Source organism: Cibotium barometz, chromosome 51, assembly GCF_041138505.1.
Source record: "Cibotium barometz isolate CiBa-2024 chromosome 51, ASM4113850v1, whole genome shotgun sequence".
Classification (NCBI taxonomy): domain Eukaryota; kingdom Viridiplantae; phylum Streptophyta; class Polypodiopsida; order Cyatheales; family Cibotiaceae; genus Cibotium; species Cibotium barometz.
In genome coordinates, this window is record NC_141096.1 from 34,147,125 (window position 1) to 34,291,303 (window position 144,179).

The following is a 144,179-nucleotide window of genomic DNA, read 5'->3' on the forward strand; positions in this document are numbered from 1 at the left end:
ACCTTTTCAAAGTGTGTCTTCCTAAAATCTTTCAGGTGATCCATGATACCCACCCCAGAGTCGTGTGTCGCTCTCTCATGCATGCTTGCTATGGCGGGTGAGTTCTCCTCCAACTTCGCATAGAGCTATAGCATGTAGTTTGTCAATGAGAACCAATACACGTGTAATCGCGTTGAAGACATTCATGTGTGGGAAGAATTGACAAGCTTCATTGATAGCTTTTGATGGTGAGTGACATACAATGGTCATTATTCCTATGAAAGGAATAAGAAAGGCTAGTTAGTAAATGAAAAGGTTAGAGATGAGCGGGAATTCCTAACTGGGTGTGGATTTTTATTTAGTGATTGCATTTTTTTTAATTTTTGTGAGCTTTATTTTTGTGGGTATATTTTTTGCTCACTTTGTCTTTGACAATCATAAGCAAAGTTACATGTTATTTGTGTTAGTTGTTGGGAAACTAAGAGATGTTAATAATGGAGGAGAAGAGAAGGAAGGATACGAAGGAATGGAGACAAAATCATCAGAACAAGATTGTGATACTCAATTCCTCATCTGATTAATTGAAGCGACATGCATCACTTAAATAATTTGGCCTTCGATAATGTCCCTTTTTGTGGTAGGATTCTTGTCAAACGTTGTTGAATAGGACATGTTCGTGCATGCTTCATCCCTTGTGCTTTTTATGCTTTTATGTATATTTAAGTATTCTATGAAGAAGATAAACATGAAGTACTCTATAAGAAGATAAACATGAAGTACTCTATGAAGAAGATAAACATGTACATTAAATGAGTCAAATCAACTCTTATTGAGCCATTGCTTGGTGAAGTAACCACTTATTGGTGAGGCATGAAAGAATTACAGTAACTTGTGAGGCTAATATAGACATCTTCACTAAGAAATAGAGATCAATGTGTTGTGAAGACTCTAGTTTTCATTTGGAGAAGTTTGCAATTTGAAGGAAAATTCCAAGCGATGGGTTGTACCATTGTCCAAGCTTTTGCCCACCATGGCCCCCCAACCAGAGATGTACCTGGAAAGTTGTCGATGATGAGGCTTTTATGCCAATGTTCTCCAGTGCATGAGTATGAATATGTACTCATGGAGCAACTGGCTGCTACATTAACTTAGACAAAAGAATAGTAAGTTATAAGCTTAACAAAAATGTATTGTGCTATTGAAGATCGTTGGGAGTTTCTTGTGATATTCTACCATTTTTAGGTAGGTCATTTGTGTGACTCCCTTGTGTTTTGTTTTTTCTTTATTTTTTTTAAAATGTTACCACCTTGCGAGAAATAGGGTCTTGTGGCTACTCTCCTTTTTGAGAGACTAGGTTCTTATGTGTCTGCCATGTAGCTTCTGTACTCAAGCTTCTCATCCAGATGGGTAAAAAGAGCATTATGAGTTTGTCCTTGATGCACTCATAAGTTGCAAACGTGGAGATTGATTCTTGAACTTGTGGCTCAAGTGTTATTGAGGCTGTAGATACGCTGTAGATACAGCTTTTGGTTGGTTGCCATTAGTTTTGACTGCGCACGTAAGCTCTTGTGTATGTGTTGTATGCACGAGAGGGGTTGAGTGGCTTGCATGGTGTTGCTTGGGCCTCCATTCTTGTCAAACTTTAAGTGAAGTTCTTGAAATTGAAGTCCGTAGAGTGAGGCTTTCTTCACTTTGTTCGATCTTAGCAACCATATGATGGGATTTTCATCATAATATCTTTGTTCTTGAAGCACTTGCACAGGCACCCATCTTTGATGAACATAATGAATCGGTGGGGCTGATGCTTTTGGTGCTGAGGCTTTGTTCTTTGTGCAAGCTTAGATGAATTCTTGATACACTTGGGAATCCAAGCTTTCGTATTACCTTGGTAGTACCCTTGAGAATCTTTTTGGTACCCACACTTGTTGAGTGGCTGGAGTTCTTTGAGGAACTCACATAGGCTTTTGTGGACAACATTGCAGAGTACTTTTATTCTTTTTTGGCCTTTGAGTTTTGCGTTGAGGAAGAGTATTTGATTGTCGAGGCACCCAAATTGGATTGGCACCTTCGTAGTAGGCTTGACCTACAAGTAGCTTCTTTTCCACCCACATTTTGATACCATTAAGATACCTTAATCTTGGCTGTCGTAGTTAAGTTTTCTTTTTGGCTGAAGTGCAAGGCTTGGGACCCTCCTTCACATTGGTTGGCATTGAGGTTGTGGGTTTGAGACTCATGGGCGTTGTTGACGATGAGGCTTGAGTCTCTTGTGGAGTGGTGGTTGCTCTGCTAATGATGAGGCTTTTGAGCATGAAGCCTTCTCCTATAGTGAGGTTGGTCAATGAGGAGTTGTCAAGGTTGAGGCTTTTCCTTTGAGGTCCTTTTCAAAGATAGATGGTTTCACTTGGGGGACTTCTTCAAGAATGGTTGTCAATGGAGAGGTTTCGACATTGGAAATAGAAGCTCTTTCTCTTGTTGTGTGGTGAAGATGGAGTTGGAGGAGTAGATAACGCTATTTCTCTCAGAAATCCAGCATGCAAAGAAAGAAGGAAACCAAAAACGTTTTGATTAAGAAGTTAATCAAGATTAGCAATAAATCTTCCTCCAATTTTGGTCCCATCCCTCAAATTTGAAGCGATAGCCCCAATTTTTGGTCCAAAGTGACCCATAGCCCCTCAAATCTCATGAAAATGTGCATCAAAAGGATCAAATCAATTCAAACAAAACCACCATAGTCCATTTCTTGATCAAGAAAATCAAGAAAATACAGAAATTTTTAAAATTTTTAGAAATCCTGAATCAAAGACAAGGCTCTGATACCATTGCAAGCAACTAGGAAGTGTGGTGTGTTAGCCTCTCACCTAGAGGAAGCTCATCATAGGGAGCAATACCTAGAGCACTCACGGGAGTTTGCACCGTATCCATGATGGGAACACATGTTCCAAGGAGAATAGATGTCCAAATGTCATAAAGTGAGTAAAAGATCCTCGTACATGATAGTAATCTCCTATTTATACCCCTAGGGCCCCATGTACCCCACATGTGTAAATGGACCCTAACCCCATGTGCATGTGCACCACAAGGACACTTTGTTACACTACTGCCATTATCTTACATCAAGGAGTCAAGGTAGACACACCAAAAGGTCATAAATTCAAGATATGAAGCAATGGTGTCCAAATCTGTAACTTGGACGGGCGCTCGTAATTGCCCGATGGAATATGTATGGCTATTTTTATTTCAAGAGCGTGTGGTAGCAAGTTAGGATAAAGTCCCAAGTGATGTACTTCATGGATATATTATGAGAGTCATCATTGTAATAGCATTAGGTCTCTTATGAGCCTAAAGTTCCTAGTTGGTTCCATAGTTTAAGTGAGTCTGAACACTTATGGCTATGTATATAAGTGAAAATCTCTTATAATACAAATAACTCTTTCCCATTAGGCAATAGAGTCTTTCTCTTGCTAATCTTCTCTGATCTCTCTCTAATCCATGTTAGTGAGAGTGTGTGAGTGAAGTGAGGTGAGGTGAGACAAGGGACGAGTACACGTAGTACAATGTAGTAAGCAAGTTAGGATGAAGTCCCAAGTGATGTACTTCATGGATATATTATGAGAGTAGTCATTGTAACAGAATTAGTCCTCTTATGAGCCTAAAGTGCCCAGCGAGCCCCACAGTTTAAGTGAGTGTGAATACTTATGGCCATGTATATAAGTGAAAATCTCTCATAATACAAAGAACTCTCTCCCATTGTGCAATAGAGTCTTGCTCTTGCTAATCTTCTTGCTAATCTCTCTCTAATCCATGCTAGTGAGTGTGTGAGTGAAGTGAGGTGAGGTGAGACGAGGGACGAGTATGCATAATGCAATGCGGCGGTGTGACAACGCTCGCGGGGAGGCGCGGTGGAATTTGTTCTCAAGGAGTTATGGAGTTTGGAGACCTCAAGGGTTATGAGCTCGGCCATCGGAAAGATCCCCAGACAATTGTGGTTTGCTAGGTAATCTTCTTGTTGGCAAAGGGAGTTTGGGTCACGAGCCATAACAATGGCAATTTCTGCTTCAAGATCATGTGGTACAAAGTTAGGATGAAGTCCCAAGTGATGTACTTCATGGATATATTATGAGAGTAGTCATTATAATAGCATTAGGCCTCTTATAAGCCTAAAGTAATTGGCCGACCACAAATTAAGTAAGTGTGAATACCTATGGCCATGTATATAAGGAAAAATCTCTCGTAATATAGAGGACTCTCCCATTGTGCAATTGAGTGTGGCTCTTACTAATCCTCTTGCTAATCTTTCTCTAATGCATGCTAGTGAGTGTGTGTGAGTGAAGTAAGGCGAGAGGAGAGACGAGTGCAGGTAGTGCTGCAACGCAATGGTGTGACAATGCACGCGGGAGGCTACATCAGAATTTCTACTTAAGGAGTGGTGGAGTTTGGAGACCTCAAGGGTTATGAGCTCGGCCATCGGAAAGATCCTCATGACAGTTGCGGTTCACCATGTAATCTTCTTGTTAGATGTGTTTTGAACGAAGGTTTGGGTGAGCCGTAACATTTTTGGCGCTGTTGTCGGGGAGCCATCCCTTGGCTTTTTCCGTCGTATTTCTCTAATCTACGCATTACCCATTGCCCATTGCCCATTGTCTTTAGTATTGGTTTACCATGAAAAAGATGTGGTTTTGATTTGATTTTGTGAGAAATAACTCTCTTTTTATCTTTTGAAAGAATGATTTTTTGGCTTAAATGTGTTGTTTTGTTAGTTTTAATCTAGTTTTTAGTGTTTGTTAAGTGTACACATAGAGTGTGTTAGGTTCAGTTTGCATCAAACAATGCAATGGATTGTAATTTTGTGATTTTTAGTTCTCTTTAGAGCTAAACATAGATCTAAAATCATTAATTTTTGCTTGATTTGTGTATTTTTTGTTTGATTTGTATGCATTAAAGTGTTAGCAAGGGGTACCTTAATCATTTGAAAATTTTTACAAAAACTCTTGAAATTGACTAATCTTTCTTAATTGACTGGTTTTTATCATTAAGGTGTGATTAATCCAATACAAGAGGCAAAAAAACTAGAAAATGTGTGTTTTCGGGGTCAAATTTGATCATGTAGGGTGTCAAAATTAATATTTTTGAGTGTTTTGAGAGCATCTAGATGCATGAAAACATCTAATACTTTAGATCAAGCACAAAGCTTAGCAATCCAAGGATATATCTAATGATGTACTTAATGGTGTGGATTAATTGTTGATGATTAAGAATTAATTAGGGACTTTTGATTAATCCAAAAGGGAGAAAGATTAGTGAAAGAGTTAATCTTTGATTAATCCAAAAGGGGGAAAGACCAGAGAAAGAGTTAATCTTTGATTAATCCAAAAAGGAGAAAGATTAGTGAAAGAGTTAATATTTGATTAATTTTTAATCATATTTTCACACAAGTCATTAGTGGCTAATGAGCATTTAATGTAACGATGCCAATGAGTTGTCAATTTTTCCATTTTGGGAGTCATTTATGAAGGGTGTAAGGGGGGATCATAAAAGTGTTGACTTTTTTAACTCCCACTTACCTTTTTGGAAAAATGCCCATATCTCCCCAATTTAAAATTCAAAAAACATTCCCTCCACACAAGAAAACTTGAATTTCTCTCTAGACTCCTTTAAAAAATTTTAAAAAATAAAAAAATAAAAAAAACTTCAGGACATGAAAAAGTTTCTACATTTCATGGTGCGAAAAGGTCCATTAAAAAAAAACTTCACGGCTTGAGATACATTTCACGGCGTGAAAAGGTTTCTACATTTCATGACGTGAAAAAGTTCCTACATTTCATGACGTGAAAAGGTCCATGGAGTTTAAAAAAAACTTCACAGTGTGAGATGCATTTCATAGCGTGAAAACGTCCTTGCATTTCACGACGTGAAAAGGTCCGTGGTAAAAGAGCTTCACGACATGAGATCCTATGCATTTCACGGCATGAAATAGGTCTGTGAAGCCAAAATAAAAACTTCATGGCATGAGATGCATTTCATGGCGTGAAAACGTCCTTGCAATTCACGACGTGAAAAGGTCCGTGGAATAAAAAAGAAGAAGAAAAAAAAAGATCTTCATGGCATGAGATTCATTTCACAGTGTGAAATAGTGAGCAACAAAAAAGAGAGTATAAGAAACCGTCTTGTTTGGAGGCCCATATCTCCTAAACCGTGAGTCCGATGAATGCGGTCTAGTGCTCATCAGAAAGCCTATCGAGCTCTTCAAATTTGGTCTTGAACGTCCGAGATGAAAATCCATCGTTTTGGTCTCCAGCTAGCAGCCTCAAATATTGACATGGAAATCAAGGACAAAAACAGGCTTTAAAGTACTAAAAATCACCCAAAATAGCTCAGAAAAGCTTGTGTACCATATTCGGACTACTTTTTGAGTGTTTGAGCGATAAAATCATCATGCAAAATTCAGAGAGATAAAATTGTAGTACTCCAAAAATACTACAACTCCTTCATACAACGTTTTTCCAAATTTCTTTTGGAACACATTTAAAAACGGGTTATGAAAATGGAAAAATCTTTCCAGAAAAAAAAACCCATCTTGAGACAATGATGAAAAATAGATTTTGAGACCTCCTCTTCCATCTGGGATGCTACTGGCATGCACTTTTTTAGAAAAATATCTCAGAGGTCGTTCACGTGCGCTTACCGCCTAAGCAAATTAGGGCAAAATGGACCCTTGTTTGACATAGAGAAGGGTGTGCCATGCCTCATGAAGCTGTAATGGGCTGTAAGAAAACCTAAAAAGTTAAAAAAAACACATGTGCGCTTGTAATGTCAAGATATGGCACTGATAGAGGGATTACATGTGTCCACACCCAAATTGAACCCAATGGCTAGAATGTTCGAGCCATTACGATCCATGCCCTAAATGCACCTCCCAATACCATTTGCCATGTTGACAACAAGCCACATCAATCCCTCCGGGATTTGGTTCCTTACCTAGCACTACCACAAGTTCTAAACCTTTAGAAGTGACAACCCTTTGTAAACCCCATAGATACCCAAACCTTGGACATATTGACTAATCTAGGAAGGGGGGTTGCCCAAGGAGTAAATAAGGTCCTAACCACAAGAGTACCCACACACGGGCTCAGTGACTTATCCAAAAACATGGCTGTAGAGATTTCCAAAATTATGGGCAAGTACAATGGAACGACTGATCCTGTTTAATTCATGCAAATGTTTGAACAGAGATGTGAAGCCTTTGGAAATCCAAACTGTCCCACCAAGGTACATGTGTTGAACCTTTGCTTTAGTGGAAAAGGCTAGTCGATGGTTCATCACATTGATGCTTGCAGCACAATAAAAACAAAATTCAGGACCTTGAAAATAGCCTTTATCCCACGACTTTTCAAGACAAGGTTATCGGTGGAGTGCAGCAAGAGAACTCTATTTGATTGAGCAAAAACAAAACGAAACCATTAGAGATATTATCCTTTGGATAAAAATCTTGGAGTCATGATGTGAGCCATGGTAAAACAAAACGATTCTCAATTGAAGAGATGTTTCCAGCTTAAAAAATAACTTGATCATTATATCCAACCCAGAAATATTCGATCAATGTTGTAAAGAAGAAATACGTTTAGATAATAACATAATGGAGGATGATCATGATATGAGATGTTCGTCATCTAAACCAAGTGAAGCAAAGGCTAAAGAAAAATTGATCTCGGAATTGTTATTCCCTGAATTCTACACAGCCTTGCTTAGAAGCTTTGAACCAAAATCTCCAAGAGAGAATGAGCTCCCTTAAGACAAAACATCCTTGATGCCTCTCAAAGTGGAGGACCTAATTCCTTGTGTTCATTGCCACCACTACCAGCCCAATCCCCAATGTGCGTATCTTAAGCCTATCTTTCAATTATACAAACATTACAAAGCCTTGGGTCACCACACATCTCAATGTCCTAATTCACTTACAATTACATCAATACTACAACCGTCCTTGACTCAAACAGAAATAATCCAAAGGGTGGAAACTGCTCAAGAAGTAGTTAAGCAAATACTTTAGTGTTTCTATTATTGTGGACTGCACAAAGTGGCAGACTGCACAGTTTGGAATACTTCCATGCCGACAGTCACACTGACACTTTGCAACCCATATGTGAATGATGTGGCATCGATCACATATTCCAAGATTGCCCAAGGCGAACTCTTAATATCTTGAGTGTGCATCAAAACAGGAAATTATCCATGGTACCCTTGAATGTGCTTACATGCTTGCAAGCCAAGGCACAAGAAACAGTTAAAAATAATGCAAAAGAACACACTTCGAAATGGGTAGAAGAGCATGTTTCCAAACAGAAACCAAAAGAGGATATAAAACCTTCTAAACCCAAGAAAAACAAGGGCCAACAAACTGTCGAAACCAAGGTTGAAATAAAGGATAGGGGAAAGGAGCTTGTGGAGGACCTAACCCCAAAAGAGCCAAAAGCTACACATGATGTGAATGCATCCATCTTAAATAAAACCAAAAAACCCACATGTGCGAAACATGATACAAAATCCTGAAAGAAAGTTTGTTCTCGTCACATGAGAAAACATAATAAAAACCTGACAATCCAAGGAAAATCAAAAGATGAAACAAGTTCTAGTATCACTTAGTGAGGATGAAATATGTTTTGACTTGTCACTCAGTGCACCTCACAGTCCAAGCAAGAAACTAGAACCCGCCCAACCACCCCAGGTTGAAAATCATGATCACATGACATATGCGGAACAAAAAAAGAAAACTCAAGAGAGCATGCTTAGTATTGTTGAGTGTCAAACAAGATCATTAGTTGTGATTAAACCTCATAATGTCAAACCTAAAAAATTAACCAAAATACCAAAATCGAAGGAGTATCGCTTTCCCTTTCAAGACGAAGACATACTCTCTATATAAATAAACTCATCAAGCCAAGAAGAGTCATCAGAGGCAGATTGCACAAATGATGCAATTGAAAAAGCACGTGATAAATTTGATGAATCCCTTACAAAATTTAAGCAGTCCCTCAAATCCTTATTTGGAGGAGAGCTCTTCTCTCGTGGTGGTGACGCTAGCATATAGCATCACCCCTTGCACTTTTAAAGGCTAACCATGAGTTGTACCAAGATATCAAGAGCTACATAGAACAGGGTTGTAAGGATTCACAAGTCTCTAAACAAACCTTAGTTAAAGTGGTAAGTGGACCCAAGGTACCATTGTACACATTGGGCGCTCTTGAAAAAGCTGAGAGCCAAGAATAGGATGAAAGTGAATGGGAATATAAAATCAAAATGGGAACTGAAGCTGAAAAAAAAAACTAAAACATCCATGGTTTCGCTTGAGGATTCTATCATGGTATGGTTAGATTTCCCTTTGGGGAAATAAGTTTAAGCGCAAACATGCATTGATTAGCCCTTGAGCAAGGCATAACCTTGTGACAATAGACACTTGGGTATCATTGGGCCAACCTGCAATCATCCCTAAATGAAATTATTTAGCGATAGGTTCCAATGGAGAAAACATTGAAGTTCCACGGTGCTTCAGCTATGCTACTCAAACAATTGGTCAAATTGTGGAATTAGAATTCCATGTAACCCTGAATTCCCTTGAATATGATGTCATCCTTGGTGGAACTTGGACACGTGACTCGTGGTATTCAATTGATGAATCCATACAAACACTCACCTTGAACACTCCTGCAAGCATTGTGACATTGCTCCTACAAGAGGAAGAGACCTTGGAGGAGCTGGAACTCCCAACATATCTTACTTAGAATATCCCAAGGATTATGGTTGGATTTTAGCTTTAAAATAAAATCAACACAATCCAAGCATAGCTTTATCCACGAGACCAGAGCACAATCTCATGACCCTAGAGTTACGGGATTTGTTAGGTCAACCAATACTAAAAGCTCATCCAGAGAAAATTCCATTCACAAAAGACATGAACATACCATGTTTGGGGTACTTTGAACAAACAATGTAAATAGAATCTAACCCTCTTATGTGTAAGTTTTTTGTGGTTGAGTATGTGTTGAAACCAGATGTGATCTTTGGGCATAATGGTCTACTGCTACCCAAGCATGATTGCGCTTTGTTAGTGACAAGATCATCTTCTTGGTCAATGACATAAAGCAAACAATACCATACTACAAGGAAGAGGATTCAATCCTAAGGGATTTCTATGGTGTTGAATGCAAAAAGCTACAAGCCTCTTCCTCGTCGGAAGCCCCTCTACATGAAAACATAACTTCTACATCAACAGCTTGTGATGTTTATGTAGAGGAAAACCACCAATGCAGCCCTATACAGTAATTACCCAATGTTCAGCTACAAATTAGAAGCCAAAACAGTCCAGTCTAAATTACTTCACAGGTTATGTTCATGGTGCAAAGTAGCATCAGAATGCTTTCAACATTAGTTATTTTAAGACCAACCATCATATGGAAACCCTGCTCATTCAGTCCACCTAGTGGGATAGACCAAAGTGCCTTAATGTCCATGCCCATATTACTCAGACATGTCATTAGTTCTCTAGTTAGGCATAATTAGTCATCCTTTCAAGCTAGCTACCATATGCCACCAGAAGCTAGTAACAAAAATTGGCCTTAGCATGCAAAATCCCAAAAACAAAGAAGTATGTCTGGAGCCCAATGCCATAAAATACCTATTCAGAAAGTATCAACAACAAGTAGACCCAACCAACAATATACCCAATCCGGAGTGTCAGTCAATTACAAAAAGCCGGATGAAATCCCAAAGATGTATTCAAAAAATAAAGAATACTTCACATTGCCTGGTCAGAAATCAACTAGGTTTCCCCCATAATCAGTCTCACATATATGTGTGTCAAACAGAATTCAGTTTAATGCTCCTATTAGATAAAGAGCATTCAGAGAGTTATCTTTACAATAGCTCGCGAAAGTCTAATCCATGGAACTACTGCATTCAAAATTTAGCAATATCAAATTTACTGGCAAAAATCGAATTAGGATTTATTCAAAACAACAAATAAGTTTTGAGATTCGGACAGTACAGGAATTCTAAAACACCATTATCTAATAAAGACAAATAGTTTGTTTATCATAAAAGGCCGAAATCTCTTAAAAGGTTAGCACAGTATTATATAACCCAAGAAAAAAACTACAAAATTTGATTCCTGAGCCATAGCATCCGAATAGCCCAACAACCACAAATACACAGAGTATTATGTCATCAACTATTCACAAAAATATGTGAACGCAAAAATTAAATATTATCAATCACACAAAACATGCATGTGCAATTTTCAAAGCCATATAATCGCAGAAATTAAAGTGATAGACAGAGATTACGTATGTAGGTTTTTAGAGTAGATAGACAGTAAATGAAGAAACCTGTGTATCTCAAACTTCAAATGGATCATACAACATGCAGAGTATGCCATAACAGGTTGGCCATCCAAACAGAATCTAACAAAAGGGATTCACAAAGATCCTTATCACAAAGAGTGCAGGGACTACCAAGGACATTAAAGAAAGCAAGGCATAGCCCCGCGCTACAAATTACCTAAAGAAGAAGAACTTCCAGAAGAAGCCAAAACCAACGACATGGCAAAAGAAACCGTAAAACACTGCAGGATAAGTGAGTATGTGAACTCACAAGATTGATGGCCGTTATATACTCACCGTGGAACCTAGGAAGCCAGCTAATGCCTCCATGTGTTTAATGAGGATCCTTCAGTGCATATTGTGCAGAGCTCCAGCCTTAGGTTTTGCTAGGTAGTCCTCAGAGAAGTAAAGCCCATAACATGGCATTTACAACCAAAATCGGTTGAGATAAACCATGCACGAAAAGTGTGTGTTTGTGGGGGTGTGTGTGTAAACGAGCCCATGAATGAGGTGAATTAAATATAGCCCATGCCATATCATATAGTATGTTTTTTAAAGCATCAATAGGATATATGTAATAATCATATCACTAGTAATATCCATGCAACAGTCCTTGAGACATACAAGCTTTTGCAATGCTTTTCTTTCTGTGTAAATCCAAATACAAGATATAGTAGTAAAAATCCAAACCTCCAGGCCTTTATATCACAAACACCAAAATTGGTTTAGATAAAAACTACCCCAAATGTGTGTGTGTGTGTGTGTGTGTGCGCGCACGCGCGCGCGCCCACCACCACCCAAGCACCATACACATTGAGGCAATAGGCCCCATGAGTATGGGCCTACTACCTCAGTAATTTGATAAGAAGGGATGGGTCGAATTTAATCCCTGTCCACATGTTGCGATCCATACATTCCACAACGATCCTCAGAGCATTGGCTTTCTTGAAACCATTGTTACATAACTTATTAGTCAATTTACAGACATCTTCAAAGGCAACAAAAGGGTTAGCTGAAGAGTATAGTATTAGGTGAAATGGCCCTAGAATGGTGTTCATCAGTGCCTGAGTAAAGGGATGATTACTCTTTCTCTTGATAAATTCTAAAGGTGTAATCGGTAGTTTTTCCCTTTCCCAGGTATAGCATGTAACATAATTACCAATAAAAGGACTTATGAGTGAGATTTCAATATTTAGATAGGTGGTTTTGGTGACAAAGAAGGTTTCCCCAAAGTTTAACCTATTCATCTAGGTAGGCTCGATCGAAATAAGGTCAAATTTCTTTGAGAAGTGAGGCAAACTTAAGAGAATTCAAATTAAGGATATCGTCCATGTATCTAAAAGAGTGTATGATGCTTTCAAGCATATTTTTATGAGCAATGTTTGCATGAGAAGCAAAAAAGAAATATTCAACGTAAGCAAAATAAATATTACACATAACCGGGGAGCAAGAAAATCCCATGGGAATTCCTTTCATTTGTCTAAAAACTCGGGAGCCTAATTGCACAAAATTGCGATTAAAAAGCCAAAAAAGAAAATGTTGAATTTTCCAAGCATCAATTCTCCTTGGGAATACTGCTAATTTTAACCCATCATGCATTGCCCTAACATAGAGAAACCTTAGAAAATCCATCTATCCTTCTTTTGTCAAATACCATATTGCAAACTTTGTATAGTATGTTCATAAGGCCAGCTTCTCCAATCAGTGGTATGTTTTCATAGCACTGTGTGATGTCTACAATGAATATGTGAAAGATAGAGTCTCGAAGGTTTAAAATTACCTTAGTTGCATTTCTTGTGATCCAAAAAGGGTTAGACAGGATAGCTAACAACTCTAAGTTCTTGTTGCTTGATTCCACAGATCTTATGAAAGTCATAAAGAACCAGGTTTAGGACATTAGTAATGATAGAAGTAATTTCTATGAAGATGCCATTGGCTGCATTAGAGATCCATCTAAATTTGTTCTTATGGATTTTAAAAGTAGGGATAAGCACTGATAATCTAGTATTACTTAAATCAAAATGCATGCCCCTAATATCTTCTTGTGAACTTTTAGCGATCTCAAAAGGATTATCTGAAAGTCCATAAAATTTTTCTCCACGAAGCATTTTCCTCCCAATCTCGTACACAAGATGTTTGCAAAGGATAGATACATTATTGGGTGCTTTATCAAGCCCAATCACCGTGAATTTTTCTAGAAGTTGTGATGAATAAAACATGAAGTGAGGGTTAGTCCATGAGTTCTCGTTTGACAGCGATTTCTTGGGAATCCCTTTGATTTTGTCCATAAAAATGTAAGGGGATGCCGTAGTAATCATATTAAGCTACGAAGACTCCAGTTGGAGTTTGGCAGCCAGACATTCTAGTAAGGCACTGACTGCCATATGTGGATTAAGAGGTTCAATAGGGATGTGATTTAGTCCCTTTGCAAGAAGATTTCTAGTAGTCATATTTGAAATAATATTAAGCTCTACCATACAAACACGTGAACCAAACTCTTTAAAAGTCAAAAAATCGGAGCAAAAACATGAAGGGGTCCTTTCTTCTCATAAGAAAGCATGCCTGCAAAATGATTTCTTTAAACATGTAGTACACTTCCATCCAATTTTAACATTTTGTAAAACATCATTATTTCCTAAGACCAAATCAAAGGCATACTATCTGCTTGGCCATTTGGCTATGGGTAATAAGGTGATAATTTGTGATGCACTATAATGAATCCTGTAAGTAATTGTTCAATCACCTCATTAATGAAATGTGAACCCCGATCGCTAACTAATTCCAGTGGACAACCAAATCTGGAAATTATTTGTTCATATAAGAACTTGGTTGTAGTTCAAGCATCAACTCTTTTTTAGAAGCTCTCACCTATGCCCACTTAGTGAAATAATCCGTGGCCACCACGATCACATAACGGGATTGTGACGGATGCGCTACTAGACTAATAGTTCCAACAAAATCAATACCCCATTTTTCAAAGGGTTGTCTCACGATCACAGGGGTGAGTAGCATCTTGTTCTTTATTTGTGAAATAGCAAACCACTGACAGTCCTTGCATCTTTTCACAAATTCTATGGCATCCCTGAATAACGTAGGCCACCATAGTCCTACTTGAAGCACTTTTTTGCGAGCTGTAACTTCTCTAGCAAAATGTCCTCTGGCTATTCCTGAGTGTGCTTCTTCTAATATTGTGGACAAACTCATCTTCTCACACACATCTCCTAAGGATATCATCCTTGCCTAGATTATATAGTTCTCCCACAATCAATTGATATGGTGCAGCTAGCTTAATAAGCCGACGCATCTTATCTTTGCTCAAAGGTAGATCTTGTGGGATACCATGAGCCAGATACTCAGATATTTCCTCGCTCCACTCAAGCACCATATCAATTTTGAAAAAACATGCATATGGAAGGTCATCTTCAATGCCCATTTGGGTTCTCCATTTGGAATTCTAGACACATAATCTACCAGAACATGTGTTCCTTTTCTCATCGTGACCATAAAGTCGAATTCCATGAGTAAAAGCAACCAGCGTGTGATTCTCCCCGTGGTGCATGGTTTATTCACTAGATATAATAAATCCTAGTGATCCACAAAGAATACAAACTTGTTGGCCAATAAGTAATGTCGGTATTTCTTTACAGCATAAACCATGGCCAACCCTTCACGCTGAGTGGTGGTGTAGTTTATCTCTGCATCATTCAGTTGATGACTAGTAAAGCAAACTGGGAAATCCAATTTGAATTCCCCAGGTTGTGCCAATACACATCCTATAGCCAAATTTGTGCACATGGAATACAAGATCCCACTTAGGTGGTCTCACAATTGGTGCATTGGCTAGTGCTTTCTTTAGTTTATCATATGCATTTTGACATTCCTCAATCCATTCAAAGATGACGAGTCTATACAATGGCTTGGCAATTTCAGCATAGAATATGATGAATTGTCTATAGTACCCAACGTGTCCCATAAACCAATGTACACCCTTGTAGTTTGTTGGTGGGGGTAATTATTCTAAGATCAACTTCACCTTGCTCTCGCCAGTGGAAATACCATTCTTGGACACAATATGCCCTAGGATTATGTTGTGCTTGACCCAAAATTGACACTTTAAAGGGTTTAAGGATATACGATATAATCGACATCTCTCAAACACCTTCCTTAAGCAAGCCACGTTTTCAGTCCAGCATGAGTGTGCACATAGATCATCTCAATGAGTACCTTTGACCAAGTTTGAAGGCCGTACACATCAAATTGTTGGAAGGTTGCTAGGGCATTGGTGAGGCCAAAAGGCATAACCTTATAAGCATGGGTTCCCCACATCCTGTTAAAGGCCATCTGAAAACCCATCTAAGAAGTTATAGGCTTCCTCACCTGCTACCCATTCTAACACATGTTCCGTGTATGGCAGGTCTTTCCTGGTGGCTGCATTGACCTTTTTGAGATCAACACAAACTCTTAGCTTTCCATTCTTCTTTGGCACAATCATGATTGGTGAAAGCCAATCTGTGTGCTCAATCTCATAGATGAAATCCATAGCAAACGATGAGTTTATCAATTTCCTCCTTTACAATCACCGCATATTTTGGATTCATCTGATATGGTTTCTACCTAGACGATCTCGATCCTTCCAGGATCGGGATAGTGTATTGAACCACCTCGGGTGGTACACCCTTCATTTCCATATATTTCTAAGCAAAACAATCCTTGTACTCTTTAAGGAGAGCAATGATTTCTTCTTCTTCAGCATCAGTTAAGTCTTTAGCAATATAGACAAGTTTGGTATCCTCCCCTGGCTCTGCAATGTCTACCTCCTTAACTTCCGCTGGACCATCGTAGGACGTGGATTGGCCATTTTCCTTCACCCTTTTGGCTGTCAATTGGACCACTCTTCGTTCCTCGATGGTGTAGGCTTTGAAATGGTCCGACACTACGAGCAGGCCTGGCTTGTCGTCCTCATCATCTTCTGTCCTAGCCATCATTTTCTTTGCCTCTCGCTTGGCTTCAACCAGAGCCTTATTTTGTTTTCTTCATCGTGCCTTAGAGAGTTTCGATGTATCCGACTCTTGAGGCGTGACTTTCTCCTCTTGTTTTCCTGCCAAGGTTATCTTACTCAATTCCTCACCCCAGTTCTTAGAAAACTCCAAGTGCACCTTAGTGACTTCATCACTGACTATCCGTGGGTTTACTACGTAACAGGGAATTTCATCAAGCGATATACTTCTTTTGTTTTTGCCACTTCCTGAGGCGTTGGGTGTTGTTGTTGCAACCTTGCGGTCCATACCCTTTTGTGCTTTCCTACGTTTCCTCTTCTCTTGATTGGCACATCTACCATGCGCACTGAGGTAGTGGGAATGGTTCCCAATTCAACGTATTTGATTCCTCTGGGAGAGGCAACACATCTATGGTGACTAGTACATGCAACTAGTTTTCACTAAAGTCTAGAGGTGTAAGTGGCATACATTTTGGCCTCTTCCTCCTCCCATGAATTCTCCCTAACTGGTTGACAGACTTGCAAGGATGTGGTTCGCTCTATGGTGACCGAATCATCTCCAAACAATTTCCCTTCCATGGGATGTTCCTTCCATGTATGGAGATCAATTTTTAGGATTTGTGAATCCCTTCAAATATACACTTGGTCTAATTCCCAATCGTGCACCACCTTAGCTTCCCTCATGAAGGATCTACCTAAGATAATATTGTAAGAATCTGGCTAGCATAGAAATTTCATTATAACAAATTTATAATGGTAACAGAACGAGTAGACCTTAAGCCTAACGTTTTTCAATAGCCCCATAGGTCTTGAAGATATCCCATCCGCCATCTTGACGATTAGATCTGCTCTTTCTAATTCTAGTTCTCCCCAGTTCTCCCAACATCTGTTGGTGATTATGCTCACACCTGCACCTCCATCTAGGATAGCAAGTGCTTGGTACCCGTTATGGTGAATTGGGATTGTGGCATTCGTGTCATCGCTCTCATAATACCAGCCCAATTAGTTGACAGGTATTTTGATGAATCTGGGGGCTCCCCCTTCCTCAGGCACTAAGTTCTTTTTTGATATAGGTGACTGACTCTCTTCTATATTGGAAATTGGGTTCATTCTTCCTTCTACCTAATCCTTGACATCTGCCCACAATGTCGACGTGTTGCATTACAATGGTCCTAGCGGCATCTTGACACTTGTGGATATTATGGCTGCGAGACTGCCTATGTCTCTAGGTTCTCTGGCAAGTGAGGACTCCTTCCATGTGTTTGTTGCACATTCAACCCTAGGGAATGAGTGGATCAACAAATCTTGATCTGCCTCCTCAAACATTCTTTCCATGAGGTCACTATGAGTCCCTTCTTTGGACTCTTCTGGAATTGGAGCAGGCACACCAATTTCCTTTCTCTAAACAGCTCATTTCGTGGATACACTATATCCGTAGCCTTGTTAGCCCTCAATTTGGCTTCATGGCTGCGTTGACATTCCTCAATAAGGGTCTTAGCTTCCCCCAGCTTCCTTATCTCTTCTTCAACATTAGGGTATTCTCCAACACCTTTGGGGGTTGCTGGTTCTTCTTTTGGCTACTCATCTAGTTTTGGCACTTAGTCATCCCCTTCCTTTGATTGGGTGGATCCAGTTTCAATGGTAACTTCCTCGGATCCATCCTGAATTATGACCATGGTATCACCCTTGCCCACTTTTCTCACTCTTCTCCTTCTTCCCATCTTAGAGGTAGTAACACCTCCTGGGTTTTTCCCTTTGTCTACTTGTTTCGCTTGGGCGTGTCAGGACATTCAGTGGCGTGATGTTTCTAGGTTGTTTACTTATAAGCCTAATGGTGGAATGGTTAGAAGTAGAATCAAAGCCATTAACATGATATGGGCAGTCCTTGATCAAATGATCAACACCACACTTAACACATGAAAGTGCAGGCATGACGTTGGTCTATGCTGACTGGCTGGTTTGGCCAGCATTAACCACATTCTTTAGAGGACACTCCGCTACTCGATGAGGTCCATTACAATGAAAACATTGTATGAGTCCCCTTCTCATAGTTGAGTTTATGTCTTTTCCTTTCCATTGTACCGTGGTTTGAAACATCGGTACTGGCATGTTGTTTTGTAAGACACAGTACTCTAGTCTCCGTGGGCTCCTCATAGTAGTTGTTATTGAATTCTACCTCACACATAATTTCTCCCTCTTCCAAGGGTTCCTCGATCAACCCCTGGTTGATCTTGGCATGTGGAGGCTCTGGGGGTAGGACAGGTGGTGCCAATGGTGACATGTCTTGCATTTTGAACATCCCCCTTGGTAAGTAGGAGGTATTCTACTGCCCTGTAGCCACATTGGTTTGCATCGGAGGGGCTGGTAAGGCTAGAGGCACCCTGGGTGTGCTTGTGGTTGTGTTAGAGGTTGGATCCTCAGATATCTGCACATGGCAGTATCATGGTTCCCTAGTCTCTGACAGTGAGCACAATAAAGTAATTGCCTTAGTCTTAGGTGAGGGCATTCAATGCTTGTGTGATTTTGTCTATAAATAGAACACATTCTTAAGCCGAATGAAATTGACTTTATCCTCAAGCTTTAGGGTTTGATACCATTGGTGGGCTTTCCCTTCTAGGGTCAGAGAAAAAGCATGTATCATGGTTACATCACTCATTGGCCCCCACATGTTTTACAGGTTGACTCAAAGACCTCTATGTGTTGGATAGGGTCCCTATCTCCTGAAAACTTTTGCACCAGCTTTGAAATGATGTGTGGCTTCATCTGATTCAAGAGCAGTGCCTAGTTCCCTAACCATGCCTCTTTCCATTTTTGCAGCCATATTCAATAGATCTGCCCCCCTTGTGATGACTGCATATAGATCTGTGTTAGGATCCACAATTGGCCTTCGAGGAGCTACCCCCTACCTAGACCTTGTCCTCTTGCCATACTAGCTCTTCTATTCAATTTAAGTCTATGAATGGGTCCTAGTAATTCCTCATTACCTAGCTCATTGTTAGCGGCCTCAGCCCGCCTTTTTTGGATTAAAAGTTCCATGCTCTACAAGAAGGTGGGATCGTTGATCATTTCTTGTATATCCTCCCTGCAGATGCCCTAGGTAGATTGTCCACCTCTTCTTGTGTTTCAAGGCTTTCATCAGCCTTTGGTTCCTCATTAATGGGTTCTAGGGTTGGTACTCCCACTTTTTTCATCCCCATCCACAAGTTATCAGTGGTAGTTTTAGATGTTTCTATATCCTTGCCAGGCGGTCGAAACATATTCAAATTATCCATTTCCCTCTGTTTCGCCATTGTCCTTCACGTGTCGAGATCTTGCCTTTTTAAGCTCAGTAGCCACAATTATCGCTCTTCTTTAGCCACCTTCAAGTCCACTTCCACTTCCTCAGATGTGGGAAAAGAAGATTTGACCTGTTTTAGCAGCATTCTCCTTATCCCTCCTAACCCTAGAGGTCATCCCACTAATCCTATCTGTGTTAGCATTCATGGGGCCAGAAGGTTGTATTGGTAAATCCGATCTTAGACCGTGTCCAGTGCTTGTTGATGGGCTCGTGCCCACAGATTACGCTTCATCTTCTATGCCGTGATGGAGAAAAAAAAATCCCCTAGCCATATCAAATACTCCGATAGACTTTGTAGGAGAAGCTGGTTTTTCTTCCTCTCCAAAGCCAAAGAATCTTAGCCCTTCTTCCATGGATTCCTCACTACTTGTTTCTATGGTGGTCAAATTTCTCCAAGCTACAACACTCAATTGAGTGCTCGGTGAGGGACTTGAACCAACACTTCTTTGGTAGGAAGAACCTAGGTCATTCGATGCACTGTCGTCAGGGGTAAGGTCATCTCCAATGAGTTTCCCTAACCTCAAGTGCATGAGAATGTGTTTCAACAGGCTAAATCACCACTCTAACCACTATGATTGATTTTCTGTCAAGTTGACTCTTTTTGTCATGAAATAGTAGACTTCCGTGAACTAGCAGAGTGTAGTTCACGTCGTGAATCGTGTTTCACGTAACGAACCAATTAAGTTTCACGCTTCGGAATTTCAACTGGGAATTGCAATAATTATAGTCGGGGCAAACTAGTAGAGTGTAGTTCACGCCATGAACTAGATGGTGCTTCACATCGTGAAGTAGAATATATTTCACGTCGTCTCGTGAGTGAACTATTTCACTGCACTTTCATGAGATAAGATTTTTGGCTTTTCTTTGTGTCAGACGTGTCAAGATAAGGTGCCCTAACTTTAGTAACGCAATCCCAAAATTTTCGGTGCTAATTGCGGAGAGTGTTTCATGTCGTGAAGTAGAAGATCGTGGTTCACGTCATGAATTGTTTCCTGCTCATTCACCTGTTACTACCACCGCGTCAACACAATGATGGTTTTAGTGTGATTTCCCTATTCAAAAGTTCCAGAAAGATTGTGCCAAGTATTTGGAGTGCATTGCAAGTCCCACACAACCAATGGCTCTTTGTTTTTGTAGTTTTCGTTATTTAAAAAAAAACAATACAAGGCGTGTCACTTTTAGAAATTGGTGACGAAAAACAGCAAAATTGAAAGTAAAACCAAGTGTATCTTTCCTCTAGGTACTACCAAGTACTCATCCACACTTCCAACACATGATTTTCCACAACTACTCTAATTCCTTCTCTACCACACAAACCTTATCTACAAGTTTTATCACAATGCACCTTTGAAATGCAAAGGCAATAGTGAATCTTGCATAATGGGAGTTGGAGCTCTAAGAGGATGGAAGAAACAATGGTGTTTCCTCGATAACGGTGCCAAAAATGTTATGGGCTACCGCACCTCCCAAGAGAGAACTCTACCCATTCACAACCGGAAGTAGCAATAGACAACAATTATCGTTGGGTACTTACCAATACTTCGAGCTCACGTCCCTTGAGGCTCTCCAAGCACGCTTTGGAAAGCTCCACTCCTCCAATCTCCACCTTCACGCTATCACCACGGAGTCACTCACACCACAATGCAAGGCAATCTTCCTCTCACTCTCCAATGCACACACATAGAAGAGGAACATGCACTAGAGTACACACACAAGACAAAGAAAGAGTTCTCATAGCAGAAAGGAGGATTGTGTTCTTTCATTATCTCGTCTTGCTCTTGTTCTTTGTCTCCATCCCCACCTTTTTCTTCATCAAGACAGGCAATGAAGAATTGTCTCAGATAAGAGTCTTGCTGAACACCAACTTTCTTCCCTTAAGATTTGTTCTCCTCTTCTTTAATAAGTTTCTCAATTGTCTTGTTAGGAGAGTCTAAAAAACTTAACAATCTTAACATCCTGCTTAATCATTGCATTTGTGATACATGACTCACTAATGAGCAATGCCAAGCTTGTGTAAAGCAACTTCCTACTGTTTAGTTGTAACATTCATGTCTTGTTAGGAGAGGCTAAAAAACTTAATAATCTTAACATCCTATTTAATCATTGCGTTTGTGGTACATGACTCACTAACGAGAAATGCCAAGCTTGTGTAAAGAAACTTCCTACTGTTTAGTTGTCTATAAAATTAACACTAAAGTAGCTTGCTAATTTTTCAATATAAAGAGTGCAGACTCACGAGAGGGTATGCAGAGGCACTTGGATACTTTACATGCTTATGCACAGGACAGTGGGCTCTCAGTTAACCTTTTGTAAGACCAAGGTTATGGTGTTTAACACTACAGCTCAGTGGGTCTGGAGATCAGCGCCTATTTTCACATATGGGCAGGAGACAGTGGAGTATGTTGACTCATACACATATCTTGGAGTGGTGTTCACTGGGCCCACATTTTCCATGAGGGGGGCAGCAAAGGCCAGATTGACTAGAGGATATGCAGCACTAGGAGGTCTAGAGAGGATGTGCTCACATTTTCCATGAGGGGGGCAGCAAAGGCCAGATTGACTAGAGGATATGCAGCACTAGGAGGTCTAGAGAGGATGTGCTCACAGGTACAGTTTCAGGAGCCACGCACTAAGTTGTGGCTTTTTGACACGCTGGTCACATCGGCTATGCTATATGGAGTACAGATCTGGGGCCTAGCCTAGATCGTCACAGTCGATCAGGACGCACATACGATGGATGGAGATCGATGGAGAGACCACTTGTGTCCATGATCTCCAAGATGATTCAGGCTAAGGCCTCGGTAAACCATGAGATTATCCGAGCCGAGATGGGAGCACCACCGATCGTAGTCGAGGCTCTTGCCAGATCAGTGTCCTTCATTCATAGCACCTGGGAGCTTCCTCGACACCGGTATGCACGACTTGCTTTAGAGTCCTCTCATCAACTAGCCATGGAGGGAGACACTTCATGTTGGTATGCGCAGATAGCATCCTGGTGGTTTGAGCTCCACGGGTTCAGCTTAGACAGACTTCCACCCTTCCAGTACTCTCTAGAGGCACCCTCTCTCACCTTGACACATTCTGAGATTAGTAGAGTCATCAGACAGGACCTCATTCAATTGGACACTAGGAGGACATGGCTAGAGCCCTCACAGGAGTTAGGGACGAAGATGGCTTTCTATAGAGACCATCTTCTCCGCACCACTGAGGATGGCTTTATACTTAGACCGAGCTACATGGATACCCGTTTGTCTCATGGATTGAGGTGCGCCATTGGGCAGATCCGACCTCTTCACATCAGTTAGAGATAAAGACAGGCAGATTTAGAGGCATACCTCCAGGGGTCAGATTTGTTGGATAGAGCCAAAGACGGAGGAGCACTACATCTGTCGCGCTGCAGAGCATAATATGAGTTTCGAGGGCACTACCATTGCCTTTTCAGAGAGGGATTTGGACCACTGGCTAGAGTCATGGACTATTATGATCAGCGATGCTTGGGTTTTTATCTCCTGGAGATCCGCAGGCTCAAAGAGTCCATTATGAGGAGCAGACGCCTGACTGGCAGGGAGTCCACACAGAGAGATTACTGACTTCTTTAGAGGGACTACCCAGGAGGACACACAGCCGATAGCCCAACAGTGGGCACCCCGTGGGACTCTAGTTGAGAGAGCTATCCAGTTGGGCAGATCCAGACGCCCGGGGGTTCGCGGATCCTTACATCAGAGATAGTGCCTACACCGGAAGATTCAGAGCATCATTGTGAGGCATCGGGCTCGTCCGACCAGGCATCTCACTATGGCAGATATCCAGGCCATCCGGCAGAGACCCATGCTAGAGCTCCTAGGATGATTACCACTCCAGCCATATACTGTTGTACTCACTGTCACTTTTGTACTCCCCCATATTCATGTATTCATGTATCCATGTAGCCATGTACCCCATTTTGACTAGTAGCATTAGCTTCCCACTCTCCCTAGTTGCTGCTTCCGGATGCTCCCTACTGATGTATTGTAGGGCTAGATACTTACCTTCAGTCCTTTCTTTTCTTTTCCAGATAGTGTATCAGATGTCACATGGTTGTAACTTTGGTCTCATAGGTCACTTTCGCCTTTTGAAGACGTTAATATAACATTTCATTTCATTTCTCTCTCTCTCTCTCTCTCTCTCTCTCTCTCTCTCTCTCTCAAACAAGGAAAAAGATAGGGAGAAATAGAATGTTTCTACACTAGCCTAGTAAGAAAGAAGACAAGAAACTCTGGATGCAAACCTATTAATAATCATGTTACCAATCCTTTAAGGAGGCTTAAATACCAAGTTTACTATCTAGGATCTAAAAAGGATGAAAGGATAACATTAACTCTATGATTAAGTAGGATAATAATGATATAATAAAAGGACTCAATGATATGCATAGAGAAAAGCTCTAATTGCATTGCAAATTTACTCTAGAATGAGCAAGGAGGTGCATCAATTTACATCTCACAAATGGGCATCCACATCTACTTCTCTCTTCTTGATTCATTGCAACTTCCTTGAATTCTCCGCAGTTGATTCTCTCTCTAGTATATCTCAACCAACTCCTAAATCTTGTAAATCACCATATGCATAATCACCTTTGAATTTATAATCCCACATTGGAGGCCCACAATCCACCCCTTAATCATGTGTGTCAAGGGTTTTGGCCTTTATTACTCTTATTATCTTCATTCTCTTCTAATTCTACTACTCTTGATCGGGATTGCACCTTGTGCCAAGGGTTTTGGCCTTTAAGATTACTCTTATTATCTTCGTTCTCTTCTATTTCTACTACTCTTGATCAAGACTGCACGTTGTGTCAAGGATTTGACCTTCGAGATTACTCTTATTATCTTTATTCTCTTCTCTTGATCACGACTGCACTTTGAGTCAAGGGTTTTGGCCTTTCGAGATTACTCTTACTATCTTCATTCTCTTCGAATTCTACTACTCTTGATCCGATTGTCACTTTGTGTCAACACCTAGCACGCGAGAAGGCCTCATGGACAAACTTTGAACCCTATGAAGAAATCCAAAATCCAAGGTAGCTAAGGCCGCTTTACTTAACTAAGTCAATATTCCAAGAGAAAAATGAGATGTTGGACACTTCACATACTAAGAAGAATATTATAAATTGAACCTATGAAAATAGCTAGCCCAATGGATAAACATCTAGTAAAATAAAATTTTCATAGAATCCTTGCCAAGAAGTAATTTATAAAATAACTAGAAAAAGTTATATTGGCAATTAGGATGAAATCTTTGAATATCAAGGCTAGGCTTGATGTGCATCTGTGTGTATATAGACATGCTCAATATAAACCCCTTTTTACCACTCATCTTTGATGACTTGAAGTCCAGTACTCAATTTTGATGAATATATTGCCAATGTTCCTCTTTCTCTTCTTTCAATGAAGATTTGACATTTTTGGGGCATCCAATTGCCATTTCCATCTTAACCTAGTCCCCCCCCAAGTCTCCCCCCTCCCAACTTTTTTACACAGATCAAAATTAAACAAGTTAAATGCAAGGAATGTTCCTGATTAGGCAACAAAAGGCACCGAGATGACAAATGCAAAATACACATGAAGTACGTTGCAAGCTAAACCAAAGCTCCTAAGATATTTCATTTGCCAAGAAATACAGAAACCCTTCCATCCTCGCACTCACCTAGGACATGCATGCTATAAAAAACCTAGCATTTTGGTGATGAACCACCACAAAACTCGGAAACAAGTCAAAAGATTTCTTGCTTACAAGGAAGCAAATCTGTTCTTTGAGCAAAGCTCTATATAAATTGGATCAATGAGCAGACTGCTAATCCCATGCTGTTCTAATCCCACAAATCTATCACAGACTGAGTACTGTTCCCAAGCCAGGCTCCTCCCAAACTCTCGAGGGTAAATCATTCAATACCTAACATTGTGAATGGTCCAAATCTTGTGGTTGCCGCCACCTGGACGTCAAGAAAATGCCCTAGAAGGCAAGCACACTCCAGAGTAAAGAAGCCCATCAACCCTTGCCTATGCCTCTCTTATCAAGGTGTGATCTTTGGACCCTTGTAAGGGACTGGATGCACAACAAAATCATCCGGAGGTTGGCACTCTTCCAACCAAGCGAAGTCTTGCTGGGCGCAACCCTCGTTCTCCTCCTCAAAGAATGGCCCTGATGATAAAGACAAGAAATAGACTTCAGCTAATCCATCATCTTACAGCACTGTGCCTTACACCTATGCCCAGACTTACGTCAAAAATCCCTACAGAAGCCAGGCACCAGAGGACACAATCACCTGCATGACTGGCGTAAGGGAAAGCTCTATAGTATGTACAATGCCTGCCATCTTCTGAAGAGTATGGTGGGGCAAGAACATCGAGTACAGCACACGATGTCACAGCTGTAAACACATGTATGTTCCCTCCACTCCTAGGATACAGCACTGCTGATTCACATGGAGCTGACATGACCCGGTCCACCGCCAACTTTGCCAACCTAACTGCGAAGTAAGATTTCATATGTTAAGCACCACCATCTTAATTCCTCAATGATTCTAATCTCTTTTCATAGATATCAGGCAAATTGTCAAAACCCAGTGTATTGCACTTACGGTGAGAAGAATCGGAGTGATCAACCCAGTCATAGGCCTTCACGTGCATCGACCCATAAAGAAGTTTGCTAAACACAGTCATGCCAGGGTGATTGTGGAGCGGTAGCACAGCAGAGGTGGGCAAGCAGAAAATCCCCATCTACAAGAAAGAAAAAAAAACAATTTAACACATGGTACCACATCATCCACCCACATGCCTTCCTCCTCCCCTTTATCCCTTCATGCAAAACCAGACTACCTACGGACCATAAGCACTCACCGAAAAGTCTTCACATTCATATATGTGAAGGTACGATATAGGTGGAGAGCCTTTGCCCTTTTGACCATTGATTCTTCCATGAAATCCATCATTTCGATCATGTTGTGCAGGCATGCCTTCATCCAGTCCAACATCAGATGGCCTGATATTATCTGTGAATTGTAGTTTACATACCATCATGAGAATGTAAATACACTCACTCTCTCTCTCTCTCTCTCTCTCTCTCTCTCTCTCTCTCTCTAAGCAGGTCGACAAGCTAAAGCCAGAAATAATCTCCCTAAAAGTAAATAACACGCATTTGACAGAGAAACTAGAGGCTGAAATTGCCTCTCCCAAGGGAGACAGTGCCACTCTCAAAGCATATGAGCAGGAGATGTCTGAGATACAGTTCAGCGAAGGCAGGCCACCGCAACACAAACCCAATAGGAAGTGGCAGCGACCCCCAAATGATGGGTGGAAGTGGTGAAGAAACAAAAGCGAATACAAAATCGGCATGTAATCATTCAGGCCGCCATTGATGAGGAGAAAGAGAGTCAAGAGCTCTTCATGTACAAATTATAGGTTTAATAGAGGGTACTTCACCCAAGGATGATGCCCAGCTATGCAAGAATTTCTTTTTATGGATGCATGGAGACCTGGCAATGTCAGGACTAAAGAGCCTCTTCTTTGTACTCTCACGACTGTACTTGTGTGTGTGTGTGTGTGCGCGCGCACGCGCGCATACTGTGTCACGTGTGTGTGTGTGGGTTTTTGTGCTTGGCTGCACTTTCTCTCCAACAATTGGTATCAGAGATTTGGCTATTGTGCATCCAAGGGATTCCTTCATCTGCAGGCAAGATAAGTAGAACAGCTCGTTTTTCCTTCTTGCAGCCAATATCATTGTGGCCACTCTCATCCTCTTTGTGGGCCATCTTGGCTTTTTCGGACGCCTCCTTTGCTCAGCCTAAGGGCCTATAAACCATAGTCACAGGGGACGGAGGGCCGGGACGCAGAAACACTGTTCCAAGACGCGATGGCGTTCCAGCACGGGCTGGGCAGGGGGGGACACGTTCCGAAGAAGTTTGTCACCAGGGGACGGCGGAACGGAATGTTCTTGCCGGGGACGGGTCGGGAACAGAACGCTGGAACGGACGTTTTTTTCACTGTTTTTTTTCGCTGGTTTTTTTGCTGTTTTTTTCGCCGTTATTCTGCCCGTTTTCTCCCATTGCTGGCTGCACCCGTTTTCTGCCGTTGGCTGTACCCGTTGGCGTGGACTGTGGCCTGCCGTGGACTGTGCAGTGTGGCCAGCCGCCTATAAGGCTTAAGCTCCTTCACTCTCTCTCTCTCTCTCTCTCAAAGCTGCTTGCCACTTAAGCCTTAAGCTCTCTCTCTCTCTCTCTCTCTCTCTCTCTCATGGCATCTTCTTCACAAGCAGCCTTCGGCTCTGCACATCGTGGTGGTGCTAGAAGAACCGACAGTTGGTCATGGTGCGTAGAGGTTAATGCCAACCGCCCTGGAAGTGGAGGAGGTTCAAGCCCGTGGTCTTGCAAGCTTTGCCCCTATAGGGGGCGTGGGTCAGACAAAGTGACAGCCCACCTTATGCATGAGTCCGGGCATGAGGTTTGATTTTGCACGGGAATCACATCGGAGAAGAGAAGGGAGCTTCTTGAGCGCATTGTCGGGCATAAGGCTTTGAGGGCTACAAGGCCGGCACGTGTGGCTATGGATCCTGCAGCATTTGTGACACCGCCCGAGGGGTCTGTTTCAGGGTCAGGGGGTGCATCTACCACATCTACAGCACGGCCAGATGGTGCAGGTTCCTTTACGATGCCCACACCCGCGCGGCGACAAAGTACAGTTGAGGGAAGTTGGGATCCTAAGAAGAAGGAAGGGTTGATACAGTTGTGGCTCGCTTTTTCTTCCATGACCATATTGCTTTCCATACTACTAGGTAAGCCTTGACTCTTCCCTCTTGTCCATGTCACAACTCACATGATTTTTGTAAGTTTCATTCTTGAAAGATGACGCTTGTTTCTTTTTGTGATCAGATCTGAGTACTTCAAGGCTATGGTGAAGAGGATTGGGGAGATGGTCCAAACACCACCCCCACAATTGCAGATGCGCTTAGTTGAATTAGAGAGGTGAATACTTTGTCGTTCACCGAGATTTCTACTGACTTATTTCAGTCATTGATCCATTTTAGCACAAGATCCAGGACGGGAGCTCATTGATTGACCAAGACTCGATGACTGAGCAGTGTACCATTTAGGCTGCAGGAGGCCAGTGGATGATTCGAAATGGTTTACTATTCCGTAATGACAAAATTTGTGTACCACAGATCCCGGACATTAGGTCCAAGATTCTTAAGGAGTGTCACGACGCCCCTTCTGCTGGACACCCTGGGATACACAGAACGCTATCGTTAGTGAAACACATTTTTTATTGGCCAAAGATGAAAGGGTATGTAGAAGATTATGTTCTCAGATCATCCTCAATCTGATGGCCAGACTGAAAGAGTGAATCACATTTTGGAGGATATGCTTCGAGCATATGTATCCAAAAGACAGAGTTCATGGGAGGATTATCTTCCTATGTTAGAATTTGCATATAACAGTACTAAGCATACGAGTACAGGGTTTAGTCCTTTCATGCTTATGTATGGTTTTCAACCTAGATCACCTGTTACAGTAGGATTCTTAGGACTTCAGCATGATGCAGCACGTAATTTTTTGCAAGATATGCAAGAAATGTTACAAGTTGCGAAGTAATCTATTAGAAGTGCTCAAGACCGAGACAGGTTTTATTCTAATAGACATCATTCACCCAGAGAGTTCTCTGAAGGAACGATGGTGTATTTTGCGAGTTCCGAAAGATTCCGAGACTTTACGGACAGGTCGATCTTCGAAATTATCCCCTAGATACTGTGGACCATTTCGTATTACACAACGGATTGGTTCAGTTGCATATGAATTGGATTTGTCTTCTCATGTGAAAGTTCATCCTGTATTTCATGTCAGTAGACTTAATACTGGGTAGAACAGATCAGTTAGTTACTCCTCAAGAAATTATAGATGTCGAGGACATGACATTTGTTCCGCACGAACCTGAAAAGATTCTTGCATTTCGTGAAAGAAAATTGCGTAATACGCTTATCACGGAATACAAGATCAAGTGGAAGGATCGTGTTGAGGAGGACGCTACATGGGAGACATTGACTACTCTTCAGAGAGATTACCCTGGCTTTTTAGTGAGCTCAGGAGTGAGCTCTTAGAGGAAGGGGAGTATGTCATGTGCACAGTGTGTATCTACCGTGTGCTACACGCACGCAAGACTAGTTTCGAGGCTTGGGGAAGCTTGGAACTAGGCAGGCTGATTGACGAGCTGAGTTAGGGATAAACTAACGGGCAGGCACCTAAGTATGGACGGGCGGGCGCCCAAGTGTGGACGCCCGATGACCGGCCAAGAACCTATAAAAGGGTGGCGAAGGTTAGTTATTGGGATATAGAGAGTCTCGCGAGTTTGTGAGAGCTCTATGGTCTTGGAGCCTGGATCTAGTGCAAACGTGCACCTGCTTTACGCAGCCGAGGCCGGCAGCAATCTCGAGGCCCGCGAGGGCAGCTTCGTGGCGGTATGGGACGTCGCGAGAAGGAGATTGGTCGATACGTAAACCTAGTTAGCTCAGCTCGTGGCTCAGTGGGGACAACCAAGACTGTGGACTTGCCCACGGCTGTCATGGTTGGGAGGTGAGTCAAGCCTGCACCCCCTTGTTTGTTTATTTGTTCGTTTGTTTGCAGGTTTCGAGTCTCGTATCAAGAACGATCACGAGGAGATCCGTGGGGATTTGACAGAAATCTCAGGAGCAGAGGACAGTTGTTGCTTCTTCTACCGAGGCTAAGTATAAATCCTATCTTCTCTCTGCAACCGAGGCATTATGGATACATCAAATTTTGGAGCATTTATGTTGTGCGGATGATTCCCCTGTTGTCATCTTCTCGGATTCTCAGAGTGCCATTGCTTTAGCTCAGAATCCTATGATACATGGCCGCTCTAAACACATTGAGGTTCACTATCATTTTGTTCGGGATTGGATTAAGCTTGGTCTTCTTCGACTTGAGTATTGTTCCACTCAAGACGATCTTGCAGACCTCTTCACCAAACCGCTCCCTCGAGCTTCTTTGGAGGTCTTTCTTCATCGTGCTGGAGTTGGTCCGCCCATCAAGCGCTGAAGAGGAGGTGTTGGCATTATCATCTGCAGATTGGGCATATATGTGCATATTTCATGCTGTATCTGGCCAGATTTATGAGGCCATGCATTCATCTTATTTTAGATTTTTCCTGCTATTTTTGTCTATTTTTTAGACATTATTTTAGTATTTTTTGCATAGTCGGCCAGCCCACTGTTTTTATGCTGGCCGACCAGCTCTTGTCCAACCTATATATAGGTGGCTTGTGTTTGCATCATTAGCACTTCATTATTCAGCCATTGCTGTTGGTTGTATGCACCTACGGGCAGCCCTCGTGCTCTACGTCAGCAGATAACAAGTTTTCTACTTCAGTTCTTTTGCACATGTGCTTCTTTGCAAGATCTATTTGTTGTTTTTCTGATTTACAGCCATTCTTTCAAAAAATAGGAAAAAATACATGAAAAATAGGAGAAAAATAAGATACACCTAACTGGGTGGGCACACCCACAACAGAGGTCCTAGTGTGTAATGTACAGACCGGAGATGACTGCTAAGAGTTATAGCCCTTATCTATTTTCGAAGGACCTTTCCAAGATATACTGATGGACTTTGTCACAAATTTGCCATCCAATCCAGATAAGCGCAATACGCAGTGCTTAACTATTGTTGATAGATTTAGCAAATTTGTTATGCTTATTTCATGCAGGGCCAATGTGATCGCTGAAGATGTTGCCCATTTGTTCATTTGGCATTGGTATCCAATTGGTGGGATCCCTAGGACTATAGTGTCAGACCGAGATGCCAAGTTTACCAGTCATTTCTGAAGGACATTGTTTGTTAATTTTGGTACTAAATTGAATATTTCCAATGCATTTCACCCACTCACTGATGGCCAAGCAAAAATCTACAACCAATTGGCCTTTGATTTGTTGAAGTTTATGTCCACGATTAGCAAGATAAGTGGGAATCATATTTGCCTTTAGTTCAAGCAGTTTTGAATGATTCATTTTCTTCAGCTATTGGCAAAACTACATATGAAGCAGTGTCTAGAGAACCTTTCTAGTCGCTATTGATCGAAACCTCATCTTCAGTACTTGAAGCGACAGAATGACAATGTCTTACTAGATTTTGGAATCAGTTAAAGACAAGTTGGCTAAAGTGCAGGAGGCCTACATGATGGGGAGAAAACCAGAATTAGGGTTAGAGTTCAGTCATGGGAGACATACACAGAGAAACAAGGGAAAAGAGAGAGAGAGAGAGTTGTGGGGATAAGTCAACTCATCAAAAGCATGAGTGTGTGACTCCCCTATCACACATGTATATTGCACTAGTACACATAGTGCACTTAGTACATTAAAAGTACTAAGTGTACTATGTACTATAACTTATGGGCTTGTACACACTATAAGGGTGGGCATAACGCCTTTACCCCAACAACCTCCCACTTAAAGGCAAAGTGCCCTTAAGTAAAGGAAAAGAAAAAATCAGCATGTACATGATAATATACAAGGCCAAATCAAGGATGAAACTGGCCTCATCCAATGCCCATCAAGTATCTGCAATGAGCAAACCGCTCCGGAGGCAAACTCTTCGTCAACAGATCAGCCGGGTTGTCATCCGTGTGAATCTTAACAAGCTGAATTTGCTTGTTCTCTATCACCTCTCTGATGAAGTGATACTTCACATCCACATGCTTCGTCTTTGCATGAAAAACAGGGTTCTTTGCCAACTGAATGGCACTCTGACTGTCACAATGCAACAATGGAATATCCCCTGTATAACCCAAATCAACCACTAACCAAGATAGCCATAATGCCTCCTTGCAAGCCTCTGTGGCTGCAATATACTCGGCCTCTGTAGTAGATAAGGCAGTGCACTTCTGCATCCTGGATATCCATGACACAGCACCTCCTGTGAATGTAAATACATAACCGGTAGTAGACTTCCGGTTATCTGGATGACCGGCATAATCCGAATCCGTGTAACCATGCACTAATGCATCCTGTTTGCCAAGCAAATGCACAAATCCTGTGTGCCCTTCAGGTATCTCATGACACCTTTCACTGCTTCCCAATGCTTCTTGCCAGGGTTGGCCATGTATCTAGAAACCACTCCCACTGCAAATGCAATGTCCGGCCTAGTAGCAACCATGGCATACATGAGACTGCCACATGCTGAAGCATACGGAATCTTGGCCATATCAGCCCTGTCTCTATCTGACTGTGGGCTGTCCATAGCACTGAGTTTCACATATGGAGGCAAAGGAGTACTAGCTTTCTTCCCCCCGTCCATATTGAACCTCTGCAAGACTTTGCCAATGTATTCCTTCTGAGACAAATACAACACATGCTGATTTCTGTCCCGAAGTATCCGCATACCCAAAATGTGATTTGCATCACCCAAATCCTTCATATCAAAGGTTTCATGCAGCCTCTTTTTCAATGCATCCATCTCTTTACGAGATTTCCCGGCAATCAACATATCATCAACATACAAAATGAGAATCAATAGACTGCCATCCAAAGCTTTCTTGGTGTACAAGCAGTGATCTATGTCACTTCTCCTGAATTTCTGTGATTTCATGAATGTATCAAATTTATGATACCATTCTCTTGGTGCCTGTTTGAGTCCATAAAGACTCTTTTTCAGCTTGCATACAAGCTTCTCCTTTCCACTCACTGCATAACCCTCTGGCTGCTGCATATGTATCTCCTCATGGAGATCACCGTGAAGAAAAGCAGTCTTCACATCCATCTGAATCAAGTCCAGATCATCATGCGCAACCAAAGCCAACACAGCTCTAAGTGTGGTCATTTTGACCACTGGAGAGAAGATCTCATCAAAGTCCACACCATATTCCTGCTTGAAGCCCTTAGCCACTAACCTGGCTTTGTATCTTGGCTTTGCATCTGGTGCAACTTTGAGCCTGTAAACCCACTTGCATGGCAAAACCTTCTTGCCTGCAGGTAAATGCACCAACTTCCATGTTCCATTTTTATGCAGAGAATCCATCTCTGACTTCATGGCACGCTCCCAAAGAGCCTTGTCTGCCCTCTGTAAAGCCTCTTTATAACATGAGGGCTCCCCACAGTCAGTGAGCATCAAGTAATCAACCCCTGGAACAAACCTGTCAGGGGCTCTGGAGGGTCTAGTGGACCTCCGTACCCAATGACCATCATTTGCAGGTTGCTGTCCAGCCTGCATATCACCCATTGGTGGCTCCTGTTCCATGCCATAAGGCTGAAAAATCATGCCCGGTATCTCCTCCAACTGTGGTATATCCATAGGGATATCTTCTGCCATCTCTGGCTGTCCATTTGGACCATTTTCAGCACCATTTAAGGGCTGGTTTTCCTGCTGTAATGGCTGATTTACAGCCCTTTGTTGTTGTCCATGATGTCCATCATCATCAAAGATGACTCTGCCAGGCTCCTGTTGCCTTGCAGGCTCCTTATACATGCATGTTTCATCAAAAATGACATCATTGCTGCGTATGATCTTTCTATTCATGGGATCCCAAAGTCTATACCCCATTTCACCTCTGTCACCATATCCTAGGAATATGCATTTGTGAGACTTAGGATCAAGTTTGGTGCGCATTTCCCTGCGTATGTGCACGTACGCAACGCAACCAAACACTCTCAAGTGCTTGTATGACGGAGGCTTCCCTGTCCATACTTCTTCTGGCACTTTCCCACCAAGCCTCGTGTTAGGTGACCTGTTTATAAGGTGAACGGCTGTCATAACAGCTTCAGCCCAAAAACCATGAGGTAATGCAGCATGTGACAACATAGAACGGACCTTCTCCTGAATGGTCCTGTTCATCCTCTCTGCTGTCCCGTTTTGTGGAGGATCATAAGGAGTAGAAAGCTCCCTCTTGATGCCTTTAGCATCACAAAAGTCCTGAAACTGTTTGGACATATACTCTCCACCATTGTCGGAACGCAAAGCCTTCAGTGTTTTACCAGTTTGATTCTCAACAAGAGCAACAAACTTCTGAAACACTGAGAATGTATCACTCTTCAAACGAAGAGGATAAACCCACACCTTACGTGTGGCATCATCAATAAAAGACACAAAATATTTCACATACATCTGTATGCACAAGCTCTAACTGAGCATCTTTCTGTCCAAGAGCTTTCTTGTGGGGGCACTGGAGTTGCCTGCCATAAATACAATGCTCACAAAACTGAAAACTTGAAAACTTTAGAGAAGGCAAGTAACCCAAACGAGACAATTGCTCCATTCCCTTGACACTCATGTGTCCCAACCGGCTATGCCACATAGAGATTTCCGGCAGCTCGGTTGCATTTACATTAGCATGGTGACAAACACCTGCATGCATGAAATAAAGAGTGTCCACCTTAGAGCCTCTGGCAACAACCAGTGAGCCCTTACTAATTTTCCACTTTCCACTACCAAATGTGGTAACATAATCAGCATCATCAAGCTGTCCAGTAGAAAGCAGATTCTTCTTGATCTCAGGCACATGCCTGACATCATGGAGCATAAGCTGTGAGCCATCTGAAAACACAAGCCTCACATCACCTCTACCAAGAATCTTGCATGCATGGTTATCACCCAAATAAACCACTCCTTCATTGCCAACAGTGTACCTGACAAACAAGTCTCTGCAACCTGTGACATGAAAGGAGGCACCTGAATCAATGATCCATGAGTGCATACCATGACCACCTGTAAGAAGTGAATGGGCATCAAGTGAAGACGTAAAGAGGACCTCATCCTCACTGCCACCTGCATGTGACACATTGATTTCTTCAATCTTGACTCCACTTTTGCCCTTTGGCTTTACATCTTTGGCTTCATCCTTCTCTTTGTCTTTGCCTTTTCCCTTTTCTTTTTGATCATTTTTCCATTTGTAGCATTGCTTTTTAATGTGTCCCTTCTTGCCACAATAATGGCATTCCAAATCCTTTTTGGAGCGAGACTTGCTCCTTCCCCTTTCTTGGCTTTTTCCCCTTTGCTTGGATCTCCCACGTGCATTCATTGCATTGGACTTTCCAACAGAGTTGTTTTTCCTGTTCATCTCTTCTTGAAGAAGAGCACCCTCAACATCTGCATATGACAGCATAGCATGCGAATTGCTAGTGGCTGTCCTGAATGTGTCCCAACTCTCTGGCAAAGTGCATAACAGAAAAGTGGCTTTGAACTCATCATCCATTGCCAACTTTTGATTAATGACCTGGCTGACAATACCATTAAACTCATTTAGATGGGCTGTCATAGAAGCCCCTTCCTTCATCTGAAGGCCTATGAGTTTCTTCAACCAATACACTTTGCTTGAGGCACTTTGTTGGGCATACAAGTCCTGCAATCTCTGCCACATTCCCCAAGCTGTCTTCTCTTCACGAATGCTGAAAAGTAATGAGTCTGACACAGACAACATGATAGTAGATCTTGCCAGCTCATCCATATCTTCCCACTCTTCAGCAGTAAGAGAAGCGGGCATCACACCCCTTTCTTTGATAGGCTTGTGCTGCTTTTTCTGGAGCAACACATTGTAGCACTGGGTTTGCCAAATATCATAATTATGCGAACCTTCAAGCTTCTTGATGTGAAGCAATGAAGAGCTCTCACCTGTGGTTGCCATAGCAAAATGCAACCTGTCAATGCCTGACTCCCTGCAAAATGTGCAAACACTGCACCAAAAGCACACAAAGTGCTCACAGTTGTTCTCCCAAGCTTTATTTCCCACTGCGGAAGCAAGAATGCAACTTTTCTCCCACGTTATGTGATGAAAACACCAAAATCTGGTTGCTGCAGATTTTGGACAGCACCTTAAATGTGCTCTTTTGCCCTTCCAAAGTACTGTACAGCAGTACCAAGTGCTCACCAATGATGTACCAAACCTGTACCGGCAATTTCAGCAGCTGAAATTGAATCTTTTGGTCACTCAAAACAGTGTACAGCCATGCCAAAACATGCACAAAGCTGTGCCAAATCTGTACCAGCAGGTACAATAGCAATAAATGCTCTCCTGGCTGTCCAAATGAGTGAAAATCAGACTTTTACAGTCCTGTACACTGCATAAAACAGTCCCGAACAGAAATTGGGCAAAAGCCCCTTGACTGCAAGCTGATTTCTGAGGATTCAAGGCATAAATGTCTTGCCTGCTGCTTTGCCAAGCTCAACAAGCATGAAAACTTGAAAAGCCCCTTGATTTAAGATCAATTTCTGATCATACATGGTACATTGACGCACATGAAGGCATCCAGAGTGTTCACGATGCTTCCCCTTGGCCACATATACATCCAATACATGAAAGCCCCTTGATTTACAGGCACATTGAGTGCTTGTAAGGCATCAGCACATTATCCACAGCATCAAATGCGATTGCCTGCATGCAAATCAACCAAATCGGCACAAAAGCCCCTTGATTTGCACTGCAATTTGCTGCAATTTTGCCCAAATGTGCGATTTTTCACATCATACAGCATGTATGAGTGCTTAATTGCACAATTACATCAAAAGCCCCAAATTTCGACATCCAATTTCCTGCAAATTGATCCTGATTTGACCAATTTCCTGCAAATTTATCCTGATTGTGACCAATGTCACCCAATTTTGCCAATTTTGCTCAAAAATTGAGCAATTGGGCACCTGTACCTGCTCAATTGTTGATTGTACTTGCCTAATTGCAAATCCCAAAAAAAATTTGAGAAAAATACCTTGTAATTTCTGATTTTTTCTTCAATTTGCAGGCTGAATGATGATTGCAGATGCTGTTGCAGGAGAGGGGGGGCAATTCTAATGCTGTTGTGCAGAAATGGGCAAGTGCAGGCGTACAAGGCTTCTCCTAGCTGCTGGTTTGCTTGCTGTAGAGGAGAAGGGGCTAGTCGATGAAGCCACGAATAGTCAAGGGGCTGCTTGCTTGCTGTAGAGGAGAAGGGGCTAGTCGATGAAGCCGGGAGAAAACAGAATTAGGGTTAGAGTTCATTCATGGGAGACATACACAGAGAAGCAAGGGAGAGAGAGAGAGAGAGTTGTGGGGATAAGTCAACTCATAAAGTATGAGTGTGTGACTCCCCTATCACACATGTATATTGCACTAGTACACATAGTGCACTTAGTACATTAAAAGTACTAAGTGTACTATGTACTATAACTTATGGGCTTGTACACACTATAAGGGTGGGCATAACGCCTTTACCCCAACACTACACTCGACAGGTTAATAAAGATCGAAGTTCTCGGAAGGAGATTGGGTTTATCTTCAGATTATGAAGCAAAGACCGAAACAGGTGGGCAAGCGATGCCCAAAGGTGTCGTTCACTATTCATGGACCCTTTCCGATAACGGATCTCAAAATCAAAATCTTGCATTAACTCCGCCCAACGAGCTTTCCTTCCTCTCAAATCATCCGCATCACACACATACTTGATTGACTGATGATCAGTCAATACCACAAACTTGGAGCCATATAAATAATGTCTCCAAACCTTGAGAGCATGAATCACAGCATAAAGCTCCTTCTCAAGGGTTGGCCAACGAGATTGAGTGTCGTCTAGCTTTTTACTTTCAAAAGCAACCGGTCTACCATCTTGAAATAAAGCAGCCTCGATAGCATAGTCACTGGCATCAGTTTCAAGAACATAAGGCCGACTAGGATCAAGCAATGCTAAGATAGATGCTTTCTTGACTTTATCTTTCAAAAGTCTGAAGGCCATATCCAAATCGTTATTCCAAGTGATAGGCTGATTTGACTTACGTCCACGACCTTTCAATAAGTCGGTTATCGGTAGTGTGAGCTGAGAGTACTCCCGTACAGATTTCCGAAGAAAAACAACAAAACAAAGAAAAGAACGAAGTTGTTTCACTGTTCTCGCGGTATAGGCCAGTCCAGAACCTTCTGAACTCGGTCATAGTCAATGCTCCCATCCTCAAATAATCTTCGAGTTGTTTAGCCAACTCATCTTCCTCAGCTTGGCTCATCCTGTAAGGTGGAAAACTGACAGGATGAGCACCAGGGATCAAGTCAATACGATTATGTACTGCCCGTTCAGGTGGTAAACCCAATGGCAGTTCCTTAGGAAATATGTCTTGAAACGAATCAAGTATCTTCTGTAATCAAACACACTTAATTCATTTACATCCAAAGAAGGGATGAGAAAGGAAGAAAGTGGAATCAATACACAATGGAAAGCGGTATACAAAGAAGAATCCATTATATTTCCAAAATCAATAGTATTTACAAGAGGTCCCTGAGAGGGATGAATACAATCACCTAAAATACTATACTTAGTGTCCTTATGCTGAAAAGAAAAAATATGACTAGACCAATCTATCTGGACTTCAAAAGTCTTAAACCACTCAATCCCTAATAACAAGTCTACATTTTCTAGATACATTACATAGCATTCCAGAGTGTCTTTGTAGTCCTGAATCTGGATTGGAAGCATCTCCACCTTTCGATTCCAAACTTGCCTTCCCGCAGGTATGCGTACCTCATAGGTATGATCGCTGGGTGTCGTATCAAGACTCAATTTCTGCACAAGTTTGTAGTTAACAAAATTGTGTGAGCTGCCAGGGTCTAGAAGAATGTGAATTCTATGGCCATTCACTTCTCCATAAACTCGGAGAAGATCATGCAAGCCAAATACTTTAGAGTTGAACAGACAATCAGAACAAGTACTAGGGCGAGAAAGTACAGTAATTGACGTACCTGTCAAAGACAACTGATTAGCTGCCTTTGTCTTAGGTCCTGCGTTTATCTTGGTACCCTTTTGCTTTGGGCACTCGTTACTGTCATGTGCACAGTGTGTATCTACCGTGTGCTATACGCATGCAAGACTAGTTTCGAGGCTTGGGGAAGCTTGGAACTAGGCAGGCTGATTGACGAGCTGAGTTAGGGAAATACTAACGGGCGGGCACCCAAGTATGGACGGGCGGGCGGCCAAGTGTGGACGCCCGATGACCGGCCAAGAGCCTATAAAAGGGTTGCCAAGGTTAGTTATTGTATGATAGAGAGTCTCGCGAGTTTGTGAGAGCTCTATGGTCTTGGAGCCTGGATCTAGTGCAGACGTGCACCTGCTTTGCGCAGTCGAGGCCGGCAGCAGCAGTCTCAAGGCCCGCGAGGGCAGCTTCGTGGCAGTATGGGATGTCGCGAGGAGGAGATTGGTCGGTACGTCATCCTAGTTAGCTCAGCTCGTGGCTCGGTGGGGACAGCCAAGACTGTGGGCTCGCCCACGGCTGTCATGGTTGGGAGGTGAGTCAGGCCTGCACCCCCTTGCTTGTTTGTTTGTTCGTTTGTTTGCAGGATTCGAGTTTCGAACCAAGATCGATCACGAGGGGATCCGTGGGGATTTGACAGTGGTATCAGAGCATACCTCGTGAACGAGCAAGTCGGTAGATAGAGAAGAAGAGGTCGAAGAACGGTATGTGTTAAAAAGCTTGCTGTTTTTCTGTGCATACTGCAGTTTTCAGATTTAGTATGTGTTTTTCCTTCATCTGAGACACCCATGTTGATGGGGGAGCTGGTAGTCTAAGTAGGGTTGATAGCTTTGCAAAGAAGAGGCATGTTTGTTGTGCATACGCATAAACTGCAGGGAGAGACAGAAAAAAAAAGAAAAAGCATGGTTGCTTTTCGTTGAACGAGAGAGAGAGCGAGAGGAAGCGAGCCAGGCGCATGCTGCAGGGCTGATGGAGTGGAGTTGCTGGTCGTAAAGTGCTGAACATGTAGGCAAAGGCGGCAGCTACAGGCCAGGCTAGGCGCCAAGGGCTATGTAGCCAGGCGGCCATGTAGCCAGGCCAGGCAGCACCGAGGCCTGCCAAGCCAGTCGGCAAAGTCCGCATAGCCAGCCAGGCAACGCCCAGGCCAGGCCAAGCGGGCGCCCAGGCCCAGCGAGGCAGGCGCCTATACCTACGCTGCCTTGTGGCCACGCCTACGCGGGCTGGCGCAGGCTTAGGATGGCGCGAAGGACCCGACAGACTCACTGGTCGCGACAGCAACCGTCCGGCGAGGTGGCAACGGCTCTATTCCCGACGGGACTTGAAAAAAAAAAAGAGCAAAACAGCAAACGTATGCGCCCAGCTCGATTTGGTGCTTTGCTTTTTGGTTTTTATTAAACTTTTTTTTACAAAAGTCAAGGGTCCCTAAGATTTCCAAGATGTTTTATTTTTTTTAAGAACCTAGAATATATATATCCATATATATATATATTTTTTCATATATATATATATATATATTTATTCAAGAAAAAAAAACACAAAAGCTAAAGCAAAAGCTAAGCCTAGCTTTTGGAGATTTTTGGCTTTTGGGAAACCTTTATAAACCCCCTCAAGTGGACTTCTTGCCACACATCTCTCAAGTTCTCAAGTTTTCAAGCTCTCAAGCTCTCAAGTTCACTCGCACTTTTGTTGTGCAAAGACCGAATTTTCTCTCCACATACCCTCTTCACGATGTCGACCCAAGAATCAGAGTTGGAGCCCCTCGTGGAACGCGAAGGCTTGCCAGCTCTACGGAAGGAACTGATGCCGATCTTTTTGACGATTTTGTGTCAAAATCAGATTTCCAAGAGTTCAAAGTAGCTCTCGAAGCTTCTTCGACGGAACGTCAGGCACAAATCACAGCCCAGATGCAAGCTTTGCAGAACTCCATCGCTCTATTGACCACTACCCTCTCTACTTTTTCAAGTATGGATACCTTGACTTCAGCTTTAGGCCCCAACATTACTCCGGAACCGTTCGGGGGCGAGCAAAAGCAACGAACCAAGGAGATCGTGGACACGTGGCTACACAAGTGGCAAGTTCACTTTCAGTTTCATCCATATGATGATGGAAAGAAGATCCAGTTAGCAGCAGGTTTCCTGTCTGACAAAGCTTTGCTTTGGTGGAAGGAACTCAACCCTAAGCCAACGACTTGGGCACAATTTGAAGATATCTTCAAGAAAGAATTCCTCAAGAAAGAGGATGACTACGATGTTGTTGCCCGGTTTTCAGCTTTGACCATGACCTCGCAGCACCTCACTTATGAGGTCTACCTCCAGAAGTTTCGTGACTTGCGGATGAAAGCTACAAAGATGGATCCCACTACTCTATTGGGGTTTTTCGTAGCTGGTTTACCAGACTCGTACCGATTACAGGACGAGGCCATTCATTCAGCTCGTATCTATGATGATACGATGGTCTCTTCCAAGTCGAAACCCGTTCCCGAGCAGGGGAACAAGCATAAAAGGAAGTTCTCCGCACCTATGGCTAACACGACAAAAGGAAAGTCTTCGGACCAACCTTCGAAGAATTCTAGTTTGACACCAGCGAAGAAGAAACGACTCCTTAGGGCTTTAAAGCTCAAGAAGGAAGGACGTTGTTTTATCTGCGAAGAAAAAGGACACATGCGTAATGAGTGCCCGAAGCAAAAGGGTACCAAGTCAAACGCAGGACCCAAGCCAAAGGCAGCTAACCAAATGTCTTTGACAGGTACGTCAATTACTGTACTTTCTCGCCCTAGTACTTGTTCTGATTGTCTGTTCAACTCTAAAGTATTTGGCTTGCATGATCTTCTCCGAGTTTATGGAGAAGTGAAGGGCCAAAAGATTCACATTCTTTTAGACCCTGGCAGTTCGCATAATTTTGTTAACTACAAACTTGTGCAGAAATTGAGTCTTGATACGACACTCAACGACCATACCTATGAGGTACGCCTACCTGCGAGAAGGCAAGTTTGGGATCGCAAGGTGGAGATGCTTCCAATCCAGATTCAGGACTACAAAGACACTCTGGAATGCTATGTCATGCATCTGGAGAATGTAGACTTGTTATTAGGGATTGAGTGGTTTAAGACTCTTGAAGTCCAGATAGATTGGTCTAGTCATATTTTTTCTTTTCAGCATAGGGACACCAAGTATAGTATTTTAGGTGATTGTATCCATCCCTCTCACGGACCTCTTGTAAATACAATTGAAATTGGAAATATAATGGATTCTTCTTTGTATACCGCTTTCCATTGTGTATTGATTCCACTTTCTTCTTTTCTCATCCCTTCCATGGATGTGAATGAATTAAGTGTGTTTGAAAGCAAAGAATTACAGAAGATACTTGATTCATTTCAAGATGTATTTCCTAAGGAACTGCCATCGGGTTTACCACCTGAACGGGCAGTAGATCATCGTATTGACTTGATCCCTGGTGCTCGTCCTGTCAGTATTCCACCTTATAGGATGAGCCAAGCTGAGGAAGATGAGTTGGCTAAACAACTTGAAGATTATTTGAGGATGGGCCAGATCCGTCCAAGTAAATCACCTTGGGGTGCACCTGGGTTGCTTAGGAGAAAGAAGGACAATACTTGGAGAATGTGTATAGATTACAAGAGATTGAACAAGCTCACCATTAAGAACCGTTATCCTCTCCCTAGATCAGATGACCTGATTGACCGGTTAGCAGGAGCGAAATATTTCACGAAGATAGATTTACGTACTGGCTATCACCAGATACGTATTCATAAAAGGCATGTCGAAAGAACCGCCTTTCGGACTAGGTATGGCCATTACGAGTTTCTCGTATTACCTTTTGGATTAACCAATGCTCCAGCCACTTTCCAGCAAATGATGAACGATCTTTTTCGTGAACATTTGGGGAAATTTGTGGTGGTGTTCCTGGATGATATTTTGATATATAGTCGTACTCTTGAGGATCATGTCAGACACCTCACGATTGTCTTATCTATTTTAAGACAGAATCGACTATATGCTAAGTTGAGTAAATGTGAGTTCTTTATGACCGACATCATTTACTTGGGACACAAGATCACTAGAGATGGATTGAGCATTGACTATGACCGAGTTCAGAAGGTTTTGGACTGGCCTATACCACGAACATGAAACAACTTCGTTCTTTTCTCGGTTTTGTTGTTTTTCTTCGGAAATCTGTACGGGAGTACTCTCAGCTCACACTACCGATGACCGACTTATTGAAAGGTCGTGGACGTAAGTCCAATCAGCCTATCACTTGGAATAACGATTTGGATATGGCCTTCAGACTTTCGAAAGATAAAGTCAAGGAAGCACCTATCTTAGCATTGCCTGATCCTAGTCGGTCTTATGTTCTTGAAATTGATGCCAGTGACTATGCTATTGGGGCTGCTTTTTTTCAAGATGGTAGACCGGTTGCTTTTGAAAGTAAAAAGCTAGACGATACTCAATCTCGTTGGCCAACCCTTGAGAAGGAGCTTTATGCTGTGATTCATGCTCTCAAGGTTTGGAGACATTATTTATATGGCTCCAAGTTTGTGGTATTGACTGATCATCAGTTAATCAAGTATGCGTGTGATGCGGATGATTTGAGAGGAAGGAAAGCTCGTTGGGCAGAATTAATGCAAGATTTTGATTTTGAGATCCGTTATCGGAAAGGGTCCATGAATAGTATTGCAGATGCGCTTAGTCGGATTAGAGAGGTGAATACTTTGTCGTTCACCGAGATTTCTACTGACTTATTTCAGTCATTGAGAGGGCTTTGCGGGACTGATAGTTATTTTGGTCCATTTTGGCAGAAGATCCAGGACGGGAGCTCATTGATTGACCAAGACTCGGTGACTGAGCAGTCTACTATTCAGGCTGCACGAGGCCAGTGGATGATTCGGAATGGTTTACTATTCCGTAATGGCAAAATTTGTGTACCACAGATCCCGGACATTAGGTCCAAGATTCTGAGAGAGTGTCACGACGCCCCTTCTGCTGGACACCCTGGGGTACATAGGACACTATGTACCCCAGGGTATGTAGAAGATTATGTTCTCAAGTGTCAAATTTGTCAAGCAAATAAAGCTGAACGCTTTAGACAGGCTGGGTTGTTGCTTCCTTTGCAAATCCCAGGTAATAAATGGGAAAGTATTTCCATGGATTTTATTACCGGATTGCCAAGAACACGTCAAGGCCACGATTCTATTTGGGTTGTGGTAGATCGCTTGACAAAAATGGCTAGATTTTTACTGACCCAGAAGACTATTACAGCTACGCAATTAGCTCGGCAGTTTATCGAGCAATTGTTTAGACTGTACGGGTTACCGCAAGACATAGTCAGTGATAGGGACTCTAAGTTTACGAGTGATTTTTGGAAACTTGTTTTTGAGAAGTTGGAAACAACTTTGAATTTGAGTTTCTCTGATCATCCTCAATCTGATGGCCAGACTGAAAGAGTGAATCAGATTTTGGAGGATATGCTTCGAGCATGTGTATTTGCGAGTTCCGAAAGATTCCGAGACTTTACGGACAGGTAGATCTCCGAAATTATCTCCGAGATACTGTGGACCATTTCGTGTTACACGACGGATTGGTTCAGTTGCATATGAATTGGATTTGCCTTCTCATGTGAAAGTTCATTCTGTATTTCATGTCAGTAGACTTAAGGAAGTACTGGGTGAAGCAGATCAGTTAGTTACTCCTCAAGAAATCATAGATGTCCAGGACATGACATTTGTTCCGCACGAACCTGAAAAGATTCTTGGATTTCGTGAAAGAAGATTGCGTAATATGCTTATCACGGAATACAAGATCAAGTGGAAGGATCGTGTTGAGGAGGACGCTACATGGGAGACATTGACTACTCTTCAGAGAGATTACCCTAGCTTTTTAGTAAGCTCAGGAGTGAGCTCTTAGAGGAAGGGGAGTATGTCATGTGCACAGTGTGTATCTACCGTGTGCTATACGCATGCAAGACTAGTTTTGAGGCTTGGGGAAGCTTGGAACTAGGCAGGCTGATTGACGAGCTGAGTTAGGAAAATATGGACGGACGGGCACCCAAGTATGGACGGACGGGCACCCAAGTGTGGACGCCCGATGACCGGCCAAGAGCCTATAAAAGAGTGGCCAAGGTTAGTTATTGTATGATAGAGAGTCTCGCGAGTTTGTGAGAGCTCTATGGTCTTGGAGCCTGGATCTAGTGCAGACGTGCACCTGCTTTGCGCAGCCGAGGCCGGCAGCAATCTCAAGGCCCGCGAGGGCAGCTTCGTGGCGGTATGGGACGTCGCGAGGAGGAGATTGGTCGGTACGTCATCCTAGTTAGCTCAGCTCGTGGCTCGGTGGGGACAGCCAAGACTGTGGGCTCGCCCACGGCTGTCATGGTTGGGAGGTGAGTCAGGCCTGCACCCCCTTGCTTGTTTGTTTGTTCGTTTGTTTGCAGGATTCCAGTTTCGAACCAAGATCAATCACGAGGGGATCCGTGGGGATTTGACAGTTACGTATGTGTCCTTTTTCTTCGCAGATAAAACAATGTCCTTCCTTCTTGAGCTTTAAAGCCCTAAGGAGTCGTTTCTTCTTCGCTGGTGTCGAACTAGAATTCTTCGAAGGTTGGTCCGAAGACTTTTTTTCTGTCGTGTTAGCCATAGGTACGGAGAACTTTCTTTTATGCTTGTTCCCCTGCTCAGTAACGGGTTTCGACTTGAAAGAGACCATTGTATCATCATAGATACGAGCTGAATGAATGGCCTCGTCCAATGTTGTGCATTTGTTATTTTTAACCTGTAAACGGTATGAGTCTGATAAACCAGCTACGAAGAACCCCAAAAGAGTAGTGGGATCCATCTTTGTAGCTTTCTTCTGCAAGTCCCTAAACTTCTGGAGGTAGACCTCATAAGTGAGGTGCTACGAGGTCATGGTCAAAGCTAAAAACCGGGCAACAACATCATAACCATCCTCTTTCTTGAGGAATTCTTTCTTGAAGACGTCTTCGAATTGTGTCCAAGTCATTGGCTTAGGGTTAAGTTCCTTCCACCAAAGCAAAGCTTTGCCAGACAGGAAACCTGCTGCTAACTGGATCTTCTTTCCATCATCATATGGATGAAACTGAAAGTGAACTTGCCACTTATGTAGCCAAGTGTCCACGATCTCCTTGGTGCGCTGCTTTTCCTCGCCCCCGAACGGTTCCGGAGTAATGTTGGGACCTAAAGCAGAGGCCAAGGTATCCATACCCGAAAAAGTAGAGAGGGTAGTGGACAAGAGAGCGACGGAGTTCTGCAAAGCTTGCATCTGGGCTGCGATTTGTGCCTGACGTTCCATTGAAGAAGCTTCGAGAGCTACTTTGAACTCTTGGAAATCTGATTTTGACACAAAATCGTCAAAAAGATCGGCATCGGTACCTTTCGTAGCCGGCAAGCCTTCGCGTTCCACAAGGGGCTCCAACTCTGATTCTTGGGTCGACATCATGAAGAGGGTACGTGGAGAGAAAATTCGATCTTTGCACAATGAAAGTGCAAGGGAACTTGAGAGCTTGAGAGCTTGAAAACTTGAGAGATGCGTGGCAAGAAGCCCACTTAAGGGGGTTTATAAAGGAATCCCCAAAAAACTAAAAGCCCCCAAAAGCTACCTTTGGCTTTTGCTTTTGTGTTTTTTATATATATATATATATGTATATATATATATATATATTAATATGTATATATATATATATATACATATTAATATGTATATATATATATATGTATATATATATATATGTATATATATATATTAATATGTATATATATATATATATGTATTAATATATATATATTAATATGTATTAATATATATATATTAATATGTATATATATATATGTACGTATATATATATATATATATATATATATATATATATATATATGTACGTATATATATATATGTACGTATATATATATATGTATATATATATATATATTAATATGTATATATATATATGTATATATATATATATATATATTAATATGTATATATATATATGTATATATATATATATATATATATTCTAGACTCTTAAAAAAAATAAACACTTTTAAACCTGGAGGAGATGACTTTTAAACTTTTTTTAAAAAAATTAAACTAAAAAAAGCAAAAGCCCAAAAAAAGGCGTGTGCTTTCCTTTTTTTTTCTCTCTCTTTCCTCTTGGATTAGCCGCCGGTTGGAGCTGCCTGTCGTCACCTTCGCTGCCGGTGTTTGCTGTCCAGCGTCTGCGCCATCCTCTCATAGGCCTGGCCATAAGGCCACGTGGGCCTGGGTGCCGGCCGTACTTGGCCTGGGCACCTGCCTGGGCTGGCTACGCAGGCCTGGCCGCCTGGCTGGGCCGTAGACGCTGCCTGGGCTGGCTGGGCAGGCCGTAGACGCTGCCTGGGCTGGCTACGCAGGCCTGGCCGCCTGGCTAGGCAGGCCTAGGCGCCTGCCAGCCGACTAGCCCTGGCCGCCCATGCACTTGCGCCCTCAACCACCCGCAGCAGCAAACTGCACCCGGCCAACCACACGTGACCAGCAGCACTCGGCCAGCATGCCCACTCGCCAACATGTCCACCTTCGCACACGCGTGCTCGCTCTCTCAATCGTTCGCGAAAAGCAAACCTGCTTTTGCCTGTTTTCTCTCTCTGTGCAGTTCATGCGACTGCACAACAAATTTCTCCTCTTCTTTGCAAAGCAAACGACCCTACTTAGACTACCACCTCCCATCAACATGGGTTTCTTTGATGAAGAAAAACACATACTGAATCTGAAAACAACAGTATGCACAGAAAAAACAGCAAGCTTTTTTAACACATACCTTTCTTCGACCTCTTCTTCTCTACCTACCAACTTGCTCGTTCACGAGGTATGCTCTGATACCACTGTCAAATCCCCACGGATCTCCTCGTGATCGTTCTTGATACGAGACTCGAAACCTGCAAACAAACGAACGAACAAACAAACAAGGGGGTGCAAGCTTAGTGCACGTCTGCACTAGATCCAGGCTCCAAGACCATAGAGCTCTCACAAACTCGCGAGACTCTCTATATCCCAATAACTAACCTTGGCCACCCTTTTATAGGTTCTTGGCCGGTCATCGGGCGTCCACACTTGGGCGCCCGCCCGTCCATACTTGGGTGCCCGCCCGTTAGTTTATCCCTAACTCAGCTCGTCAATCAGTTCCAAGCTTCCCCAAGCCTCAAAACTAGTCTTGCGTGCGTGTAGCACACGGTAGATACACACTGTGCACATGACAATTTCCAAGAGACCAATCCTGTACCAAGCATGAAACAATATCCCGTAGTAGATCTCCGAGTATCAATACAACCAGCCCAATCAGCATCCGTAAAGCCCACCAAAGAAGAACCACCAGAATAAGGGATGCCATAATCTGATGTGCCACGAAGATACCGAAGCACTCTCAAAGCTGCCTGCCAATGAGATCTCCGAGCTGCTGAAGAGAACTGGCTAAGTACGTTCATAGCATAAGAGAGATCCGGTCAAGTGTTGACAAGATAAAGCAAGGAGCCAACTAACTGCCGGTATTCTGTGGAATCCACCAAAGGTGTATCATCCTCCTTAGACAATTTCGCATTGGGATCCATAGGACAAGAGAGAGGAGAGCAATCTGTCAAACCATAAGTTGCAAGCAACTTCTTCACATACTTCTCCTGGGAAATAAAGATGCAATCATTTCTCTGCCAAACCTCCAGACCAAGAAAATAATGAAGTAAGCCAAGGTCCGTCATCTCAAACCTGAGGGAAAGTTGAGACTGAACCTGAGTAACCAACTCAATCTGTGAGCCTGCAAGAATGAGGTCATCAGTGGACATGGGTCTGCAGTGCTACCCGACTTGCTCCTCTCTGCTGGCCAACTGGACATCTGCCTCCAAACCTGCTCCTCAGTGCTAGCTGACTGAGTTTACTCTGGCCGACTGTGTTTTTCTAGTCGTGAGCAGATAGGACTGTTGTCGGCCTGTTTTGGGCTGGCCGACCAACAGCCTAGGGCCATATATATTGAGGGCCTGCCCCCCACACCTTTTTGTATCACGTTTCGGGATTTTTTAGTGTATATAGCAGAGTTTATACAGCTTCTCTCTCTCTCTCTCTCTCTCTCTCTCTCTCTCTCTCTCTCTCTCCCCCTAGGGGAAGTATTTCTTACGGGCGACTTCAATGCCCACACACAGAGCAGACAGTGTGAGGTGTATGACTATGATGACATGGAGATCCTCCACCCTGTGGATCCGGAGGAGAGAGCAGCTAGTCGGGCATCAGAGGACACTGGACCAGATAGAGGACATTATGGGGACCACTTACTAGAGTTGGGAGCCAGGCATCGTCTCGTTATTTATAACGGGATGCTACAGTGGCCGGGATCAGGAGGGTTGACATGCTTCCCACATGGGGGTCATACACAGACCGGAGGCACGGTGGTAGACTACATTATGGGGTCTTTGGAGGCATCACAGCTTGTCACCTCATTCTCCATTCCACCTCGTCCTATTGGGGCAGATCATACATACTTGGCATTTTCACTAACCGGATCACCAGTATCACCAGCCCCCCACATACCGACGCCACACACTACCATCTACTTCACACATGACATGGCAGACATATACACTGGCAGAGTAGAGGATGGGCTCCTCCTCATGTTAGAAGTCATCTCCTGTCCAGTTTTATACACCAGGGCCTTTGTTGTGGGTGTGCCCGCCCTTATGAGGTGTTTTCCCATTTTTCCCCACTCTCCGCATTTTTCCCCTATTTTTCCCCATTTTTCTGAGGCTTGGGAGGGCTGCCAGAGGGTGCCAAGAGCAGTACAGTGCTGGCCGACTGGGTGTTTATCAGTCGTGGGCACTCTTGCTGCTGGCCGACTGGTTTTGATCAGTTTTGGGCACCAGATTGCTGGCCGACTGCATTTATGCAGTCGTGGACCTTTTTATCAGTCGTGGGCTTTTCCTTATGCTGGCCGACTGCCCTCTAGGGAGGTATATATAGGTCCTCAGCCCCCATACCTCATTTGTATCATTCCTCGGGATCTTCTTGTGTATATAGAGCAGAGTTACACGCCTACATCTGTCTCTCTCTTGTGCTGTTTTTCTGCCTGCGTTTTTGCTTTTGCTCGTGTTCCCAGATTTGGTCATCATCTCCGCTGCATATTCTGACATGGTATCAGAGCCTAGGCTCTAGATAGGTCTTGGGATTTGTGTGAGCAAGAGGGGGACTGTTTTGTGGCTGATTGGTGGACTGTTTTGGGCTGATCGGGAAGAGGAGAAGCAAGAGGAAGGCGGGCTGATTTGCTGGACAGCCACTTGCAGGTTTTAGTTCTTCTTTGTTCCCACGCACCCACCCTTTTCAGAGTACATCCCCGCTATGGCAGATCTGTTTGAGATGGCCGACAGACATGTGAAGATCCCGACACTCCCCACGTTCCCGGTGGACCATCAGTTGGACGGGAGCAACTACGGCATATGGAAGGTGATGATGGAATCCGTTTTGGAGTCTTACGACCTCGCCGATTTCGTCATTGTTGGTGTTCCACGGCCGGAAGTAGAGGAAGGGGAGTTACCGTCAACCCGAAAGGACCGGGAGGCCCAGACGCAGATGTGGGATCGCGTCAACGCGAGGGACCGTTCGTTTATTTTCCTCAACTGCACACCGCAGGTAATCAATCATATAAAGCATATGACGCTGGCCAGAGGTATATGGCAGCATTTGGCCTCACTTTACAACAGGGTATCGCCCATGAAGAGGATTTCCTTGGAAGTGCAGATGCGGGTTATGAGCCCTGCAAAGTCATCGACGATGCGGGAGCATATTAGCAAGCTGCAGGCTCTTCAGCAGGAAGTTCTCCAGGCTGGGAAGGAGATATCGTCAGAGGACATGGCCATAACGTTGCTGTCACATTTGCCCTCTTTGTACTCAGCATTTTACTCATCGTTGATTACCAGTGGCAGGCTCAGCACCATCACGTGGGAGGAGCTTGTGCCCATGGTCTTGGACCAGGAGGAACGATTCACGAACCCTCCTCAGGGTGGAGGTTCGGAGGCCTTTACTGGCCAACGGTCGAAAGGCCGTAACTCGGGCAAAGGGAAGGCTTCATCGGAGAAGTCTACTGAGAAGAAGTCCGACGCTGACCGCGAGAAACTGAAGGCAGAGAGGACCTGTAATGATTGTGGCGAGAAAGGCCACTACTGGAGGCAGTGTCCCAAGCGGAAGACCGAGAAGGGTGAAGACTCCTCAGCAATCATGAAGACTCCGGCTTTTGTGCACCTAGAGGTGATGGACACCGATGCTTCATTTTCTTCAGGCAGGGAGGAGATTGGAGGACTCTCCGCAACGGATACTCGGGAGTGGATTCTCGATAGTGGTGTTTCCAGGCACATGACTCCTTCCCGTTCCGGTTTACAGGATCTCTGCACGCTTTCTGGTCATATTCTTACTGGGGATACGTCCACTATCCCAGTTCACAGTGAGGGCAGGATGGAGATAGTTCCCGATGGCCGAGGGGGAAGCATTCCTCCCAAGTGTTGTATGTTCCGGCACTTGGTTTTCATCTGTTGTCAGTGCATCAGGTTTGCAAGACTGGCGTACGGGTGGAGTTTGATGAGCATTTTGTTGCTCTCCGGGATAAAGCAACAGGCCAAGTGGTTTGGGAAGGTGGAGTGGAGAATGGAGTTTACAGGCTTTCAGCACTCTCTCTCCCAGGTCCTCAGGATTGTGATGAGTGGCAGTCTGGTAATGGCTACTCAAGTGTGGATACGCTGCAGGTGCGGGCTTTCCGAGACCAGGTGGTGGATAGCTTGCCGGTAGATGGCAGCAGTTGGCAGGAACTTTCCAGTACTGAGGTTGGTAGTTCTTGTGTTCGTGAGTCAGAGGAAGCTGAACAGGTCACTTATGCTCTGATGTCTCGTCGTGTTCGGGGCATAGAACTTCCAGTAGTTGAGGACGTTCTTTCCACGGGGACCTTTCGGAAAGCCAGGCAGGTGGCAGGTGCTTACTTGCAGAAGGAGGTGGTTTCTCCAGGCTTTGTGGTTCCGGATTCAGAGGGGGCTGTTGACAGGTTTCATCAGGTTTCCAGGACTTGTTTGTGCACCGTAACAGGTGTTGATCCTTGTGAGCAGTGTGATGTCTCTGTGATTCAGAAGCTGTATGGTTCATGGATCTGGTTGATGGACACCGGATTGGACGGGAGCTTCCTGATGAGGCAGTTGAGCTCTTGGTTGCAGATGTCTCTTTGGGAGGCAGGATTGCGTTTCCTGTGGTTTCTGCGGCATGCGAAGGATCATGGACTCTTGTACACAGGAGGGGGATTGTTGGATGGAGTCCGACTCCACGGTTGGAGTGACTCGGTTTGGGGAGGAGATTCGGACACGAGGAGATCTACTTATGGCCCAGGAGCAGTTTTACGGAGCAGCAGGAGGTTGCATTGCAGGTTTGGGCTTCCAGTGGAGGAACCCATGGTCATCCCGAGGCACTTTGTTCGTGAACAGATCGTTGCTGATGACATCTTGCTAGAGTTCTGTTCGACAGAGGACAGTACGGTGGACCTCTTCACGAAGTCGCTCTCTCAGGATTTGCTCAGGCGGCACCCCAGCTCCTAGTGGTTGGTTACACAGCCAGGAGCTGAGAGGGGGTGTTAGAAGTCATCTCCTGTCCAGTTTTATACACCAGGGCCTTTGTTGTGGGTGTGCCCGCCCTTATGAGGTGTTTTCCCATTTTTCCCCACTCTCCGCATTTTTCCCCTATTTTTTCCCATTTTTCTGAGGCTTGGGAGGGCTGCCAGAGGGTGCCAAGAGCAGTACAGTGCTGGCCGACCGGGTGTTTATCAGTCGTGGGCACTCTTGCTGCTGGCCGACTGGTTTTGATCAGTTTTGGGCACCAGATTGCTGGCCGACTGCATTTATGCAGTCGTGGACCTTTTTATCAGTCGTGGGCTTTTCCTTATGCTGGCCGACTGCCCTCTAGGGAGGTATATATAGGTCCTCAGCACCCATACCTCATTTGTATCATTCCTCGGGATCTTCTTGTGTATATAGAGCAGAGTTACACGCCTACATCTGTCTCTCTCTTGTGCTGTTTTTCTGCCTGCGTTTTTGCTTTTGCTCTTGTGTTCCCAGATTTGGTCATCATCTCCGCTGCATATTCTGACACCTCATGGATCCCCTGGCACCTATGGATACCATTACAGCCCAGCTAGCATCACTCCTACACACGGCTGCATTACAGAGCTTCCCACATCGTGTCCACTCAAGAGAGCCTGCGAGATCTGGGACTATGCCCCAGAACAGATGGTATGATGACGAGTGCAGAGCCCTATACTCACGGCTCCGCATACAGAGAGCCTTGGGAGCCATCACAGAGCAGGAGTCGAGGAGAGAGATGAGGAGACTTACTCGCCGCAAAAGGCGGACCTTCGCAGAGATACAGGAGCTAGAGATCTTTCATTTCTTCATGAGTAGAGATAGCCCTGTCTCATGGCGGCACTTCAGAGAGCCCCGGACACCGACACCTATTGCAGACCCACAGACATGGCACACATATGCAGAGGGCCTATACCACGTCCCACAGCAGCCACCTATACCTCAGCCACAGGAGCCTCGACCTACCACAGCTAGCTTCTTTACCCACTCGATGGTACAGGAAGCTATCCGCCGCCTATAGCATGGACGGGCCACCGACCATATGGGCCTACAGGGTGAGCATCTCATATATGCAGTAGATTCTTTGGCTCCTTTTCTTGCACACCTGTTTAACAGGGCACTAGCAGAGGGTTTGCCTGCGGAGTGGACGATGCACACCATTGTGCCGATTCACAAAACAGGGGATATGCTCGATCCGAGCAACTACAGGACGGTGATGGTTGGCCGCGTGCTAGCCAAACTCTATGGTGCAGTGTTGGAGCAAGAGCTTGGCTTATATGCTGAGCGAGCAGGTTTACGCTCATTAAGGCAGGCAGGCTTCAGGAGAGCTTCTCTACCACTGACCATGTATTCACTTTGAGATGTATGATTGATCAGGCCAGAGTGAGGAAGAGAAAGCTCTATTACTGCTTTGTGGATTTCCGCAAGGCATTTGACACAGTACCACGAGAGAGGCTTTTTCAACGCCTGCAGTCTCTTGGCATACCAGCACATATGACATGGGGCATCTATGCATTATATGAGCAGGTTTTTGGGCGAGTCAGATGTCCAGGAGATATGTCCGAGACTATTGCTAGCACCATTGGTGTGAAGCAAGGATGCCCACTTTCCCCCACGCTATTTGGGTTATACATTGATGAGGTGACTGACTTCATTACACGGGGAGGCGGAGATGGAGTTGATTTAGCAGGTACCTCAGTACATATTATGCTTTATGCTGATGATATTGTATTAGTGTTTGAGTCTCCAGGTGGTCTACAGCAGCATCTACATGCACTCGATGATTTCTACACACAGAGGGGTCTTACTGTGAACCTTGGGAAAACCAAGGTTATGGTCTTTCACACATCGAGACAGGGCAGGAGTCAGCTGACATTCACTCTCGCAGGACGCCAGGTGGAGGTGGTGACATCATACGTGTACCTAGGGGTTACCTTCTCTGCACCAGCCACACGCTTCACCATGGGTTCAGCAGCCAAAGCTAGATTGACACGGGGATATGCAGCATTGGCTATGCTAGAGAGACAATGCCACCAGGCGCATTTTCAGGAGCCTCGGACGAAGGGGTGGCTATTTGATACATTAGTCACACCTGCATTGATGTATGGAGCATCGGTATGGGCGCCAGGCCTTGCTACCCATTGGTGGACACAGATAGAGAGACCACAGGCCCTCATGATGGCACGCATGATACATAGCAAACCGTCAGTACCTCATGACATTATCCGAGCTGAGTTTGTTGCGCCTCCTATGATGGTAGAGGCCATATTTCAGACTATATGCCTGCTAGACAGATTCAGAGAGATGCCACAGGACAGATTGTCATACAGAGCTTTTGAGGCATCTAGACAGCTGGCTGAGGCAAGAGACAGAGGATCATGGTATGCACAGGTCACACATTGGTTCTCACAGCATGGCCTAGACATGGATCATCTACCACCATTCCAGTATGACAGGGATGCACCACATATCCGTCTCTCACATAGTGAGAGGAACAGAGTATTGAGACAGGACCTATGGCAACTCTATACACGAGAGACATGGATATCGCCTACACAGCCTCTTCCACCGAAGATGCTATACTACATAGATCACTTCATGAGTATCACTGATGATGGATTTATAGAGAGGCCTAGATACATGGAGGGCTTTTTACCACACGGCTCCCGAGTGGCTATTGGTCAGCTTAGAGTTTCATCACACCGATTGGAGATTGAGACTGGCAGAGCAGCACGGATCCCCCGAGAGGAGAGGGTATGCAGATTGTGCAGAGAGGAGGTGGAGAGTGAGGAGCATTATGTATGCAAATGCAGAGCATATACAGCCATCAGAGAGAGATATCCCATTTTATTCAGAGAGCCACATTCCCTACGCCAGATCTTTGAGGCAGCAGACCGGCGCATACTGGGGAGATTCATTCTAGACATACACCGCCACAGAGAGACATCATTACAGGCTCAGACAGCTCCAGAGGGGGGACGACAAACACAGATTACTACATTTTTTCAGAGATCCATCCCACTCCCAACCCCTACACGGCAGGGAATTACTCTCCCGAGAGCAGAGACACTCAGAGCCCGCAGGAGACAGAGGACACCTGGCTTTCGGACACCACGCCTATACCAGAGAGAGATGACAGAGATCAGAGCTCAGTTTCACAGAGAGGGTGCGGAGCGACTGGCTCGCTTCAGAGCACACCCAAGCATGTTCTTTAGGGAGCTGTTGACACCCCCTTCATTGATGTATACCATTTTATACCCCCAGTATGGTACAGGATGGAGCTAGCTAGGTTGCATATCATGATTGTATACTCCATGCATATAGCTTTGCATTCTCCTAGTAGTAGAGCTCCATCTCCACTCATTGTACTTACTGCACACCCAGATTCAGCTTTTTAGTTCAGTACTTTTTCATTTTGTTGGGATGACAGAGGATACCCCATACAGGTACACCGATTTGTCTCATAGGCCGAGTTCGGTCTTTTGGAAGACGTTAATAAAATCTTTCTTTCTTTCTTTCTTTCTTTCTCTCTCTCATGACCCTGTGAAAGTGGAACAGCACAAGTGTGGGCATAATGGTTGGTGAGCAAGATAAATATTAAATGATTCATATTTGGGGTGCCCGGACAAATGGTATGATGTGTGGACATCCTCAAATGTGAAGGGGGACCAAGGACTTTAATATTTTTAATGTTTTAACCTTGGGTGGCCCCGAGACATAAGTGACCCTTAGGAAGTTTGATAAACTTTAGAAAGGGGCCACTAGGATATTTTTGGGGAAAGGGGCAACTCTACTTTTGGAGATACACGTCTCTCTCTTCTCTCTCTCTCTCTTGCTTTTGGAGGAATCGTGGAAGCTAGCTGCGTTGAGGAGAGTGGTTGCGGGTTTTGCTGCGTACAGAACAGGCCAGGCAGAACTGGCCGTACATACCACGTGGCTGCAGGCCGTACAGAGCTGGTGGTTGCAGGCCGTACAAAGCAGGCTGACAAGGACAACCCTGTCCAGTAGGTACAGGCGGCGGAAGCAGTACAGACAGTACTGTACGGACAGAGCAGATGGCTGCAGTTCCGTACAGCTAGTGCAGGCGGCGACTGCTGTACGACAGCAGGTACAGGCTGCTGCACACCGATTGGTTCAGGCGGCGCTGGCGACCAGGGTACGGACAGCAGGCGGCTGCAGGTTCAGGCGACTGCAAGTACAGTCCTGTACGACATGTACAGTCGGATACTGCAGGCCTGTACGGACAGGTACACGCAACTACACTCCTAAACAGTTGCAGGCGGCGCATCTTCAGCTGCAGGCGGCATTTTATCAGAGTATAGTTGGTGCTTCAGTCAGGCGGCTGCAGAGAGAAAAGTACAGACAGTCTGTTGAGTACAGACTGGTACGGTCAATCCCTCTGGTGCAGAACCACGCATTAAAATTGGTAAGCTCTGAACATATCAATCTTTCTTTCTTTCCACTGGCTTATGTCTGCTATAGAGTTGTGTCATCTGGCCCCTTGTGAGAGGAGGGGTATGGCAGTTTGAAGGGTGGAAACAGAGATTGGACAATGGATGTGTATTTGAACTGAGTTTGAAACCATGTTCATGGAACAGCCAGATGTGTGCTCAAGGCTCCCCTGTTGAATTGTCTTGGTTGATTAGAGGGAAGCACAGTGTGTTGCTTTTGTGGGACACAGATCTATGTGTGAATCCTCTGTGCTAAGAGGTCTTGAGGGCTGCCAGATTGGACATGCAGGTTTACTTTTCCTGGACTGGCTTTGTTGTACTCAGTTATACATTTCATTGAATTTGAATAAAGAAATACCGAAAGGGGCGCCAAGCTTTGGGGCCAACAGGTGTCGTTTTCCTTTCAGTTCTGGGGCATTCTAGCTCCTGTTAAATTTGTTATTTTTTTTGGACTACAATTGGAGGGGTGACTGCTAGTCTACCGCACTTTGGTTTCTACCAGAGGCCGGTTTCAAGGTTCCGTTGCCGGGACCCATCATCAACTTTCTTAAGGGGGTGAGCTCGTGGTTGACTCGAGGAAAGTCATTGCTGAAAAATTCAGCAACATGTCAGACACAGAAGACGAATATTTTTATGATGAAGAGGAAGAGCAAGAGACCTCTCTTGAGAGAAATGAATCTGAGGATATTCTTGCAGGAGAACAGGCTGCAGATGATGCACAATATGAGAATGTAACACAGCCAAAAGATATGCCTAGTAAAGAGGAAGATGATGCTCAGTTTAAAAATCGTTTGGCAGGTGTAATGGATGTGTTTATGCAGCTCACTCAAAGTGAGAAGTTTGCTGAATTTATGAGATCCCGTTCTGAGCCTGAAAAGAAGAAAGTGCGTTCTAAGAACCCACCTCAGGGCAACAGTGGTGCCTTCCCACACGATCCATCTTTTGGACAGTTTCCGAACATGCAACATACTTTTGGTGCCAACTCACTGTTGGGGTAAAGGCGTTATGCCCACCCTTATAGTGTGTACAAGCCCATAAGTTATAGTACATAGTACACTTAGTACTTTTAATGTACTAAGTGCACTATGTGTACTAGTGCAATATACATGTGTGATAGGGGAGTCACACACTCATGCTTTTCATGAGTTGACTTATCCCCACAACTCTCTCTCTCTCTCTCCCTTGCTTCTCTGTGTATGTCTCCCATGAATGAACTCTAAACCCTAATTGACAGGTTTCTCCCCATCAACTGGTATCAGAGCCTAGTGGTCCCTCTCTCTTCTCCTTGCTGATTTCTGGTCGTATTCAGCCCCATCAACTGGTCGCCTGCTTCCATAAACGTGGTGAGCGCTGGCCCTTTCAGCGTGAGTGTGAGCAATGGCTGCCAACGGCTGATCTGTTCCGTCATGTTCGTTGCTGCCTTGTACTCATTCATGGCCAGCCCAAGTCGTGTGTAGCGCCAGCGCTAGGCGGCAGCAAGAGTACAAGGCGTATTAACCACTTCAGCGTATAGGCGCTAAGCGAAGAAGATAGGCGGGCTGCAAAGCGCATTAGCGCTTGGCGTATAGGCTGCGTAAGCGTGAAGCGAACAGCAGCCAGGCGGAGCGTAGTCGGGCGAACACAGCAACGCGTGTAGCGCAAGCGAGCGAAGGCAGCAGCCGTAGCGCTAGGCTGGCGTCGAGCGTGTAGCACCAGCGCTTGTCGAAGGCAGCAGTACAAGGTGACGTGTCGGCTGGCTCTCAGTCGGAGGCGACTCCTTGTCGCGTGTAGCTCTACACGGTGAAGGTAGCAAGGCGAAAGCATTACGGCTGGCTAGACGGAGACGGCGAAGGCAAGCTCGACACGTTCTCCTTGTGGGCGATGGCGATCTTCCTATGAAGCTGGGCATCGCCTGACACCGGCGCTGGCAGCTTGAATCCACCAAAAGAACACAAGAAGACCAAGGAGGAGGAAGCGAAGGCATCTGCTATTGCCCACCTGCACAGCAGCAACATCAGCATCAAATCTCCTGCAACAGCATCTGCAATCAACAGAAATCAACCTGCAAATCAGAAAAAATCAGAAATTTCAGAGGTATTTGCCTCTAATTTTTTGCTAATTTCTTATCAATTCAAGCAATTGAGCAGGTACAGGTGCCCAAATTGCTCAATTTTGAGCAAAATTGGCAAAATTGGGTGACATTGGTCACAATCAGGATAAATTTGCAGGAAATTGGTCAAATCAGGATCAATTTGCAGGAAATTGAATGTCGAAATTTGGGGCTTTTGATGTAATTGTGCAATTAAGCACTCATACATGCTGTATGATGTGAGAAATTGCACATTTGGGCAAAATCGCAGCAAATTGCAACAAATTGCAGTGCAAATCAAGGGGCTTTTGTGCCGATTTGGTTGATTTGCATGCAGGCAATCGCAATTGATGCTGTGGTTAATGTGCTGATGCCTTACAAGCACTCAATGTGCCTGTAAATCAAGGGGCTTTCATGTATTTGATGTATATGTGGCCAAGGGGAAGCATCGTGAACACTCTGGATGCCTTCATGTGCGCCAATGTACCATGCATGATCAGAAATTGATCTCAAATCAAGGGGCTTTTCAAGTTTGTATGCTTGTTGAGCTTGGCAAAGCAGCAGGCGAGACTTTTATGCCTTGAATCCTCAAAAATCAGCTTGCAGTCAAGGGGCTTTTGCCCAATTTCTGTTCGGGACTGTTTTATGCAGTGTTCGTGACTGTAAAAATCTGATTTTCACTCATTTGGACAGCCAGGAGAGCATTTATTGCTATTGTACCTGCTGGTACAGATTTGGCACAGCTTTGTGCATGTTTGGGCATGGCTGTACACTGTTTTGAGTGATCAAAAGGTTCAAATTCAGCTGCTGAAATTGCCGGTACAGGTTTGGTACATCATTGGAGAGCGCTTAGTACTGCTGTACAGTACTTTGGAAGGGCAAAAGAGGACATTTAAGGTGCTGTCCAAAATCTGCAGCAACCAGATTTTGGTGTTTTCATCACAAAAAGTGGGAGAAAAGTTGCATTCTTGCTTCCGCAGTGGGAGATAAAGCTTGGGAGAACATTTGTAAGCACTTTGTGTGCTTAGGGTGCAGTGTTTGCACATTTGCAGGGAGTCAGGCATTACAGGTTGCATTTTGCTATGGCAACCACAGGTGAGAGCTCTTCATTGCTTCACATCAAGAAGCTTGAAGGCTCGCATAATTATGATATTTGGCAAACCCAGTGCTACAATGTGTTGCTTCAGAAAAAGCAACATAAGCCTATCAAAGAAAGGGGTGTGATGCCCGCTTCTCTTACAGCTGAAGAGTGGGAAGATATGGATGAGCTGGCAAGATCTACTATCATGTTGTCTGTGTCAGACTCATTACTTTTCAGCATTCGTGAAGAGAAGACAGCTTGGGGAATGTGGCAGAGATTGCAGGACTTGTATGCCCAACAAAGTGCCTCAAGCAAAGTGTATTGGTTGAAGAAACTCACAGGCCTTCAGATGAAGGAAGGGGCTTCTATGACAGCCCATCTCAATGAGTTTAATGGTATTGTCAGCCAGGTTATAAATCAAAAGTTGGCAATGGACGATGAGTTCAAAGCCACTTTTTTGTTATGCACTTTGCCAGAGAGTTGGGACACATTCAGGACAGCCACTAGCAATTCGAATGCTATGCTGTCATATGCAGATGTTGAGGGTGCTCTTCTTCAAGAAGAGATGAACAGGAAGAACAACTCTGTTGGAAAGTCCAATGCAATGAATGCACGTGGGAGATCCCAGCAAAGGGGTAAAAGCCAAGAAAGGGGAAGGAGCAAGTCTCGCTCGAAAAAGGATTTGGAATGCCATTATTGTGGCAAGAAGGGACACATTAAAAAGCAATGCTACAAATGGAAAAATGATCAGAAAGAAAAGGGAAAAGGCAAAGACAAAGAAAAGGATGAAGCCAAAGATGTAAAGCCAAAGGGCAAAAGTGGAGTCAAGATCGAAGAAATCAATGTGTCACATGCAGGTGGCAGTGAGGATGAGGTCCTCTTTACGTCTTCACTTGATGCCCATTCACTTCTTACAGGTGGTCATGGTATGCACTCATGGATCATTGATTCAGGTGCCTCCTTTCATGTCACAGGTTGCAGAGACTTGTTTGTCAGGTACACTGCTGGCAATGAAGGAGTGGTTTATTTGGGTGATAACCATGCATGCAAAATTCTTGGCAGAGGTGATGTGAGGCTTGTATTTTCAGATGGCTCACAGCTTATGCTCCATGATGTCAGGCATGTGCCTGAGATCAAGAAGAATCTGCTTTCTACTGGACAGCTTGATGATGCTGATTATGTTACCACATTTGGTAGTGGAAAGTGGAAGATTAGTAAGGGCTCACTGGTTGTTGCCAGAGGCTCTAAGGTGGACACTCTTTATTTCATGCATGCAGGTGTTTGTCACCATGCTAATGTAAATGCAACCGAGCTGCCGGAAATTTCTATGTGGCATAGCCGGTTGGGACACATGAGTGTCAAAGGAATGGAGCAATTGTCTCGTTTGGGTTACTTGCCTTCTCTAAAGTTTTCAAGTTTTCAGTTTTGTGAGCATTGTATTTATGGTAGGCAACTACAGTGCCCCCACAAGAAAGCTCTTGGACAGAAAGATGCTCAGTTAGAGCTTGTGCATACAGATGTATGTGAGATGCCTCAGCTTTCTTTGGGAGGGGCAAAATATTTTGTGTCTTTTATTGATGATGCCACACGTAAGGTGTGGGTTTATCCTCTTCGTTTGAAGAGTGATACATTCTCAGTGTTTGAGAAGTTTGTTGCTCTTGTTGAGAATCAAACTGGCAAAACACTGAAGGCTTTGCGTTCCGACAATGGTGGAGAGTATACGTCCAAACAGTTTCAGGACTTTTGTGATGCTAAAGGCATCAAGAGGGAGCTCTCTACTCCTTATGATCCTCCACAAAACGGGACAGCAGAGAGGATGAACAGGACCATTCAGGAGAAGGTCCGTTCTATGTTGTCACATGCTGCATTACCTCATGGTTTTTGGGCTGAAGCTGTTATGACAGCCGTTCACCTTATAAACAGGTCACCTAACACGAGGCTTGGTGGGAAAGTGCCAGAAGAAGTATGGACAGGGAAGCCTCCGTCATACAAGCACTTGAGAGTGTTTGGTTGCGTTGCGTACGTGCACATACGCAGGGAAATGCGCACCAAACTTGATCCTAAGTCTCACAAATGCATATTCCTAGGATATGGTGACAGAGGTGAAATGGGGTATAGACTTTGGGATCCCATGAATAGAAAGATCATACGCAGCAATGATGTCATTTTTGATGAAACATGCATGTATAAGGAGCCTGCAAGGCAACAGGAGCCTGGCAGAGTCATCTTTGATGATGATGGACATCATGGACAACAACAAAGGGCTGTAAATCAGCCATTACAGCAGGAAAACCAGCCCTTAAATGGTGCTGAAAATGGTCCAAATGGACAGCCAGATATGGCAGAAAATATCCCTATGGATATACCACAGTTGGAGGATATACCGGGCATGATATTTCAGCCTTATGGCATGGAACAGGAGCCACCAATGGGTGATATGCAGGCTGGACAGCAACCTGCAAATGATGGTCATTGGGTACGGAGGTCCACTAGACCCTCCAGAGTCCCTGACAGGTTTGTTCCAGGGGTTGACTACTTGATGCTCACTGACTGTGGGGAGCCCTCATGTTATAAAGAGGCTTTACAGAGGGCAGACAAGGCTCTATGGGAGCGTGCCATGAAGTCAGAGATGGATTCTCTGCATAAAAATGGAACTTGGAAGTTGGTGCCTTTGCCTGCAGGCAAGAAGGTTTTGCCATGCAAGTGGGTATACAGGCTCAAAGTTGCACCAGATGCAAAGCCAAGATACAAAGCCAGATTAGTGGCTAAGGGCTTCAAGCAGGAATATGGTGTGGACTTTGATGAGATCTTCTCTCCAGTGGTCAAAATGACCACACTTAGAGCTGTGTTAGCTTTGGTTGCACATGATGATCTGGACTTGATTCAGATGGATGTGAAGACTGCTTTTCTTCACGGTGATCTCCATGAGGAGATATATATGCAGCAGCCAGAGGGTTATGCAGTAAGTGGAAAGGAGAAGCTTGTATGCAAGCTGAAAAAGAGTCTTTATGGGCTCAAACAGGCACCAAGAGAATGGTATCATAAATTTGATACATTCATGAAATCTCAGAAATTCAGGAGAAGTGACATAGATCACTGCTTGTACACCAAGAAAGCTTTGGATGGCAGTCTATTGATTCTCATTTTGTATGTTGATGATATGTTGATTGCCGGGAAATCTCGTAAAGAGATGGATGCTTTGAAAAAGAGGCTGCATGAAACCTTTGATATGAAGGATTTGGGTGATGCAAATCACATTTTGGGTATGCGGATACTTCGGGACAGAAATCAGCATGTGTTGTATTTGTCTCAGAAGGAATACATTGGCAAAGTCTTGCAGAGGTTCAATATGGATGGGGGGAAGAAAGCTAGTACTCCTTTGCCTCCATATGTGAAACTCAGTGCTATGGACAGCCCACAGTCAGATAGAGACAGGGCTGATATGGCCAAGATTCCGTATGCTTCAGCTTGTGGCAGTCTCATGTATGCCATGGTTGCTACTAGGCCGGACATTGCATTTGCAGTGGGAGTGGTTTCTAGATACATGGCCAACCCTGGCAAGAAGCATTGGGAAGCACTGAAAGGTGTCATGAGATACCTGAAGGGCACACAGGATTTGTGCATTTGCTTTGGCAAACAGGATGCATTAGTGCATGGTTACACGGATTCGGATTATGCCGGTCATCCAGATAACCGGAAGTCTACTACCGGTTATGTATTTACATTCACAGGAGGTGCTGTGTCATGGATATCCAGGATGCAGAAGTGCACTGCCTTATCTACTACAGAGGCCGAGTATATTGCAGCCACAGAGGCTTGCAAGGAGGCATTATGGCTATCTCGGTTAGTAGTTGATTTGGGTTATACAGGGGATATTCCATTGTTGCATTGTGACAGTCAGAGTGCCATTCAGTTGGCAAAGAACCCTGTTTTTCATGCAAAGACAAAGCATGTGGATGTGAAGTATCACTTCATCAGAGAGGTGATAGAGAACAAGCAAATTCAGCTTGTTAAGATTCACACGGATGACAACCCGGCTGATCTGTTGACGAAGAGTTTGCCTCCGGAGCGGTTTGCTCATTGCAGACACTTGATGGGCATTGGATGAGGCCATTTTCAGCCTTGATATGGCCTTGTATATTATCATGTACATGCTGATTTTTTCTTTTCCTTTACTTAAGGGCACTTTGCCTTTAAGTGGGAGGTTGTTGGGGTAAAGGCGTTATGCCCACCCTTATAGTGTGTACAAGCCCATAAGTTATAGTACATAGTACACTTAGTACTTTTAATGTACTAAGTGCACTATGTGTACTAGTGCAATATACATGTGTGATAGGGGAGTCACACACTCATGCTTTTCATGAGTTGACTTATCCCCACAACTCTCTCTCTCTCTCTCCCTTGCTTCTCTGTGTATGTCTCCCATGAATGAACTCTAAACCCTAATTGACAGGTTTCTCCCCATCACTCACAGAGTTCCTTTTTCGGACAGCCATCTATTCCACAGCAGTCTATGCATCCAGGCTATTTTGGTGGTGGCTCTGTGTTCCAATCCATGACTGGGGGTTATCCTCAGGGAGGCATGGGTATTCCAGGGAATTTTGGAGCTAGTTTTCAGCCTGGTATGCAAGGGAATATGTACGGTGGTATGCAGTCCGGAATGCAAGGAAACATGTTTGGGGGCATGCAGCCCGGAATGTAAGGAAACATGTATGGGGGCATGCAGCCTGGTATGCATAATGGTATGTTTGGAAACATGGCTGGAATGTATGGAATGCGAGGTGACCCTATGATGGGCATGAATGCCGGGGGTAGCAATCGTGTGAAGCCACTTCCTTACGATAATCTAACGCCTATGGGTAAGGCGAAGGATTATAAGGAAGGGGGAGATGGTGTGAAATTTGACACATTCAGTGGGGCCAAAGATAAGCTAAAGGCACTTACCTTTTTACAACAGTCTGATGCTGCTTTTTTTGGTGGTAATTACACGGATTCCTCTAAGGTGAGAAAAGCTGCGACTTTTCTCAAAGGCAATGCATTTTGCAGTGGTGGTCGACTCTTCTTTTGCAAGGCATAGCACCATCTACTTGGGTACAGTTTAAGCAGGTGTTCTCTTCAGTATGGCTCACATCTACTTTTGAGGTGGATGTAATGACAGCATGGCACAAGTTGGATGCCTCAAAGTGTGAAAATCTTGAGGATTATAATAAGAAGTTTTGGGAAGCTTTACTCCCAGTTACTTCCTATCGTGTAGTGCCTTTGTCTGCGCAGGTGGAGAAGTATTGTTGTGGGCTGCCCAAGGAAGTGCGTGACTATTGCATAAAGACTCGAGTAACAAATATGTCACAGATGATAGAGAATGCTATGACAACAAATGCGTTACTCACTGGGGTCTCATCTGGATTTAAAGGAAGTAAAAGCTCAAGCAAGAAATCTGAAAAGTCAAGGCATGCTTCGCGTGATGCAAAAGGGTCTACACAGAAGCGGTATAAGAAGTTACCAATGCCCAAGAGAACTCCTGAGGAGAGACAAGCTTTGATGGATGCTCGGAAATGTTTTTACTGTACAGAGGAGGGACATATGTCTTTTAATTGTCCCAAGCGTAAGTCCCAAAAGGACTCTGACACAAAAGGGGAGCCCAAGTCAAAGAAACCAAAACCTTCTGCAGGGTTAGTTCCTGATCTTGTGAAGGAACAGCCAGGTGGTGAAGAGACTAAGTTGTGCAGGGCATGGGGCAAAGTGAGAGATCAAAATACCTTGGTTTTCTTTGACACAGGTGCTAGAGCCAACTTTATTTCACCGGATTTGGCTGGCCGATTGGGGATTCGTGCAGAGGAGATGGGGCCTTTGTATGAGGCTAATATGGCTTGTCCTGGGTATGCAGAACCCGTCACTCCTATTATTGGGAAGCTCAGGCTTCATGTGTAGGGTTATGTGGACAGCGAAGAGTCTTTCATCATGCCACTTGATGGATGTGATGTTTTGTTGGGTATGCCATGGTGCCATAGAGTACATGCGGTGGTGGATACATTCAATAGGAAGATTACTTTGACTCATAGAGGGAAAGAACATATTTTGGATGTAAAGCTAAAAGGGGAATCTGTTCCTATTGTATCAGCTTCGGCAATTTCATCAGTAATGAAAAAGCATCTTTTCGCGTACTTGATTTATGTAAAGGATGCAAAAGATGATGAGTCTAAATCTAATTTGTCTACGTTAGATAAGGACAGGACTGATTTCTTATGTGAGTTCCAAGATTGTTTTCCGAGTCATTGCCAGGAGAACTTCCTCCGGAAAGGCCAGAAGATCATGCTATTGATCTAATCCCGGGGAGTACTCCACCAAATAGACCGCCGTACCGTGTTAGTGCTGCCCAACAAGAAGAAATTATGAGTCAGGTACAGGAGCTCTTGAATAAAGGGTTGATACAGCCTAGCTCATCACCCTTTTGCTCACCTGTGCTCTTAGTGCAAAAGAAAGATGGTTCTTGGCGCATGTGTATTGATTACAGGGCACTGAACAAGAATACCATCAAGAATCGATTCCCTATTCCAAGGATCGATGACATTTTGGACCGCTTACAGGGCTCAACAGTCTTTAGTCGGATAGACTTGAAAAGTTGGTTATGCCCTTTGGTTTGACAAATGCACCTACCACATTTAACAGAATGATGGACAGGATTTTCCGGCCTCATAGAGCGTTTGTGGACACATTCTTTGATGATATGATTGTGCATTCACATACTGAGGAGGAGCATAGGCAGCATTTGGCCATTGTATTTGAAGAACTCTGGAAGCATAGGTTGGTCATTAATGGCAAGAAGAGTGAGTGAGTTCTTGGAAGCGATACACTTCTTGGGGCATATTGTGTCTAAGCATGGAGTCCGTATGGATCCATCGAAGGTGGAAGCAATTCTTAATTGGCCAGATTTGAGGGCCGTGCATGATGTACGCAGCTTTTTGGGATTGTGTTCCTACTACAGGCGGTACATACGGTATTTTGCTGAGATTGCTTCGCCTCTTCATGTCTTAACAAAGAAGGCAACTCCGTTTAGATGGGCTGATCAGGAAATTACAGCCTTTAAAAAGCTTAAGGAAAAGCTTACTTCGGATCCCGTATTGGTATTACCGGATCTCCGAAAGGCTTTTGTTGTCCACTGTGGTGCATGTGGAAACAGCATTGGGGCAGTTCTCATGCAAGGAGGATATGTGATAGCCTATGAGAGTCGTATACTGCAGAAATGCCGAGAAGCATTTACAGGTTTATGAGAAAGAGATGTTGGCTGTAATTCATGCTCTTTCTACATGGAAACACTATTTGCTTGGGGCTGATTTCACTGTGCAGACAGATCATCAGACCTTGCGTTATTTCCTCACGCAAACTAAACTTTTCGAGAAGCATATGCGATGGGCCAACTTTTTGTCTATGTTCCACTTCCAGATTGTGCATGTGGAAGGCAAAAAGAATGTTGTGGCAGATGCTTTGTCACGCAAGCCACAGGTCTCAGCAGTTTCACTTGCTTATCATCATGAGCTTGATGAGATGAAAGAGCAGTATGCCCATGATGAGGACTTTGGAAGGTTGTATGATCAGATGTCTGAGCGTCAGCGGCATGATCATTATACTCTCAGAGATGGGTTTTTGTTGATGCATGGTAGATTGTGTGTTACCAGGCAATTACGACTCAAGGTTATGATTGAAAGTCATGCTCCACCATATGCAGGTCATAGAGGTATTGACGCCACGGTAAAAACAGCTGAGACTTTCTTTTATTGGCCAACCTTGAGAAGAGATGTTGATACTTTTGTTAGGCAATGCATCGTATGTCAGAAGGTGAAGTTTGACAGTCAAAAGACACCAGGGTTACTTCAGCCTTTACCTATTCCAGATAGACCATGGGAGAGCATTGCCATGGATTTTGATGGCATTTGGACTATCATATGCAGGTTCAGTAAGCAGGCTCATTTCATTCCCGTGCGTAAGACGATCAAAGTTGATCATATGGTGAAGTTGTTCATGGCGAACATCTTCAAGTATCATGGCTTGCCTTCATCTATCATTAGTGACCGTGATCCACGGATGACGAGTTTATTCTGGAGAGGGTTGTTTGACAACATGGGTACAACTCTCAAGTTTTCATCTTCATTTCATCCACAAACAGATGGTCAATCGGAAGAGGCTAATTCTACAGTGTTAGATCTTCTTAAGTGTTATGTGTCAATGGGAAAAGTATCTTCCTTTGGTGGAGTTTGCTTATAACAACACTGTCCATACCTCGACGGGCAAGGCGCCTTTTGAGCTTGTGGAAGGAGGGAAGAAGGTACCACCCATTTTGTACACAAAGGATAAGATCTTTGAGGCTGATCAGTATGTGGAGAATATGGATGAAGCTTATCGAAGAGTTAAGTTGGCACTCCAAAAAACTCAGCAAAAGCAAAAGAAAGCAGCAGACCGTCACATACGTGCATTAGAGTTTGCATTGGGTGATTGGGTTATTTTGCGATTTGAAAAAGCTAGGCTCAAGAAGATGAAGGGTAAAGAGCGCTTATTCCCTAAGTTGAGCATGCGCTATTATGGACCTTTTCAGGTATTGGAAAAGATTGGTGAGGTGGCCTATCGCTTGAAGCTACCAGATCACTGGAAGATTCACAATGCATTTCATGTGAGTCTACTTAGACCTTGCCATGGGGATGTGCCTGAGGATGTATCAGATGAGGCTCAGCCGGAAGTTGAGGAACTTGATGAGGTTCTTATTCCAGAGCAGATACTGGCACATAAGGAAAGAAAGGTACGAGGTAAAGTTTCCCGTCGCTATCTTGTGAAGTTCAAGAACTATTCACCGATGGATGCGAAGTGGATGGAGGAAGGTGACTTAACAGATTCACCTCAGGTTTTGCAGCTTTATCTCGATGCCTTTGAGTTAGAGCCGACTCTTGTTACGGCTCATTCAGGTTCAGTAGAGCATGGGTCTGGAGCATTGCCTGATGCTCAAGAGGGGGGTAGCACCTCCACTCCCTTGATACAGACAGGCTCAGATGACATCTAGAGGTCGCTTGGTGCAGCTTTTGTCTCACCCGAAGGTACTGATGGCTGACAGTACATCTGTTTATGGGACTTCTATGATATATGTGTACTACTCACATTGGATGTTGTGGTTGTGTATGGTTCACAGTGGTATACAACTTGGACTACTACTACACCATTGGTTTGCAGTGAATGTTGTTACATATGCATGGCTTAGAGAGATTGGGACGCTGATCTTGCCATATTGTACATTTCACTTTGGATATTTTGCTGTATCACCAGATTGCAATCGAGGACGCTTGCCATTCTTCAAGAGGGGGGTATGTCATGACCCTGTGAAAGTGGAACAGCACAAGTGTGGGCATAGTGGTTGGTGAGCAAGATAAATATTAAATGATTTATATTTGGGGTGCCCGGACAAATGGTATGATGTGTGGACATCCTCAAATGTGAAGGGGGACCAAGGACTTTAATATTTTTAATGTTTTAACCTTGGGTGGCCCCTAGGCATAAGTGACCCTTAGGAAATTTGATAAACTTTAGAAAGGGGCCACTAGGATATTTTTGGGGAAAGGGGCAACTCTACTTTTGGAGATACACGCCTCTCTCTTCTCTCTCTCTCTCTTGCTTTTGGAGGAATCGTGGAAGCTAGCTGCGTTGAGGAGAGTGGCTGCAAGGCCGTGCACAACTGGCCGTACAGACCACGTGGTTGCAGGCCGTACAGAGCTAGTGGTTGCAGGCCGTACAGAGCAAGCTGACAAGGACAACCTGTCCAGCAGGTATAGGCGGCGGAAGCAGTACAGACAATACTGTACGGACAGAGCACGTGGCTGCAGTTCCGTACAGCTAGTGCAGGCGGCGGCTGCTGTACGACAGCAAGTACAGGCTGCTGCACACCTATTGGTTCAGGCGGCGCTGGCAACCAGGGTACGGACAGCAGGCGGCTGCAGGTTCAAGTGACTGTAAGTACAATCCTGTACGGATAAGTACAGTCGGATACTGCAGACCAGTATGGACAGGTACAGGCAGCTACAATCCTGTTCAGCCCTGAACAGTTGCAGGCGGCGCATCTTCAGCTGCAAGTGGCATTTTATCAGAGTATAGTTGGTGCTTCAGTCAGACGGCTGCAGGGAGAAAAGTACAGACAGTCTGTTGCACAGACTGGTACGGTCAGTCCCTCTGGTGCAGAACCACGCATTAAAATTGGTAAGCTCTGAACATATCAATCTTTCTTTCTTTCCACTCGCTTATGTCTGCTGTAGAGTTGTCACATCTGGCCCCTTGTGAGAGGAGGGGTATGGCAGTTTGAAGGGTGGAAACAGAGATTGGACAGTGGATGTGTATTTGAACTGAGTTTGAAACCATGTTCATGGAACAGCCAGATGTGTGCTCAAGGCTCCCCTGTTGAATTGTCTTGGTTGATTAGAGGAAAGCACAGTGTGTTGCTTTTGTGGGACAGATCTGTGTGTGAATCCTCTGTGCTAAGAGGTCTTGAGGGCTGCTAGATTGGACATGCAGGTTTACTTTTCCTGACTGGCTTTGTTGTACTCAATTATACATTTCATTGAATTTGAATAAAGAAATACCGAAAGGGGCGCCAAGCTTTGGGGCCAACAGGTGTCGTTTTCCTTTCAGTTCTGGGACATTCTAGCTCCTGTTAAATTTGTTATTTTTTTTGGACTACAATTGGAGGGGTGACTGCTAGTCTACCGCACTTTGGTTTCTACCAAAGGCCGGTTTCTCTTTTTTTTTTTTGAGGAAACACAGAGCTATAATACTGGGTATGAAAAAACCCCAAAGTGCCAGAGGTGGCCTACTGAGGGGGCATACAAACTGTGCAGTGGGAGGCGTGAAGCCTGTGAGCAGTCGGTGCTACATCACGGAGGATGATGTGATGTGTGCAATATGAACCACTGTGGGGGAGTGTACTCCCATCTAGCATGTCCTCCAACAATCCTGAAGAAGAGACCCGTGCGCCCCCAACGACGAATGAAGGCCTGGAGTCTGTCCTGAGCTGTCTGTGAAGGCCGACAGGAATCATCATACGTGGAACGCAGTGCACGGATAAGATCGAGCCAAATCAGGACTAGAGTATCACGTGTCGATTGCCGCGTGTGACTAAGGACATGGAGACAACGAGCTCTCCAAATGTTCCACATCGCAATCGCGGCAATCACCATAAAAACATCATCCCTCTGCCAATGCTCCATGTGCAAGGCGTCGGGAGGAATCATACTGAGGTACCCCCTCCGATACCCCGTCGCCGTAAGCATAAGCACAGCATCAGTGCCCTCACCCTCAAAGAACACATGAGGTCCCGGCCAAGGAAGGAGCCATAACACAGACCCCCAACTGAGGAAACCTGCATGCTGACCAGCTCTGCTGAGGAGAAGAGCCACTGCTCGCCAAACAGAGGACGCCATAGGACACGACCAGAGGCAGTGGGCCTGAGACTCCTGAACCTGATGATCACAGCATATACAAATGGGATCATGGCCCATCAAGGCACCCCAAGTACCGACAGCAAGACCAGCATGAGCAGTCAACCAAAAAAAGAGAGTGATCCGCCGAGCAATCCTCAGCCTCCAAATAGATACCCAGTACTGTGCCAGGAAGGCATGAGAGAGACCTGCATGTAGCCAAGTGCCTGAACGCGTAGGTCTATGTAACTGTCGTCGAAGCAAGCAGTGCCTCCCAATCCGAACAGTATACCCGAAAAAGGAAGTATGCCTAGCGCCGGGCTCCACAGCAGGCCACTCCCATTCCCCGGGGTCCCAAGTCAGCTGCGAAAGAGGCCGTCCCTCCCAGATCCATAATCGCCAACGGGCAGCCATACCAATGTGAAAAGACGGGTCCACCTCCCGTCTTTTCCTGAAAGAGCCAACAACACGGATGGGAGTCCAGTCAGCCTGACGCAGCTCCTCTAGGCAACCCAAACCATGAAACTGTAATCTGACATGGCCAAAAGCATCTGGCATGCCCATAGGGATAAAAACCATAGGCCAATAACAATGAGAGCTCCAAACAAGAAAGGGTGTACCTGCAGTACCAAACATGCATAACCATCCTGAGTGCTCAGGCATCTCATGTAAACCCCGAATGGCACGATCCCAAAGCTCTGGAATAGCTGCATCAATCTCTGCAATCCGAGGCAGAATACCCCTGCCTATGGAGAACTCCTCCCCAATAAAATCTGCCGGAAGCTGCCGCGTCTGCGACCAAGCATGCATCGAAGCAGCCGGGCCGCTATCCCAAGCCGCCCAGTCAATGTGGGTCCTCTGGCCAAGCTGGCGACCCTCAGTATCCAACACATGGGGATTCCAGATCAAGGGCTGACGCTCAATCTCTGGCAGAGAGGCAGGAGAACGTCTATGCATGCCCTGTCTCATGGAGATCCATATCTGTAAAATGGAGCGCATGAAGGGTGACAGATGAGCTGTACGCAGAGGAGAATCTGAAAAAATATAGCGTATACACGCAACCCAAGTATGACCATCGCGGGTTCCCAACTGCGGGGTCACTGTGTGCAAAACCGATCTGAAAAGAAGCTTCCAAGTTTCATTGCCCGGAAACAAGGCGCGGACAATGAACTTGGTAAGCAAAGCACGACACTGCATCTCTGGATCAATAATGCCAAGGCCTCCCTCTGCAATGGGCCGGATAATCGTCTCCCAACGGACTCTAGCTCTAGTGTCAACAGTGCCATCACGGCCGCTCCACAGGAAGTTGCGAATCAGGCGGCGAACCTGCCGCATCACTCCCGTATGAAGCATCCAACAGGAAGCAATGTACCAAACAGATGCCAACAGTACCTGATTGGCCACAAGGACCCGCCCTGCAAGAGACAAGTGCTGGGAAGACCAGTGGCAGAGCTTTCTGCGAAGCGACTGCAAAACCGGCGCAAACTGCTGCTGGGGAGTGATATCCAGTCCCACCTGAAAACCCAGATAGCGACAGGACTGACCCCGTTGCAACCATGTAAACCCCTCTGCCACACCCCAAGACGGGACATCCTCAAAGCCAACCAGCATACCATATGACTTGTGCCAGTTAATGCGAGCACCACTGGCCAAGCAATAAACATCAAGAACTGAACGCGTCACATCAAGGACAGCAATGGCATAACGGACCATGAGCAAAGTGTCATCAGCATACTCCTGATCAATCAGGTCACGCTCGCCTGTAAGTGGCAAGGTGACTCCCTGTATATCTCTCTGCCGGGCATGAAGAAAGTCAGAAAGTGCCTCTCCCACAAATAAGTACAGAAAGACTGCAAGGGGGCATCCCTGTCTCACAGAGCGAGAGATGTCAAAAGATCTGCCAACAAAACCCCCAATAGTCACTGCACTGGCTGCTGATCTGTAAAGTGCAGATACTCCGGTGATCCACTGCTGCGGAAACCCCATGCGAGCAAGAGTACCCTCTAGGAAGGACCAATCCACCCTATCGAATGCTTTCTCAAAGTCAAGAAAAAGCAATGCTAGGGGAGTGCCAGTAGACTGAGCCCACTCTACCGCCTGATGGTAGCAAAAGATATTATCCAGGATACATCTATCCTGGATAAAAGCAGTCTGTGATCCATGAATGATGTCTGGAAGAAAGGGCCTCACTCGCACTGCCAGCATGGAAGCTAATATCTTATATACCGTAGGAAGGAGAGTAATGGGGCGCCACTGTCGCAGGAGCATGCCCTCCCCCCCCTTAGGTATAAGAGATATGAGCCCAGAGCAAAGAGACTGAGGCATGGTCCCAGAATCATAAATCTCCTGAAGCCCTCTCAGCAAGGGCCCTGAAACTGCATCCCAATGAGTAATGAAGAACTGTCTAGAGAGGCCATCATCCCCCGGACAAGAAGCAGGGTCTAGAGCCTCTACCGCCTCGCGTAACTCCTGGACTGTGAACAAAGAGCAAAGGGAACGAGCCATGTCCGCAGTGACTGAACGTCGCGTGTGGGACCATACAGTAGCTCTGGCCGCCTGAATGTCATCTGTCAACGGATCAGCACTGAATAGATCAGCATAATAGACTGTAGCAATCTCCAGGACTCTATCTGGGTGAGTCTGTAAATGCCCATGGTCATCCAAAACTGCACGAAGAGCAGTCCCACAAGGTCGCTCTCTATGTGATGCAAAGAAGTCTTTGTTCATTCGGTCACCGAGCGCTACCCAACGAGCCGCAGTTGCGTGACCAGAGAACTCAGACCTCCTAACTTGAACTGACCGGATCTCATCAAGCAACTGTGCATGTATACCAACATAATGTGCATCTCCTGGATGGGACTGCAAGAGACGCTGCACCGATGCTAATGGTGCAAGCAGAGATCGCTCACGCTGGGCCACCTCACGACGACAAGCGGAGGCGGCCTCCCGGCAAGAAAAACTAGACTCTCTGATACAGGTGGCAAGGAACTCAGCATGTAGGAACTGCACTGCAGAGGACTGCGAAGTGGGATCGGCTCCCCAGATCTGAGCAACCGAAGCAGAAAGATCGCTACCAGAGAGTAGCCTGTCCGGAATGCGAGACCCTCGGCGAACTGCATGAGGCCGCTCAAAAGAAATAGTCAATGAGACAGGGCTATGATCCGACATCGAGGTGCCAGGCCAGATGCAAGTGGAGCCGCCCAGGAAGGAGGCCCAATTGCCAACATAAAATCTATCCAGTCTCTCCAGTAATCGGCCCTGCTGACGGCGAAGACCCCAAGAAAAGGCCAAGGAGCAAGGCAGGTGGGCAAAAGAAGGCGTATACCACGCGTCAACAGCTCGAATGCATAGAAGAAACCTCTCCCAAGCATCCTGCTCTGAAGGTGCGATAGAGATCAACACAGGGGCGACCTCTGCCTGGAAGTCACGGGCAGACTCAATGTTGTTAAAGTCACCTCCAACAACCCATGAATCTACCGAGGAAAGCAGAGGACACAAAGCATCCACTAAGAGGCTCCAGAAAGCTGAACGAGCTCTGGCAAGAGTCGGGGCATAGATCGACAAGAAGCCAATCCGAGAATCCGCAATCCTCACAATCACATACATCGCTCTGCCAGGTACCAGAATACCATGCTGAAGTACCGAAGCCACAAAGGATGAGCTAACGGAAATGCAAACACCACAACTGTGACCGGAGTCCCCAATGGCCGGCGACCAGTAAGAGCGGGACCCAGAGCCCAGGAGGTGACCAAAGGGATGCGCCAGCTTATGCTCCTGAAGCAGCAAGATGTCTACAGATGGCGAAGTGGCGCTAGCAATCTCCCGCTTTAGTCGGGAAGCTCTGTTCCCAACTATCCTCGAAGTGCATAAACCATTAACATTCCAAGAGAGGATATGCATAGCACCAAGGAGGAGGAAAAAACTGTATATCCAAATCAAACACCCACGAGCAAGGAGTCAGCAGACCCCAAACCAAAGGTATAAGGCAACCACAACAGTGTACAGCCAACAAGCTGACCGAAGCAATACATCCCATGAAAGAGCATGTACAACTGTAATCATAGCATCAAAAAACATCATGTAATAGCGACAGCAAAAATGACTGCACCAAAAAACATCATGTAATATGGCCAGCAAAGATGACTGCATCAAAAAACATCATGTAATATAGCCAGCAAAAGTGACTGCATCACAATCTCTGCCTCTTGGAAGAGGCTGTCTTCTCCAAAGCATCATCCTGTGGAGGTAAACAAGGAATCCTCATCCCCTCTGCAAAGAAGCGAACATCCCCGAGCCACTGGCTAACCACAGTCTGCGCACATCGCAAGACTGAAGCCACCCGCTTGATGCCCCAAATCTGCATAGAGGATGGCATTGAGAAGGAATCCTGTAAACATATAACCACTGGCAAGCAGAAGCAAGACTCGGCATCCAACCACTCTAACGCGCCACAGCAGCGTGGGAACAGAGAAGAGAGCCAGTCGGCGTCAAGACGGGCACCAAGCCAGCCCTGCAACTGGGACAAAGTATGGGAGCGAACAAACTGCAACACACTCTCTTCTGACCAAACCTCAGAGCCTCCGAAGGGTAAGACAAAAGAGTGCATCGGACCTGAAGTGCCCCCAACAAACTGCAAACCGGCACTTACTCTCGCTGATGGCTGTAGGACATAGAGTCTGATCAGGAAAGGGCCTAAGCCATGGCCGCTGCATTCTGCACGCGCTGCACCCCAAGCTGGCGGGCTGAAGTCTAGAAATGCACGAGACACACTGGAAGGCAGAGGAGGAGGCAGTGGAGGTGGAAGAGGAAGCGAAGGGGGCGGGATGGAGACCGGGGGCGCAGGAAGAGCCAGAGGAGCAGGGGGTGGGGCATCAACCTGCATGGCAGCCAGCTGGGAAGCCCGAGGCGAAGGTAACCGAGGGGAGTGAGAGGTCAGAAGACCTGTCACTGCAGGAGGAGTCTGCTGACCGTGACCTTGAGAAAACTGAGTGCCCTGAACTGAAGAGAGAGCCGGTGAAAGAGGTCTAGCCGCAGGGATTAGCTGAGAAGGCGGAACTGGAGGAACACGCCGCTCCCTCTGCTGGAAACTATGACTGCGCTGAACGGGCCTCCACTCGTCGACTGGAGCAGGAGCGGAAAGGGGTGGTGGACGACTCGATGAAGGAACATCTGGCTGCATAGGAGTCTTCCCCTTGCGCTCCGGCTGGACAGTGGTAGGACGCTGCTGACGAGGCGACGGGAGAGTGGGACACTGCCTAGCCAGGTGCCCCATCTCATGGCACCGAAGACACTGACCAGGTCGGCCAGTGACGAGGAGACGCTGAGTAAAACGACAAGATCCTCTGCCAGTAACAAGAATAGAGTCCGGAATGGCAGAAGAAGCAAAAAGCTGCACACGAGGAGGACCTGCTGATAAACGGACGGAGCCTGGAACAACAATCCCCAAGTCAGAGGCTAAGGCAATGACAAAGTCCTCCTGTACGAACTGACGGGGCAACGAGGGCAGAGAGAGCGTGAGCGGAAAGCGTGGAGCAATCTGCCTGGCCTCGAACTCGTCCTCAGTGAAGGAAGGGTACCAAGGCAAGATATACAAAGCACGCCCCCCAGCTAGGATAGGGACCACTGCGCAAATGGTAGCCACAGAGGCTGCATCGGAGAGTAAGGCCATGAAGATCTCGCGTCCGAGATAGGAGACCTCCAGCACACGACCCTGGTGGGAACCCATAGCAGACTGCAAACGGTCACGCAAGGCAGCACGGGTGATGGAGCGACCTGTGATGCGCCCAACAACTGCTCGTTCCCTGAAAATACGGCTCGAGGAGTCCGCTCCATCCATAACACGGTCAGGAATCACAAACTGGCGAAGAGGTGGTGGGGGAGTCTCCTGGTGGAAACTCAGAACCGGCGAAGACGCCATGCCAGCAGGGGATTCACAGAACGAGTTTGAGCACACCTACCTTCCCGGCGTATCAAGGACTGCAAGTTGATGGGGTGGTCGTGGAAGTGATGCAGGCCGAGGACCTTCTCCCTTCAGGATGGCGGCGGGTGCTTAGCGGAGGGCTTGCAAGAACGGCTCGCAATGGACCTGCTCTTTTTCTCTCTCTCTCTCTCTCTCTCTCTCTCTCTCTCTCTCTCTCTCTCTCTCTCTCTCTCGATTTTCTGCGTTTTGCTCTCTACAGCAGTTTTCTTCATTTCCGCTATGCATTCTGACATGGTATCATAGCCCCAGGTGGCTTGAAGCTTGGAGATAGTGGGACCTTGAGGGTTTGCTGACTGGAGATTGCTTGGGCTGTTTGAGAGTTGGAGATCGGGTAGAAGGCGGCCATCACAGTTGGACAGCCACCTTGCATACGATTTACAGCCTCTTCTTCATTTTTTTTTCCACCCACCCTCCCTTCACAAGACCTTGTGAACCCTTGAGATGGAAAGACTTGCTTGAGATGGCTAAGAAGCACGTGAAGGTCCCTACTCTCCCCACATTCCCGATGGATCGACAGTTGGACAAGAACAACTACGGCATATGGGAGGTAATGATGGAGTCTGTCTTAGAGTCTTATGACTTGGCTGATTTCATTGTGGTTGGTGTTCCATGGCCGGAGTTCGAGGACGGGGAGCTTTTACCCTCTACTCAAAAAGAACGAGAGGCTCAGGCACAGTTGTGGAATCGTGTCAATGCCCATGTGCGTTCTTTCATCTTCCTTAATTGCACACCACAGCAGGTGATTAATCATATAAAGCATATGACACTGGCCAGAGGGATATGGCAACATTTGGCTTCTCTGTATAACAGGGTATCACCCATGAAGCGGATCTCCTTGGAGGTGCAGATGCGGGTGATGAATCTTGTAAACTCTTCGACGATGCGGGAGCACATCAACAAGTTACAGGCTCTTCAGCAAGAGGTTCTTCAGGCTAGGAAGGAGATATCTTCAGGCTAGGAAGGAGATATCTTCAGAGGACATGGCCATCACTTTGTTGTCTCATTTGCCCTCTCAGTACTCAGCATTTTACTCCTCTTTGATCACCAGTAGCAGCTCAGCACCATCACATGATAGGAGCTTGTGCATATGGTCTTGGACCAACAGGGCGAAGGTTCTAAGGCCTTGACTGGCCAGCGTACAATAGTAGGGTGCAATCTGCAGGCCAGTACAACAAAGGTACAACAGCCGGGTGCAGTATGCACAAGTAGGTACAACACAGGTACAGCAGGCGGGTGCAGTTTGCAAGCACGTACAGCAGGCCCAAAAATCAACTCTTCCCACAACTTCTGTAGTCGCCTACCTTTCATCAACCACCCTCCCTCCATATCTTCCACTTCTGTAGTCACCTACCTTTCATCAACCACCCCCCCCCCCTCCATATCTTCCACGTGTGGGAAAAGAGAAGTTGCCCATGCAATAGTTGCTTTAAATATTATTAAACTTTAATCAAAGGTTAGCTCGCAATAGTTGCTTTAAATATTATTAAACTTTAATCAAAGGTTAGCTCATGGGCATTCACACTAGAAAGTGTTCGGACCAAATTTTAAATGTGTGAACACCCAACCTTATAAATATTAAGGTTTGGATTACTTTATAGATTTTACATTAGAAAAAGGCCAAAAAGACAATACTTACCACCTGTTCACACGCCACACCAATGTGTCAGCAAGCAGCACTCCCACAGTACACTGGGAGCATCCCCGTCCAGTGTACTGACACGGCAAAACAAGCAAACACACGCAAACAAATCATGCAAAAACAAGCTTATGCATGCATCATGGGTCATTCTTATCATTCAAAGATAGAGATTGCAAAGCCAATACCATGCAATCTAACAGTTTGGATCAGCCAAGTACATCTCCAAATTAGCGTTTTCCATCGCACAAAGGAGGACCGTAAGCATTAGTTCAATGCATAGCATTCATAGTCTAGATCTACATTGAATCTATGACAATTATTGTAATTACTCATTCATTCAGTAATATATAGTAGGAGTAGGTTACGTAAAGAGTGTCTCTTCTCCTTCTCTCTACTGCACTATGTCATGAGCATGTGATTAGCATTAAGCTTTATTGATTTGCATTAATCATCATTAAGCACACTTCCGCTTAGTAGTCATGTTACACTACTACCCCCCAACCAATTGTCACCATTTGGCCACCCAATTGGTGACATGGTTATGTGGCATGTGACAAGTGGTAAGTATTGGTCATAAACCTAGCCTTAGGAGTTAGCACTAATTTATAAGTGAGTGTGTACACACTTCATTAAGTTTTGGGAGACCAAAACTCACTTCTCTTGAAGACTTTTGTCACGAAGAAATGCGACAAATCGAAGATCTCAACACTCCAAGGACTTCCATCGCGAAGACTTCCGCTATCATCAACTCTACTTGCTATTGGTAAGCTTTTATGCTTAAATATGGGAGCAAGTAGCAGGAGGGAGGAACCGTATTACAAGATCACATACCCTGTGTAGTGTTCTCTTGTCCTACATGCTCTCTTGCAGATTGTTGCTGCCATGTGTTGGTGGAACGATAGAGAGCAGATGGTAGGGAACATGGGCACAGAGGGTAGTGTGGATTGCAAGTCTACATCAACAACCACTTGTTTGCAATACTATATTCATATGCATTGGTATGGGAATCTCGTCAAAAATGCCCATGACACTATGTACTTGATTCTCCCAAGATCAATATACTTTATTTGAGGGAGGGGTCGGCCATTCCAGCTCATTGTGTGTCTCTTGTCAATTTAGCAATTTACTTCTTGTATTTGAGCAAGTGTCCATCAAATCTTAGTGTATTTAAGTGTATTGATTAGCATTGTGTTCAACCAAGTTACACCAATGGTCATGCCGAGAGTACCAACAAAGTGCTACGTCACCTTCTTTGCAAGACTTGTCATCAGCATCCCAAGCAATGGTTAGATGCTCTCCTCGGTCACACTCTGGGCATATTACACTGCTTATAAAGCTGCTACTCAACACAACCCCTTCTAGTTGGCCTTTGGATTGGAAGCCATCTCCCCTTTCAAATTCAACCATGACTCCTACCTGGGTGGTGTTGCATGCGCGGAACCCTTGCTGAACTGATCCACAGCCCTAAGCCTGATTAAGAACAAGATGCTGAATAAACATGATTAAGACAGAGAAGAAAGAAGAAGAGAGAGATTGGTGTCAGGGTTTTCTTGTATTTATATTGTACAAAAAGGTTGCTGAATTTATGTACATGGCTGACCCTTAGGTCAGCCCCAAAGGGGGTGACCCCTTGGCCTTTACATAACTTCTACTACTACTGCTATGATGGATGATGATGAAAAGGACTTGAATCATCTGAATTATGACTAAATGCTTATATATGACCCTGAGGCAAAGGTCGGCCAGTACCACACCTATCAGCCAAGTCCTGGACATTGTCTAGGCTTTAAAAGCCATTGCTGCTGAGGTTTTACTTCTTCCACTGCCCCACTTGCTAGCCCTTTTTCTGGGTGCTGTCCCACCTGCAACTAGACCTTCTATTGGCTGCCGACAGGTTGTCTATAGACAACCGACAGAGGTCCCATGCCCTCAAGTGTATGACAAAGATGATGATTTGATGATGATGTACTGCTGTGGCTAATGCTGATGCTAATGATGATGATGAGGTGCTGCTACTGCTGATGCTACTCATGTGAGGCTAATGATGGTGACCTAAATGCTGACTTAACTACTTATTAATCAAGGATTAATGCTATTCATGCCGAAGATTAGCCATGGCACGGGCGTTCCCTTCTACTAAACTTGATGACGGGGTGGACACTTTGTCATCCTTCCTGCTACTAACTTCGACTTTGACTTGCTACTTTAATTGACTTTGACTTTAACTGATATTTTTGTCTGAACACCTTCACTCGTGATCTCCACTTCCAAGTCTTGCTAAAGAACTAAGCATCCGTTCCACTGGCGCATCTGTTCCACTGGCTGTCCCCATGCTTGCTTCCCCTTACCCTTAACATAGCAGCAGGGGTTACCTGCCGGAATTGATCATGCTTGTTACTAGGCCTTTGAAATTGATCGAAGTGCTTAATGATGTACTAGTTCTGCGTACATACCCTCAGGGAATGCTTCCTCTAGCTTCGCCTGTTCGCAGACCACTCCATCTGCTACCTTGTTGCATTCTTCTGTTGGAACTGTGCACCTTCCTTGGGACTATGCTTAGTGGGCTGAGCCTGAATGCTCTGATACCAACGTTGCATTCGCGGAAGCCTTGCTATACTGATCCACAACCCTAAGCTTGATTAAGAACGAGATGCTGATTACACATGATTACTACAAAGGAGAGAGAAGAAGAGAGAGATTGGCGTCAGGGTTTTCTTGTATTTATATTGTACAAAAAGGTTGTTGAAATTATGTACATGGTTGAGACTTAGGCCAGCCCCAAAGGGGGTGACCCCTTGGCCTTTACATAACTTCTACTGACTACTGCAGCCTGCTATGATGGATGATGATGAGAATGACTTGAATGATCTGAATTATGACTGAATGCTTATATATGACCCTGAGGCACAGGTCGGCCAGTACCACAGCTGTCGGCCAGGTCCTGGACATTGTCTAGGCTTTAAATGCCATTACTGCTACACTTTTACTTCTTCTGCTGCCCCACTTGCTGGCCCTTCTTCTGGGTGCTGTCCCACCGGCAACTTCTGCTGGCTGCGCCGCTGCCAACAGGTTGTCTACAGGCAGCCGACAGAGGTCCCATGCCCTCAAGTGTATGATGAAGATGATGGTGATGCTGATGATGATGCACAGCTGTGGCTGATGCTAATGATGATGATGAGGTGCTGTTACTGCTGATGCTACTGATGTGAGGCTGCTGATCGTGACCTAAATGCTGACTTAACTGCTTATTAATCAGAGATTAATGCTGCTCATGCCGAAGATTAGCCATGGCACATGCGTGCACGTGACAAGGTGGGCACCCTCCTGCTTTGATGCCTCTCATTTCTGATCATCTATCCATCTTGGAAGAATCCCGTGCCCTTGCCAACCTCTCTCTGGAAGCTGAGCAGCACACACGCAAGACATGGCACAACCGACATTTACGTCACCCTCGCTTTTCTCAAGGTGACTTGGTGCTCCTTCATTTACATCACCCTCACTTTTCTCAAGGTGACTTGGTGCTCCTTTACTAGGCTTGGTACTTAAACGAGCCAAGAAGCTGGGTTTGCATGGGCAGGACCTTACAAAGTTCAAGAAATCCTGCCACAAGCCGCAGTGCAATTGTGCACCTTGTCCAATGAGTGCCTGCCTCTGGTGAATGGGTCCAAACTCAAAGCTCTACCTCCAACATAGGCCTGAAAACGATCTCTTGGTAGGCCCAATCTCATGAATGTTTTTTTTTTAAGAGAAGGGAAAAAAACATCCACTCGCCTGAAAACCACCGTCTCAACAGGCAAAGGCACATCTTCTTTCTCCCACCCTCTCTTCACCAACTTCATATTTTGTCCTCTTTTTCTCTCCTTGTCAGTTGCACTCACCCCATCCCATTGGCAATTTTTTATTTTTCCCTCTCCTCACCACTTCACTCTCTCTTTCTTCCTTTTCTCTCCTTGTCACTTGCATACACCCAGCCTAATGCCTTTTTTTCACCCCTCCTCACCACTTCCCTCCTCTCTCTCCTCGACACACAAAATCACCATAAAAAACGCTTGCTGCCAACAGAATAGCACCAATGTGCTGATGTTTGCTGCTAATTTGGGCCACTTACAAGCTGTGGAAGGGGCTAAAATCAGCGAATGCTGATGCTGACAACAAGATGGGGGTGGGGGCTATATAAGAGTGCTGATTTTCTGGTTGGATGAAAGTTGGACTGCTCACAATCAGTTTGGCATCCCCAGACTTGGCTGCCCTGCCACAAAGTTGCCTGCCCAGCCTGTCCACGACTGTCCTGGCCTGCCCAAGCTTCCAACCTTCATCCACGTATGAAAACGCTTCCTCTCTGACCATACTTAGTTGCCACGCATTTCATGCAACATGTTTCATAAAAAAGTTTCATAGGCATTTCATACAAGGAGGAGCATGTCCCAAAAAATGAAACCCAGATTTGGCCCTGAAACATTAGGCAAACCATGTAGAAAGATAGAACATACACAAAATGCATCGTCCTATACTAACAACGTTCAAACCCCCAGGTTTCTAGTGCTGCGTGCTATTCCCAAATTTCAAAATCTAAATTTGCCAACATTGTGCTATGTCACAATGTTGGCCCTTCGTGTGCCCTGTTCAATAAAAGGACAGAGGCCAGAGTAACAAATGAGAGTTAGGTATACATACACGTAGATTAAGCACACGCATTCTTGATGGACTGGCCTATGACTCCCAGACCAGCAGTTCACAACCGTCCATCATACCGAGGTTCAGTAGAATAATTTCCTTCTCTGTCTAGTCCAGCCATCGGATTGCTAAAATCTACCAGAGAAGCTCCAGACAATCAACTCTCAAGAATCAGCTTGTCTGACACCAGTCAATTTGTTTGAAGGGGCAAAACGGAGCCATGCGTGCATGATCAGATGGACTCCTTTTGGCCGCCATTCCCAAATCCCCAAGTCCCCCCTCGCCCATTCTGCCTGGGAATGCCAAAAGGCATTCCCTACCTCATCACTAACGGCCTATCATCCCATAACTTAGAAGATCCATAAGCTGAAATAGAATGTAATTGAGAGATTACGATTACGGCAACAGACCATGAGATTAGAATTAGGGGGCCAAGTTACAAATTCAGTTAGGTTTAATTCACCCTAATCTATGATCTAACATCTATCATGACTAATGCAGAATCTTTTTTAGGGGGCCAGGTTAAAAATTCAGTTAGGTTTAATTCACCCATAGAAATTCAGTTAGGTTTAAAGCCAAACCCTAATAGCTCATAAACTGGTGCTTTCTTCGTACCTAGTAGAGAGCGGACTCTCTGCAGACCTTGAGCCGAGAAGGGACCTCCGTTTCGTGTGAAGGTTTCCTTGCAAGCATCATAGAGCCTCTGCACAGGCCTTCTACGCTCCGGCATATCATCAAATGTCTCTTCTGTGTCCGGCATCAATCGCTCGTCTATGCGCATATTCTAGCACGCATGCTAGGCCACTTCAATCGAGCGATTTCCTCTGTGTGTAAGTGTGTGTGTGTGTGTGTGTGTGTGTGTGTGTGTGTGTGTGTGTGTGTGTGTGGGAAAGATAGTAGTCCCTGCAATCGAGGCTTCTCCACTTTAGGGTTTCTGGAAGTCTGGTTTCCGGGCGGCTTCTAGGTTTGCGGGACTTTCTCTGTGTTGCTTAGGGTTTGTATGTGGAACCCCAGAAATGAAGCAGATCATGGAAATACTGTGTGCCGTCGTTATTGTGTGTTTTTGTGTGTGCGTGTGTGAGACATGTGTATGAGTGTGTGTGCGTGTGTCCAAGGCGCGAGGGCCAACAATGGAGGTTGGAAATTGAAGCCACGTTGATGAAGTCGAGAACGCAGTCTACTACTACCTATACTGTACACAGTTTGCCAAAAACCAGCGGCTGGGGGGATTCCCCAAAACCACCATGTGTGTGTGTGTAGAGAGAGAGAGAGAGAGAGAGAGAGAGAGGTGTTGCTTAGACCATGGCCACACACACCCATTGCCAACATTTGGACTTTGGCATGAGCATGGCAAGGTAAAATTCTGTTTCTAGCATTTTATAATACCACGTTCTTACATGCCTTCACATAGTCGGTCTGTAAATCTCATATAAAAATAAATGAAAAATTAGCACCCCTGTCATGCAATCTAACCATCCAAGTCCTCATCAGTGCGTCCAAATCCTCACCCACCGCCAAATGGGTCGGAGAGAACCTACCAAGACAGGAAGCACTAGCAATCCATAAAAAGATACGTTCCAATTCCTTAGTGGGTATAAACCTCTGAGGTATTGATTCTGTTGTACTATACCTGGATAAGGGGTAAACATTGAAATAAGAGCTTAACATGCCCTTTACAACCCGGTGTGTGAACCTCCTAAGACACATTGCATCTTGTGCACTTAATGCATATGGATTCTCTCTCTCTCTCTCTCTCTCTCTCTCTGTCTCTCTCTCTCTCTCTCTCTCTCTCTCACACACACACACACACACACAAGATTTTTTCGCATGCAATAGCCATTGGCAAGCAAATGGCATGATCTCCCTTTTGACACATGGTAGCCTAGATCACGAGATTGGGAGATAAAAAGTGTCAAGCATGACAAGTGTCGCAGACTTCATGGAAACAATGGTCCTTTTTTTAACAATTTGTTTTGGATTACACAAAGGATTCGTATCTCAAGCCACTTTGCTCCTATTTTAGTACAACTTTATGAAAGTGCCCTTGGATGCATGCAGAGCGAGTACAATCACATACTCATATGCAACGAGTGCAATCACATGCTCGTAAAATAATAAAATTCTTTGAATGCCTCAATCCTCACCTTTAAGGCTTAATAAGGAACCTCATGCTTCAACTCATATAAATGGGTTATTTTAGAGGGAAGTTTTTTTTTGTTGGCCTCCTTTAAAGCTATACGATAACCTTGGTTTATATTTCTCTAATGAAATTAAAGCCTTTATCTTTAGAGATGTGTAGCTTCACCTTTATGACCAAGTTTACTTCAAGCCAAGTGGGAAGGGGTGGTTGGTGATTTATGTGCCTCTTTAAAGAAGTGAAATTAAGGAGACGATGGAAAAAAGCATGAAAGAAAGAGGCACTTGGACCATTGAATGCAAAAGTCATAAAAAAACTAGTCAATGTGGGTGGCCTCGCCCATGTGTGAATGAGGAACCACATATTGACTCTCATAATGAATGGGTAAATGAAGGGCCTATTCAACACTAACTGTAGTTGCCAAACCAGTTGGTTGGGAACTTTATGATTTTTCACAATGGGTCCCTTGATTACCCACTTGAAAATCCAAAAGGGTTGCCAAACAATTACCAACTAGGTGGCAACTATAATCAACTGATTGGCAGCCAAGGGAAGTGTGTGAAGAGGTCAAAAATAAGCATTCTTAAATCTTCCATTCTTACAGGTGCTTCAAGAATCCTCTTTGCATGGCAAGCAACTTGAAACCACTCGTATATTTTGGCTAGGGCTCGTGAGTTATACTCAAAGGTCCTAAATCTAATTTGGCCAAGGCTCATGAGTTAGAGTACTCAAAGGTCCTAAATATATATTTTTGTCTTGATGAGTTTTCTTTTAAAAAATTGACACGTAAATTTCCTTAAAAAGTTTATGGGTCAATGCTAAAGCTTGTCCTTCTCATCTAGCTTTTTTTCACCTACATTTGTGTACCTATACCTTCCATCAAAACATTCTCGTATGCCATCACTTAGTAAGCTACATTTGTGTACCTACACCTACATTTGTGTATACCTTCCATCAAAACATTCTCACATGCCATCACTTAGTAAGCTCTACATTTATCTAGGCATGGATATTGGGATTGAAGCTTGTATAGATGATTGGGAAAGTGAAACATTTTAAATGACGAAGAATCTACAATCAATACCTCATGTTTAGCACAAAAATAATTCATTATACATTAATACTAGCAAACAATTTGAGGCTACTACACCATGATACAAATGATGTAATAGGTACACATGTATACCTATTTAGTGGTACATGGAATAAGTTGGAAAATAAAGATACAAAATTGAACATTATTAAAGCTTAGTACCATGATACATGTGTAATAAAAATCCATAAAATAGCTAGTAAAATTTTGAGTTTATGCCATGTAATATCTACATATAAGTGCGGGTGCTTTGAAAGTGGTAAATCATGTACATTTTTAGGTTGTAAAATTTATCGAGGCAAAAATGCTACTAAGGGCTTGTTCCTAGGAGCGGTAAATCAAGCAGTTGGTTGCATTATTTTGGCATCTAGTGCCCAAACTTTAATTTATGCAATAAGATGGTGCAAACAAGTGCACAACTATATAAAAGCAATATGAAAGCCTTTTGTATGAAGAAAACACATCAAAAGCCAAATTTTAAAATTGTCGTAATTTCCTTTAACTTGTTGAATGGGGTTTGATGGATGTTAAGCTAGGGTTTGAGATGTAATTGCTCTTTTGTATATATATATATATATATATATATATATATATATATATATATATATATATATATTGGTCCCAAAAAAAAACTTATCCAAATATGCTCAAGTTTATACTCATTTTGATTCAAACCTCATTTTGCTTGGAATAGGTTCAATAGTAAAAATATACACCAGTTTTTTATTCATAATTATAAATATTTATAACAAATGTGTGCTGAAATAGCCACCTTCTTTCATATACCTTGGAAGTTATAATTATTTGTTAAACTATTAAACAATTCTTAGCTTATAAAAAATTCACCAAGGATATTCACATGACAAAAAAAAAATGTTCACTAAGGGTATTGCAAACTCCAAAAAGTAAATATAATCTCACAAGCATAACAAAAAAGAAAAAGTCCACCATGGATATTTCCTTCTTCTTGAATATGCCAAGTAAACCTCATTTTTTCTTCCCAAAGAACTAAATTATGTTCATTTGGAGTTTCCTTCTAAGTTTTATAGAACAACACAATAACTTTGATCCAGAAATTTTGACAAATGTAAAGAAAGCTTCAACACATGCCAACTCTTTAGCGAATTCTCTTTCCCAAGGCAAGAGCCATGGGTTTCCTGTTTGAATTTCAAACCCAAGGCCAATAAATATACTATGACTCTTCAAATGCAAGGCCAAAGAATACTATGACTCTTCAAAGCGAAGGCCAGTAAATATTATGACTCTTCAAAGCCAAGACCAAAGAATACCATGAAGAGCATTGACAAAATGCTATATGTATATAGGAAAAGCTTTTTGTCCTAAAGGCTTTAGTATGAAATGTAAGTGTGAAAATAGATAATGCAAAATTTGTGATGTGTTAACAATTTATTCAATCAAATAACAAAATTGTATTTTGGCCAATTTTTTTGAATAAAATGGATTGTCAAATTTGAATTATGCAACTCAAAATAAAACGATTAATACAACCCCACTAAACAAAAAGATTCTATATAAAAAATATGGACCAAAGAAAAAGATAGGGAGATCACCTTTTAATACAAAATAGTCAATACAACCCCACTAAACAAAAAGGATTCTACATAGTGGAAGGAAAAATGTATAGACCAAAGAAAAAGATAGCAAGATCTCCTTTTCTTTACTTCATGTAAACATATTTTACTTTTTTAAGGGGTTATTTGCATGGGGTGCTAGGTGCTCAGAAGCTAGAGCTTCTTTGGCCAATGGTGCTTGGATAGGTTAGCCTTGACTTTTCTACCTCCCTTTTTGCATTGTGGCGGCCAAACTATGAAAATAACCAAAAGTATGCTCTTGAGACCTCTTTAGTTTTTGCGAGTCCATTTCATGTGTCCTTGAAAACACTATAATACTTACAAAATGTGCAAATAAAATTTGCTATTTAGGATTGCATTGAGCATATCATTAAGAGGGTTAGGAATAGCTAAATTATCCCATTAAAACAAAGTTAAAAGTTATAAAACTAATTTTTGACACTATGGGAGCTTTCCTTGAAATTGTTTATAGTTCCAGTCACTATGTTATCCTACTCAAACTCTATACAAATAATGTTGACAAAGTAAACACTACATCCTTCTTAGATTTGTGACCATTATTTTGTACGTGGACCATATGTTAATGTGATAAGGCATGGCCAAGTGTTTTAAATCTTTAAATTGAGACATAGAAGAGGTGGTCAAGATGCTAGTGTTGTATGTTTATCTTTGGGAGTCATATACGTTTATGACACTTCATTGATGACCTTATTTGGGTAAATCTAGGTTGAGTTGTTCCCTTCCTAATGTATGGCACTAGATATTGCACACCAACGTTCAAAGACCCTTGTCGCATTCTATTTGTATATAGGTAGCACCATTTCCCTCTAAATGGAGTAGTCTAGACAATTCATTAATCATCATTGTGACTTTACTCTCCCTATCCTCTACTAGGATACTACCTCCATCTTAGGAGTTTTGGATTAGCTAGATCAACCATCAAAGCTCCCTTTTAAAAGGGCACACAATGTCTATTATTGATGAGTAATATGATTAATACAATATTATTATTCTCGATCTCTATTATTGAGTAATACATTAGCAGGCCCCACCTCATCATTTATAATTAACCTTACCTTCCCAGAATCAAGGTGTTAGCTTTTATAGTGGTCCAACATCAAGCTCATGATACTTGGCACCTTCTACCAACAAAGAAGGATTATAATTAGAAGCCCTTTTGGAAACAAAGGAGGAGTTAACTCATGTGCTCTGCTAGCAAGATGTGGTTGCATGGGTAGTACTATCCTTGATTCTTGGTATAGTGGGGAGTGAATCTCCTCCCACACTACATTTGTCTTCTCCTGAAAGACCACATCTTGTGTGATAATGATCTTCTTTGCCTCAAAGTTATGGATTTGGTTATTTTTGTACTCCAAGCTATATCCCAAGAAGATGAATTTTGTGGCTCTTTGGGTTGGATTTAATTTTGTAAGCATCTCACACATAAATTAAGAAATCACTATGAAATGCAAATTGATGTCTTAATATCCTAAAAGAAGATGCCTTTTGTGGCTTTTTGGATTGAATTTAATTCTCTAGATATCTCACATATCAATAAAGCAATTAGATCCAAAAACTATGCAATGCAAACTTTTTAAGCGAATTATTCTCTAGATATCTCACACATAAAAAAAAAGCAATCACATCTAAAATGATGAAATGCAAATTGATGTATTTTTACCATAATATTCTCGATGTTGTGGATCATGGAGGGGACTAATTTTGTTATAGTTTTATAATGAGGATGTAGATCAAGATGCTAAGTAAGACCCTTTTTGCATGTAGCATGCTTTAAGCCATCTCACAAATTGGCTTTATAGCTCCACTCTGCTTAAGATTATGAGTAATGGTTAGCTAACACTTTACACCATGCTCCTTGCAAAAAACCATCAACACCTTAGGGGTGAATTCAACCTCCTTTATTTTTATTAGCCTTTACATTCTATCAACCATTCTTTGAATTTCCAAAAATCTGGAGACTTTTCCATAAGTAAGTACAACCAAATCTTCTTCGTGAAATAATCTATCAATGATAAAGAAGTAGAAAGAGCCTCTCAAAACATGGGTTCCCATTTTCTCACAAATAAAGTGTAGGAGATGTAAAGGGGAAATTTCCCTTAAATTCATCGCATGTGGAAATACTGATTGACAATGTGAATACCTTTTATGGTTTCATATTTACACATCTATATTTTTGTAAGGTTAAAGTGCTTTGTTTTTGGAAAGCAAGTGTTTGCTTTGTTTTTGGACAAGTAGTGCTTTTTCTAATACATATAAATATGGGAGTGGTACAAGGGCCACACTTTACCCAGGGGAGATTTAACCCACTCTTGTGTCAATGGCGGTGTCCTCTATTCTATCTCTCTATTGTGTATTTTATTTGGTTTATTGATGTTTATGTTTTCAATTTGTGCAAGTATATGTTATGCTCTAATTTTTGTGTTGAGAAATTAGAGTTTGCTTCTCCAAGTGTCTTAAGGTCCTGACCGTGGTATCATGAAGAAAAATTCAAAAATCAAGGTTACACAATTTGTTTGGTGTAAAGAAGACCAAAGGTTTAATTATTGGGAATTACTAAAGCTTCAAATAAATTAAGGAGAAATTTCATGAAAAAAGAAAGGCTTGCAAAAAGTTGCAGCGAGGGTACAAGTACTTGGATAAAGAGAGGACATCATCAAAGAGGATAAAGAGAAGAAGGCCATTAAAACCTTTGGGCAAAGGTTGGATAATTTATAGGAATTTTTAAAGCCACTGGATCAAGAACAAGATCAAGGGCTAGAGTCCACTATCAATTTTTTCAAAACTGCCTCTATAAAAACCAAAAACCACCCCTCTTTTTACAAAACCACCTTCTTCAATTCTCAATCCCTCAAGAATCAAGCCTTATGGATGTATGGCAAGAGCTCCAACCTCCTAATCTCGGAATCGCTAAGCTCACCTTTCTATAATCAACGGGTCAAATCTCTCAAGAATTTTGAAAGAGAAAAAAAAGAGAAGAATAATAAATTTCTTTTCCTCCTGTGTTGTGCTGTCGTGCTGGCCTTATACTTCACTACTTATGTTTTTTAAAAAAATTATGTTGCCCACCGGATTACTTTACTTCAATATTTTTCACACCTTTGCACCACAACCTAAAACGGGAAAGTACATAGGCCCTTTGGGAAGCATGCCAACAAAAATATACAGACGCGAGAGAACACCAGATTGGGTCCCAATTGCCCCCCCACCAAAAGCATCCCCGCTTGAGTACTTTTATAGATGTTATTCCATCAAAAATAGGTTACATGGCTATTTTAGCCCAAGCTTGCTCTACAAGCTTTCTTTTTACAAAAATAGCTCAAACACTAGAGCTTGTTCACACACCAAGTGTAAATGATTACAACTCTTCTAGCATATGTGCTAGGAATATAGCAACGCCATGCACAAGCGTGCATAAATAATTTGTACAAACATTTGGCATGTGGCCAACAAAAATAATTCATAAAATAACATTGTGCACATTCGCATGTAAAATAACCTTGTGCACATTCACACATTCCATTAAGCTGATTTCTGCACACATTAAATCAAGCATATTTTTCTACGATTATTATGTATCAAAAATATGATTAAATATATACATGCAATAGTTCTCCCATTTGAGGAAACAACATTTCTCACTTGTATAGAAGAAAATGCTACAATAATAACATCATGCTCGTTGCCATCGATGTCATAATTTGCAAGGTAAACTCAGAGGTATGAACATAGCTTAGAGGCTAATTATGCATGGCTCAAAGGTTCTGATGGAAATGGAATACCACAAACGGACTCAAAGGTTCACTGAATGAGCATGGCTCAGAGGCTCCAAGGCATGCTCAAAGGGTCGGGTGAACATGAACTGCAACAATAAAACTCATGCGACACCTAAATTGGTGACCTTTGCACTCATCATCAAATCACAAATAATATACACAAAATAACCTAGCAACATGAGGGGCTATTAATGCAATTCTAATATATGATTTACAAGTGATCTCATCTTCACGCCACCTCTCAATCCACCATCCATACGACACCTCAATCGGTACCCTCGTATAGTGTGGCACCTCAATCGGTACCCTTGCACATCTCATGCCTTACGACACTTCAATTGGTCCCTCGTATGATGCGACACCTCATTCGATACCCTCGCACAACTGGGTACCTATACTCGTAGACGCAATCCACGGTAGTTAAACGATTAATTGAACACATCAATTGATCCCAATGTGAGATATAGGTAACCATAAAATCAAATTACACGTACCAACAGGCACGACACACACGGGCATCCCCAATAGTCTTTTGGAAGAAAAGAAAAGAAATCTTTGGCAACCATTTGCAAAGTAGATGATGGTTCTCTATGACCAACGAAAGGAGGTTGATGAGATTCTTCAATAATATTTTACCTATATGGTTTAGTAATGCATAATGTCTTTTGGAAGAAAAGAAAACCATCATCAAAAGAATAATCATAATGTGGTAATTAATCATTATCTTTCAATTTGTTGTATGTATCTCAGAAAAATCAAAATCATTATTATATGTTCCCTTTATGCTATCAAAAGATAGGCCTTTAATAGTAGATATATTATTAATGGTAGGTCTCTTACTCAAAGCATTAGCCACATCATTCAGAGGTCCAGGAGTATATTAGATAGAAGGCTGAAAACTTTAAATAAAATATGCCCACTTAATATGTCTGTTTGATATTAAAGGATGTGAGAGCAAATGTTTAATACTTTGTTGATCAATTTTAATGATAAACTCAGAATCCATAAGATAATGTTTTCAAATTTTTAATGTATGAACAAAAACAATTAACTTTTTATCATAGGTACTATATTTAAGTTCATATGGTTTCAATTTTTCTACTTTCAAAAGCAACTGGGTGATTATCTTGTATAAGCACAACACTAATACCATGTCTACTAGCATCAATCACTACCACAAAGAATTGTCTAAGGAAATTTGGTAGTGTTAATATAGGTGCATGGGTAAGTGCGTACTTAAGTGCATTGAAAGATTCTTCATGAATATAAGTCCAAAGAAAAACTTTAGTCTTTTTTAACAATTCAGTCAAATGATGTGCTTTGTAAGCAAAGTTTTTCATAAATCTTCTATAGTAGGAACATAAACCAAGAAAAGATCTCAACTCATGAATATCCTTCTAGCCATAATGTAATGGTCTCTATCTTTTTTAGGATTGATATGAAGAAAATATGATATGCCCAAGGTATTCAAATTCTTTTTGAAAGAATTCACTCTTTTCTGGGCTGGGAGAGAGAGTTGATTTTCTTTCAAAAGATTGAATACTATCTTTAGATGTTTCTTGTGTTCATCTTCGTCTTGATTAAAAAGTAAGATGTCATCAAAGAAAACTACAAAATTTTGGTGTTTCAGGAATACACGGTTCATCATGCAACTAAATGTAGCCATTTCATTAGTAAGTCCAAAGGCATTACCAAAAACTCATAAAATGACCCATTTGTGTGTGAAAAGCAGTCTTATAAATATCTTCTTCAGCCATTCTAACCTAATGATAGCTTGACTTAAGGTTAATCTTTGAAAATACTTTGGTCCCTCCTAACTTATCTAAGAGATCATCCACACGTGGAATAGGATATCTATTCTTGACAGTATTCTTATTTAAAGCTTGGTAGTCAATACACGTGCAAAATGTTCCATTCTTCTTTTTGACGAGAAGAAAAGGTAATCCATATGGTGAACTACTAGGCCTAATAACTTTCCTATTAAGTAGGTCCTCAATTTGAGATTGGATCTCTTTTTACTCTAGAAAATTTACTCTATAAGGAGCCCTATAAGGAGGAATACTACTAGGGATAATGTCTATCCTATGGTCTTTTGGTCTAGAATTAGGTAATCTAGGAGGTAACTCATTCATAAAACAATACAAAAATTATGAAATGAATGGTTGGTGTGAGGTGTCCTTAGAAATTGGTTTAGAGGCAGAAACCTCATTAACCATGACTAGATAAGTCTTTTTCGTTTTTCCTCATGGCTCGCTTAGCTAGGGTATGGCTAAGGAGTGTACATTCAGTAGATTCTCGTAATCCTTTTAAGCATACATTCTCACCTTTGAATACAAAAGACATGACATGTGATTTATAGTCAATGTGAGGGTTATGCTCATGTCTCTAAGGAATTCCAAGAATAATATCATACGTATGCAAAGGTGCAACTAGAAAAGTGCGAGGTTGAGAATATGGTGCAATGGTTAAGACAATATCTTTCACTTTCTTTGTACAATTATAATTTATTTCTTGAAAAGCAGTTTTGATTTTATAATTTGAAGGAGTAGCATTCAATTTAAGAGCATGCACAAGTTTTTGGAAAATAAAGTCATGCGTACTACCATCATCATGTAATATATTTACTTTGTTGCCCTTAATTTGTGCTTTTGTTTCTAGAAGCATATGAGGTGAAACTTGCTTTTCAAAATAGGTTTAGGCATACCTGGATCATCTGAGAGATCTTCGTTTTTGGAATTACCCTCTTTCTCACAAGAGAGAAGTTGTCTTCCTTTGCATCTTCTTTATAATCAATCATGTTGACTTGCGCGATTGTTGACTTCTTCTTCTTCTCTGAAAAATTAGGTACAATGTGTCCTTTTTGTCGACAATTGTAACATGTCACCACTCGAGGTACAAAATCTTGTTTCTTCTTTCCGTCATCATTCTTGTTGTTGTTGTTATTGTTAGTAGTATGATTATTATTGTTAGTAGTATGATTATTATTATTGTTTGAAGCAACACCCTTGGTATCATTAGTATACCTGTCAAACTTACAAAAAGGAAAAAACCTTCTAAATTTATTAGCATGAGATTCTTGTGGTGGTTTGTTTTCCTTTGGTACTCGATTATTTTTCTCATAATTGTAAGCTAAAGAGATCACCATGGAGTGAGGATGAGGTCAGATTAAGTGCATCGGCTACCACATTATCCTTTCTTGGCCTCTACTTAATTTTAAAATCAAACTCCTGTAGAGTTTGCGTCCATCTTCTTTGTCACATATATTCAACTCATCTTGAGTGAAAATCCACTTCAAAATTTTATGATATGTTACCATGGTAAACTTTGGCTAAGAAGATAGTGTCTCCCCATAACCTCAAAGCATACACTATTGCAAGTAGCTCTAAATTATGTATTGCATAATTTCTTTCCTAGGGTTTGAGCTTACAGGACTCATAAGCTACTATGGGCGACCCTCTTGTATAAGAACTCCTCCAATTGTTGCAAACCCACTGGCATCGGTAGCAACTTTAAACGACTTGCCAGACTTAGGTAGTTTTAGGAGAGTTGTTTGACCAATTTGTCAAAAGCACTTTGGCACAATGGTGTCCACTTGAAGGGAATATCTTTCTTCAATACATTTTGAGAGGTGAATTTATCTTAACACACCTCAATAAAAAGATACAATATCAACTTGTTAGCTTGAGAAATCCTCTAATTTCCTTAACTGACTTAGTTTTAAGCCGATCTATCATAGTTTGAACTTTAGCAAAGTCTACAAAAAGTTTGGCTTTTGAAATAATAAATCCCAGATACTCAATATAGTCAATAAAAAAGTACATTTGCTTTTGGTGAAGATCTTGTTGTTTTTGGAGAATCTCTGAGACCTTGCATACATGAGCTTTATGGTCAGTAGCATTCTTTGAGAAAATCAAAATGTTGTTGAAGAAGAAAAGAACAAATTCATCCAGGTGTTCTTGAAGATTTCTTGCATTAATCTATTAAATGTGGCAGGAGCATTTGTTAGTCTAAAGGACATTACTGTGAATTCAACTACTATCATCACAATGATGACCCTAATTTAACATACTACCGATATCCTTGATTCATTGTGATGATGACCTTGATTCAGTATATGGACGCACCTTCTAGGTTTTTGGAAATTGTAGTGATGCTTACCGAAACGCTAATGCCATGATTTTGTACTCAAATTTTCTTAAAATAAAAACTACAAAGATTAATGCCTAAATTAAGCTAGTCTTGGTAAAAAATTATAACAAATAAAAATGTGCACTAATTTCCTAATTGATCTAGGGCTAATGCTCATGGTAATAATGATGAAATCAACCAAGTGGAGAGATTACCTATATCAATCACACCTGGAAGAGCATTCTCTTTGTTCAATCACTCTTGTGAGACAAAGAATAGATCAAATTAGCAATAAAAAAACATAAAAAAATTTAAGCCTACTTTAAAAAATATTCGCCTAACCAAGGATTTTTCTAAAAAACCTAACATGTTGTCGGGTCTAGGTGGTCCTCTACTTATAGGTTGTGGTGGTCTATAAGGCTAGTCGGCAGGTCTAGGTGGTCCTCTACTTGCAGGTTGTGGTGGTGTATAGGGGTAGACTTTGAGTAAATGCTCAAGAAAATGCTCAAAGCTACACCCCAAACACCATCTTTCTAAGGGAGTAGGGTTGACCACAGATGAGGAATCCTTGTAACCTATGTTAGGGTACTTCATTTTAATTTGAGGTTCTCCACATGGGTAGCAAGAGAGTAGAGCTCTTTTAGTTAATGAATTTATGTCGTTACCTCTAGTTGATGCTACAATATTCATCAGAGAAGTGTATTCTTTTGATGAATTTATGTCCTTATAGGCAAGTTGATGTTGCAATATTCATCACAAAAGTGTATTCTTCTAATGAATTTATGTACTTACTTTGAGATTATGTCGCAATATTCATGACAAAAATGTATTCTTTTCATGAATGCAACCATTATGTAGTTAAGTGGTGTGAGAAAATACACAAGAGTTTCTAAACTTTTGTCAGGAAACTCATAAGTATATTCAAGAATAAAGGTCTTACAGAAACACTTTTGTCTTTGGTCCCACTTTTGATGAATAGGAGGGACTCTTGTTAGGGTAAGCTGGGATGGTAAAGAGGTAACTCTATGGGTCTATCTCCTCCTCCCATAGTTGCCAAACTTGTAGTCATGGGGCTGGTGGTGCTAGTAAAAGCAAGTAGCTTATAGGAGCATGCAAATGAGTCTAGTCCTCTCGTTGTCTAGTTTACTCTCAGAGCTAAATTGAATGGTTAGTGTCATGGTCGCCCATTTGTACACAACCACACCACACATTTGACCTTGGTTTTAAGTGTAGATATTGTTTTTCTCTCTAGAATCTTTGGATTATCGACGACTAGGATCCGAATCATCCAGCTTTTGGATCGTTGGTTCAGAATCCAAATCGTTGGACCAAAGTTAAAGGTAGGTAATGAGGGACTGCTAGTGTAAATGATCTTCATTTTCACACACTTAAGATTTATAAAAGGGGCCTATTAAATGAACTAGCAAGCTAAACATCCCGGCCATCCTATCACACCCCCACTCCCCCTTCACTATTACATACACCCTTCATAGCCCTCGTGTAGCTTGTGCACCTCCTATAGTCGCTCGTCTACTTCCGCGCCCTTGCTCTCACACCTTCTTCCTCCAAGGCCCCCTGCCTTCTAGCCCTGTATGCTCCCTACCTACATCTCTGCCAACGTGTTGGCTCATTCTTTCACTGCCTCTTTTGCCCACCTTGCTCTCACACCTTCTTCTTCCAATGCCCCCTACCTTTTAGCCCTTTGTGCTCCCTAACCTATTGGTTTGTTCTTTTGCTGCCTCTTTTTGCTGCCTTGCATCTTCCCCCCTTTTCTGCTGCTCGTAGCATCATTCTTGCATTCTTCTTGTGCATCTTCTACTTCTCCATCCCTTACCCTTGGATTTTTTACAAGCCTGCTCCCTTTCTCTATCTTTCAATTTAACCCCCTTCTGATTCTCTTTAACTTTCATGAGCCCTATCCTCTTTAGCCTCTCCTTCAACAAGCAATTTTAGCTTTCAAGCATTTGTTTTTTTCAATCGTGTTGACGTCTTCTGGTATTCACATCTCTAGAAGGACTCCCATCAATAGTCGCCTCCCTAGAGGCCTCCACCTTGGTTTGCAAGATTGTGTGTAGGCTCAGGGATCATTTGTAAGCTAGGTTCATATTGGCAAGCTCGAAAAAATCACTAATATTCATCCTTTGGGGCATGGATACTACCAATCTAGTTGGATTTGCCTGTAACATTGGATAGAGTCATGTAGCTAAGCCCCGCTGCATTGTGTACAACCCAAGCCTTCTTTGCGAGGTGGTGGCATCACAACTTTGACCCAACATTTGACCCTCTTGCTGGTGTTGCAAGCTTTCCCATTTACAATTTTCTTTCCCAACTTCGGAAAGGAATATCTTCCCCTTCTCTTGATAGGTGGAGTTATTGAGAGAGTAATGGAATCCCCTCTTGCTCCACTTCTATTGAAATAGCAATGTGAGAGGGTAGGGTGTAACACATGCAGAGAAAGGGGGAGAGCATGCACATTAAAAAGGAAACAAGAAATACTAAGGGACCTTACTCAAAGGTTCATCTATATGGTCACTTGTAAAAGGTGAAGTCAATGGTCAAAAAGGTAGCACATGGAAAGTGCATGGAGGTGTGAGCATTTATGGACACATGGATGGCACAAGGGTGTAAATATCTTGTGGGATGAAGCTCCATGAGAGCTATATAATGATGCATTTGGATAAACTCTAATATAAGTAGTTTTTATGTGTCTATCTCTTGCTCTCATGATTAGCACTTCATTGTTTTCTTAATCAAGTTTCAATTAAGTCATTAGTTCTACGACCATTATGCCTTTAATTATATTTTAACCTTTTTAAAGCTTAGTAATTTTTAACACGGTATCAGAGAAAATCTGCCTCTTATTAGGAGGTTATGTGTTTAGCAAATTATTAAAGCCTCTAGGGTTGGATCTAGTAAGTGCTTAGATTTAGGAGGTGATTAGACACCTTTTCCAAATCACTCTACTCTCTTGTTGGTGGCATTATTCAAAGCAAATCTTCTAATAGTTGAGGCTATACCATCTATCAACATTGAGCAAAAGCTTCATCACACACAAAAGTAACATTTTAGAGTTTCTTAGCAAGCACAACAGAAAGGCGAGAGTGGCGGGAGCCTGTAGTAGCAACTAATGCTTGAATTTGAGTGAGAAAAGGTAGTTTCTCTCAAAGCAGGTGAAAGAGGATAGAAGAGAGAAGAAGAAATACCTCTTTGCATGTATTTTGAACGTTTGTGCGCTCCATGAGCTCTTCCCCTCGTCTAATTTTTACTTGTGCCCCTCCCCTTTGTGTGTTTCTGTGGCCCCCCCTCTTCGCGCTTCTACGCCCTCCGCCCTCTACGCTTTGCTATGGCCCCCTCCCCCTTATTGTGCATTTTTGCGCCTCTCCTCTCTACGCTTATGTGGCCCCCCTCTCTACGTTTCGCTACCCCCCCTCTCTATGTTTCGCTACCCCCCCCTCTATAGCACCCCCCATTATTACTCTCCGCCCCCTCCCCGCCTTCAATCTTTGCTACCCCCTACCCTTTGCATTTCAGCACCGCCCCCCCTCATGCCCTCCCTCTCCTTCTCCCCCCTTCCATCCCCCTTCGCCCTTTCTCAGTGCCAGCCTGCCCCCCCTTTCTTTTGTGCTTGCCCTGGGCCCTCTCCTTTGCCTCCTTTTTTCTCTAGCGCTTGCCCTGCCCCCTCCCTTTCCTTTGGTGCAACATGCCCTCTTCTTCGCCTCCCCCCCTTTTTTTTTCTTATCTCGTCTCTCCTGCCTCAGCCCCCCTCCCCCCTTTTTTACCCAATTCCTCGATTCCCCTTCCATGTAGGTGGCTCTTCGGGGCGTCTCTCATTTTGGCAAGCCTCGGCATTTTCTAATCTTCACCCTCAAGAGGACTCCACCCTCGCTCATTAGTCTTCACCCTCGCTCCGTCATCTCCGACCAAGGTCACCATTGCTTGTATATCTTTTTCCAAAGTGGACCTTTAGGTTCTCGCCCACGAGACTGCTGTAACATTAGAGGCTTCCACACTGGTTTGTAAAATTGTTGGTAGCCACCCTGTGCACGGATAACTCAGGGATCTTTTTCAGGCAAGCCTCATTGGTGAGCCTGCAAACAAGATCACAGACATTCATCCTCTAAGGCATGGATACTACTAGGTGGAGTTCAACTTGCCAATGGTGTCAGACCGAGTCATGCAGCTGAGTCCCCTTGCATTACGTATGGCGTAGGCCTTCTTTGCACGGTGGTAGCAAGGCTTTGATCTTGCGTCTGACCCTCTAGCTAGCATGCCGAGCTTCCCAGTGACAGTTTGCTTCCCAGGCCTCAGGAGGGAATATCTTCCTCTTCTACCAGTGTAGGTGGTGCCATCGGGAGAGTGATGGAGAGGAAGGAATACCTTCCTCTTCTCTTGGTGATAAGTGGTGCCATCGGGAGAGTGATGGAATCCCCCCCACTGCTGCCTCGGCCCTCCCACGAGCAGTCAGGATTCCATCCCTTTGCATCTGTGTGATCTCACTGGATTTAGTGCCTCATTGTATATCTATTGCTAGTAGCGCGTGGAGTATTCAGGCCTTCCAGATCAATGCTTCATTTTTACAGACAGATGGGACATTTAGCCAGAGCTTTCCCTCGATGGTAGTCCAGGAGACCACCTCCGGTGGTTACCCCCCTATTTCACGTTCAGATCCTCCCTAGGGGGGGCAGAGAGAGAGGTAGTTTCCCAGGCAGGGAGCATCAGGCCCCGACTGCTGAGACGACTCTGTTGTTGCCAGAGAGTGGTGGACGGTCGGTCGCACCTAGGCTCTCAACCAACCACCAGAGCTAAGTTTTGCCCACGCGCCAGGTTGGAAAAGCTTAGGAGGATTCAATTATGTCAAAGAACCATTTTGAGCATTCATCTCAGCATATACCTGTTGGCTAACGGGCCCCCTCCAATCACACAGAGCCAGTCCCACCGGTTTGGCGACAGCGGTCGATCCCTCGTCGTGATTCCCCCTAGCCCCCCTCATTGCTCTGTGACATTGGTAGACCCCACTGGGCCCTCGCTAAGCCTCTCCCAGGAGCCTCCCTCTCTTTTGGATCTCTCCCAGCAGCGTCCCTCTCTAGCCTCTACGCCCCCTGCCGCCGCGCCTTGTCGCCTCTCCTGCCTCCTCCTCCCTAAAAAGATGCATGGATTAAGAGAGCTTGAGCTCTTACAAGCACACACACACTCACACAAACCCTAGAAGAGAATACACAAGATGAGAGGCTAAAAATTATTGATGTTCTTCTTCATAACAAAAGGGTTCTACCAAAAGATAAGGGAAATACAACATAAGTACTAAAGTACTATGTACATGTGGTCCATAATGTAAACACGCTAAGTGAGTGAGTTGGCAAGATAAGTATGCCATAACTTAGTGGTGGACTAGTAGCTGATGTAGTCCAGCTATAGGATTACTGGTGCGAAGATCTATCGTGCCAACATCCTACTAAACATACCAGTGTTAGTTGTGGAAACAGTCACCCAGGCATATCATGAGTGTTAGTTTGTTGGTGTTGAGCTTGACATCTCAACACTCCGCCTCAAGCTCAACTCCATCTCTAGGACTCCAAGCGTAGTCCGGAATCAGTGAAGCTTCTCTTTTCCTAGGGCTTTCATGAAAATGTCAGCTACCTACTCCTCTGTGCTAACATACACGAGATCAATGTCTCCTACTAAAACCCTCTCTCTGATGAAGTGATAGTGGAACTCTATGTGTTTGGTCTGTGCATGAAAAATCGGGTTTCTCGCCAACTATATACTGTGAAGATTGTCACAATAGATGATAACTTGTCTGTCAATCTACAGCCTTAAATCACCAAGTAGCTTGCGCAACCAAGCTACCTCACATGCTGCCATCACAACACCCCTATACTTTGCCTCTGTACTCAACAAGGCAACTGTTGGCTGCTTCTTTTTGCTCCATGTCACAGCACCACTCCTAAAGGAGAACATAAATCCACTGGTAGATCTCCTGTTTGCAATACTACTAGCTCAATCTGCATAAGTGTATCCAAGCACCTGCAACTTTGTACCAGTCTCATAAAAGAGACCATAGTCTACTGTAGACTTCACATAGCGCAATGTGTGCCTCACACCATCCAAATGTGGCTTCCAAGGAACCTACATAAACTGACTTTGCAATCCAACTGTATAGTTCAAATTTGGCCTAGTGATCGTCATGTAAATCAAGCTAACCATTATCTTCCGGTACATAGTGGGGTTCTCCAAAATCTCACCCGCAACTGCACTCAACTTGCCATTTGAATCTAATGGCATAGAAATTGGCTTACAACTGGCCATAACATTTCACCATTGCTTGGGTTTTTTAATTCAAAAAAATGTGATATTTTTATCTCTCCTCTCTCTTGGAGCAAATTGGATAAAAAAGAGAGCCAAACTGGTCCAAATCTTGTCCAAATTGAGTCAAACTGAACCTGGAAAGCTCTAGAACCCAGTTGGACTTGGTTCGTGGCCTCCCTCACCTATAAATAGACCCTCATTCCTTTGTATTTTCATCTTTGAGCTATACCATGCCAGTATTACCCTAAAAATTAGCATATTTCTATTATCCCTTAATTTACCTCTTCTCTTGGGAGCTTGGAGCTTCTCTCTCCTCCAAAAACTCTTGAAGATTACTCTTCTCCTCTTGGTGGCCAAAGGATTGCTTGGGGGCTTCAGTTCAAAGTAAAGAATTAAACCAATTTTAGAGGTAATCCTAATTTTTATGGTTGTTTTTCAATTATCTCAATGACTTTCTTCTTCTCAACCCCTCTAAAGCTTGAGAAGCTTTAAAAGTAATGATTCTTTCTTCAAATCAAGCTTTCCAAAGATTCATAATGTCTAATAGAATTATGTTAATCTTTTTGCTTAATTATAATGTTTTCTTTAAGAAAATCTCTCTTTGAATAAGATTAATCATCTTTATGGCTAGATCCTTAGTAAAAGGATGTTTTTCAATGATAATCTCTTGTTTCAATCTAAACTCTAGGCTTGATGAGCTAGAGAATGAGAATTGATATTTTCATGATTTTAAATTAGTAAAAATAATGGTTAATTCTTTTTAAATTGATTATGAGCAAAAAAATTACTTTAACTCATTCTAAATGGGAAGAGGATTACACCAACAATTTTGGAAATGAGGAATGTTTAATTTAGTTTAATCAACAAAAATAATCATAATTATACTTATAATTATGGTTATAATTATGATAAGTATACATAGTTTAATTTTAAGCTTAAAAGAAGAGTTTCTATCATATTTTCATTACAAGTTTTCATTCAATTAGAAAATTGAAAATTATCAGTACTAGCAGCGAAGCTATGGTAAATTTTTGAGAAAAAAAATATATCTTATTTTTATGCATAATACTAAAAGAGGAATTCCTACCATATTCTAGGTTTAGGTATTTTAAGCAAAAAGAATGATTTTTATCATATCCATGAAAAATAATTTTTTTAGTATGTATGCATAATTATTTAATTAAGAGAAAAGAGAAAATTTTGATAAATTTATTTTTATGTATAAGAATTTAGAAGTAAAAAGAGGAATTTCCATGACATTCGAGATTTAAATATTTAAATGTTAAAAGAGAGATTTTTGGCATATTGCAAAATATGGATATTTGTATTTATTTAAAAAAAGAAATTTTTATTATATTTAAGTAGAAAAAGATCTAAATTAATTTTGATGTTAAAAGAAGAGTTTTTACCATAATTTCACGTAGGAAATTAGGTTATTACTAATGTTGAAGATTAAATTGGTGAAAGAATATTTTAAGATATTTATATGTAGATAAATCAACAAAATGATATATACTCAAAATTGGATTATTGGAAGAAGGGTATTTTTATAAAATCCCGTTATTCTCGTATAGAACTATTTCTTAATTCTATTGTGGTTAGGAAGGAATGAATTTCAAAAAGTTAGAATTTTCCTTACGATTAGAAATTTCATTAACTTATCTAAAGAAAATCCTTAGGAATCCAAGTTAGAAGTAAACCGAATAATTTTTGGTTAGACTACAACCGTGAGAATGGCGACTAGTAAATTACTTGCCCACCTCTCGAATCTGAATCAAGCACAAACCTTGTGACCAATTCCAAATCTTCGATACAAAGAATAGACTACTCCAAAATTAGAGAATTTTTTCTTTAACCGAAATCACCAAGAATTAAGTTGAAAATTCGGTGAAATTGATGGGTAGATTACCTTGATACGAGACCAGTGATTCTCATTAAGAAAATGTAGATTGTAGGAAAAAGGGTTTTGTGGAATCAAACTCAAACCGAGAATTCTACTTACATAGAAACTCTGTTTTTTTTAAAGGACTATTTTACGCCAGAATTCTGGAGGAAGCATTTGGCTTGTGATTTAACTAAGGAGAGATTCATTGCAATAGCTAGCGGGCAGTCGTCGAGGGACGTCGCTTGGCAAAGCATGCCGAGGTTTTGACCAACCTCGGTACAGTTAAAATGGTGCGCTTTTGGTACAATGGGCGAGGACCGACAAAGCGGTCCCTGAGTGAAGTGCTAGGACACCTAAGCCGGATCCTAGAGGATTTTGACCAGGTGGTGCACGGGCTCGGGGTTGTTAGGATACCCATGCGTATGTCGAGAAAGATATGGATAAACTAGAAAGGAACTATTTTTGTGAACTAGATTTTGATATTGGATCTTGTTGGTTGACCAGCTGGTCTTCAACGGAGAGTCCGGATGATAATTTTTTTAAAACAATGGACTGGATATTTTGGAGGATTATGATCAGCAATACTATGGTTTCATTGAAAGATTGTTTTAAAGATAGCCGAATCTGTTAAAAAGACAATTTCATATTGGGTGTGTAAGTGGTGTGACTACCTTGAATTTTACTTGAAGCGCCTGCTATAGGGGGCCTCGGAATTCTTTTTCTCGGTACTTGGGACAAAACATAACCAAAATTTTTATATAAAAGAATCCCACCAATTCAGTGGTTGGGCGGTTGGCTAACCCATGGTTGGGTAGGCTCGATCGGTGGATTCCTACAATACAGATAGATACGATTCCTGCAATATAGATAGATACGATTAAGTTACGTTAGTCAGATTAAGTCCCAGGAAGACCCTTGTTCTATGGGAGGGAATCAGCGGGCTATGCCTTGCTAAAGGGAAAAAAAAGCAGTGATTTTATGGACCAAGTGCAAGTCTCTTCCTTGATCTGACCATGTGACTTACAAGTTCAATCGGATCAGTTTGGTTAATTAAAACCTTGACTCGTTAGATTAATTCTCGTGTTAGATGATTTTCCTGGTGGAATTGCCCGTGCCTTCCGGGCGAGGGAAGTTTTTTCGGGTTTGGTTTCGGAGGAACCACCAGGCTAGTCTCTTGTCCGGACATCCGTGGGGCGAGGCCCCGAGTGTGAATCCCTGCCCCACATGAGAGGTTGACGATGCTTCTGCTGCCGGCACCTCGGAGGGGGCCATCGCGGAGGGGGCGGGGGTCCCACAAGTGGGAGGACCTATTGACATTCTTTTTCTTCAAGAGCATCACCTCTCAGAGGGGTGTACCTGCTGATGATGCAGGAAGATTTTACCAGGTAGGAGTCATACTTTATGATCTCCATCCTTCGGCCCTTCAGGGACATCGGGAGGATTTTGCATCTCACCATTTTGATTGGAGAGGATAGCGTTGGCTTCTGTTGCATGACGAATGAAGATCAATACAAGGATGCAACAAAAAAGACACTTAGGGCTCTTGAAAAGAGTTCCAAGTTGTAGATGAATGTGGGAGTGGGCTTGACAATAATCCCACATGGGAACTTTTGGGAGTTCTAGAGTTTTTGTATAAAAAGTGGCCCATTTGAGAGCTAGACAACACTCTTTGGTCATTTGGTTGAGAGACTCATAGAGAGAGCTTGCTCCATAGCTCCATCTCATGTGCTCTCCCAAGGCTCTCCATCTCCATTCTTGCTTCAATCTTGTACTCTCTTTTCTCTACATTTTCAATGATATGAGGTTATGGTCTACACACTTGCTAATCTAGATTTCTTAATGATGTTTTGATGCTAAAATCTGATTTGTGAATTGTAGAGTGCATGTGATGAAGCTTGTGCATGAAATGATGTGTAGTTGAGGCTTGTGTGATAGCTCTTTGCATGTTAGATTCTTTGCATAAGTTGCATTTTTATCCTTAAGTGTAGCCTAATCTTGATGCTTTGATTATGTTAGATTGATTGCTTGAGTGTTGAAGAAGGATTGAGTAGGACTAGAAGTCATTAGTGTGTGGTTAACTAATCTTCTCCCATTCGGGATAGCCTCTATGTGCTAACCGGGTTGCATTCACGGATTGACAAAGTGTGTGGGTTGGAGTGTAGCCTCCGCTATGCTATGATGTCCCAAACAATGGCGCCGCTGCCGGGGACGCACACCTAAGTTAGTGAAGGGTGTTAACCATTACTTCTTACTAAGTGCTCCATTGATTGCAAAATCGTGGATTAGGGTAGATTAGAGTAGAGTTTGCAAGGGCATTGAGTGTGTGATCTCAAGGGCGCCTTGTGTGTTTTCTGTTTTTTGATTAGAAGCAAAAAAAAAAATCAAAACCCCATTGCGGTAGAGAAATCCCGCCATTAATTAGGTTTAAGTGCTTTCTGTTTTTGTAATTTTTTGGCATACCTTTTGTCACTAACCAACTAAAACACTAACATTTGTGTTTTTGTGTTGCGGTTGGGAGGGCTTTGTGACGCGGCCCTCATCTTTCCTTCCATCATCTAACAAGATCTTTGGAGGTGACTTTAAAAAATATATATATATATATATATATATATATATATATATATATATATATATATATATATATATATATATATATACACTGTTGGAGGCGTAGCAAGGAAATATATATATTTATATATGCATTGAATCGTGAAAGCCAGCTGAAAGCGAGGAGCAGAGGTGGCTTTAAAAATATATATATATATATATATATATATATATATATATATATATATATATATATATATATATATATATTTTATACGTTGACGTGAAAGAACCTGCAGAAGCGCTGTGGAGGGGGGCGCTGCATCGAGCGTTGCAGTGGGGGGCGTCGTCTGCATCGAGAGCTGTGGGGGGCGTCTGCAACTGACGCGACAGTGTGGAGTTGAGCAAGGCGTGAAGCTGTAGGCTGCAGGCAGAAAGCGAAGTCGGAGTGGAAGGCGTCGGCTGGCAGTTGGAGGCGCAGCCTGCAGAGCGTTGGCCGGTGTGGAGCTGTAGCTAAGGCGCGGCTGAAAGAAGGCGAAGGCCAAAGAGGCCGGTGCGAAGGTGAAGGCCGGCAGCTGCGAAGGCTACAGTTGGCCGGCGGGATCAGGTGGTTAAGCAGCAGCAGCAAGAAGGCAAGAAGGCGAAAGAAGGGTGAGGTGGCGAAGTGGCCTGTGTCGCCGTCAGCAGCACCGGTGAGGAGGCGTGAAGAAGATGTCGACCTCGCTTGTGGTGGTAGACTGACCGAGCGAAGGAGCGGTGAAGAGAGAAGGCGGTGCATTGAAGACGCCGGCGAGCGGTGAGGCGCATAGAACGGCGCGAGGCGAGAAATTCGGAGCGAACTGATAAGGTTGGTACATTTCTTATTTTTTTTATTTTTTATTTTTAAATTAATTTTTCATGTTTTTATATTTTTTAAAATAAAAAATAATAATAATAAATAAATTGTGTGCATAATTAGTAATTTTTTTAGCGTGATTCATAATCTTGTGTAATTAGTATGAAATTTATTAGTATAAAAAAAAACAACCAAAGAAAGAAAAAGGAAGAAAACAAAAGAAAAGAAATAGAAATTTAAAAAAAAATAATCTCTATAAATTATGTGTTTTTAGGAGTCCATATTCTTTGCATATTTTGTAATTTTTCATTTTTTAATTTTTTGCATAATTAGGGTAACTTGCATTGTTTTAAAATTTCTGTAATTGTGTGCATAGTTAGTGTTTTGTTTAGCGTGATTCATATTTTTTTGTAATTAGGAAAAATAAAATAAAATAAAAAAAAATAAAAAAAAAATAAAAAAATAAAAATAAAAAAAAGAGGATAGATAGTTACCACACATACTCATTTTAGTTGCTTTAGTGGTTAGGTAGGGTAAAAAAAATATATATATATATATATACATATACATATATATATATATTTATAAAAAACAAAAAAAACAAAAAAACAAAAACAAAGACAAAACAAAAAAACAAAAACACATAAAAAACCAAAAATTTTTTGACCTTATGCACTTGCGGTCGGGACGTCTTATAGATTCTGCCATAGGGGCTAGGACACCTTCTAGAGTACCTACGCAGGAAAGTGGGACCCAATCAGCAGGAAATTTGGCAGATATTGCTGAAACCCTTTCTGAATCCCAATCCGATACCCTTTCCTCCAGAACAACTAGTTCATTGTCCATGGACAATCTAGGGCCGTCAAATAGTCATCCCTTAGCCCCAAATAGGACACCCACAAGATCTTTTAATCCATTTGAAGCCGACACCATGGGGTTAACACTCAATGTGAGACTCCAATATGTCTACACGAATGCTCAAGGAGCTGAGATCTTTAGAGATCCACAACAACGGTATCTTGTTAAGATCGCAGACATTTTCTCAGAACTTGATAGAGCACCTCTAGTCAATGACCAGGGTAACATGTACATGGGTGGAGATGGTGTTCGCTACGAAGTCACCTACCATCCAGAAAATGTAGACAAATTAGGGGAGCTCTCTAAAACCGAGTTCTTAGACTTATCAAAACTTTCCAGAGCAAGGGAGTCTAGAGATGATTGGCTCATTGAGCTGGACATGCCTGGACCCTCCAATGCCCAGTCCTCAAAGCCATCCATTGATGATTTACTTCTTGTAGATCTAAATTTGGAAAGTGATAGGAAAGGCAAGAGCAAAATGGATCAGGGGGCTGAGAACCAATGGGAGTTTGTGCGACAAATTCCAGTGACAAAGGTCTTATAGGATGACCCACTTCAAGAGGTCTATAAGGACTTTTTGGAGGGATATTATGCCACAACTAGAATGCCAGAGCTAGATCTTCCTCTAGCACTGGTGGTGGTAGTTGAGAAGCTTGCAGGACACATGAACCGAATAATTGATAAATGGGCCAATGAATACCGAACCTTAGATTGAAAAGAGATTCGGGAGCTCACGTGGAAAGGACAACCATTATTCATGGAAGTGTTCTCAACAAATACAGCCAAACCAGGAGAGACAGCCTTTCTTGGAGAAACTGTTGCTCCTCCCCTACGAGAGTTCACTAGAGAGGGACCTTCAACATCTAAGTGGACCACTGCTAGTAGCCCAACTCTAGCACCAAGACATTATCCGACACCAAAAGTGCGACCACAGATCACACCACAACAACATTTTTCTCACTATGACAATCGGAGGAGAGGGGAGCCAACTAGGCCTCCCATAAATGCACCTCCTGAAATGCGGGTGACAAGATCTTTGGAGGGGTTTGGTGAGGCTGGTAATAGGGGACCCACACCAATTTTGGATGCATGTGGACCATCTTACCAAAGAGAGGAACAATTCCCACTGAGAGTGAGAGGCCATAGGCCCTATGATGAGTATTCAAGACAAGTAAGGCCATCAACTCTTCAAAAACTGGTAAAGAAATATGAAGGGTCGGGAGATCCATACGACCATGTAGTAGCATTTAGGCAAGCAGTTCGAGCTGAGCAAGTGGCTGATAAGCATACTCAAATTGAAGGATTTGGACTCACTCTTGAGGGAAAGGCCCTTGCTTGGTTTCAGGCACTAGAGGCTTCAGACAAATCTTCTTTACGAGTTTTGGAAGAGAGATTCATTGCTGCATTTTCCTTGATGGGAATTCAACATGACACGGTAGCACACATCTACTCTTTCAAGCAAGGCGAGAATGAGAGTGTTAGAGACTGTGTAAATAGAATGAAGCAGTACATTAATCGTTGCCCAGAAGATGAGAAGCCCGCCCAGAGTCGATTAATTTCTCTCTTCTTAAAAGGACTCAAAAATTCAACACTGCATACACATCTCTATGCGAAGAAGCATACAAATTTCAATGAGTGTTGCCATGATGCTATGGATTTCACCGATAACTTCAAATTCCAAGATGGTTCTGGCCTAGAGGTGAAACCTAGAGATCAGTCGGGTGGTGATGACCAAAGTTTAGGGTCTAGCGCGCTAGTAAATCCAGACCAGATAGCTAACCTAGTACTAAGGAGATTGGGACAGACCTATCGTCCACCCATGCAGCCACAACAACAGCAGCAGAGAATGAGGAGTGTACTTCCTACAGGTCCTCATCTTTGTGGAGCATGTGGCGGTAACCATAAAACAGAGGAATGTAATACCTTTTCTCCTCTAGTCACAAACCAACCCACAAAGAAGTGGTGCCAAGCCTGTGCTTGGAACTTTACCCATACCACACAGGAATGTACTCGCATTGCGAGAATGAGACAGGAACGTGAGCAGCCAAGGGGTGGAGTGGCTCCACAAATGTATCAACAGTATACTAATTTTGAACGTAAGCCACCGATGGCACAAGAGCAAGCACGACCTGTTCTTGGTGCCCAACCTCCTGCTCCTGGGACTGCTCCTGTGAGGGTTGTTGAATACGACAATTCAAATATGTGTAGAGACTTGGTAAACCCAGGCTATGTGGAGGAGGAATACGCATCATATTCATCCAAAGAAAATCTCTTTGAAAGTCCCGCATACCCAAGCCAAGCACTAGAGGCTCAACCAGGGGAACAAAACTCTTTGATGTTGCTAGGCGGCTACCAACCTAGGACTCCAGGCCCCTCAGGTCAATGGCAGCCAAGGAAAGTAGAGGCCAAACCAATGGGCCCCTGTTATGAGTGCGGAGAACCCCATTGGGCTCGTGATTGTCCACATCGCTCAAGGCAAGCATCTCGATCCAATACAACAGTACAACAGTTTCCACCAATTGAAAGATATTGTCTAGGGTGTTGTGTAGAACACTTCCCAAAGGATTGTCTGCTGAAACCACATGAGGAAGGCACCTCTCAACCAAAGGTCTCACTCAACGTTGTAGGGGCAGTTCCATCACCACCTTCATCTGAGAATGAGGATGTCGTGCCACTTAGAGTCATGACTAGATCACAGACACGAAATGCCGAAATACAGACTGATGAGACACCTCGAACTAGGGATGCAAAGACAAATCTAGCGGACAAGACCCTACAGTCCAATAGAAAAAAGACCACTAGGAGGAAGAAGAACCGAAACTAGCAAACTAAAAGTGCATCCACTAGTTCTCAAGAAGCCTCTAAACAAAACATGAGGGATAAAACTTTTACATCCCAAGAAGTGCATGAGGAGCATCAACCTCAACCTGGGCCTAGTGCTAAACAAGATGAGACTAGTACGACTGAGGATAGTTCTGGGGGTTCTATTTTTGTGGATAAGGTGAATGAGACTCTAGATGCCATCATTGATGCTCATAGAAGTCGCATTGCAGCTTTATCTGAGCTACCCAAGAAGCTTCAAGAATACCCAAACCCTCGTGAGGAGAAGATCAATCTAGCTGTACATCAGCAACTCATTAGGGAAACTCAGTCAATACTTGAGGGACCACCACCACCTATTCCTCGGGGCCCAACCTCTATTAAGCCAACATTAGAAACCATACCAGAAGTGTCATCAAGTCGGGAAATGAAAAGTGAGCTCATTTCATGAGCTCATAGCGAAAGGTCTGCACCAATTGACACCCAATTGAAAGGAGGTATTCTGCCACCACCTAGCCTTGTCTTCCCATGCAATGATGAAGTTATTGATGCTAATGAGGACATGGCAAATGAGATGTGGGCCGCAGTTCATGAGAAAGTTAATGAGAACATGTCCTCTATTAGTTCGCCTCCATTCTCTGAGGTGGATTTTACCAGGGGCACGGAAAACAACTTTGGACGCCCAAGCATCCAGGAGGAAGTTCAAACAATTGTTTCTCCTAGAAGTAAGCATACAATGAAAACCTTACCATCATATCTGGGAGAATATGAGAACTGTTCTCAAACCTTGAGGATACCCTCCATGCATAAAAGGTTGACAAAGGAGAAGGATATGAGTATCGTGCAAGCTATTTTGTCAGCACCAGTGGCTTGTACCTTACCTTTGCTTGATTTGATAAAAATTCGACCTGAGTTGTGGAATGATATTGCCACATGTTTGTCAGAGCAGGTATTGCTACAAAAGGGTCACCATGAGTGTACTATACACCCTGAGACAAAGCATGTTATGCCAGTTCCTATCAACAAAGTAGGAAAATTTTGTGAGGACGATCAAGGAAATGCTACCCTCCCATTAGAAGTGCGAAAAGTAGTTTCAACTGCAATACTTGATAGTGGTGCAGGAGTGGGCATTGTGACAAGGTCCATTTGGGAAAAGTGGGGCAAACCAGCTATTAGGAGTACCAGGATGCGCTTGCAGCTAGCAGATGGAAGCTTAGAACATCCCCTTGGGCTGCTTGAGAACATATTGGTCACCACATGTGGGATTGAATATGAGCACATCTTTGCAGTAGTGGATTTTGGAAAACATCCAAACTATGAAGTGATATTGGGTAGACCATTCATGCGACAATTTCAAATGATTCAAGATTGGGGATACAATTATTTGTACCTCCGACATGATTCTGTCATCACAAGAGTCAACCTAAGGAATCACTCATATCGGGATGTAACAAGGTCTCCAATAGATGAGTTTGATTCTGCTTCATCTGAGGGCTCAAGAGTTACATTGTCAGATGGGCGAGAAGATCTGTGGATGTGTGGAGTCTCATGTAGGGATTTCAACACTGAGAGACTTAAGGGTAATCGAAGTGTATCAGACGAGGCATACATTCCACAACCCTTCCCTGAGCATTTAATTGATCCATTAGAATGGAGTCATGTCCTTGCAACATTATCGACATGTGCTTTACCGAAGCCAATTCAATTTTGTGACTCAGATGGATATGATATTATTCCTATACGAATGGTACAACCACGTGCCCTTCTAGGTGATTTGTACTATAGGGATACATCCACAACAGCTATGCATGTCAAGGAAGTCTCAGTGGAGGATTTAACACTCGAATCTGCTAATGATGCTGATAAGGAAGATGGATGGGACTCTGATTTTAATAATGATGTGACAATCCCTGAGGAAGAGTTAGGAAAGGCACGCCTACTCTTGAGAGGAAGGGAGGTTCAAGTAGAAATCCCTCGAAGCCGTCCTAAACGTAAATGCTGTAAGAGCCATAAGAGAATCAGTAGACAAGATGAACGGGAACAACGTGAGAGACTACAAAAAGAAAAGGAGGAGTCTAAGAGTGAACACTCTCGACCACCACCTCACTTCTCAGGAAAGAACGGATATCTATACTATGTCCAAGCACAAGATAGTATCAAAGACCAAGTAAAACGATCAGATGGATTCCAAGCAGGAGAAAAGCTAACAAATGTTAGCAAAAATCGTAAAAAAACGAAGAAACAAAAACCAAAACTCAAGTCTAAAACCGATTCAAAAGAGAGTGTCGGAAGTGCAAAGACAATGGTTGAACAAAAAAATCCGATGCAAGATGGCAAAGGAGAGCTCAAAACCGCATGGTCTTCAATGAGTGAAGACTCAAGTGGACAAGAACAAGGTCTCAATGTTCCTCCCAATTTCACACAGTACACTCTTCAAGATCGGAAGATTGTTATTCAACAGCCCATGCGACAAAAACCAAGCATGCCAGGGGTTTCATATGATGGTCCAGAAGATGCAAAAAAGATTGATATTGCTAAACCAGGAGAAGATCCTCGCTATGTGTGGATTGCCACAGACTTGTCCTTAGATGAGGAGAAGTTATTAATACAAACAATTAAGGAGTATCGCGATGTTTTTGCTTGGAGTTATAAAGACCTCAAAGGAGTTGATCCAAGCATATGTCAGCATACAATTCCATTGCGAGAGGATGCAAAACCCTCCAAGCAACGTCCTTATACTTACAATGAAAATTTCGCACGGAAGATAAAGGAAGAAATAGACAAGCTCTTAGAGGCAGAATTTATCTATGAGATTGAACACACTGAATGGGTCTCCCCTATTGTAGTGGTGCCCAAGAAAAATGGAAAACTTTGAGTATGTGTAAACCTCAAGAAGGTAAATGCAGCAACTGTACGTGATCATTACCCACTTCCAATCACGGATCATGTTCTGGAACGAGTTGCAGGGAAAAAGACATATAGTTTCTTGGATGGATTCTCCGGTTACAATCAAGTGTCAATTGATCCAAAGGATCAACACAAGATAGCCTTTGCTACTGAAGATGGCATCTTTGCCTATCGTGTTATGCCATTTGGTCTAACAAATGCATCAGCAACCTTTCAGCGGCGGTTAATGAGTCATGTATTCAAGGAGTACCTTAGGCAATTTCTTGAGATCTTCATGGATGATTTATGTGTTCACTCACAAGAGCGTGATGATCATATAGAACACCTCAGACTTGTGTTTCAAAAGTGTCAACTTTATCGTATATGCTTGAATCCTGACAAGTGCAAATTCATGGTAAGACAAGGGAAAATTTTGAGCCATATTATTTCCCGCAATGGGATTTCAACAGATATGGATAAAATTGATGTCATTGTCTCATTACCTCGGCCTATCAACCCTAAAGGGGTACAAACATTCATGGGACATTGTGGCTATTATCGTAGATTCATCTACATGTACGCTGTCCTAGCCAGACCATTATATGCTCTTCTTGTAAAGTTTAATTGGATTGATGAGTGTGAGGAATCCTTTGAAAAGTTGAAGCAAGCATTAGTGACTGCACCCATCTTACGGGCACCAGATTGGAACCAAATCTTTCATGTCCATATTGATGCTTCAAACTTTGCAATTGGATGTATTTTGGCTCAATCGGGAGAACATAATAAGGATTTCCCAATCTCATATGCTAGTCGACAGTTGAACAATGCTGAGAAGAATTATACCACAACAGAAAGAGAAGGATTGTCCATGATATATGCAGTGAAAAAGTTTCGCCATTACCTTTTGGCAAACAAATTCATATTTTTTGTGGACCATCAAGCATTGCTATATTTGGTGAATAAGCCTTGTGCAACTGGAAGGATTGTGAGGTGGTTTATCATCCTTCTTGAGTTTGATTTTGAAGTGGTAGTTCGAAAAGGAACAACTCATCTTAGGGCAGATCATTTGTCTTGAATCACCTCTGGCAAAGCTCCTGTGGGTGTGGATGATGATATGTTAGATTCAACACTTTTCCTTGTAGAGACAGCTCCTAGATGGTCTGAATCCATTTTAGAAATTTTGACAAGTGGGCAGATACAACTAGCGGGTCCTAATGTGGACCTATGGCGACCATTCATGTTAATCTCAGGGAGATTATATCGTCAGGGTAATGATGGAGTGTTGCGGCTTATACCTAACCCAGACCAATATGAGGAAATCTTGGAATGGGCACATGCAGGTATCGATGGAATCCATGCATCAGCTACTACTTGTGTGCGACGTATATCTCAGGATGGACAATGGTGGCCTACCATGCATGCAGATGCTGAAACATTTGTTCGTAACTGTGCTTCATGTCAAATTCAACAGCCAATTCATAATGTCACATTATTCCAAATTTCAACTACACCAAGTTGGAGTAAGTATATTGTGGACTATCTTCAGCATGGTCATACGGATCAAAAAATTCCTAAACATCGAAAGCATGCTATTAAAGTTGAAGCGGCAAACTATATGCTGATAGAGGGCCAACTCTACAAGAGGGGCAAGGATGGCAACTTACGCATGTGTGTATGTGAAGCTGACTATTTGAAAATCTTAACTCATGCACATGCAGGTGTTGGGGGTGGACACTTTTCGGGCAATACCACAGCTAAGTTGATTAGGTGGTCTGGGCTTTGGTGGCCAACCTTACAAATGGATGCCGAAGAATATGTGAAACGTTGTGACGATTGTCAAAGGACCAAACCTCCCATCACAAAGGACAATATGCCATTGCGGCCTATGTTAAGCACACGTGCTTTTGCAAAATGGGGTATTGATTTTGTCGGTCCCATTAAACCTCCAGCTCGTCACACGCATGCAGAATATATTATAGTCGCAACCGACTATTTGACCGAATGGGTAGAGGCAAAGGCTACAGTCAAAAATGATGCCAGAACCTTTGCCAAGTTCTTGTATGAGTACGTGCTATGGCTTACCTATTGAGATCGTTAGTGATCAAGGTGTGCACTTTGTAAATGAGGTCATAGAATTTTTGCTTCAAGAATTTATGGTAATTCACAAGCGTTCTGCACCCTATCATCCCCAGACCAATGGACAAGCTGAGAGTACTAACAAGATTCTCTGCACAGCACTAACAAAGATTGTTGAGGGACATAGGACTGATTGGGAGCAAAAGTTGCACTCAGTTCTTTGGGCATATAGGACAGCCTATAAAACATCTGTGGGCACAACCCCATTTGAGCTTGCTTTTGGGCTAGATGCAATTCTTCCCATTGAATTTCTTGTACCTACTCTACGAGTAGCTAAACAATTGGATTGGACTGGTCATGAGCTTTCACAACGCATTGATGAATTGGAAAAGCTTGATGAGACCCGCTTATTGGCGGTAATGGGAATGTATGCTGAGAAGCAGAGACAGAAGCAATGGTATGATAGAAATGTAACAACTGGCCGATTCAAAAAAGGAGACCTTGTGCTCTTGTACACACTTAAGAAGCATAAGAGAAAGCTCAAGAAACGTGGCCTAGGACCGTTTGTGATTAATGAGCTTACTCCAAGTAGTGCAGTGCGTTTAGAGACACTAGAAGGTGAGCAAATGCCTAACTTCATTAATGGAAGTCGTCTCAAGAAATACAATGAACCATTAACTGAAGCCATGCTTCAACAGATGCATGCTGCACAAACACGGAAAGAAGCACTTGACCTACTTAAACGTCAGGCTCAAGAGGAGGCTAAAGCTAGAGTTGCAAAAGCCAAGGAGCGTCGCAAAGCTTCTATGTTGGCCATACAGTTGGCTACTAATGAACCTGTTGGAATTAGGGTTGCAGGAATGCACACACAACTTCAAGAAGATGAGGAAGCTTGAGCACAACACAGTAGTGTATTATGAGTGCCAAAAATGAAAGATAACAAGCCCTAGAAGATAATGGGCGTATATACAATGCACGGGGGAAAAAACCTCCTAGTGAGGGAAAAAGTGCCCCGGCGGTCCTAAGTGTGTTCACACACATCACTACTATAATATGGTAACAAATCCCCCCTGGAGTGATGCGGTGAACAAGAGCTAGCACTCATGTATAGGGAAGTGTCTAGCTATGTGGACGAATCCACAAAAGGGAGTAAGCCCAAAGCTTTGCGAAAAGCTTCGAACTTCTCACGAGGCAGAGCCTTTGTGAAAAGGTCTGCAAGGTTATCCTGTGTTGGCACATAAGCCAAACTGATCTCTCCTGCAGAGAGTCTCTCCCTGACATAATGGTAGTGCACCTCAATGTGCTTCGTACGAGCATGGAACACTGGGTTCCGCGCAACTGCTAATGCGCTCTGACTGTCAGTGAAGATGGTGGTGGCAGATGGCTGCCCAACACCCAAATCAGCCATAAGGCGTCTGAGCCACACACACTCAACCGTAGCTGTGAAAGCTGCCCTGTACTCAGCTTCACAACTAGAAGTGGCCACAGTAGGCTGCTTCTTGCTCAACCATGATATGCATGAGCTTCCAAGCATGAAGCAAAAACCACTCGTGGACACGCGTGTGTCATAACAACCAGCCCAGTCAGAATCTGAAAAAACATGTTTATGTCCAGCTGATGTACATTCCAACCATTATGAGCTGCTAATGCACAGATGCTACGAACTGTGGTCATACGACATGTGGGAGCAAAAGTCTCATCAAAATCAATGCCCTTCTCTTGAGCATAACCTTTTGCAACAAGCCTAGCCTTATGGCGATCCACTGTGCCATCAGGCTTATGCTTCAATTTGTATACCCACTTAGTGCCAATGGCCTTCTTGCCAGGGGGCAAGTCACATAAAGACCATGTACCATTCTTCATAATAGCATCGTATTCTGCTTGCATAGCAGCCATCCAAATTTCTGAACTTTGTGCCTCATCAAATGAAACAGGCTCACTTTCATCGCACATACTAGAAACAGCCAATGCATAACAATCTGACGCATAAGAGGCACCATGAGAGCCAGAACGAGTGCGACTAGACAAAGGGGCATCCAACTTGCTGTCACGCAAAGTCTGCACCAGCCATCTAGGCATATTCCTAGAGCCCTCAATCTCTTGTCTCTCATCCTCAAGTGCATCATGCACATCTGCATTAGATATAGGCTGATTTGTGCCATCATTTAAAACCTGCATAGGCTGAAAAACTGCCTCATGAGGTATTGCACTTGACTGTGCACCACTGAAAAGAGGCAACAATGTATCATAGACATCACGTGAGCTGATATCTGTCTCCTTAGTACATGAAACCAAGGGCTGAACTGCATCTTCCACAAATACAACATCACGGCTAACCAAATGCGCTTTGTCTGTGGATGATACAAACGATAGCCTTTGCTCTCAGCACTATATCCAACAAAAATACATTTGACAGCTTTGTCATCCAATTTTCTGCGATGTTGCACAGGCACTAATGCATATGCAAGGCAACCAAAAACACGTAAATTGCCAACAGATGGCTTGCGGCTATGCCAAGCCTCATATGGAGTGACAACCTGTAATGCTTTGGTGGGACACCTGTTTAGTACATAAGTGGCACACATGACAGCCTCAAGCCAAAAACCATGTGGTAGACTTTGACTCTTAACCATACATCTTGCCATTTCCATGAGAGACCTGTTTTTTCTCTCAGCCACACCATTTTGCTGTGGTGTATACGGCACTGTACATTGGTGTTTTATCCCACGCTCAGCCAGAAATGCATTAAATTCTGAAGACATATACTCCCCCCCTCGATCTGAACGGAGGGTGCCCATCTTACTTTCTGACACATTTTCAGCCATAACCAAAAACTGTTTGAAGCACAAAAACACTTCGGACTTTGCCTTCAAAGGATATACCCATGCATGCCTGGTAAAATCATCAATGAAAGTCACGAAGTAAAGGTAGTTTCCAAATGATGGAGTTTGCATGGGACCACAAACATCACTGTGAACAAGCTGCAATCTGCGTTCAGCTCTCACTGATCCATCTTTGGGAAAGGAAGCACGCTGCATTTTACCCAATATGCAGCCCTCACAAACATGCTTGACAGGTGCCTCAAGCTTAGGCAAAGAAGACACCATTTCAGATTTCTGCAGGCGCAGCAAACTTGCAAAATTCAGATGACCAAAACGTGCATGCCACAGTTTTGCATTTGAAATAGCCTGCGTATCCATAATAGCACATGCTGAATCCTCTACACATTTGCCATCCATATTGAGCTTATACAGCCCTCGACATAGTGAACCAGATGCTACAATGATGTCACCACAAGAGAGATCATGAACAGTACATCTGTCATCCACAAATTTTACAACCAAACCTGTTTTGGCAAATGCGGAGACTGACAGCAGATTCTTTTTGATCCCTGGCACATACAATGCATCAAAAAGTGTAAAGGTGTTGCAATTTGCAACATTCAGCACAATCTGTCCAACTCCTTTAACGGGATAAGAGGAGTTATTGGCACAAGTGACAGTATTCCCTGTGGGAGCAGACTCAAGGAAAGTGAATAAACTGCGCTGCGAGGTGATATGCTTAGTGGCACCACTGTCAAAGTACCATACATCTAAATCTACTGCAGACATACATGTGTCATGCAAAGATGGGTCATAACTGCACTGCGCATTGAATGCCCATTCTGTATCTTGCACAACATTAGCAGATTCATTGTTAGAAGGAGAGGCATCTGCAACAGCCATACCAGCCTCTTTCTTCTTAGCCTCTTTCGCAGCCAGCTTAGGACACGCTTTGATGACATGATCATTTCCCTTACAGTACTTGCAAAATGTCTTCTGTTTGTCACCCTTCTTCTCATCTTTGTCTTCCTTCTTTGGTTGCGCAGCATTTGCAGATTTCTGCTTACTAGAAGAAAAGCTAGCTTTACCTTTCCCGCTTCTCTGACTAGCAACGAAAGCTTGATCTGCGACACGCATAATATTCCTGTTTTGCCTTGACTGGTCTTCTTGCAGCAAAACAGAAACTAACTCCTCAAATGATAAGGCATTGGGATTGCCTTTCATCATCAAGCGAAGAGTGGAAGCAAAACCCTGATAAGAATCTGGTAGACCATTCAAAACAGTCTGCACAAGTGAACTGTCTGACAGGATTTCATCTGCAGAAATGAGCTGCTCTTTGAAATCCTTGATCTTTGTCAAAAAGCTATCCATAGAATCACCTTCGTATGCTCACTCTCCAACTGTTTTCGGAGATAAGCAACACGAGCCTCATTTCTTGCCTGATACAATGTGGCAAGTACATCCCAAGCATCCTTAGAAGTCCTCCAGGAGCGAATATGTGGGATAATGGTACGTTTGACAGACAACGCAATCAAGGCATGAGCCTGCGCATCTCTACCATCCCAACGAATCTGCTCTGCTGAAAGTGGTGGTTCTCGAACAGCTGCTACAGCACTTGTGCCTGCACCATCATCAACAGTACCTGTTTCTGATGTGTTTGCAGCATTCCCAGCCACAATAGGACGTGCATCAATACCCTGCACAATGTTCCATAACCCCTTTGCTACCAATACATGTCGCATCATATATGCCCACAATGGATAGTTGGTGCCATCCAACTTATCCTCAGCAGCCAACATGCGGAATACATCATTGTTGTCAGCCATGGCCAATGACTGTACTACTAGATGTAAATGCTGTCTGTAAGAGGTAAACCTGTATAAAATCGACCTGTGCTATGTAGCACAGCCCAAAACAGACGAATGGGCACCTGTCCTGCAGATTTTAATCTTGACAGAAAATCTGCACAGTAGGACGATTTTGCCTGCGCAGTACTTGGAATGCAAAAACGGAGGGCGAAATGACTTCAGATCAAAATTCTGAAACGACCGAGCTCTACGGGCTCTCCCACGGCATATACTAACCTGCAGACGCTCGTGAAACCTCGTTGCAATCGGAGGAGATGAAGCGGCAGGTGCCGGTGATGCTGCCCGGGAGGAGGAAGCCTGCTCTGATACCAATTGTTGGAATTAGGGTTGCAGGAATGCACACACAACTTCAAGAAGATGAGGAAGCTTGAGCACAACACAGTAGTGTATTATGAGTGCCAAAAATGAAAGATAACAAGCCCTAGAAGATAATGGGCGTATATACAATGCACGGGGGAAAAAACCTCCTAGTGAGGGAAAAAGTGCCCCGGCGGTCCTAAGTGTGTTCACACACATCACTACTATAATATGGTAACAGAACCATATGTCGATCCATTCAATATTCAAGTGTGCCTCCATCTTCATGAGACTACCTACTTTGTCTCTGCCTTAATTGACTCTGGTGCAGATTATAATGTTCTCTCATTTGACACATGGATAGCCTTGGGTCAACCCACACTTGTACACATTCCTGTGGACCTACGAAGCTTCTCAGGGGAAAATAACCCTATAGAGAGAAAATGTGTCATTATGATGTCCATCCAGGATCACCAGATGTCAGTGCCCTTTTATGTGGCACGTAAGTCCAAGGCAATAGTAGAGGCTGTTCTCGGTCGATCGTGGTTAAGTGCTACCAATTGCTCATTAGATTGGAAGAACAGACAATACAAGTTGCAAATTGATTCTGATTGCATCTTGGGATTTGCTACTCCACGAGCTGTATCGTGTCAAAAGGGTAATGTTTCTACCTTACACAACCCACTCTCAAAATCTGCTCTTGAAGCTCCAAAACAAATGATGTGGATAATTGATGAGTACTCAAGTGAGGGCCATGGCTGGCATGTTCCAGCTACTCTAGTTGCTGCTCAAAGAAGGCCAGGCAAGAAGGAATTATCAATTTGGCTACCCAAAGATGCGTACAAAATTGTACCATCTAGTCCAGTTGCCAAGCCTCCTAAAAAGCACATCATTTCCAAGCCTAAACCTCGGATTGTTACTCGATGGGTCCCAAAACATGTTCTTAAAGCACAAGGCTATTATGAGGGGGCAACAGCAATTTGGCTTCCAAAATGCCATGGTTTGCTAGGGGTAAAAGAGTGTTTCAAAAAGATTCCACAAGCCACCCTTGATTTTCCATATCAGTGGGTGCAAAAGAACTCAACACAAGGATAGGTGGCTGTGATAGCACCTACAAATCTACTTGTGTTGATCTTCCTAAAACATGTATTGAAACACCGGTTGTCCCAATTTCTCCTTGTTACACAATTCAACCATCAACTTGTGTACCTAAGACAAGTCCAAATGAGTCTCATTTGAGCATAGATTCTAGCATTTCAATGCCTAAATCCTCTTATCTTGCTCAAATTCCAAGATAATTGCTAAAATTCCCACCTCTTAAAAAGGATATACCTAAAACCAAAGATACGGCATTAACACTACAATTGAAGCTCTTTGGTAGATCAATGTTTGAATAATGTAGTTCCTTATGCCTTTAGAAGATGTGTTCTTTTTGAGATAATCTTGTTTTTGATTGGAATTGTAATGATGGATATGAGTGTTCTAAATTTCATTGTTCTACGTCCAGATAACTCCTGATGGATATTTGGCGAGATACATGTCCACCATGCATTGACCCTGATAGTACTCGACCTGATCATCGCGGGGGTTATAGTGCTCCTCCGTTTCAAACACATTCTAGGTACTTCTATGCTCCCTTAGGTGAAAATTGCTGTGGGCATCACTTTGTCACGTTATTCTATCAACAGCATCACCCATTTCCACATTGTCAAGAGTGTGCACGACTCGTATTAGGAGAAGCTTCACATATTTGTTGGATATGCCGCTCTTACTTTAGACGATATGGCACGGGCTTAATGAAACAAATTGTGGGAATTACACCCCAACGCCATAATCTTCTTAATGTGAGAATACCAGAGAGAGGACCAAATCAACGTAGATTACCTGAGGAGGTTCAAGCACAACAATGGAGGGGTACAAGTTTAAATGACTTGCAACCACCGATCTTGCAAGCCCTCGTTCCCCAAGCCTCAACATGTCAATATTGGATCAATATGAGTACCTATATTGCGCGGTTCCAAAATCGAAATTGTCTCCTTAACCTTCCCATAGAACCAATGCCATATTTTAGTGAGGAAGCACTCCTTCCTCTACCACCTTCTCCAGAGGCCGATTTTTGTGAGGCGTTGTCCCTGCATCCTGAGGAAATTGATACTATCTTTCCAGCAGAAGTGGACACGGATCCACCACCAGCGCAAGGGTAAGCTCAGCGACTCCACAATAAGATCGACAAGCCAGGGCACTTTTCTCCCACTGGGTTTTTCCCCTCGGCTATATTCGGTGATTGGCACCAATAGCAAATTTTATTCTTTTCTTTTCTTTTCTTGTTTGTTAATAACCATTTTGCAGAGATCTCAGCTAAACAAAAGCATCAAAACACGCCCCAATAGTCCACCTACCGTGCCCACAAATTAGGAAGGGGGGAGACATGCTACGCCTACAAAGACCAAGGAGGAGCAATCTGCACAAAATCAGCAATGCATCAATGCAAACGAACAACATCAACGGGCACTACAACAGGTGTATTCAAATCTTAATCTTCTGTTCTTTATGTGCTTTTATCTTTTGGATATATGGTTTGCATGTTCACACAATGTTGGCTGGTTTAAGTTTTTGATTAGTTGTTAAAATATGGTGAGTGAATTCTAGATTCTTAGAAGACTTAGTATAAGATATTTCTATCTAAAGACAGTGTAGGATATATACCAATGGAATATGCCAAGTTCTTATGCTTTCAAGGTATATTAGTTATCCCTAGTGGTAGCTACCTCTTAGGTATGAGCTAGGTGTTAGGATTAATAAGAAAATTTTACGAAAATATAACCCAAAATAAATAAATAAATAAATATATACAAGTGAATCGAGACATGACGTGTCTACAGCCATGTGGAATGCTAGGACCTGGGGTTGTCTTAGCACCTTGGGGATGATGCCTTGGTTTTCATGGGGTGAACACTGACGTCTAAAAGCTTCAGAAAAAGACCTTCGAGGAATCTATCGCCTTGATAGATGTTGGTAGGACTCTGGGGTACACTATGGGCCCTTGAGACCGATGCCCTCATCTTCATGGGGTACTCCTTAGGTCATAAAAGAAAGAAAAAGGGTCTGTCGCCCTTGAGATACTTAGCGGTTTTTAGATTCTCTTGGCGGAGGTCTCTTGGCCATTGCTTGGGTCTCATTGGGATGGAACCTTAATCTTTATCACCTTCTACACACACATCAAAAAAAAAAAAAGAGTTCCAATCACCTTTGCTCATATTTAGGAGTAGGTTTGCCACTTAGGAATAACTTAAATACTTGTAGGATTTGAGACTGCGGTCATAACCGGCGGTGTACAAGCACACTTGCCTTTGCATAGCACTATCTACCACTTAGTCTCACTTTGACTAGTCTTTACTCACCTATTTTAGTACTCTTTAAAACTTTAATTAGCCTTTCACTTGTATGCTCACATGTGAAATTGTCATTGCTGTTTTTTTCTTTTCTTCTTTTTTTTTTTTTTTTTCAATAAAGACTTTACTTGTATCTATTGTTTTTTGCAGCTCTTGCTACTACCGCGCTTGAGGACGTGCGCAAAATAGGAAGGGGGGAGTGTTGCATGACGAATGATCAATACAAGGATGCAACAAAAAAGACACTTAGGGCTCTTGAAAAGAGTTCCAAGTTGTAGATGAATGTGGGAGTGGGCTTGACAGTAATCCCACATGGGAACTTTTGGGAGTTCTAGAGTTTTTGTATAAAAAGTGGCCCATTTGAGAGCTAGACAACACTCTTTGGTCATTTGGTTGAGAGGATCATAGAGAGAGCTTGCTCCATAGCTCCATCTCATGTGCTCTCCCAAGGCTCTCCATCTCCATTCTTGCTTCAATCTTGTACTCTCTATTCTCTACATTTTCAATGATATGAGGTTATGGTCTACACACTTGCTAATCTAGATTTCTTAATGATGTTTTGATGCTAAAATCTGATTTGTGAATTGTAGAGTGCATGTGATGAAGCTTGTGCATGAAATGATATGTAGTTGAGGCTTGTGTGATAGCTCTTTGCATGTTAGATTCTTTGCATAAGTTGCATTTTTATCCTTAAGTGTAGCCTAATCTTGATGCTTTGATTATGTTAGATTGATTGCTTGAGTGTTGGAGAAGGATTGAGTAGGACTAGAAGTCATTAGTGTGTGGTTAACTAATCTTCTCCCATTCGGGATAGCCTCTATGCGCTAACCGGGTTGCATTCACGGATTGACAAAGTGTGTGGGTTGGAGTGTAGCCTCCGCTATGCTATGATGTCCCAAACAATGTCCTTAATGTTTATGCCCCAAACGCCACCTGTAGGGAGAGTCCTCTTTTGGAGCATAGTTTGGCAGGCCCTTCCTCAAGAAGCTGACTTTTGATGCATGGGTGGCGACTTCAACATGATAGAGGCAACATAGGACAGACTTGGAGGAGGTACAACCAAAGTCTCAGGAGCAGAGTACTCTGCCTGGGAGAGGAGCTGATACTGGTACTACTAAGGGGACATGACTCTTGGCATCTTCGAGATTCTGGGCATAGCTTTAGGAGCCTCAGCTTCTTGAGATCAGATAGGAGGAGCACCGGCCCCAACCTCTCTAGACTTGATAGGCTTTACGTTGATGAGTGGGCATGGTGTTGTGGGTGCATGATTGGTATCTTGGCAGGCACTTCCTTTTCAGATCATGCCACGGTTATTCTATCCCTAGAGGACCCTTGGAGGCAAGCATGGAGCTCTAGGATTTTGGACATCGTCATTCAGGACCCCAAGATATGTAGTAGCAGGATAGAGTTGATTTGGGTAGGACTGGACTTGACTTTAAGCTTTGGTACGTGCACATTGGATGTTGGCCTAGGGGAGATCATCTAGTTTCTTGTTGCACAAGGCAGCCCGAAGCAAATTGGAGGGACTTTGGGAGCAAGAGAAAAGTCTAAGGAGGGGCCTAGCCTCTTTACAAAAATGGATTTAGGAGCGTTCCCTAGATAGCCCATGGATTGAGAGTTAGTCAGCTATTTCTGCCCACACACAGAGATTAGATCCATTGAGGAGAGGAGGGTGGAGTATAGATACCATGCCAGAGCTTCATTCTGGACCCAAGCTAGGGACAGAGTCACAAGAGATTTCTTTGAGATATCCGGCCCCCATAGGAGGAGAGATGGTATTCGCGTCTACTACGTGGCCAGGATGGAGCTATAGTTTCTGACTCCCCCATGTGAGAAACATTGTCACTGATTTCTTCCACTCTCTTCTCACAGGTGCCCCATTATCCCCACATGTGAGATGGATGCGTGAGAGAGGGTCTAGAAACACACGAGAGAGGTGGTTCCCCCCTCTCTTAGGTCCTTCTTACTAACTCCATTCATAGCGGAGGAGTTGGCGGAGGCGGTGAGACGCACGGCACTACACAGGGGTAAATACCCGGGGGCGGACGGGCTTCCTGTCTCTTTCTTTCTTCATCATTAGGACGTCATGAAAGGCGGCCTTCAAGCTTCCTTCAACAAGATTATGATCATTGGCGCCATGCTAGAGAGGCTCTGAAAGAGTTTGATACACTTGATTCCTAAAGGGGGTGCTGACAGAGATCTGACAGTGGAGACCCATCACTCTTCTTGGGACGACCTACAAGATCTTGGCCAAGGCCATTAGTAGGAGACTTCAACCCTTTATCCCCCGGACTTGAATCATGATACTCAAACTGGCTTTTTTCGGGATCAGAGCATCCTGGACAATGTTTTCACCTTGTGGGAGGTGAAAACATTGTCCTTTATCTCGAACTTGAATCATGACACTCAGACTGGCTTTTTTCAGGATCAGAGCATCCTGGACAATGTTTTCACCTTCTGGGAGAGGTGACAGCTTCGGCCATGTTACGGGGCAGCAGGACCTCATAGTGTTCTCCTAGACTTTGAGAAAGCTTATGATAGGGTGGATTAGAGATTTCTAGAGAGCACAATGAGCCGGATGGGATTCCCCATGGAGTGGATTTGTTGAGTCTCAGGACTTTACTCAATTTCACATAGCCAGGTTCTTATACAAGGAGCCCATGGAGACAGATATCCCCTTTCTTGCTTAGTTTGGCAGGGCTGTCCTTTGGCACCTTACCTCTTCTTATTCGTCTTGCCAAGGCCATGAGAAGTTTTCTCTCAGCCTAGGAGACCGGGCTTTAGGGATTGCATCTTCCCCTCCACATGTAGGAGGAGCTTCTTGACTCAGAATTTGTAGACAACACAACAACTTTCCTTTTTGGCCCGATGTTGGGAATTTCCAGAGATTCATGGAAGCGATTGAGATTTTGTGTCGTGCATCAGGAGCATAGGTCAATTTGCACAAGTCGTGTGGTTTTTGGGTACAGTGGATCTCGAGGGGCACTCCAGTTTGTTATCTTGGTTGCCAAGTGGGCATTGATATCTCTCCCAAGCAGCAACTCACCCCGCTTCTTCTGAGTATTTGAAAGAAGATTTTATACTGGAGTTTTGTGAGGCTCACCCTAGAAGGTAGAGTGGTAGTGGCAAACCAGGTACTTCTTGTTGTTGCCACCATATGGTACATCACTTCATGCTGGGCCTTCTCTTTGGCATATTTTGGCCAGGTACAATGATTGATCCGGAACTTCTTATGGGTCAGTGTTGAAGGCATAGTTCTCTTAGGTTGAATGTTGCTAAGCCGGATATGTAGTAAGTCGGAAATGTGCTAAGTCGGAAATGTGCTTAGTCGGATATTTAGTAAGTCGGATATGTGCTAAGTCGGAATTATAAAGTGGTAGGAATGTCTGATGAATGTCTTGGGATCTTGGAAGTTAACAATGTCTTGGGATCTTGGAAGTCAAGATATGTAACTACTGGGGAAAGAGTAACGTTTTGGAGAAAGAGTAACGTTTTGGGCAAGGTACAAAAGAAGGGAAGTAATATAATGTAAGAAGGAGAGGATGAAACAGATTTCAGGATGTTCATATCTCTTGTGACCTTGCTGTATCGAATTTCTGTCTGCGCATTAAGTTTCTGCTGTGTTTGAATTTCTGTTTTCGCCTAGTCAACATGTTTCTTGTGGAGAAATTGTATCTGCTTGTTGTATTTGTGTTTGTGCTGATGAACCCCAACACAATTGGCGATTCTTGCTGCGTTTTCAACCTTGTTAGGTTGTGATCTACGTGGTCGCTTGGAGCGGGCCCAACGATGGTGCAGTTTAAGCCATTCCATAAATCAGAGGTTCACCTCTGAACGTACTGCAGACTGCTCTGATCTTGCAGCAGCAGACTACTCAGAACCTGCAGGTGGAGCAGAATCAGAATCTGTAGGTGTAGCAGAATCAGAATCTGCATATCCTTGGATGGGATGGTGGAATTCCTCATTCAAAGTGCTACTTCACATTGGAGGTTGACGTGTTCCAAGTAAGCCATCATTCAGATTTTGCATAATAAACACCTCAAATTTTGATTTTAGAAAGTTTTTAGCAATGTTTGAGCACCTATTTGTCATGAGTGGGGTGGATCTCGGTATAGCACCGCAGCTCTTCATTTCAAGCATACATATGGGCTCTATTTGGTGTGGTGCATTGAATATGAGAGCTCACATAGCTATCTAATTTCTAACTTCAAATATGGGTAAAAAGAAGAAAAAGAAGTGTGATTTGCATGAGGCATAACCATGCCACAAATGAATGCTCATACATGTGTGAGCCATGTTCAAAAGGAGATCAATGCATGAAATTTTGCATGGTTGGTTTGAGCACCAAATTCACAAAATCATTTCAAAGGTCAAATATGCATCCAAAAATGGGTCTTGTGAGAAGATGGAGAGAGCTAGAGAGAAGCTAGAAGCCTTTAAAGAGGTTCTTGATGATGCATATGTATATTGTGAAAAGCATGAGGGTAGGAAGAAGAGAACTTGTTCAAGCCTTAAGCGGGTAGCTAGATTGCAAAAAGCATGTGAAGCATTGCATGAGAGTTATGAAGATGAGTTTGAGAGTGAATCAAGTGATGACGATGATGAGTGGGGATACCCAATGGGAGTGTTGATGATTGAGGGAAAGGGAGTACAAGCGGGAGTGAGCCAAAGATGCCACCAAGAACCCATAGATACCCCCAAGCCAACATCAGGCATTCAACCAAATGGGGAAATTCTTCACCACACGCATCCCAACAACCAAGATGATGATGAAATCATGCGCATGAACAATGTTTTTGCATCACAAAACTCCAACTCTGAATTTTAAAAAATGGAATCAAATCAGATTTCAGTTCAAAGCTCTCAAAGAGAGTACTTTGAATTTGAGAATTCCATGTTTTTTGCAAGTTTCCTTCACCTAGTGCTGCAAGGTGAAGGGCAGGTCTCAAATGATGCCCAAGATCATGAAGATGGGGCTGAAATGCATCAAAGTTCAAATCAGCAGAGAAGTAACTCCGAATGTCCCAGAATTCAAATTTTATGCAAATCAGCAGATCATGACAAGGTGGATGTGCATGTTGATGAAGTGTTTGATGTTGTTTTTGATGTTGAGGTTGATGTTCATGATGAAGATGATGTCATACATAGTTTTCTTCATTTTTGTGATGATGTTGATGCCAAAAGTGGGTATCTTGTTCATGATAATCAAATGCTTCAAATGCATGATTGTTGATGAGCATGATGACATTGAGAAGTTTTTACTTTCAATTGATGAGGGATGTGATGATCTCTTTGATGTTGGAGAGCCCTCTGATGTTGCAAAACCCATCCTTTTTGTGGATGATTTTTTGGTTTTTGGCAAGAAAGACTTGCATTTGCTGCATCTGAAGTTATGTTTGGAGAGATGTAGACAGTTCAGAATGGCACTGAATCCTTACAAGAGTTTCATAGCTGTTAGAAGTGGGGTACTACTTGGTCATGTGGTTTCAAGTGAAGGAATGGCCATTGATGTAAAGAAGATTGAAGCCATCCAATCTGCAAAGGCTCCAATCAATGTTAAAGAGTTGATGAGATATGTGGGTCAAATTAAGTGGCATTCAAGGTATCTCAGATATTTAGCTAATGTGTGTTTACCACTAACACACTTAACTAAGAAAGAAGTGGCTTTTGTTTGGGCTGATCCTCAAGAAAGATCATTCCAACTTTTAAAGAAGATGATCTCTATTGCGCTAGTTCTACAGTCTCCGGATTGGTCTTTGCCTTTTCATGTCTTTGTGGATGCATCTGATGTGGCCATAGGAGCAGTGTTGATGCAGGAAAAAGCCAGAGGTTGGTTTAGGCTAGTGTATTATGCAAGCAGAGTACTCACATCAGCTGAGAGGAATTATGCTGTCATTGAAAGAGAAGCATTGGGCATGGTATATGCTTTGAACAAATTTAGGCACTATTTGTTGGGAAATAGGGTAATTTTCCATGTTGACCACCAAGCTTTGTTGTACCTAATCAAGAAGCCAATGCTATAGGAAGGTTGGCTAGGTGGATGTTGTTATTTACAGGAGTTTGATTTTGTTATTGTTCATACTCCAGGAAAAGAACATGCCATTGCTGATTACTTGAGTAGGTTAGAGACACGTGAAGAACCAGTGGGAGTGAATGATGATTTACCAGATGCTTCATTATTTGAAGTTCAGGCTGCTGTGTCGGATTCTTGGTATGACCCATTATTGACGTTTCTGATTTTGCTTACTCAATCAAGTTTTAATTAAGTCGTTAATTCTACCATTATGGCTTTAATTTCATTTAAACCTCCTTAGCTTAGGAATTTTTAATAGCTTTGGTTCTAGGTCAGAGAGTAGCCCATCATCTCTCCAAAGATAGTTCCTCATGTCCTATCACTTTTGTGCCTCCATGGAGCTCCTTTTTGGTAGAGAGTTGAGACTTTGGCCTCCCCATACAATGCTTCATTTGTTGTCAAATGGGACACCTTACTAGAGCTTGTCCTCTCACCGTCAATCCAGGAGAGTGCCACCAGAGGTGGCTCCCCTATTTCAACACAACTCCTCTCATCAGTAGGGGGAGGCTTTGCCCCTAGCATTCTAAGCACTAGTGTTGACGGGAGAATATGACCACTTATTCCCTCGCCGCGTGCAACCTGCTGAGATTCATTGGTTATGCATGCAGCATACACCAAACAAATACAGATCTAACACAAAACAAACACAACACACAAATCACTGAACACTACCACAAGCTAACCGCTTAATAAACAGTGTAAAAACACGATACCTTAATAGATAACGTTAACGATCATAGCGTATGAAATAAAACTAAAATACATAGACACGTAATAAGAAGATGAATGTACAAGAGAGAGATAACAAAAAAGAACGGTCTTGCTTATATCAATCCAAAACAAGTTAGCAGCCAGCCTTTTGCAATGCGCTCAAGACTCATCCATTTATAGTTCCTACTTTTTTGCAGTATTTGTCAGTATTGTGATGATAAGATGCATCGATCGACTGAGTGTTTAAGGAAGCATCATTTCTTGCAATAAAGTAGGTAGGCCCCGATGGTTGACGATGCTGACATGCAGCTTTCCGGCAGCTACTACAGTGCTGGCATGTGGCTCAGGTAAGCCTACGACTAACACCCGCGGTGGGTGGATTGCCAATCCAATGACTTGAACCCACAGTGTTGTCATCTTTCGGATTGTTATAGGCCTTTTAGCTTCTCGGTGAGTTCTTATCATAGCTAATGGAGGTGTTAGTGATGACCTCTCGTTTAGTGCTTGTAGATGCCGGATCTTGAATGGTGTGTTAGCATGCACATCTTGGAAGAGTGGACCTAGAAGGGGGAGGACGACGAACGCCTTCCATGAGATGAATTCTGGGGATTACTTCCCGGAATCAAACTTCCAAACAAAAAAATATAGGGTAGTACTAGCTTCAGGGTAGTACTAGCTTCTTCCCAATGTATTTGCCTTGAGTTTGTTAATGTGAGCGAGGATCTTGGTGGTGCCGTGGTTGTCGGTTTGCTGCTGGTCTTTGTCGAGCATTATCATGGTATGATTAGCTGGTGATGCAGGTGTTCATAGTTCTTCTGGAGAGCAGTGGAATAATCCTTCAGCACTTTTGATAGCTGCAACCTTCCTATATTAATAGGTGCCTGTGGATTTAGTGCTAGTAGTTTCTATGGGGGTATCTCCAATTCCGCTGCTTTTGCTGCTTTCCTAACTTCACCACTTACTGTAGAGGGAAAAGTGATGCTTTGAGGTGAGGATGGCTCTGCTTGGGCTAGTGATATCCCAGCTATATCAGGTAGGAGCACAGAGATGGGAGGTAGAGGAGTTGCCCATGATCCTTGAATATGAGCCCTTGTGTTTGCATGTTCCTTTGTGTTACTACTACTGGTAGTAACCAGATTGTCTTCTTGTAAATGGTCTTCTGGTGTCATTGTTGCTGTATCTCCATCTTCCAGAGTGTTGGGTTCTTTGTCCTCTCCCACTAGAGTAATTGTCTTTGTCATCAGAGCTATGACTGTCACGCTGGCTATTGGCATAGCCAAGAGTGAGCTTTTGAAATCCATTCTTTGATCTCCAGTTTTGCGAAGAAGGCGGTTCTCTTTCTAGCTATTCTCGGCTTCTCCCTTTGTTGCTGTAAGGATCTTTACTACCACCACTAGATGACTTGCCTTGTTTATAAAAACTTCTACAAGGGCGTAGACAGTCATCGTAGATGGTGGTTTCGTTTTCAGAATAATGGTAACTTCGGCTTGTGTAAATAGAGACAGAAGAAGGAACTAGGGGCTGTTGGGTTATGGGAGTGTGGGAGTGTGTTGTACCTCATGGGGTGTGGATGTATAGATGGGTTGTACTTTAGTTTTGGATATGGGGGTTGGGATTTCTTGGGTTAGAAGTTGGCCTTTGGGTAGATATATGGTTTTCTTCATGACTGTGTGTGCAGAGCATGTGTAAGGCAAGAGAAAGTGTAGAAGGTTAGCAGGGGATGGGTTATGGCTTGGGGCAAGAAGGGGTTTTGTATGCAAACAGATAGATACACCAATATTAGTTAGATTTTAGGGGGGTTTGAAAAGAGTTACCATGTAGCATTGGCACACATTGAAAATTCTTGATGAGATTGCATTATGTCGCTCAGCACTTGAGGCAAATCTTTCATGATTGTTTGGAGAGGGGTGATGTCATGATGGTGATGGATGCTTTGGTAGTGGATTGGTGGTTTTGTCACCTTAATGAAGGGATTCGGCAACATTGGTGCATGGTAGGGTCACAGGTGGTAGCCGTTGATTGGCTTCTAGAACTGTTCATCGTTGAGCGTGCCAAGAAGGAATGTGCCGTCATAGAACTTTTCGATGATCCAAAATGGTCCTGTCCACACCGGAGCTTTAGTTTTCCACGGTGTGGACTCATGCGAGAGTGAAATAAGAGGACATGATCTTCTTCCTTGAACATCCAAAACTTGGAGTGGCGGTCGACCCATTTCTTCCTTCTTTTTTGAACGACTGCGACGATGACATAGAAACTCTTGAAGCGAGCTTCATCTAGTGAAGGGACTTTTGGGCTTAACTTTTCTGCAACGCCAATGTGGAGACTTGGCACTAGGAATTCCATTGGTATGACTGCCTTGGTGCCATAAACTAGTTTGAATGGGGTCATTCTTGTCCAAATCTTGTAGGCTGTGCAGAATGCCCATAAAGCGAAATAAAGCTTTTCATCCTAGTCATTGTGATTTTGATTGACCAACTTTGTGAGGATCTTCTTGAAGATTTTGTTGGTCAATTCAGCTTGACCAGTGGCTTGTGGATAGTACATTGTGGAGTGTTTATGAATGATGAGATGTTGGGTGACCAGATCTTTGATGACATCATTGATAAAGTTCTTGCCTTGGTCACTAATCAACTCGATCGGGCTTCCGGAATGAGTGATTATCATCTCGTATAAGAATTTGGTAGTTGATTGTGCTGTGCTATCTTGGAGACCACGGGCTTCTACCCATTTGGTGTTGTAGTCTGTTACTACCAGGATATACTTGTGACGATTGATAAAATGGGCTGCGGGCTTAAATGGGAGAACAAAGTTGAGGCCCCATTTTTGGAATGGTTCTATAGGGGAAGGATTGGGTTGTGTGGCGTCCTATCTCCATCAGTTGATTGGCCGAGACGTTGGCATACGTTACATTGTTTGGCCCATATGTATGTATCACCAAGTATTGTCGGCCAGACCTGCTTGGAGGATTTTCCTCTCAGTGATTTATCTGGCAAAGTTTCCTCTACTGATTTTTCCTTGGTGAGCTTCTCTAATGACAACTTCCTGCTCATGTGGTGGGATACACCTCCGGAGGATTTAGTTGATCCCTTTCTTGTATAGTTGGCCGGCTATGACAACTTCTTGCTCATGTGGTGGGATACACCTCCAGAGGAAGTGCCAGTTGTGGATTGCAATCCGCTTCCATTGATATCTGAAAAGATTATCCTCCATCAGACCTGTGACAACAAATGTTAAAATTTCATCATACCATGTCTGGGGGATGGGGATGACTGTATCAGTTGTGAATAGCACAGCATTCGCTAGAGGTCATCTGCCTACTCCGGTTCAGACTCAAGCTGGGACAAACAATCTACCACTATATGATTGGCTCTTGGGGTGTGCACTATTGTGAACTCAAATTCTTGGAGTATTAATATCCATATGGCTAGCTTTCCTGCTAGACTCTGCTTATATACCAAATATAGCAAGGCGGAGTGATTCACATGAAAGGTAAATTTATTACCCAATAGGTAGTGCCGAATGGTTACTGACTAGATCATGCCAAGGGCTTCTTTATGTGTGGTTGAGTAGTTGCGCTCATCATTAGAGAGCCTTTGACTGGCGTAGTAGATAGGCCGGAACCATTTCTTCTCGGCCTCTTGCATGAGCACACTGCCAATTGCGACATCAGAGGCATCCACAAAGACATGAAAGGGCAAGTCGTCCGAGTTTGGAAGTTGGACAACTGTTGCTTCTGATAGCATGAGCTTGAGACACTAGAATGCGATGTCGCATTCCTCTGTCCAGTTGAAATTTTCCTACCTTAACTGCTTGGTCAGAGGTGTTTTGATCTACACCATCCTTTGATTCAAGGGGGTTACTACATGGGCAAGGTATCTGAGCATTCGGCCGTGCCATTTGACTTGTCCCAAAAATCTTCTCAGCTCTTTCTCATTTGTTGGAGTTGGGGCTTTCCGGATCACCTCCCTTGGCTGGGCTAACTACTATTCCTTCCTTGGAAATGATGTGGCCTAGCAGCATTCCGCTTTGTCAACAAAGGCACATTTGGCTCAATTTAGACTTAATCTGGAGAGTCTGCATTTGGCCAAGCATAGCTGTAGGTGCATCAAATGTTGAGATGTTTTTCCAAAAACACTAAAGTCATCAATGAATACTCACATAAAGGTGGTTAGGAAATCAGTAAAAATTTCTTGGACCGTGCGCTGAAATGTGGTGGGAGCATTCTTGAGGCCAAAAGTCATGACGTTTGATGCAAAATCTCTTCATTCTGTGATGAAAGCTATTTTCTCTCAATCTTCTGGGACCATTTGAACTTGATTATATCCACTGAACCCATCTAGGAATGAATACATCTCATGGCCTCCTACATCATCAAGAATGGAATCTATGAATGGCAAGGGAAAAGGATCTAAGATGGTTGCTGCATTCAGCTTCTGACAACCCTCAACTTTTGGTTTTTCTTAGGAACTATTACGATTGGGGACAACCATGTTACCTGATTAATCGGTTATATGGATCTGACTTGCAGCTTCTCTATTTCTTCCTTCACCCTTTTGGAATAATTCGGGTTCATCTGGTATCTTTGTTGCTGGATAGGGATGGCATCTTCCTTTAGATTGATCTAGTGTTGGTAAAATCTAGGATCAATCCCCTTCATCTCGGTGTAGCTCCAAGCAAACACATCTTTGAAAGAAGTGACCAACACTCGGGCTTCTTCGTGGAACTTAGTGTTGTCCAGCTTGGCATTGATCAGGACCATTTTGGGGTCATTGTCAGTTCGAAGGTTCATTTCCATCAATTCATCCTCTTTGACCCTATGAGATCTTTGTCAAAATCTTTTTCTACTACAATGAGTCGCTGTAGGGCTCGGAGTAGTGGCTTCCTCAGCCAGAGCCTCATAAAAATCTTTTGCTTTCTCCAAACTGTGTTCTTCCATCCGTGGAGTGGATTGATCCTTGGGAACCTGATCCTTGTGCGAACTGCTTGGTCGATATCTGTCCATTATCCGAACTACATCAAACTCAAATAGGCTGATCAAATTAGCATTCTGCTAGAGATACGCCTCCTCCTCATCGAGGTCTATTCCTTTTAGCATGTTGACTCCTTTGGCTATTTTTGGCTAGGCTGGTTTCTCTGCCTTTTGTGCCTGTTGGCGATAGAGATCTTTATTTTCTTCTTTCCATGTCGGATAGTAATCATATCCGGGCCCCAATCTTGCTTGATCCATGCTTGGCGGAGCCAAGATCTGCCGAGCAACATTGGATAAGTGCCTTTGATATCTTCCATCCAAATGCTATTTAGAAACTATATCCAGATACCTCCAGTGTGAGCTCCTGGATTAATCCAAGTGGCTACACTCACCCACTGATCTACCATTTTGACAATGAATGGCACGGGCTCCCATCTGCTCAATCCGAGTATGCTGCATGTTGCATTTGATAGGATATTGACTTTGAAACTACCATCTAGCATAACTTCTGCTATATCCACTCTGGCCAACTTGACCTAGATCATTGGGATGGCTTTATCATAAATGGGGACTTCCCTTGGTGGGATATCTACCTTTGCAATATGCAGGGCTTCTAGTCGCTGCTCTGCAAGGGTGGTGTCTCCTCTCCCTGAGGTTTGAAGCAATTAATCAACTGCTCCTTGAAACTTGGTACCAATGTCAGTAACTGTTCCACCGACATGTGTATTGGCTACCACTTCAGATCTTCCCATAGATCATACAGCCGGTGTTATGCTTCTTTGAGACTTCCTGGTAATCCACCCACTTCTGTGCTTTCGTCGCACATTCTTCCGGCCTTGGTGTCTCCGCACCTTTCATTGGCCGTTGAATCTTGATTGGCAAGGTGAATTTGTCTTCTTTTCCTTTCGGACTCATCTCTGGAAAATTGGGTTGTGCCGACAGATTGGCCTCTGCTTTTTCGGGTGCTTTTTCCAGGGTGCCTCTTTGGCCTATTGCTCCTCCACCCAAGTAGATACTTTCATTTGATTTTGTGTTGTTCATGCCAGGTGACTCCTTTCTACCTCCTTCTTATTCGAGGTCAGTTCTTGTATCACCTTTGGAGCCTTGGGTTGCATGGATTTGGTCACTGCCATGGTTGATGATTCAGCTGCTTGTGTGGTTGGCAACGGTACTGCTTTCTCATCCAGAGCTTGGATTTCCACTGCATTCACTTCGAGTTGACTGGGTACGGAAGCCTGGGCTCCCTCTAATTCTGCTTTATGCTTTTTCCATAGTTCACACTCCGACTTCTGGTGGCCTTGGCCATGGCAATAAAAGCATGTAAAGATAGGCCTTGAGGAACCAGCAGCATCTCGGGGAGGAAAGTCTTTGTGGGGGGGTAGAACTGGGGTTTGTGGAACTGGTCGGGCATAGCCATGGGTTGGGTGGCTTGGACTGCGGCCACTAGAGGTTGGATTATCAATTGGAGGGGCTCTCTTGCCATTGTAGTGGTAGGCTTTAGTTGTATGTGTGGCCGTCCTACAGATGGCGCACCATAGTTCATTTAAGCCGAATTCATCGGCTCCATGTCCATAATTGTGACACTTCACACTTCAGATGTTTGATCAGAAGATAGGAGTGGGCTTCACACCTTCACTAGCCAAACTGAGCCATGGTTGTAACTACTTCCTTGGCTTTCTTCCCTACCTTCTTGCTCTTGGACCTAGTTTTGTGATCTTCCTCCTCCTCCTTTGATTCCTCATTATCCTGATTACCAAAGGATAGTGAACCTACTAGTAGAAGAAGGAGGAACCTCAGAAAAGGAGAAAAATCTAGTCAATGGTTACTCCATCCATGATGGGTGCCTCTACTTCAATCACAAGCTATGTATTCCTAATAAGGATCCTGCTCTAAAGAAGCTAATCCTCCATGAAGCTCATGATAGCCCTGCTACTACAAGGCATCCAGGCTATGCAAAAACCCTGAATGCTATAAGGAGGAGCTATCATTGGGCAAGCTTGAAAAATGATGTCCTTCAATACTTGAAGCAATGTCTCTTATGTCAAAGGATCAAAGTTGAAAAAGTCAAGATGCCTGGAAAGCTTCAACCCTTGGATATCCCCCAAATGAAGTGGGAGTGCATTAGTATGGATTTTGTCACAAGTCTCCCCACTGTACAAGGAGGATATGATTCCATTTTAGTGGTGGTGGACTTGCTTACCAAAGTAGCTCATCTTATATAAAGAAAACCTTGAAAGCTTCTGATGATACTCGATTATTTATTAAGGAGGTCTTCAAGCTTCATGGTCTATCGAAGAGGATAGTTAGTGACCGGGATTCTGACTTCACTTTCAAAGTTTTCGCAGTCCTTATTTCAGGACTTGGGTACTCAACTTTGCTTTAGTACAGCTTATCATCTAGAGACCGATGGCCAGACTGAGAGAGTCAACCAAGTAATTGAAGACATTCTCAGAGCATATTGCGAAAGGTGGATTCAATACCTTTCTCTGGTAGAATTCGCCTATAATACATCTCATCAGAGCATAGGAATGTCACCATTCAAAGCACTCTATGGAAAGGAATGCTTATCTCCTCTAAATTTCTCTGATTCAACCTTAAGTGTTGAGGCATCCAGAAAAATGCTCGAGGAGATGGAGGAACAGACCAAGGCGATCCAGAAATATATTAAAGCTGCTCAAGATCAGCGAAAGTAGTATGCCGACACAAGGAGGTCTTCAAGGATCTTCAAGGAAGGAGACGAAGTTCTTCTACGGGTGCGACCCAAGTGTAGCTCTCTGTCACTTGGGAAATATAAGAAACTCAGCCCAAGATATTGTGGACCCTATATAGTCATCAAGCGTCTAGGCAGAAGTGCCTATAAGCTGCAGCTCCCAGCCCATATCAAAATCCATAATGTATTTCATGTAAGTTTGTTAAAGCCTTATGTATCCAGTCTTGATCATATTCTTGATGATGAGCAAGTTGTAATCCCAACTCAAGGAGTCCTTGAGTTGCAGCCTAGTAGGATCATAGATTCTAGAGAAAGGCAACTTCGTAACAGAACTCTTATAGAACATCTAGTACAATGGAAAGATTACCCAGAAGAGGATGCAACTTGGGAAGATGAAGCTACACTCGTAAAAGAATACCCCAAATTTATGAGACGAGATGAGGACATCTCGATTTCTTTAAGGGGGGAAGGATGTAACATGCCCATCTTTAATAATAATATATGTCCATTTAATACATGAATTCACTACCTTTTTATGGTGAAAAAATCATCGATTTTAATAATTGAGCTATTTTCACTTGGAATCTTAAAATTCTCAGTCCAAATTTGGAATATGCGTGCGATTTTACCCTAATATAGGATTTTACAACACTTAAAACGGACACTGGAATAAGCATCTATGTAGATTTTTAGTTAAGGTACAGTAAATTTTTGACCTTAATAAATGCATGTCCGAGTGTCCAATCGACAAACAGACTGCACCCCTACGATTAGAGAGACACCTTGGACATTTTTATCGAAAGAAATTTTCGCCAGCCACCATCGGGCGCCCCGGCACATATATCAAGTTCTATGTTCCAAAAAAGGGGGTCCTCACCCCCAAAAGATGCCATTCACGTACCCAGGCACCCATAAAACGGCCTTGTAAAGGACCAAAGGTTGATGGCTCTAGTGTACAGTCCCCATTGGTCACCACGTGGACACCCATGTGACCATTGACTTGGAAGGTACATGCGTAGCTCACCTTTTATGTTAAAACCCTAAGATCTCTCTAGATAATTGTTTTGCATAAACATGCATTAATCAGGCATAATCTCATCCACCCGACCACCCCTGAGCCCAACAGATGCACACATGAATTATAATGAAGTATATCATACCTTTACCTTGATATCCCATACCATCAAGAGGTATAACTCCAATCCAGTAGCATGTAGCTATAGTGTGAAATGGTCGGTGAGTAGATATAATCCTCTATACAAGAGAACATCATATCATAACCTAGCCTCAAGATAACATAGCCTTAGCCTCCCTTGAGTGTGCCCTATGCCCCTATTATATAGGAGGGCCCTCAAGTGACTCTTGACTCTCCATTTCCCATGTGTGACCCTTGGATGCTTGACCCTAACCTTAACACTTAAGGTTAGTCCTAACCCATGCTCCACTAGAGCTTGTTCCCATGCTCCCATGCTCACAAGCCTAATGTGGGTTAGCCTCCTAGTATATGAACACATAATGTGCATATAACATTTTACCCGCATCATATAGGCACCTTCCCTTTTTTAAGATTCCTCCCCCCAGCGTTTGAGATGTAAAGGTGTAAGAACCTTCCCTTCAGTCTCTTGTAATCACCCCCCCTCAGAAATGGAAAAAGATCTTATTTTAACCTGTTTTGGCCTAGAAAGAGAAAATGTCTAGAGAGAGGTAACTCAAAATTGAAATATCTTTGGATATAAAAATTTTCTTAATATCTAAGATGAATTTTCCTAAAACAGAAGTTCAAAATGAATTTTCCAATGTGCATTAGGAATTAATTAAATATATGTATAAGAGACCTTAGCCTAAGGGTCCACATTTTCAGAAATTTTTGGATTAAGGTCCAAATAAGGTTCCAATAGGCCAATAGGATTAGTCCAAGTGTTCGGATGAGAAAAATGCAAAGAATAAAAGAAAATACCCAAAAATGAGTAAATGCTCACATAAGATGAAGAGTTGACTGAGTACAAGGTTTATTAGTTAAAAATTAAGGTTTATTAGTTATAAAAATTGGGATATTTTGGTAAAATGATGAATTTTTGACACCTTGGTAAGGAGGGAAAGCCACTTGAGTTAGGTGCCTTTTTTATCATCATTGCTTGGATTTTTTAAAAAAGGGAGCCAAATTGATCCAAATCTTGTCCAAATTGGGTCAAACTAAAGCTGGAAACCTCTAGAACCTAGTTGGACTTGGTTAGTGGCCTCCCTCACCTATAAATAGACCCTCATTCCTTTGTATTTTCATCTTTGAGTAATTACATGCCAATATTATCTTCATTTTAGTGTAATTTCTATTATCTCTCTATTTTGCCTCTTCTTTTGAGAGCTTTGGAGCTTCTCTATCCTCCATCCTCTCTTGATGATTGCCCTCCCCCTCTTGGTGGCCAAGGACTTGCCTGTGGGCTTCACTTCTAGCCAAAGAATCAAGCCAAATTCAAAGGTAAACCTAATTTAATGGTTTTTTTTTCAATTCTCTCAATGATATTCTTCTTCTCAACCCCTCTAAAGTTTGAGGAGCTTTCAATGGAATAGTTTTCTCTTGAAATCAAGATCTCCAATGATTTATAATGTTTAATTAGATTAATGCTAATTTTTATGCTTAATTATAGTATTTTTGTTAATGAATCTCTCTTTTGGAAAGATTAATAATCTTTATGGTTAGATCCTTGGTAGAAGGATGATTCCCAATGATAATCTCTTTATCCTAATTAAAACTCTAGGCTTGATAAGCTAGAGAAAGAGAGTAGATATTTTCATGATTTTTAATCTAGTAAAAATGATGGTTAATCTTTTTAGCTTGATTATGAGTAAGAAAAATCATGTTAACTCATTCTAAATTGAAGAGGGTTATGCTAACATTTTTAGAAATGAGGAATGGATAGTTTAGTTTAATCAAGAGAATTAATCATGCTTATAATTATGGTTATAATTATGCTATGTATGCATAATTTAATTTTGGTCTAAAAGAAAAGTTTCTATCATATTTTCATTACAAGTTTCCATTTCAAATAGAAAATTGAATATTCTGAGTAATTACAGTGAAGCTATGGTAAAATTTTTCAAAAAAAAGATAAATCTTATTTTTATGCATATTTTTAATAAAGCCAAAAGAGGAATTCCTATCATATTCTAGGCATAGATATTTTATGCTAAAAGAGGAGTTTTGAGCATTATTCAATAGTCCGAAAAATAAAGAAGGTTATGCACAAATTTTATAAAATCATTCAATTTATGAGAATTATAGAAATGATTCATTTAGATAAATAGATTAGTGTTTATACAAAAAAGAAAAAATATGGGTATAATTGATTTTATAAATCCCATGAATCTTTCATTCAAAAAGAAGAATATTGAACATATTTTATTTTGAGAAATTTGAGAAAGAATGTGAAAATATTGAATGGATGTGAATGAATGTAAGAATGATGAGAATGGATGTGAATGGATGTAAATGAATGTAGGAATGATGAGAATGGATGTGAATGAATGTAGGAATGATGAGAATGGATGTGAATGGATGTAAATGAATGTAGGAATGATGAGAATAGATGTGAATGGATGTAGGAATGATGAGAATGGATGTAGGGACAATGAGAATGGATGTAAATGAATGTAGGAATGATGAGAATGGATGTGGATGAATGAACGAATGATGATAATGGATGTAGGGACGATGTGAATGGACGAGAATGAATGTGAATGAATTTAGGAATGATGAGAATGGATGTGAATGGATGTAGGGACGATGTGAATGGAAGAGAATAAATGTAGGAATGATGAGAATGGATGTGAATGGATATAAATGAATGTAGGAATGATGAGAATGGATGTGAATGAATGTAGGAATGATGAGAATGGATGTAAATGAATGTAAGAATGATGAGAATGAATGTGAATGGATGCGAATGAATGTAGGAATGATGAGAATGGATGTGAATGGATGTAG

The 144,179-nt window shown here is 43.1% G+C and overlaps 1 protein-coding gene across 1 annotated transcript; it reads right to left on the minus strand.

Annotated features, from left to right (window-relative positions):
* Positions 1 to 25,292: 25,292 nt before the first annotated feature.
* On the minus strand, positions 25,293 to 85,548 carry LOC147609573 (plant cysteine oxidase 4-like). Its single transcript, XM_086787573.1, has 5 exons — positions 85,014 to 85,548; positions 26,563 to 26,714; positions 26,304 to 26,442; positions 25,989 to 26,192; positions 25,293 to 25,864 (listed from the first exon to the last, which is right to left on the minus strand). The coding sequence occupies exons 1-5, from the start codon at positions 85,177 to 85,179 to the stop codon at positions 25,737 to 25,739; spliced, it is 789 nt and encodes a 262-aa protein (XP_086643699.1). The 5' UTR covers positions 85,180 to 85,548; the 3' UTR covers positions 25,293 to 25,736.
* Between the last annotated feature and the right edge of the window lie 58,631 nt (positions 85,549 to 144,179).

What these genes read in the sequence shown, in the direction of transcription:
- LOC147609573 (XM_086787573.1), bottom strand. Translation starts at nt 85,179, where the DNA reads ATGCGCATAGACGAGCGATTGATGCCGGACACAGAAGAGACATTTGAT. An exon ending in GAGAGTCCGCTCTCTACTAG is followed by an intron (nt 26,715 to 85,013) that starts GTACGAAGAAAG and finishes TACAATTCACAG; the next exon opens with ATAATATCAGGCCATCTGAT. An exon ending in ATGAATGTGAAGACTTTTCG is followed by an intron (nt 26,443 to 26,562) that starts GTGAGTGCTTAT and finishes TCTTTCTTGTAG; the next exon opens with ATGGGGATTTTCTGCTTGCC.